The following is a 144,179-nucleotide window of genomic DNA, read 5'->3' on the forward strand; positions in this document are numbered from 1 at the left end:
CTTATCATTTCATGCCCCTATAAACAAAACTTTAAATAAATTGCATTTAAAGGACTTATGCAGAGAAACACTCACGAAGCTTGCTAAGAAAAAGGCTCAAATGGGCTAAGTATGGAGGACCTTATATGCGATGGAATAAAAAGTGTTGCAAAAAATAATGCTTTGACATATTGCAAAGCCACATCACCTTGCCCAGGCTATATTAGTCCAAGAGACTTGCTGTCGTGCCACATGCCAGCCACCTCACTCATGCCATGAGACACAGTGGGGTCCACATATTGTGGGTCCCACATCCATTTCTCTCTCTTCCAACAGTGAAAAAAGGCTCTAAAAGACTTTGCCACTGAACCATTGCTAGACATGCCTAAACACATGTACAACAATCTCTAAAGCTTGTGAACACTATGAACTGCCGCATCACCTCAGAACTGTCCACCTCATCACTGTTCTGCACTTGGTTGCCAACAATGACAACCTATATGCAACACCGAATGGATTTTTTTTTTTTTGTTTTGTTTTTTTCTGAGGTCTGTCATCTATGACGGTAGTGAGGGGATCGACCCGCTTGGAGGAGTATTTATGTTTTCGTGTCTTGTCGGCATTTTGAATGTTATTGAGTGATCTCCACTGTATTCTTCAGCTTCACCGTGGACATAGCACTCCATATTGGTGTGTGAACCACATTAAATCTCTATGTCATCTTGCTTTGTTTTGTTTTATTTATTCGTGTTTCTTTGGTGTTTGTTTTAACAAAAATCTCTTGAAACATGTGAGAAAAAATGTTGCGGAGTTGGGTCTATTGTTGTAATAAACAAAGAAAGAACTATATTAAGTTTCATGCTACTTTCAATGTATGGAGCATTATTTAAAGTTTTTTCCTAATACGACGATAAGTAGTTTCATATGAATTTAAGGAATGTATAAACATACGTTTTTGCTAAGGTTGCGAGAAACTTGACTATGCTTACAACTCCAATGCAAATGCATTGTTGAGCATAGGAGGGAAGGGAAATATAAAAATATAAAAATATGGGCACATGTTCTCTGTCGGAATGGTATTTGGGCACAGGCTGCGCCCAGACACATGGGGCAGGACAGGGGTAGAGTTTGGGTCATTCAGGGAGCGGGCTGGTCATTTTGCCCACGTACCCCATGTGTCTGGGTGCACCCTGTGGCCTATGCCCCCAATGTAGAGTACTTTATCCCTAAAAATATTTATGATTAGGGAAAAATGTTCTCTAAGCCCCTAGGGGAGGGTACACTAGCACACGCACACACACACTCTCTCTCTCACTCTCGAATATGAAATGACCTTGTTATCCTCTTATGTTCGAAACCATTCCACTGTTCTATATGTTGTTTGCTCAGAGAACCTTCTCCCTTAAGATTATTTTTTCAGATGATTCATGAACCACAACACCAAATTCATGAGGTTTAGATTTCCGGTAAACATATGCCATTTACCCTTTTGAGAAGAGTTGGAGTGCTCATGGTTTGAGGTATCAGTATTGGATCGCCTGATACGGTCGATACTGCATAGTTTTGAAGGTGACCGATACCGATACCTAACTGATACCATATTAGTAAAACAGTATAGACAAAAGGTAAATTAGTCAATAAATTTGTTTTTTTTTTTGTTTAAAAGAAAACCAAGGGTAAACTTATCTGATACGACCACGCCGATTTTGTATCAGTATCGTGTCAATTTTGAAAGTGACCGATACTTGATCCGGTGCTGTGCACTAAAACCATGGGAGTGTTGGACTAGTGGTGGGCGAGTGAGGCCAAGTAATTCTTTTTTGGGACAATCTCTTAGATCTATTTAGATAATAACAAAAATTACAAGATAGGTAGGTTTCAAATTTGTTTTACATCCACTACTTATAATTTTGAAAAGATTTACTCAATCCCCAAAGACGGTTAATAGTCTTGCCATGTAAGAATAAAATAAAAATAAAATTCCAAAATTGCCCCAAAAATATTTTTTAATTTTAAACCACAATGGAAAAAATAGGAGAGAAGGGGTGCGCAACTTTCTTTACTTGTTTTCTTTTTTTATTGTTTCTATCACTTTTGTTTTTTGTTTTTTAATTTTTTATGACTCGAGTTCAAAGTTGAGATCCCATTCACCATAGGACGGGAGAGGGCGGGAATAGGTATTGGGAGGGTATTTTGGAACATATTAAAACCCTACGACGGTGGGTGAACGGTGAATCATCATCCATTTTTTTTAAATATATTTCTATTCCAACATTTAAGTTTTCTTTTATTTTATTTTAACGTGGCATGACTCATGAGTATTGACCAACTTTGGGGATTAAGTAAATCTTTTTAAAATAAAAAGTAGTGGATGTAAAACAAATTTGTAACCTACCTATCTTGTAATTTTCGTCCTATCTAGTGGATCTATGTAATTTCCCCTTCTTTTATTCGATGGATGTAATATAAATATATAGTTCTGAGTTGAGCTGAAAGACACACTGCACCGGTGGTCGTAATTGTTGATCACTATATAATTAAAATAAATAAATAAATAAATTGGTGCTGGACCACTATATAATGAAACTTTGGCCTACAAGTTGTTCATCAAAATTGTAAAATTCAGTGATAAAATAATGATTAATTATTGAAATGAGGGTAGTGTACTTTAAAAATGTGCTTAGGACGATGGGCCTTGAAGCTCATGGACTTAGATGGTTTATAATCTGAGCTTAGTGTATCAGCAATCTAATTGAATCTGGTCTTGCCATTTAAGAATTATATTCCAGAATCTAATTTTCTTATCTGATTTGGGCTAAAATCTAGGTACTTGGATCTGATGATTCATGGTTATCCTCATCTCTGTACATCATTTTTGTGAGTCATTTAGTTCATCAGGTAACCCTCACAAAGGGCCATTTTTGACATAAATCCGATTATAAATGTTTACCAATCTGGTTTCAGGGCCCAGATTAGGCCCATGAATTCATTTGAAATAATTATATTGATTGGTTCTCAATCTGATTTCAAGGTCCATCCTAGATCATTTAAAATTGTTTTGGGTTTTATACTAATCTGATTAGATTAGAATAACATTCCTGGATTATATGGAGCGTACGATATTGATTTTCAATCCGGAACTGAACCCATTATTATTGCATCATTTTGATATGGTCCATGATTAATGATTCTGAATTCATGGGCCTAATAAATCTGGGCACCAGGCCCATAATTGAGTGATTGGAATCCTATGATTTAGACCTTAATCTTTTAGGATGGAATGCCAAATAGAAAAAATAGATCACCCTAGGTCAAAATGTTCAAATCAAGTGATCAGATTTAACTCAATTTGGACTCTAATGTGAATTTGGTTACATCAATTAGACCCAAATCTGGCTTTAAATCATGCCCATATCGTAATACAATATCTGGGCCAAGCTTCAGATTATACCAGACCCACATCATGATGTGAGTATTGATCCATTCCGAGTGTTGACTTATATGGTGATCCTGTCATGACATGTGAATTTGAGTCCATCAAAGGCCCACTAAGATTCTTGATCCAGTTTTGATTTATTCATTATTCAGATTTGATGGTCATGTCATCCTCTCAATACTTGGATAATTAGATTTTCCTCCACCTATTTGGGTCAAGGCCCGTTTGGGCCCATCACTTCTTATTTTGAAAAATACTTTCTTTCATCTTGTATTCAAATATCTTCAGTCAAAACCTAAAAAGATTTTGATTTCAAAAACTCTTTTTTTTTATAGCCATTGGTGAATGGTTGAAATCATTCTTGATCTTCGACCCAAATCACTTGGCTTATATCAACCGACCCTATAACATCCTTTTCAACAAGTCATGTCTTGAGTCAGCTCATAGGCCTAGGGATCCCGATTTCCCAAATTATGCATAGGACTTCAATCAAGTCCACCATTTCATTCGAGTCTATATCCAATTTTAGGGTGTGTTTGGTTGCGTAAATCTTTTGGATGTGGTCTGATTGTGGATGGTCATCCACTTGAGTTACCGTCTGTTGAATCGTATTTCTAGAAAATAAATTGTTTGGTTATCATGATTCTGCGATGTGATTCTTCCTGAAAAACTATTTGGTTACCCTGAGTCTGTCAGTTGGATTCACCCTGAATCTATCTGAAAAACTGTTTAGTTACCCTGAATCTGTCAGCTGGATTTACCCTAAATCTACCTAAATACTAAACCTTACATTTAAAAGTATAAGACACATTAACACAAAAAAAATACGATTACCATATTAATGTTCTCAAATAATTAATTAAATCCAATTACCAACCAACCTTATATAACCTAAAATTATTAATATGCCATTGCTCTGTGTGAGTGTGAGCTTCGGTGTAGGGGCAGCAAGGGGTGGGGGTGAGTGTGTGCTCAGGTGTAGGGATAGCAAGGGGTGAGAGTGACTGTGTCAGTGTTGTGTTCAGGTGTAGGGGTAGCAAGGGGTGGGGGTGAGGGTGTGCTCAGGTATGACAACATAGAGGGTATGACTCAGTATGAGTTAATAGCTTTCATTTAAGTAAAACAAAAGTTCAGATTCCCCCAAGCCTCACCCTTTTTTGATAGGTAATCAGTTCACTTCAAAATAAGAAATTAAATAAGAAGCTATTGCTACATGAGAGTCATGATGGAGTCGAACCATCATCTCCTGGGAACAAACCCAGGTGCTCTTCCTTTTGAGCTAAAGACTCACCTACCTACATAAATCATGTCACAAAAACATATAGCAATTGAACAAAAGCGAAAAAAAACATTTGAAGCCAACCCACAGATCCAATATCATTTATTTTCTACTGTTCTTCCTTATTATCTAATTGCCCAACCATACTCAATACCATCACCTTCTCCTGATCATTCTTTTTATTTAATTTAATTTTCTGTTTGGTTCTGCACTAAGAGGCACCTTCTCCCCCACATTCTCATCTTCCTTGTGAGAGATGATGTAATTGGCCTTGGCCTTGGCCTGGGCCTGGGCCTGCTCTTTGTCCTTAATGAATTAGGCTTTTACCTTAAAAGAAAATCATAATATGCCTCAAATCCATCAAGTTTATAAACAAATATAAATAAGAACAGCAGCAAAATATCCACAGGGTCCTACATAACCATGCTACAATCATACCAGTGCAAGTTCATCTACTACAACATAACAATCAGCAATGGATAACGAACAGTGTGAAATGATTTGTGAGCAATTTGACTTGCTATCAGATAGAGCTTGCTGGAGTATGTAGAAATCCAAAGAACATATTACTTTGCAACCCAAAAGTGAGCAAATGGAATCAAAAGCACCTTAGGAGATCCAAGAACATCAATATACACATCTTATGAATCAGGAACCACTGAAAGTTGATAGTTGAGAGGCAGATCAATAAAAATAGAACAGTACAGATATCAATACCAATACATCATATTAGATCCCTTGGCATTGCAAACCCCATAAAATAGAGACACAAGGGATCCAAACTTATTTTCCTGATAATTGATTGGATGCCTAAGAATTTGTTGAACCAAATGATTGATGCTGCCAACCAAATAAACGGGACGACATATTATGTGGACGGACATATTAGACTTAACAGATAAAAATAAACAATTGCAAATAAACCCACCATAAAGCCAAAAGAAGGGACCAATCAGCCCCTAATAAGCTTACAATTACTCAATCATTGGTACTATACTGGCGTGTCTCTCTCCTCCTACTGCAGCCACTGATTGGATTTGATCAAGTGAAGAGGACTAAACTGGAGCCATCTTTCACCTGGTATGGACTGGAAAGATCTTTTCAATTCTGCAGTTGTTCATCAGATCTGATTTGCTTCAACATACTGAATTCTGTTAAATGCTAATTTTCAACTACCAAAGGGTTCTTTTCCATCTTTTTCATGATCTATACATAAAGGCCATTCACCAGCTTTCCAGTCAGGAACAACTCCCAACATCAGCTAGCTAGTAGGAAGTAGTACACAAACTAGAATTAAAGGACAGCAAGCAAGGAGAGAGAGAGAGAGAGAAGCACAGGATGAACAACAGAAAATAGATATCACAGAGTATGAGGACCAAACTGCTCTGCTCTGTTGGCATAGCTAAAATAGGTTTCATCACCGTATCACAAGGCTCTAATGCCATAATTACTACAACATGCATGAAGCATTTCTTCCATCAAGCCCAAAGAGGACAATGTACGTAAATTCCTAAAAAGAAAACAATACTAGCATGAACAGGAACAAGCTCTTAATGCAGGGTACGTCCTAACAAGAAAGGTATTTGGGGGTAGTAGGAGCTGCTGACGAAACAATGAGAGTTTAACACATCAATCACAAAATAAAAATTACGTACAAGCATAAGCTGCTGCCCATGTGTTTTTGAATTAAAATACACAAGCAGCAATCACACAATAGACCTAAAACCTATCCATCGGTCTCTGTATTTGATAAAATTCACTCAAACAAGATAACAAAAAAGAAACTACTGCATCAAATATAATTTCATATCTTAAAGCTGCAAATTTCAGTTTAGAAATAAAACCCATCAAAGAGACCCTATTGAGAAACAAAGTCAAGCGTAGGACAAGAGTAAAATCAACATATAAAACAGAAAGGTTCATAGCAAGCAACCAGAATAGAAAGTGTTTAGTTCATTCCCTATTATAGATTCCTTGGTGTTTGAGCGTATATAAATTTGACTGTGTTTGGGGGTTCAACATAAAAAAAAATTGAGGATTTCAGGGTTTGGGCATATAAAAAAATCCTCAATTTAGGGTTCAACATAAAACAAATAACAAACTTCACAAAAACTAGGGATTTGAGGGTTTGGGGTTCGAAACAGAGATGGAAGAGATGGATGTATCAGATATAGAAAGAATGAGGGAGGCAAAGAGGGCGATATAGCATACCTAGGATGAATGTGTTCCTTGGAGAAGCGATGGAGGAGCTTCGTTCGGAGAAGCAGGTTGGACCGTCTACAGCAATGGAGGAGCTTTTCCTTGGACGAGTATCACGAAGGAGAGTGTGAGCTTGGGACTTGCAGACACAAGGTTCGAGTTCGTTGGAGCTTTGTTCGTGAGGCGATGGAGGTTGGAGGAAGATAGGTTTTGAGTTTGTTAAAGAGAGTAGAGAGAAAGCGAGAGAGTCCGAGAGAGAGAGAACGCAGGTTCAAGCCATGGATGAACAATCGTTGTTTCCCTAGGTCGTGAGAGAGTCGAGAGAGAGGTCGCTATTCATGTTGGATGATGCTATTTATACTAACACTAGAATTTGTAATTCATATCTGAGTTCACCTAAAAAGGTAAACTCAGATATGGATCATGTTTGGTGTAAAAATCAGAATCATGTAATTCTTGTAATCCATTGGAATTAAGCAACCAAACGATTTTATTAATTTAGAATTATGGTCCGACAGAACAATATTTTGTTGATTTTCGCAACCAAACGCACCCTTAGGCTTTCAATTAAGCCAATCAACAACATGTGATTGGGTTCAAACGCGAACCCAATCAATTTTCTTTCTCAAAACATCATTTCTATTGAAGCAGTTTATTTCATCCAGAGTTGGCCTATGCATGAGCTAAATTAATCTAGATTGGAATCATGGTCTATGTCTGTGTCGTCCTGTATTGGCCAATTCAATATCTGGACTTCTCTAGGGCCGAACATTCCTTAATTTACGGATGCAATTAGGGCATTTTCTTATTTTCATTTTGATCTTTAAAAGTGTCTTTTTTCCTCCTCGAGTATACGCCATTGAAAACCAAGCGAATGTGGGGAGCTATAGCCTTCCAATTCAAGGCCATGAGCAATGACGTATAGATTAGTATGTGGGATCGCATTGGGACGTGAGTGTTTGAATTTGGGCACTCAATACCCTTCGATTAATTATCCTAAGACGATTAAGCAGGATTCCGGCTGGCTCATCATCCGGCTTCCATGTTGTGGTGTATATTGATTGTTTGCCTTTATTTTTGATTGTGTAAACTATATGCTTGATCCATTCTTTTATACTTGAATACATAAATTCATTCTTGATTTTTCATTGCTCTATTACCTTAGGATATAAAAACTTAGCAATTTGGTTTAGGACAACACTCTACCTTAGCTATATACCTAGTCTAAGAAAATGACTTATTTAGAAAAATAGTGAGGGTCTAACAATAGCACGGAGATCGACATTGTAGTCAGACAGGGTGGGTGTCTAACACCTTCCGATTGTCAAATTCTTTCCCTTTATAAATCTTACCAAAAGCAATCCTGCATATCAACTTGTCTATGAGAAACACTATCTTCTCAAAGATGTCAACAGGACTAAGCAGAGGTGTAGAATCGTGGGTTTGGAGAGAGATATAATCGGAGAGAGAGAGAGAGAGAGAGAGAGAGAGAGAGAATGACTATTACGCGGAAGATGAGGAATGACTGTCATTTGAGACCAGGGTTCTATTGAAGGCGAAATTCCAATTTGACCCTTGCTTTAAGTACTTGCAAATTGCAATACAAATGAGCGCAGCAGCTTCTTAGCTTTTATTAACGTGTGAAATTATTTTTTGGTTTTTCTCAGGCCAATCATCTTTTTCACTTTAGGGGTATTTTCAGTAACTAAATATAGGCTACAACAGTTTTGTAATCTATGGGAACAATTGTCTCTGTATAATTTGTTTCACTTGTATGACCATGGTTTTAGTGCACGATATCGGAACGGGTATCGGTAACACACAAAACCGATACGATATAGATATGGTATCGATCTGGATCGGTTGTATCAGACAAAATTGCCTTTGAAATTCTTTTAAAATGAGTTTTTTGACCATTTTATCCCTTGTCTATACCATGTTACCGATACGGTATCAGCATAGTATCGATATCAGTGACTAGTAGAACCGATACATCGATGCCGATACTTAGAACCATGTGTATGACTGATCTTAGGGGTTTTTATTCTTCTAATAATTCTAATTAGAATTGTGTTTGGCGCAAATCTGATTTTCTAGAGTAATTATTCTCATATGAAAATTAGGGATGGGATAAATGTGTAAAATTTAACCGACATGTTTGTCTATAAGGGACGTTGGTTTTGGACTGATGGTTGGTACCACTGATTGTAGTGGTGGTTGGGCATGTTGGTCTCGAGTTCGAGACCACTCCTCCCCTATCACCTTCAGTAAGTCCGGTCAAAGATCATCTAGGTGTGTTATAAATAGTAAACCCAACTGTGTGTCTATGAAGGCTATCAACTAAGGCTGAAACAGGGTCGGGTTGGACTGGGCTTTTTAAAACCCCAGCCCAACCCTGAGTCCGCTTAGCTGGGCCCAGGCCCAACCCGACCCTGACTCAAGATGTTGAAAATCCTACCCTGACCTACCCTCAGGGTTTGGTCGGCTTGACCCTGATTGGCCCTAATCATGGAGTGGGGAAAGAGAGTGATGCATAGAGAGAAAATTATCAAATTTACATAAAGTAACACTACAATAAATTATATTATCACTTATTATCTTCATATATAATATATTATATAACAAAATAGGTGTGACATTTAAAGTTTATAATGTATATCAATATATATTTTACAGTATAACTTAAAACAGGGTCGGGCTGAGCCGAGATGGACAAGGCTCAGCCCAAGGCCTTGACCCTGGCCCAACCTAATCCTGACTCGAGACCAGAAATTTCTAGCCCTAATCCGCTTTCAAGGTCAGATATCGCACCCCAGGCCTTGTTCGGGCTTAGGGAGAGCCAGGGCGGATTCGGGCAGACAGGGCCAAGCTTGCATCCCAAGTATCAACTAGCATTTTTAGATAGGGCCTTTGCTATGTCAACTTTCTTTTGCCAATCAATAGAAACAATCCTTCATCTTTACCCTATACAGAAAAAAGAAAAGGTTAAAACTATATGTTTACACATATTCTGTGCTTTTAGCATAAAATAATGATCAAATTTGGACTTTAGAAATAAAGATATGTGCAAAGAACATTTCAAAGCGGGAAACGATTAATGACTGAGCCTTCAGAACAAAAGCCCACGAGCAGCATGAGAGTCACGATTAATGAGAGAACTTTCAGACCAAACAGCCCACGAGCAGCACGAGAGTTACTAGTGAATATCGATGGGTTCTCTTATCTCTTTTTTCGCTAAAGATCAGCAAAATTGTATTAAGAGTATAAAATAATAGTATAAAGAATGGCTGAAATAGAACTCAAAGACAAACCAATGCTCCAAAGAACACTGGCCATCTTACAAAAGAAGTATTATTTAAATCTGTAATTTGGTCTGCCAAGAGCTTCCCAGTTAATAGAATTAACAATGAAAGTAGGCGCAGTACTCCAAGTTTCTGTTATCTTTCTTTTGGCAGCCTAGTTTGCAAGAGCGTCATGTCACGGTCCTAGATCTTACTAAGCAACCGCGCCGGCACTTAGCACTCACTCTAGCACTAAGTCAGCCTTTCACCAACTCTAGCAAGGGACTTGGGAAGAGAACTTAGAGGACACTAGAGAGACTTTGAAAGAATGCACTTGAATTGCTTGAAAGCTTTTAGTACAAGACTTGATAGCTTGCTTGCTTGATTCCTTGGCCAAATGAGGCCACCTCTATTTATAGGCAACCAAGCCTATAATGAATGGCTATGATATTTACATGTGTCCTCCATCCAACGGTGGAGAACCTTCTAGAATAGAGTCTAGAATAATCCTAGATATTTACAAGAATGCTCTAGAAGCTTGCTAGATCTTTCCTAGCTTCTAGAGGTTCTTCAATACTTCTAGAATGAGTCTAGCCTCTTCCAAGTATGGAGAGTTCTAGACCTTGGTTCTTCCTTGGCCCAAGGTCCATGTCAAGGGCCTTGCAAGTCTTAGCCTTGGGCCATAATTAGGCGGGTCGTGACATTCTCCCCCACCTAAGTTGGCGACGTCCTCGCGCGTCCTCCTCGTGGAACCTTCGTATTTGCTCCCGAAACGCCATAGAGAGTCCGCATGTTCCCAACTTGCTTCGCTCTCCGGTAGCTCTTTCCACTTGACTAAGTACTCCCTACTAGGAGGTACTCCTCGCTCCGCACAACTCGGTCCGCGATCATGTACTCACCTCCTTATCGTAGGAAGTTGTGACACTCATTGGTGCCCTCGTGACGTTCCACGACTTGGGTCTTCCATGTCTCCATGATAAGGCTTTAGCATGCTTGCATGAAAGACCGGATGGATCTTGAGCTTAGGAGGTAGGCTCACCTCATAAGACACCTTGCCTACCTTCCTTGTGATTTCAAATGGGCCTCGACCGACGAACCAGCCCCTTGTGTACCTTCCGTAGGGACTTGAATTGTTGAGGTAGAAGCTTCACAAGTACCATGTCCCCAACTTCAAACCTGGCCGTCCTGTGCTTGTCCGCCCACTTCTTCATCTTCTTAGTGGCTTTGTCTAAGTATGACTTAGCCACATCCACCTTCTCTTGCCACTCCTTGGCAAACTTGAACGCCGATGGGCTCTTCCCTATGTAGCCTGTCATCACCGTATGTGGCGTTAAGGGTTGCGCCCTGTGGCAATCTCAAATGGACTTTGATTGGTTGCCTCGCTCCTTTGGAGATTGTAGGAGAATTGGGCTACATCAAGCAACTTAGCCCAATCTTGTTGGTTAGCACTCACGAAATGCCTCAAGTAAAGCTCCAACAAACGTTGATGCGCTCCGTCTGTCCCATCGGTTTGTGGATGGAAGCTTGTAGAGAAGTGTAGTGCCAACCCCATCAACTTGAACACTCCGTCCAAAACCTCCCCGTGAAGCGAGGATCTCGATCGCCGATGATCGATCGTGGCACACCCAATACTTGACGACGTGCTTCAAGAATAGTCTTGCCGCCTCTTCCGCCGTGCGTCTCTTGGTGCCGCCACAAACGTGCCATACTTAGAAAATCTATCCACAACCACCATGATTGACCCACACCCTCTCGACTTGGGTAGGGCACGATGAAGTCCATGGAGACACTCTCCCATGCTCTCTCGGGTATTGGGAGTGGCTCCAACAATCCCCTAGGTGGTGCTGCTCCACCTTATCTTGTTGGCACACAAGACAAGTCTTCACATAGGCCTCTATGTCATCACGCATCCGAGGCCAATAGTACGCCGCTTCCAACAATGCTCGCGTGCCTGCCGTTCCTGGATGACCAGCCCATTTGGTGTCGTGGCATTCCCGAACCAAATTTCTCCTCAAGTTGTTCCATTTAGGAACATATAGTCTTCTCTTCTTGGCGTAGAGCAAACCATCTTGCTCCCAAAACCTCCGTGTCTTGCCTTCTTTGGCAAGTGCAAGCAAGCTCTTAGCCACCGGGTCATGTTGTAGACCTTCCTTGATCAAGCCCATGAGCTCTCCTTGGTTGGCTAAGGGAAGCTAACTCCGCCTTTCTACTTAGCGCATCAGCCACCTCGTTGGCCTTGCCCGCTTGTACTCAAGACGAAGTCAAATTCCGCCAAGAAGTCTTGCCATCTAGCCTGCTTGGGACTTAGCTTCTTCGGTCCGAAAGTAGCTAGTGGCAACATTGTCCGTCTTCACCACGAACCTCGACCCCAACAAGTAGTGTCGCCATGTTCTTAGGCAATGCACCACCGCGGTCATTTCCTTCTCGTGGACGGTGTATCGCGCTCCGTGTCATTGAGCCTTGCGGCTCTCATATGCAATGGGGTGTCTTTCTTGCATCAATACCCCTCCAATTGCAAAGTCGGATGCATCCGTATGCACCTCGAATGGCTTGCCATAGTCCGCAAGGCAAGCACTGGTTTCTCCATGACGGCCTTCTTCGGATCATCAAGGCATCCTGGCATGAGTCCGACCATTCCCATGCCTTGTTCTTCTTTAGAAGATCGGTGAGTGGAGCTGCCCTCTTTGAATACCCTTGCATGAACCGCCTATAGTAGTTCACCTGGCCAAGAAAAGACCTCGTTCAAGAACCTTTGTAGGTGCCTCCCACTCGTATAGCCTCGCACCTTACTCTCGTCCATCCTTAGTGTTCCACCCCCAATCTTATGCCCTAAGAACATCACCTCCTCTTGGGCAAAAGAACATTTCTCCTTTTAACATATAACGATTGTCTTTCAAGACCTTGAAGACAATCCTCGGATGTTGCACATGTTCCTCTAGGGTGTTACTATAGACCACGATGTCGTCTAAGTACACCACCACGAACTTGTCGAGGTAGGGATGGAAGACCTTGTTCATCAATGTGCAAAATGTGGCTGGTGCATTGGTGAGGCCAAAGGGCATAACCAAGAACTCATATGAGCTATACCGTGTCACACATGTGGTTTTGGCTTCATCTCCTCGCGATGCGGACTTGGTAGTAGCCCGACCGCAAGTCTAGCTTAGTAAAGTACCTTGCCCCACCAAGTCTATCAAATAGATCAGCTATCAAAGGAATGGGGTATTTGTTCTTGATGGTTACCTTGTTTAGCGCCCGATAGTCGATGCATAATCGAAGTGACCCATCATGCTTCCGTTGAAAGAGAAACGGGCGCCATATGGAGCTTTGGACGGGCGGACGAACCCAAGCATCAAGTAAGTCCTTTAGCTGCTTCCTTAGTTCCTCTAACTCGCGCGACATTCGATAAGGTGCCATGGCTGGTGGCTTGGCACCGGGCTCCAACTCGATCGCATGATCCACCTCCTCCTAGGTGGAAGTCTCTTTGCGCTGGTGGCATGACATCCTTGAACTCCTCAAGGACCTTCTCCATTGGCTTGGGCAACACCTTCGTGGGGCTATTCTCCTTTTCCTCAAGTAATGCCGCAAGGTAGGTGTCTTCCCCTTTTGACCCCTTTCTCCAATCGCATAGCCGAGAGTAGCTTGGGGCCTTTTTTGGTCCCTTGCATTGTTGGGACCATGCATGGTGCACCTTCTTCCATGATGCACACGTCTTGATGAATGGCATGGGTATAGCCTTAACCCTCCTTAAGAACTCCATACCCAACACCACTTGAAAATCATCCATAGGCACCACCGACAAGTCTACGGTGCCTTTCCACGCCCCGATGCTCATCTCGACCCTCGAGCGACACCTTCAATGGGACGAGCTTGGGAGTTAACCGCCTTGAGCCATCCTCCCTCCTTGGACACCTTTAGTCCAAGCTTCTTTGCCTCCTCCATTGAGACAAAGTTGTGTGTGGCGCCTGTGTCGACCATAGCTCGCGAGGGCTTCCGTTGATGTGCACCTCCACATACATAAGCCCTTCGAGAGGTAGTGGCCTTGACCTCCGTCGCCTTGGCCTTGATAGCACCCATTGTTGCGAGACCCCACGTGTGCTTCCTCTTCACCCTTCTCCAATAGGGCATTGAGAGCTTTCCTCTTGGGGCAATCCCTAGCCCAGTGTGGCCCGTCACACAAGAAGCACTTGTCCCTTGGAGTGAACTTATCCTTTTGTCGACTTGGCCTTACCCTCCTTACTTGTAGTAGCCTTACTACTTCCTTCCTTGGGAGGGTATTTCTTGGGACCTTTCTCTCCCCCACCATTTCCTCCATTGCTTCTTCTTGGCCTTAGCATTATCTTCTCTCCGAACTCCACCAATGACTCATTGCTGCTATGGCCGAAGCAAGATCTTGCACGCCTCGGCGTTGTAGTTCTTGCGCGGCCCAACCTTGAGACCATCCATGAAGTTGAAGAGAAGTTCTTCATCGGTCATACTAGGGACCTCAAGCATAAGTGTTGAGAATTCCTTGACATAATCCCTAATAGACCCAATGTGTTTCAGCCTTTTAAGGCTCTTTTCTAGCCAAGTAAGCAGCATTTTCGGGTAGAATTGCTTCTTTAATTCCTTCTTGAACTCATCCCAGTGTCTATGGTGCACGTACCTCTTTCTATGTCGGCATGCCTCCTTCGCCACCATAGAGTTGTTGTGTCGGTGAGGTAAAGTGTTGCGGTCCGCACCTTAGTCGCCTCGCCCTCGAGTGCCATCGCCTCGAAGTACCTCTCCATGTGCCACACAAAGTTGTCGACTTCCGCGCATCTCTCTTCCCATCAAATGGCTTGGGCTTTGGTACCTCCACCCTAGGTACCTCACGCGAGGTAGTGGCTCCCAGCCGCCGCCCTCCTACACATTGCCCAATCCGCTTGTACCTCATCGATGCGAGCATCCATCTTGGCCAATGCTTCCCATACTAGAGCCTTGAAGCTCGCAAACTCTTCCCTGTTGGGCGTGCATTATGGTGTTGAGAGTGGTTTGTAGGGACTCCTCGAGCTCCCCATTTGGCCCACTAGCTCCTCCTCGAGCTCCATCATGTGGCCTTCGAGCTCCTCCCCACTTTGCTCCACAACATCGAGGCGCTCCTTCACCTCGGCCGTGCTAGCTCCACCCGAGCTAGGCGTGGCTCCATAGCTCCACTAACGTCCACAGACTTGTCCTCGCCTCTTCGCCTCTCCTTGGTGGGAATGGCCTCCTCCCACGGGCTTGCTCACTCACCATCATGTCTAGCACTTCCGATTCGTTAGCCATGATGTCGAATCTACAAGTATCTTCCTCGCAACAAGCTTTGATACCACACTTGTCACGGCCCTAGATCTTACTAGCAACCCGCCAGACTTAGCACTCACTCTAGCACTAAGTCAGCCTTTCACCAACTCTAGCAAGGGACTGGGAAGAGAACTTAGAGAACACTAGAGAGACTTTGAAAGAATGCACTTGAATTGCTTGAAAGCTTTTAGTACAAGACTTGATAGCTTGCTTGCTTGATTCTCGCAAATGAGGCCACCTCTATTTATAGGCAACCAAGCCTATAATGAATGGCTATGATATTTACATGTGTCCTCCATCCAACGGTGGAGAACCTTCTAGAATAGAGTCTAGAATAATCCTAGATATTTACAAGAATGCTCTAGAAGCTTGCTAGATCTTTCCTAGCTTCTAGAGGTTCTTCAATACTTCTAGAATGAGTCTAGCCTCTTCCAAGATGGAGAGTTCTAGACCTTGGTTCTTCCTTGGCCCAAGGTCCATGTCAAGGGGCCTTGCAAGTCTTAGCCTTGGGCCATAATTAGGCGGGTCGTGGTACCGGCGAATTGGCTTCTTTGAAACAGTGAGTGATCGCTTCTCTGAAACAGTGAGTGATCCGCCATTGAATGGAATCCAAGAAATTCTTGAAACAGTGGCGTCTCTTATCTCTATATCTATTTAGGAAGAAAGTTCTCATTGGGGGAGTGTATCGCCAGATCAGGATCATCTCCAGGGAGCCCAGCACCTAGGGTGCTGCCAGGGGGATCTAGCGGTCGAGTTGTGCCGCACACATCTCGGCACACACCTAGGGATTTGTGCAGCACAGCCCAATGGTTGGCAGCACCCTGGGCATGTTGGGCTCCTTGGAGACGAGCTAAATTCGTGTATCGCCCACGCTTAGACAAAGAAGGGTGGAAATGACTGTTTCATCCCATGAAAGGCGAAAATCCCAGCCCATGATGCCAATGTGTGTGCTCTCATTGGCCCCCACGTGCACACAGGGGCCACGCTCCTTCACAAAGAACACTGACTTGTCTATTTATATAATACAATCTCTCTCTCTTTCTCTCTCATGAAATGATCTTATTGCCCTTTAATGTATGATACTGTTAACTGCACCTCATTGGTGCATTCCTCTATGCTGCCTCCCACAAAACAAATAAGGGGGAGAGTCCCGTGCAGTCAACACGAGTTGATGTCTCTCGCCACACCAATTGGGGCATAGAAAATGGTTTCATTAAGAGAAACGTTCACATGAGAAGGGAGGTAAGAGAAAGAATGTCAAAGAGGAGAGAGGGTGTGGGAAATGATCCTCACACAAATGGCATAAATGGACCTTCATGCATATATGGCCACTTATAAGCATGATCTAGATCTACCATGTGGTAGATTAAATCTGGCTTAAATTTACCAAAACAAAAAAAGTGGCTTAAATTTGGTAGATAGGTTACGCCTAGGTTTCTTATTCAAATGTCAAGTTTCAACTTTGTTAAGAGGTATATGATTGAATTTGGGTATGAAATTTTACATGTAATCTATCTTGACCATTTCCTATCTATCTAATGATTCGAAATTACAATATCATCTTATCATATGGAAAAATTAGGGATTTCTTTGAGATAAGTCTCTTTACATAATTACACGTGATCTGTTTTTTTTTTTGGTCTATCCTAATCTAACCTACAAAGAGAAGGTTAAGACATGCAAATAGAAACCTACAACTACCAGTGGGAGGGGAGAGGGATTCGATTCCTCTCCTGTGAGCCCAGCATCTAGCGGGTGCCCAGTGAGGTATCCAATGGCTGGGCTGCTGGGCATGTGCAGGGATGTGTGCTGCTTGGTCTAGTCCACCATGATGGTGCTAACTGTATCTTATCATGCCAATTCTAATTTCTTTACTAGACTTCATGTTGCTTAGGGTTTTATAGTTAGCTTGGCCGAGTAAGTAGTGGTGTTGAAGGTAGGAAGAATAAATACACATATTGGGCTTTGCATCTGGATTCTTGGGTCGATAGATTTGGCTACAAAAATTGGTTTTGAGAAAGTAGTGATTCTTGATGATGAAAATAACATTTTAAAGAACCTTAATGAAAATAATGACCCAAGAAAAATAAAAGAAATCAGGGCCAGAACAATATATCAAAGTCATTAATGTTATCGGTGAAACTTGATTTCAGTCCAGAAAGTGGTTCAGAGGATCTTCAGAGGACCATTTTGGCTTCGGAACGAGCTCGGATGGCCTACAAAGCGGATACATCACTATCAGAGGTTGTGAGTTGTGTAGATATTGTCGAGACTGTTTGAGTTTAAAATAATACCACAAGCATACGGGTCAATCGTAGCTACGAGTCGAACACGAGGAGGTCAATCTTGAATAAATTTTCATTTTTAATTAAGGCGAAGTGTACAACTTACCAAATATGGAAATAACCTATATATGAAAACTACCAATTATGGAAACTAGCAAATATAGAAGCAACTAAATTACCAAAGATAACAAATTAAAAATAGAAACTAGGGCAACCACTAAGGGAATGGATGAATTAAAAGCAAGAAAATCACTTGGGAATAGATTCCACCATGAGAATTAGGGCAGATCAATGACTAGTATATTAGGGCAAAGCATGCATGCGGCCTAGGTCTATAAGATATGCGGCATAGCTCATATATAGCTAACAGATCATATGAAAATAGTGCTCATACAACATACAATGTAAATAAAAAAATACATGAACATAATGGTGTCACAATGGATATGGCTAACGAACATGTATATAGTTCCCCTTGGAATGACATACAAGCTGTGGGCGGTCATCCATTGTAAGTCCAATATTGATCATGTTCATTAATCACATAAATAATGCTAGCCATCAATTCTTCCTTCTCTCATGTTTTTTTACCCACTCCCAAGAGGAGAGGTTTAACTAGCCATGAAAGCAATGAAGAGGGAAGGAAGGATTGATGGAGAAAAAGACATAGAAATTACTAAAACTAAAATTTATAAGAAAAAGAACTTAGCTGATTCGAATAACTTCAATGAAGATGATTCTGTCACTTGAATCCCATCACTTGAAGCCGCATCCAATATTGAAGAACAAATTACCAAAATATATAATGAAAATTACACATATGATCGAAGGGATGGGGAAATAAAAATTAACCTAACAATGATTCTAAAAATTAAAATTACATATGATAACCTAAATACATAGGATCTTAAAAAAAAAAAAACTCAAAAGAAAAGGAAGATGAGAGAATCGGGAACGGGAAGAGAGAGTTATCTAAAACTGAAGAGAAAAAAAAAACGAAGTTAAAAGCTTGATGTTCATCACATGAAAGAAAACTAAGAACAAAGACCAAAAGAAGAGATATAAAAACCCCAAAAACGCTCTTTGGAGAGGAAGGCGCTTGCTGTTCTTATATATGCCCATCGTGTTCTATGTGATGTTCTCTCCACCGTTCTTTTTTTACAAAGGAATAAATTCCCAATTGGAAACAACCACTAAAACCGTGGTTGATTCCCTTCCAATTCGAACTCCCTAAAAATCCATGTGAGAATGAGAGAGAGATATATATATATATTTTTCATCATAAATAACTTCACTATAAATCATTATTGGGTTATATCTTTCTATCCTGAGCTCAGATGGAACCAGCCCGAGAATTAAATTTGCACCATTTTAAATTCCAAATAATATGAGCCCAATATCTAATATTTTTCAAAAGATTTTCAATTTACCAAAATTACCCTTATGCCCCTGTGCTTGATTTTTCTCTCTTCTTCTTCTAAACTCGAATCGGCTCTAATCAAGTGACTTCCAATATTACGCATTGGAAAGCTAATCCGGCTGAATTTTTCAACCTTGTAACTTGGCGTTTGGCGGCCCAATTAGACATGTATTCATCACTTTGACCAAAATGCCCCTAAACCTGAAAAATAACAAAAAGTACCCGAGTAGCTCTGTTCAATGTGGTAAAATACATGCTTTATACCCTAAGATTTCACACATAAATATGCTCATCAGAGACCTTTAAAACGATATGTATTTCGACATATATTTAGTTTTGATCCAACCCTGACTAGTTGGTCATTTTTGGGTTCTAAGGGTATTTCTATACTTTTCTAGGTTAGGGCTTCTCTATATATTGTTCTTTTCTATGGGAGGGTTGGAGTAGAGGGTTTGTAACATTTTCAGAGATAGTGAAACTTGTTCTGTTGCTCGACCGTGGATGTAGCTTCCCATCTTGAGGGTAAACCACGTAAATCCTTTGTGTTGTTTCTTCCTTATTTTGTTTTCTTCTACAAATTGTCACTTCTTGACGTTGTTTCTTAACAATTAGTTATTGAGTGTCTTTTCTATGGACTTTAATCCTCTCCAATTCTCTAATGTGTGTAGTGCGGCAGTTCGGAGTGGAGATGTAAACATCTGGCAGCATGGTCTGATGTGACTATAAAGATCCTCTTGATCACTGAAATGGGATTCGGCTCCTCTCTTTGGAGGACATCACCCAATGAGTGCCACATGAGGCATCCGATGGCTGGACTGTGTCACACACATCTTGGCGTGTGTCCAATCAGCCCATTGGGCGATGCCCTCCAAGGAGAGGAGCCCAATCCACCAAAATGAGCCAATATCTCCCAAAGATCTTGCCTTAGATGTATTCCTCACTCAAAACGGTAAGCATCCCCATTTATCCTCTCAAAATCAAAAACAAAGATGAAAAAACCTTGAACTCGACTGGAAGGAAGAGGGGGTTGAAGATGACTCTCGAGTCTTGATCTCTAAAATGAGCCAATCTCTCCCAAAGATACTTGCCTTAGATTGATTCTCCTCTAAAATCATAAGAAACCTAATTTTCTCGCTGATATTATCCTCCCAAATCGTGGCCAAATCAAGTCTAGCAAGAGTGCACGGACGAAGAACATGAAAAATCCGGGTTTTGAAACCCTTTTGAGCATATAACAAAAAAAAAAAAAAAAAAGAGAGTATAGGGGAGTGATAGTATAATTGCCCTAGTTTTGAACAGTGACTTCACTCTGGTCACAATTAGCCCCATTGCCAACATCACTAATATATATCATAACACCATTGAAACAGAGCAGAGTGTTGGGAAAAGTGTAAAAATCCTTTCCCACCTGTGTGTAAAGAAAACTGGAGAAAATACGACATTACGTGAATAGTAACTATGAATAGTGTCACATGAATAGTGACACATAAATAGTAAATATGAATAGTGATCGTGTGTGGGACCCACGTTAACACAAAGTGAGAACGTACAAAAAGCGTGTAAAAATGATAAAAGCAAACAAACTCACAGCCACTAAGTGTTTACGTGGTTCGATAATGCCTACATCCGCGGGCATAATTGAGACTACTTCAATATGAGAGAACTGAGACAATAATCATATAAGTAATAACACTTGGATTTAAACCAAGCCCAACCATGTATTCAAAGCCGGATACCCCTTGTACACCCTCTTTCAACTCACACTCTCAAACTCCTGAAGAGATTGCACTAAACCCAATAACTCCAAAAAAACTCTCACCTTCACAGCTCTTGAACTTGTGTGTTCAATCTGTGAATAACCCTTGCCCTTAACCCTATTTATAGGATTTGGCAAGGAACAATATACCACGTTCTACACGATGTTGAACGGGTGTAGATAGAGGCAGGTAGGTGGGAGGTACCCCCTCTCCATTTTTCCTTCTTGCATTTAATGGCCGGATGGATTTTGGCCCGTTGCAAATGAATTTTTATCCTATGCAGTTATTGCATGGTGCAGTGCTGCATCGTGCGACGACTGCAGAGGTCATGTGCACCATATGGGGCCCGTTGTGTTATATGACCTCTACTACACCGTATGATGCAGTACTGTACCGTACAGTAACAGGAGAAGATAACGATTCATTGAAATTACTCCTCCCAATTCTTCTTCTTTTTATTTGTTTGTCTTTTGACTTTTTTACACATCACAACAACCCCCAATCCATTTGTCAAGTGCGGTGGCTGGCTGGCCCTCATAAAGGAGGAAGACCCAAGGCAGAGCTGAGACAATCAATCTTTAATGGCTTTACTTCCATTTTTAGTTCTGCTCTTCCTTCCTCTTCTCTCTCTCCTGCTTCTCAAAGGGAAAACCAAAACTGGGAAGCCACTCAAGCTTCCACCTTCCCCTCCTGGCTTTCCCATCATAGGCAATTTGCATCAAACTGGTGTCTTGCCTTACCGCACATTAGCAGAGCTCTCCCAGAAATATGGACAGGTCATGCTTGTTCGTCTAGGAATGGCTTCTGTGGTGTTTGTCTCAACCCCTGAAATGGCAAAAGAGGTCTTGAAGAACCAAGATGCCAACATGTGTAGCAGAGCTCCTCTGGCCGGCCCAAGAAAGATCTCTTATGATTTCAAAGATATTGCCTTCACTCCCTATGGAGAGTGGTGGAGGGAGATCCGCAAGATTTGTACTTTAGAACTTCTTAGCCCCAAAGCCGTTCAATCCTATCTACATGTGAGGGAAGAAGAGATTGCTCGTATGATTGATTCCATTGCCAAAGCTTCTTCAGATCCTGTTGACATCTCTGAGAAGATACTGTCCCTTACAGACAGCTTGATATGCAGGACTGCTTTTGGCAAGGTTTATAAAGGGAGAGGCTTTGATAATGGTAAATTATCTGAAGCAGTCCATGATGCAATGGCTTGCTTGAGTAATTTTTCTGGAGAGGATTTCTTCCCCTATTTTGGATGGATCATTGATACACTCACAGGACACACTGCAAGGGTTGATAAGGCTTTCCATAATTTGGATAACTTCTTTGAGAAAGCCATTGAGGATCACCTTGATCCCAATAGAGCAAAGCCAGAGCGCGAAGACATCATCGACGTCTTGCTCCGATTGAAGAACGAGCAATCCAGTCGAATTCGCATCACCAAAGACCACATCAAAGGAGTTCTCAAGGTAAGCCTATCAACCCTTTAGTCTTATTTTCTAAAGTCTAACCTGGGTCAGGTCATTCATACGATTGAAGCCAATAAACCCAATTTGCTTGTTTTAATGGTTTTTTTTTTTTTTTTTTTTTTTTTTTTGGGTTCTTTTCAGGATGTATTCCTTGCTTCAGTAGACACAAGTTCTCTTAGCATGGTGTGGGCAATGACAGATCTTGCCAGGCACCCAAGTGTGATGAAGAAGGTGCAGGCCGAGATCAGAAATCATGTGGGTAAGAAGGGAAAGGTCCAAGAAAGTGATCTGGAAGAGCTTCATTTCTTCAAGGCAGCATTGAAGGAGAGCTGGAGGTTACACCCACCTTCACCTCTGTTAATTGCTCGAGAAACCATGTGCGATTGCAAGTTAGATGGTTATGATATCCCCAACAAAACAAGAATCCATGTTAACGTTTTTGCAGTCCACAGAGATTCTAGATACTGGAAGAACCCAGATGATTACATTCCAGAAAGATTCATCGAGAACCCTCTTGATGTGAGAGGGCAAAGCTATGAGTTTTTGCCCTTCTCATCAGGGAGAAGGATTTGTCCTGGGATTAATATGGGAGTTGCAATTGTGGAGCTCACAGTGGCAAATCTTCTATATAGTTTTGATTGGCAACTTCCCAAAGGAATGAAAACTGAAGATATCAACATGGAGGAGTCATTTAATCTCACTCTCAACAAGAAGACACCTCTCATACTGGTGCCTACTCCCTACGACTGAGTTGAAATTGTCTACTTTGTTTTCTTCTTTGTCATTTAATCCCACTTTCAACTGAATCATATAAGGTAGCTTTGTTTGTTTGTATTGCAAATTCCAATAGGCTATAGTTCTACTCATTATGAGTATTTGAGATCAGTCTTGTATTGGCTGGTGTCTGGTCATTGTTTTAGTTTCATCTCTTTTTCCCCATTTATATATTTTTTGTCTGAATTATTCGTTTTCAATTAGAGGGATGAACTCCTGATGATTTGGGGCATAGTTTATTGGGAAAACACATTTCAATTGTCTTTTAATGGCTCAGTTGGAGAGGATTAATGTGAGAAAAAGCTGCAAATGCTACTCTGACTACTGCGGCAAGGAATGGGAGACCAAATCAATTGAGAAGTGTATGAAGAAAAAGAATATTGTGATTGTTATGCGTGTGTCAAATTCTTGTACCTGTTTCGATTATTGGTCCGCTCCGACATTTTTGGTGGTGACCCAAATGGGATTTTTTCTGAAGTCTGAAGGAGCATTACCGAGTTTTATTGTCTTGTTGTGTAAGCAAGAGTCAAAAGTGAGTTTTGGGGTTTTCGTGTTAGGATGTTGAGAAGAGAATTCTTCCTGCTGTGCCATTTGGGTGTACTTGAGAGATCTCCATTGTACTTTTCTTCTATTATATAATGAATCATCTTCAGTTTCGCCCGTGGATGTAGCACACCACATTGGTGTGTGAACCACGTTAACTCTGTGTCATCCTTTCTCTGTTTTGTTTTTTCATTCATGTTTCTTTAGTGTTTATTTTAACTGTGATCACATATGTTCTAAAACGTCACTTGATAGATGATTTGAGATGTTTAGCTCTGGGCAGAGAAGAATGTCATTCGTTCTGTATATAGTTATTTGAAGAAGGATTATAAACTGAAGGGAAGCCCTCTGAGAGCAATCCAATGAGATTGCCTTAAAACATAAATGGAGAGGGTATTTGCCCACGGCACCCATCTATGGAATGGTAATCTTCAAGGATCAATTTTAATTTTGAGACTCTCACATACCTCTCTTTCAGACAATAGAAATAAAATTTGCCCTGGTGGGCTCTCCAGCATGCTGAGATTCTTCAAGTATTTGATTCCCGATTGCTGTACTTCTTTGAATGGTGATCTTCATAGGTTTCCTTCGTTTCCTTCTTGTTCTCTTCAAGATCAAGAACTTGGGGCTCAATTACAGAAAATGTTGGAAGGAGAGCAGTTCTTTTGGGAACAAAATCAAGAACAAGAAGTGATGGTTCATGAAATTCAAGAGAAACATGTAGAGAAGCAACAAGAGGAGAAAGAAGAGGAAGTGGAGGATGAGAAGGAGGGGGAAAGGGAAGGAGAAAGTGATGGGAAGAAGCACAATGGGGATGAAGGTAGAAGTAATAGAAATCTGGTATTTGAAAGGAAGAACATATTCTCAACCCCCCCCCCCCCCATATTATTATTGCAATTCTTGAGACCCTAGCTTCTCTCTCACGATCAATCTTCCTATTCAAGTTGTGTTCGTGTTCTCTGTGGGGTTCCATTTGTTCCCAAAGATTTTTGGTGTGGAGTTCTCCGTGGAGAAGCCTTTCAAGATATTTAGAGATTGTAGAAGATTGTTCGAGTTCGTAAAGCTTGTAACTAAATTCATACGAGAGCTTTCCGCTGTGTTTCCATCTCCATTCAGGTAACGCCCTAATGGGTGGTGATTCATTTACAGCTTCCTTGTCATCAGGGGAGGATTCATCCACCATAGTAGTTGAGGCTGAAGATCCACCATTGTAGGCTCACACTCAAGATTATGATCATTTTGCTTGCCTTCCTGCTGTATCAAAGGTTAACATTCATTTTGTCATTTACTTCTGTCATATTTTGGATTCTAATTAAAGAATAATTAGCCTAATATATAAGAATTTTTTTAATGTGCAAATGTTTTATCTTTATAAATAGAAGCAAATATACCTGGACGATGAGAGGTTCATATTGAAGCTTTAGTTCAACAAGACAATGGGAGTAGTACGATGATAACTAGTTTGAGATGACTTTACAGAAATATAAACATATGTTTTTGCTAAGGTTACGAGAAACTTGGGTATGCTTACAACTCCAATACAAATGCATCTTTGAGCATTACAAATCATATGACGGAAGGGAAATAAAGGGTAGTAGTTTTCTGTTCGGAATTGTGGCCTACGCCAGCACTCCAATGAGTCTATCTCTCTCCTCAAAACAAGGGGGGCAGAGGTTTCTTTTCATATGGGGAGGGGAGAGATAGACTCATCGGAGTGCTAGTGTAGGCCACTCCCGGACAAAGTTCTTTTTTCCTAAGCTTAAAATTAGGGAAAAAGGTTCTCTAAGCTGCCAGTGGAGGGTTCCCTCTCTCTCTCTCTCTCTAATGTATGAAAACATTTCGCGGCATCTCATTGGTGCACTCTTCTATGTTGCTAGCTTGGTCAAATAATCTTCTCCCTTAAAGATGTAGGAGGCTGGAAAGACACACTGGTGCTTGTAATTAGGGACCACTGTGTAATGAAACTTTGGCCTATATGTTTTTTTTTGGGAGAATGTTCTCTGTGCCACAGTGTAGCATGCGCCCAAGCACATGGGCAGCCTGTGCAGGGGCAGGGTAGTCATTGTGCCCAACCCCCATGTACCTCAGCGTAGGCTGCACTGTGGCAAAGAGAACAGCACCCCTTTTTTTTTTTTTTTTTTAATGAGAACTTTGGTTATAAGTTGTTCATCAAGTAAATCGTACAAAAAGTGTAAGATTTCGATGACACATTAATGATTACTTATTGAAATGATTTTTGACTTCCTAAAGCCAGTGATTCCAACAATTACTAATTCTCATGGCCAAGGTCTAGAATTTTTCTGGCCAGGTTTTCATTGACATTTTAGTAATGTCTCATCTTATTTTGAGTTCAAATGATAATTAGGGAAGCAGCTTTCTGTACAAGAGTACTCCCATGTGGCTATCTCTCCTCCTTAAAACAAAGGGGTAGAGGTGTCTTTTCATATGGGGGAGGAGAGAGATAGACTCATGGGAGTGCTGGTGTTGGCCACACTTCTGGACAGAGATCTTTATCCCTTAAATTAACCGAAAATTTGTTTTTCCACACCTATGCAAAGAACCATTTCTCATAACACTTGCCATTTGTTTAGCCATGTGAACTGATGATTTGGTATTAAGGGGTTTTTTTTTTTTTTTTTTTGTTACAAGCTTGATAGATCACCTGTTAAATTTGATGATCTATCTTAATTAATTGATCTAAAAAAATAAATTTTCACCTTGATTTTTCTTAGTTTCTTGGTGAGCTCACCTCCTAAAATCTCTATTTTTTTTTTTTATATAAAAGACTTTAAAAATAGGGTTTTCTTCAAATGCCCCCCCCCCCCCCTCAAATGAGTCCGGATCCACTCGAATGACATTGAAAAGGAATCCTCTTCAATGACCTTCTCCTCCCAACGTCACGTTTCACATCAATTCAAGGAGACTTAACTATGTTTTCTTTATTTTTATTTTTCTTTGTCCCTTCTCTCCCTTTTTTCAGGAATTCATAGAACGTTGTTCAAATAGGTAATTAAGTCCAAGAATCTAATCTTAGATCTCTCTCTGGCACACACCTTATGCAAAGAATCCTGCAACTCACATTAGTTTGTTTTCTTTATCTCTTCACCTCCCTGCGCCTGTGTATGTGTTTTGCAAAATACGATGCAAGTGCTGCATCAACAGCCCCATGAATTGAAGCCAAAGTCAAAATGAAATCTCCAACTTGCACTAGGTGCCTTGGAGCCGTGAGATCGGGTATTGGTCACTTGAATCGGGTTGGGTATCTACCGATATGGCAATCGGTTGTATCGTATAAGTTTACCCCTGATTTTCTTTTAAAAAATAGGCTCTTTTACTATTTTACCCTTTGTCTGTATCATTTCACCAAAACGGTATTAGAACAATATCGGGATCATGGTTTGAAGAATTGGTATCGGATCCGATACCGATTCACATCAGTATTGGTTGAGACCAATACCAATTCCTGGCCGATCCCGTCTTGGTGGACCAGTATAGACAAGGGTAAAATTTTAGAAGCAGGGGTAAACCTAACCAATCTGGATCGATAGAGATCGATATTGATTACTAAAACCAGGTATCGGTCACTAACAAAACCAATATAATACTGCTATGCTATCGACAATGATCGGCCGTATCTGACAAAATTGCCCCTGATTTACCTTTAAAAGATATCGGCACAATATCAGGATCGGCCACAATCGAAACCGTTACATATCGCCCGGTACAAGCGATATGATACCGATACCTCAAACCATGACGATACTGATATGTTTCGCGAACGATGCGATAATACCTCAGACCATGATAAACAATCTCGTCAAAGCTTGCAAATTAAACTTTAACAATTTGTATATAAAGTTTTAAAGCGGTTGGGACATGATTTAAAGATTCCTATCTTAATTACCTAAATTTTTTGATAATAATTAATGCTTGAGTATCTACCTAGGGGGTAGAGGCGTTATTTCACGGTGCCCTGTGAGGGGGTGTATGAAACACCACCAAGAAGAGATCTTTTTCCCTACTCTTAATTACCTATTTGAACTCAAATCACTTTTTATAGATTCCTTAAAAAGGGACAGGGAGGAAAAAGAAAAATAGGAAAAAAAAATTATGAGAAATAGTGTTAAGTCTTAGTGAATTGATATGAAACGTGGTACTAGGAGAAGGTTATTAGAGAGGAATCTTCCTCAATATCATTGGAGAGGATAACAGTGCCAAAAAAGGTCCTTAGTTGAGGGAGGAACACTGTTTTGGACAGTTTAGTAAACCTAAATCCAAAGCAATATGTTTTTCCGTTTGTTTCGGTGTAAAATTTTCCTTACTTCATAATTTTCAATTCAAAAAATTTTAGAAGTAAAACTTTAAATGTTGAAAAGTGTTCCAATGTTTGTTTTTTTATTGAAACAAACATTAGAAAAATTTTCACCATGTAAAATTTGCTGCGAAAAACTTTTAGATAAAATTTTATATCGAAACAAACGGAGCCTAACTAAAACAATGAGTGGGTAATTTTGTCTAGTCCTGTAATTTTCCCTATATTTAATGCTGCATATCAGCATATCTACGAATGGATCAAATAACAAATAGCTTATGAATGTGAATTAAAAATCTCCAAGATCTTATAAAATAAAATTGTTATTAAATTCATGCCTCGAGAAGGAGCAAAGCATTTTCCGAACTAACTTCCATCCTATTCGTCGGAAAAATAAGTGTTGATGGATAAGGGCGAGGTGAATACAGAATTTAAAAAAGGCTTCTGAATCTTCTGGCATAATAATATAAAATAACTATCTCAAGTTGGGAAGGAAACTATATTAGATTAGCGAGAATGTTCTTTGTGTCGGGATGCAGGCTGTGCCTAGACACATGCGGGTGGGCGCAATAACCATCTTATCCCCTGAGTGATAGACCCATGTGTCTGAGAGCCTGTGTTACAGCACAGAGAACATCAACTCATTAGATCATAAGAACTCCCGCGTCTTCTCTTTCAAATTTTTAAGTTTATTAGGGAAAGGGAACCTTAATTGCACGTGTGCTGCATGCTGTCCCTATGTCTAGATAGAGGGGTATGTGAAATGATTGCTTTACTTTCAAGAAATTCTGCCTTTTTATAGGGGTATGATGGTCATTTCACTTGTCCTTATATAAGCGTGGATACCCAATTAGCATTAATTCTCCCTTTTAGTAGACTATGATATGATGGTGCATGTATGGGGTTCATATCCAATACGGAAATTATCTCCTCCAATTCCCTGCCTCGTCCAGTTCTCTAGTACCTTTAATAAGGCATTGGGGAACTGAGCCGGAGAGAAAACTGAAGGAGATAAAGATCACATAGGCTAGTATGATTGGGTCTTTCATCTCATCCCCTGAAAGTGGTAATTAGAGCTTGTGAAACATTAGAAAACCATGAGACAAAATTCATCCATCACCATCGTCGTGTCCCATGCCATGCCATGCCATGCCATGGAGATCTGGACACCTATACCATCACGTGTCGGCCTAATAGCTGCATATCTCAAAATAAATTATCATTAAATGTATATAGTATGTACTTTAACACTCAGAAAGAAAGTTGCTTAAAGCTTGATCATATATAACAATTAAATAATAAACATAATTATATAACTTAATTATCCAAATAAATAATGTGTACAAAGAGAAGAGCTCTTAAAAACCGGATTTTCATCCTCTCTCAAGTGTGGTGCGTTATCCAGTGCTCCACACTTGAGTATTTAGCTGTAAAAATATGGCAGCGGCGTCTTTTTATTCTCTTAAGTGTTGGGTAGATAGTTGGATTCTCAAGTGCGGTGCGTTGCCTGTTGTGCACTAGGCAGTGCACTGCACTTGAGAGGATAAATTTTCAGAAAAACCTGATTTACTTTTTTTGGGTGGATTTCCTTCCTCTCAAGTGCGGTGCACTAGTGCACCACGTACACTTAAGAATTCAGTCATAAAAACATGAGATCTTTATCTCTTCCAATTCTTTGTCCAGCCCTGTTCCCCAGTACTCCTAACAAGGGGCACCACGTACACTTAAGAATCTAGTTGTAAAAACATGGGATCTTTTATCTCTTCTAATACCTTGTCCAGCCTTGTTCCCCAGTGTTCCTAACAAGGGGGTGCAATGACCATTCCACCCTTGCCCGAACACTTTACTCGGGTGGGGTCCACCCCCTCTTATTAGAGGCATTGGGGAACTGAGCCGAGCAGGGAACTAGAGAAAATAATTTTCCTAATATGGGCAATGACATCTTTTTATCCTTGCAAGTGTTGGGGGATGGGCAGGAACTGAAGGAGATAATTTTCCTAAATACTCAAGATTGTTCTAGGCCATTAGGCCCTGTATCCCTAGATCCAAGGTGTATGTGACTCTTGTAATGTTTTAACCCTTCAGCAAAGAAAATGTTATTCTACCCAATCCCCACCTCTACCCCCCCCCCAACCCCCCCTCCCCCCAAAAAAAAAGAAAGTTAAAAGAAACCCTAAATCTGTGACATCGTGAAAAAAAATGTGAAATCGTCGGTTAAAATAAAAGTATACCATTGAGCCATGGATCAGGATCGTCTCAAGGGAGCACAGTGCCTAGGGTGCTACCAGGGGGCATCCAACGATTGAGCTGTGCCCCACACATCTTGATGCCTGCCTAGGATGTGTGCGGCATAGTCCAATGGTTGGCAGCACCCTAGGCGTGTTGGGCTCCCTAGAGATAAGCTAAATTCTTGAGCCACACATACCTTATATGTCACCACTCTGGGGATCTTTATCCTCGCAATTACATTGCCCGTATTTGACGTCAAGTACATCTAACAGAGGAGGCATAAATGACTATCCTACCCCTACCCCGAACACATTGCCCGAGGTGGGGTCCACCTCCCTCTATTAGATGTACTTGACGTCAAGTACGGGCAGTGTAATTGAGAGGATAAAAATTCCCACTCTGGCAGCACTTCAATTCTCAGCTAGCTAATTTGACTAAACGTGTACAATAAATTTCTATAAATAATAGTTTCCAGAAATCCAAAATTTGTATGATTAGTAAAGACATAAATACATACTGATAATGGCATCGGGGTCCTCTACTGCAGAGCTGCCCCTACTACCATGTGCACCCCAGACACAGCAAGGTGGCTAAAAGATTGCCCCACCCCTGTCCAATCGTCTTTCCCGAGCGGGGGTAAGGCGGTCTTTACCGACTTATAGGGCACACCGGCAGTAGGGGTAGCTCGGAAGTAGAGGATCTGGATTCGGATAACGTGGGTCAACGGAAAAAATTATCTCCTTGACAAAAGTGTCGCATCGCCAACAGGTTCGAGATAGGAATGTGGAGCAAGCGAACATTACCTCTGGACCATGCCATCAACGATGCAAGACTGAAGTTGGACTGGTTGCGAAAACCTTTAAAAATTCTTATAGGGAGGTTGTAAAAGAGTTTGGAGTGGGGTTGCAAAAAATTTCATCTCCCTTTTCACCAGAGGAGGAGGCTCTTTTAGCCCGTGTGACTCTTGATTGACTTGGTGTTTATACTATGATCTCCCGACGATCCAATAGGATAAGGACCCCATCGGTGCGGCTCATAAATCCCCCGTAGCCTTATTTTATTATTTCTCTTCGGTGAGCGAGTGGCTTGTTGCCCTCGCCAATATGTTTTTAAGATTGAGTACCCTTTTTAGACTTTAGTTTTCGTTGCTTTTAGCCTTTTAGTCTGTCTTTAGGCTTGTTTGCCTCCTTTTAAATCTTCAATAAATTTATTATTATTATTAAAAAAAAAAAAATTACATACTATGGATGTATGCCAAAAAAAAAAAAAAAAAAAAAAAAAAGAAAGAAAAGAAAAAGAAGAAAGAAGAAAGTGCCTCTAACAAGGGGAGACGCAATGACCTTTTTACCCCTGCGCCCAACAGTGGATTTATGGCGGTCTACTCTCTCTTTTCTTGTTGTATAGTTATATAAGGGGTGGGAAGGGCGGAGAGATTTTGCATCTTCTCATTGTTTCTGTTTCTTTTCAGTGGGTTTGGGGCTCGTAAGTCGGAAGAGAGAGAGAGAGAGAAATGGATGGTCATTTTGTGGCAATCGAAGATCTGGAGGCGTTCTTAGCTCAAGATTCTTTGAACTATTGGCCGGTGAATACATCGGCCGGCTCCGGCGATATAGGTTCTTCGAGTTTTGATGACTGGTGGGATCTCGATCAGCAAGGATTTGAGTCTGATCTCTTCATTTCTCCTTTGGAGGTTAATAATGATGGATCAAATTTCCAACCCCAACTTGACCAAGCTGATGTTGATGATCTTGCTAAGCTACCTTCTTATTCTCTTCATCATCAACAACTAAATTTTCAACAAGGACAGCAGTTGTTAATAGAACATCTAGAACAAGATCAACAACAACAACAGACAGTGTCATCAGAGAAGCCACAGGAGGAGGAGGAGGAGGAGGAAGAAGAGGAAGAGGAAGTGGAAGTGGAGGAGGAAGATGAGGGGGAAGGAGAAAGTGATGGTAAGAAACACAATAAGTCGGGAAGAAGCAGGAATTTGGTATTTGAAAGGAAGAGAAGAAAGAGATTGAATCAACAGCTTATGACACTCAGATCTATTGTTCCCAATATCACAAAGGTTATATAAATCAGTTAATATTTGAGATTCTTTTTTTTTAATTTTTTTTTAAATTTCTTGGTGAAATTCTTATTCTACATTGTGTGGTGTGATGGCATGGCAGATGGACAAGAGATCGATTCTGGTTGATGCTTTGGGTTATCTTCAAAATGTATTACAAGAGACAGAGAATAAGCTGGAGGAACTCAATCTAAACTCTGTTTCTTCATTGGGTACTGTTGCCCCCTCCTCTTCCTCCTCCTCCTCCTCTTCAGGTGATCAGGAGTCCTGCACTACCATTGTGGAAGATGAAATTCCACCAGCGGCAACTAGTACTCTTACTCAAGAATGTGATCGTTACGCATTAGTTCCCACTGTTACCAAGGTCCGCTTCCATGAATCCAATCTTTCTTGTTTGATGACCTTGATATATGTATATTGGGTAAAGGCTAGGTTTATCGCTCGTGTACCATAAGCTGGCGTCCATTGTGTCTATGTCCTTCTTTCCCCCCTTTTTTGAAATAGTCCCCCGCCCTGTCCATCCTGTGTGATGCCTCTGTCTAGCGCCTCCATTGATGTCACCTGCCAACTTGCTACACACATGCCGTATGCATATCCCTTCTCCCTTAAAAGGGAAAAAAAATGTTGCCAGGCTGCGTAGTGTGCATTAGCAGTTCCTTGTGTCTATAAGCATCATGGTGGCGGGATTTGAGTTTAAATCCTCTTCAATGATCACACCCCATGGATGGTGTGAGATCGACTTTGATGGTTAATCTCATTGGAGAGGAACTATTCTAACGGGTTTCTGCCTTTCATTGGGGGTAGAGCGATCATTTCACCCCCCACTATGACTGGCATGGGCGGTACACTCCCCTATAGAGAACTTTTCTCCTTGTAATAATGAGATTCAATATTTAATACCTGCATAATAATTCCAATTTCAAATGTTTACAGATGGAAGCAAGTATGTTGGATGAAGAGAGATTCATATTGAAGATTTGTTGCAATAAGGCAGTGGGAGCAGTGGGTTTAGTGCAGAAGGCTATTGAAATGCTAGCAGGTTTGCATGTTACATGTGCTTCGATTGATCAGCTTGATGATCATCTCCACATGCTCACTACTACTTTCCTCCGTGTATGTTTCTTAATTTGTTTCTTGTGCATTTTCTATATTTCTCAGTAACCCCAACCCTAGCTCTTAACTATTTTTGATTCTTTGATGACTTAAAATCATTTTCTTCTTCTAATTGATTAATTCTCTTAACACATTGTTGCATCTTTTTGTTTCACAGGTTAGGAAAAAGGGTGTTATGACACAAGAAAAGCTTTTGCAACAATTTAGAACAAATGCAACTAAGTTGGGTCTTTTGCTGTAATTTTAACAAAGAAAGAGGGAACACCATATCGTAGATCGATCAATCTTTCTTACCCTTTATGGTAGCGGAGGCTTTAGCCATTTGTCGAGCAATGTAGATTGCATCTCAACTGGGACAGTCGCATCTAGTCATTGAGAGTGATAATCTTATGCTAGTTAACATCCTCTATGGAAACCAGTTCAAATGTCCCATGGAGAATTAAGCCTATAGTGGAGGATTGCTTAACTCTTTGTAATCTTTTTTTTGCTATTTCTTTTGTTTACTTTCTTCGAGAGGCTAATGCTGTAACAGATCTTTTGGCTTCGTTGGGTGCCACCTCACAACAGAATCTGTTCTGGCAGGATGTTTTCCCGTCTTGTATTTTTGTTTCTTTGCTTGCTAGTTCGTCTAGAGTAGTTTTTCAGTGTTAATAAATTATTTTACCAAAGAAAAATATTATTATTATGAGTACTCTCAGTAGCAACATTCAGACTCATAAAAATTATTTATCATATTGGAATATCAATATGATAAATATCATATTGGAAGTTAGACTTACGATTTTTGTTTTTTAAATGGAGAGAGTTTTTTTTAACTAAATTATAGAGAGAGAAGATGTGTCTTTTACTCGTCAATTGGCTGCATTTGCTTCTAGGTTTGATAGAAACTCTGTTTGGTTTAATATTGTTGTGTGCTTTAGACTTTGTTTCTTGTTTAATGTATTTTGTGTTATATGAAAAAGAACAGTTGTGATTTTATATTTTTTAATATTTTTATTATTAATACAAGTTTTTTTACAATGAGGTAAATTCTGTCATTTCATACGTCAATTCAAAAAATGTATAACTTTTAATGACATATAGAAAAGTTATTTTCTAAATATCTGACAGTCAAAGTTGTATCTGACATCTTTTTTCTGCATGGTACAATTACGTGTAAAACTAACCATGGATTATAAACGTGCCCATCAATGATTTTTGAAGAAGTGAAAAAAAAAAAGTGCCCTCTCACCTGTTTTCCACATATACCAGCGTAAATACTATTTGGAGGCAGGTAGGCTTCTTCATTTCTTCTCCACAAATCCCCTCCACGACCAATAGGGACAGTTGGAGACAAGTTGCCCTTTTTTTATAGCATCTTGTGGCATATCTGGACAACATATTGATATTGAGATCTTATTTTTTGTCAAATTCCTTTCAATCCGACGGCCATCACACTTAGAGCAATAGTGACCTCCAGACAGCAGGACCTGACTTACACAGCTCCAAAGAGGAGAGAGGTTAGACTGATCCAATGGCTTCCTCTCAGTGAACCTTTTGTGGAATTCAATGTTGATGGAGTTAGTCAAAGTAATCCAAGTAAAGCAGGTATTACAGGTATTAGAGGAGTGTGTCGTTCACCGAACTCTTCTTTCATCTGTGGTTTCTCCCAAGGAATTGGTTGGAGTTATGCTTTGGTCGTTGAAGCTTTAGTTGTGTTCATCGCTCTTCGGTTAGCTCTTCAGTTGGGCATCTCCTCGTTCATCGTGGAAAGTGATAATCTCGTAGTGATTTCCATTCTTCAGAATCAAATACTGGTTTTGGAAACCCCTTGGAAGATTTTCTCCATCATATAGGATTGTAGAATGCTTGCCACAAGCTTCGCACATATCATTTTTGTTCATACTCTTCGCGAAGCAAATTCGGTAGCGGATTCATTGCCCACTCTTGGAGCTTCCTCTCAGACCAATCGCGTTTGGATCGACCCCCTGCCCCTAACTGTATTCTCCTCCCTTTGTTCTTGGACTCCTCTGGAACATTGTTCTAGCGCTAATAAAGCTATTTTACCAAAAATAAAAAGGGTTACAAACAATTATGATTTCAAATAGTTGAATATATTACAAAATAGACTCTATTCAGTGGCCTCCATTATCTACCCAAAAAAAAAAAAAGTGGCCTCCATTTGGCTTAGTAGAATTGAGTTGAATTGGATTGATGCCAGACTACCTTCCCTCTGAGCCAGAAGTGTTAGAACAATCTTGGGAGTTATGAAATTCGATTCCATATCCATACAGAGATCTCGAACACGATTGAATAAAATAATAGAAAAAAAAAATTGTACTTGTCACCCACGTATGTTGGCGAAGAATAATAACAAGAAAAAGCTCCAAAGTTTTATCCGTCTTTGAACAATAACTGATGTCCCTCGGTCTAGATCTTTCACAGCCTTTTCCTACCACTTTGGCTTCCTTTTTTGTGAGAAGAATAGAGAATGAGACTAAGAGGCTACAGGGACCCTAACCATGTATTTATAATAAATACAAACATTAACCCAATCCACCCCCACAATGGAAAAGACTAGTATACTCTAATATCCTTAAAACTATTCTCAAATAGGGTTTATGCCTATGGACTCACACCAATAGGTATGACATAATTAATTAAACCCAGAAAATCCTAATAAGAACACTCCCTTACCAATGCATTTTTACATCCCACAACTTCGACAAATCACTTAGCCCGTTCATCTTCTGCACAAGAGCACTTCATCACTCAGCTATTACACACTCTTTCAAGGGTAGCTGCTTCTAGGTACTGTAGTTCTTGATTTGGGAGGAGGGGTAACTATGACTTGATAGGCTTAAATTTGTTTCCTCCGATGCAAAGACAATTAGGTTTGATCAGAGTTTTCATTTTATGTAAGAAAAAAGAAATTCTATGATGATAACTCTAATAAAGAAAAGAAAGGCTCTTCTTTTACGAAATTCATTTTCTCTTGGACTGATGTTGGAAATTCTCAGCATAGTCCAACTAGCTATCTCAAAATCCATCCGCTCTAACCTGCTCAAAATCTGGCACAAATAGGTATTAAAAGAATAGAAGCTAGGTCGTAGATTTAAAAATAAAATGAAAAAAATAATAAAATGTAGCATTATAATTCAGATTATTTAAAAAGTCAGGGAAATAAAGGTGGTGAAAGTTTGTTTAATTGGAGATTAAAATTAAAAATCTATAATAGATTTTAGTTAAACATAAATAAAATTTAAAGGGAATTTTTTTTTTTTTTTTGGTAACAATTTAGAGGGATTAAAACCAATTGAAAATGAGCTCCTTATTCCAAAAGTCCAAACAGATTAAAAGATATATAAAAATGGATTCTAGAAAAGATCAAAAAACAAGATGATGTGCAATCAATTACGAATCGTTATCCCCTCCAAGTCACTGTCCGTTTTAATTCCTTCAATTCTTTACATAGAAGTAAAAATGATCACCTTACCCCCTGTCCGAATACACTATCCAAGATGATAATTATTCATCACTTAATTTAATTTTATGTCAAATTTACGGCCCCCCATTCCAAAAAAAAAAAACAAATTTGTCAGATTGCTGAGATGATAGGACCGGATCATTATCTTTTTTTTTTTTTCCTATCTGATACAGTAGTCCAATAATAAGAAAAAAAAAAATGACGACCTAACACCCTGTCCAAACACACTGTCCAAAAGATTGAAACATCATTTTTCGGCCAAAATGAGACTACGAGACGAACTGCATCCCTGTCCAAACACCCTGTCAAAGAGATTGAAACAACAATTTTCGGCCCTATGAGACAATGAGACGAACTGCACCAGTGTACTGGACAGAGACAACAGGACAGGAAGAAAAATTCTGGCAGGAACATAGGTACCAAAGGATAATAATTTTACGGTGTCAGAATATTATATTTCACGAGAAATCAGTAAATGTGACATGTGGAGATATAATGGACAGCCAACAGTATGGGGATGGGTGGATGCTCATATATTGTCTCTCAAAAACCAAAACCAAAAAGCTCACGAGCCGCACGGGAGGCATTCGCTGGCTATCTTCTGCATGCTTGCATATCCGAAGACGACCGAGATCTCACCTTGTTGCTTTAGACGCAGGTTTCGTCCCAATTACACAGTCGGTGGTTTTCCTCCCATTTGGACCTCCCAACTGTATGAGCCACGTGAGTAGTCCTCTCTCTCTCGAAACTGCCACCCAAAATATATTGTTTGGGTGAAAAAGAGTGTTATCTAAAATCACCCAAAATATATTATTATTCTCACCCACATAATTTATTTATCTATTTATATATTTTTTGATATATTTCGATCAATAGAAAAAAAGATTAAAATTTATTTCAGTCAAAATTGATATATTAATCAATGATCGATGAACTAGTATTAATCGATTAGTGATCGATAAACAGTTAACGGGGTAGTTATAATCAATTATCAAAGAAATAGATAATTGTGAAACTACATGGTAATTACAGAAATCACTAGAAATACCAAGGATGCTTATAAAATAAATTCAAAAACAATGGAAAGGACATCTAAATCAAGACTAAAAACAATTTATCTTTTACTTTTTTCTTTTTAGATGTAGTTTTTGTTAGGGTTGGTCTCAACCCTAATGTCTCATTGGCTCGTGTTTCAAGAGACATTCAGTAGATCTTACTTGAAGAATAAGTCCAACAATATATCTTTTTAAATACATCATTTATCATGAAGTTGTAAACTTCAACAATTTGTGGCTGGTAGAGTTGTGAAGACTTTCACAAATTTGTTTATGAGAAATAAACAATTTGATCGTAGAATAGTTGTAGTGTACATAACAAATTATAAGCATCATCATCAGTTCGGATTTGACGAGTTGTAAAGATTTCAACAGATTCGCTTATGCAAGTAAGCAATTTGATTTCGAAGTTCTTCTTTTCCTTCTTGGCATTGCAATTTTTACATTTAAAAGTTCTTGGAATGACCGAGGCACAAGAAAAAAATCAATTCTTTCCTAATTAGAAGTCAAATTCAATTTATTTTATGACACACATGTGCATCTTCAACTCACATCGCCGATTGTCTAAAATAATGGTAACATTATCTTAGGGATTTTCTTATTGCCAATAATTTATAACTTTGTTTTCTTGTCTATTTTCCAATGAAGATAAATTTTGTCATATCATGTGTAAAAATGTGCATCACAATAACGGTTTTTGATAATGACATAAGGATAAATCACTTCCAAATTATATTTGAAAACTCTTTTATATCCCAAACTTAAAGAACTTGTAGGAATAAAAAAAATGGTAATTAAAAGGTCCAGGTTTTTCTTCACCTTGGGGCGGAAGAATGCGGACAGGGCATCAAGAGGGTATTTTGGGAACATACCAACACCCTATAGTGGTTTGTGAACCCTAGGAGTATGAGAATCGAGTACACCTATCTAACGACTGAAGTGTTGATCATGTTCATATATGGCTGTGTATCTATGCTGCCGCTTATCAGATAGATAAAAGCACCCGAAGCCCATAGCTTTTGGCCTAGTAGAAACATTGGCATTAGGAAAAACAAGGACAGTCTCTGTAAGCTAGCCAGAAGAGGAAGGAGAGGGCTCAATGGAATTATGAGGAGGATATGACCTAAGGATCAATGAGAGGACTTCCTCCACATTCCTATTAACAATGGAGATCCAGGCATTGAATGGAGGCAATCCCAACATATTGGATGTTTTGTTTTTAGGTTTCCATTGTCTGTTTGTAAAAAGACTGACTCTATTTATATCAGGTTTTGGCATGGAGATTCATGTGATTCATTTGAAAACCCATTTGATCTCGTGGGGGGAAATTGTGTGTCCCAAAGAAACTAGGGAGTTTGGGATTGAGGTATGACTGGGATGATAATGTGAATAAAAAAAATACAATATGATGTATGCATAGTAAATGCATTGTCTCACCTTTATTTTTTTGGTAAAAATGCATTGCCTCACCTTGGTGGGACAAAAGAAAGAAGCGACTCAACTCTCCATTCAGCTCTCCTCTAGCCGTGGCGGGAGTTGAAGGATCTAGCCCAGCAAAAAAAAAAGGGGTGTTTGGTTCATTTTACAAGTGGGCCTCCATGTGAAATGACTCAACCCCCCATGTTTTTGCTGTGCTGGATCCTCCAGTTCCCACCACGGCTGGAGGAGAGCCAAAGTCCCTCAACTCTTGCTTGTGATCATGTGTTGGTGAATGAAGAAAAATGAAAAAAGAAGAATTGAGAGAGGGGGCACACCCTAGGAGCCCTCCACCTACCACGCTAGCTGAATGAGAAAAAGGGATGTTGGTGCAAGAGGCAAATTCAAGATAGAGTAGGACTACAACAGGGTTGGATTGGGCCTAGCTTTTTAAAATCCAACCCAACCGTGAGTCCCCTTAGCTGGACCCAGGCCTGGCCCGACCTTGACTCAGTGCTTGACAATCCAACCTTGATCCATCCTTAGGTTCTGGTCAGGATGACCTTGATTAGCCATGATCATGGAGAGGGGGAAGGGAGATGCAGGGGCTAGGCCGCTAGGCCAGGGAGATGAAGAGGAAGAAGACAGGGCTGGACTTGCCCAAGGCCTAAACCGTAGCCCAGTCCAACCCTAACTCAAGGCCAGAAATTTCCAACCTTGGCCTGCCCTCAAGGCTGGGGTTTCTCAACCAAGGGCCTGATTATGTGTCTTTGTGCATCTTTTCCTTTTCATGCTTGTCTTGATTTCACGCTTAAAATTTGTACATGCCCGTTAGTGTGAGACGAATTTTCACCACACGTAGCACGACCTTAGTCAAAGTTAAACTGTTGTTAACACTTTAATGGTCATCAAATTCTCTTACGTCGTATACATATGCATTGTGTGGCTTTTTGATTTGCTTTTCAAAAAAAGAATATATGCTTTGAAATCTAAGATATGAAAGGAACAAATCAATTAAGTGGTAAGAATCTCGTACTGATCATATCCATACATTCACAACAAAGACTTATACTTGGGGGACATTCAAAAAGAGAATATATGCTTTTAAGACGCAGTCCAATTCCAACTCTCGATCCAATGGTTTAAATTTAATAATACAATGATTGCTTTAGGTGTCTCTCTCCTTAAATTTAAAATTTTTGAAATTTTATTTTCTCTCTTTTTCTTGGCATCCAAACGTAATAGCTATGTTTAGTTATTATGAAAAAACAAAAGGGGGAAAAATTAAATTTGAGGAGAGATATAGACACAAAAATCAATTATTGCATCAGTATCATTTTTGTTTCATTATGTTTTTTTCTTTCCACTAGAATGTAGTCATTTCGCGTGAGCTAATGTCTAGGTGCAGGAGTCGCATGCCACACGCAACCAAGTAACACTCTTTTCCCCCCCTTAATTATTATATTTAAAAAAAAAATACATTACTCATCCCGATCAAATTTGACTCATCGATCACGTTTTGATGAAAATGAGTTGTGTCGAAAAAACCTGATTTTCCAATTATGATAAGGCAAACAAATATTATTACAGATCGATGATGCATGATAAGGGAAAGCTAGAAGAACACAACTATATATAAATATATCAATTCAAATGGTGATTACAAACTTCCATGATCAGTTCCATTAGAAGCATTCTTCGCAAAGCCAACAGCAACACAAAGCAAAGATGCTGGAAGACCAGTAGATATCAATAGAAAAAAACAACAATTAGCATTAGGGAATGTAATCGATCTGTGAGCAAATTCAATGATGGATTGTAATTAAGGGATTAATAAAATTTACCATCCCTCAATGAATCCCCTCTCCCCTTTCTTTTTAAAACGAGGGCAGCATTTCTTTCCAGTGCCACTTTGATTTTCTTTTGGATAACCTGCAATATCGATCATCAAGTAATTAATACCCAGTTAGTCCAAAAATTAATTAACTCAATAATTAAAACAATAAAAAAAAAAAAAAAAAAAAAGGGCATTCATGATGACTCTGAGGAACCTGATGGAGGTTGATTCTTGATTTCTTTCTCCTGTGGCTGTGAAATGCGGTTGGGCATTTTGAAACAGAGATAGAAACAGCAGAAATTGAGTTCTTAATTAAACTCTTGAGGTTGTTATCATGTAGTCCTCTCTCCCTCCCACATCATTTATAGATTTTGAGAGATTTCACCCTTTTGTCTTTAATTAGGGTGGAAATTAATGGGGATTCGCTCTGGAGCATTCTTGTGGGCTGGTCGGCAAACTAATGCTTAATTAAATTAAGCTTAATTACTTCCCTTTAAACTTTCTCATGAAGATGCTCTTATTCGTTCTCCATCAAGCTTTTGAATTAATTTTGTTACTTTTAGAGGAAGAGAAGGCAAAGGAAACCAACATGAAAGGTGTAAACGGATCTTTATCGTCTCCATTTATCTGCCCCTCCATTTTCTCCATTACATCTAACAGGGGACGAAAATGATCACCCTACCCCCAGACCGAACACATTACCCGGGTGGAGTCCACTCCCCCTATTAGATGTAATGAAGAAAATGGAGGAACAGATAAATGTAAACACTTCAAGTTAAAGCGAGAACAAACTGGAGAGTAGAGTCATTATTCACCAAGAAAAAAAATAATGACTGAGTCATTCTTGAAGGTGTAAACACTTCTTTAAGAATTTATGCCAACTGCTTTTCAAAAGAAGAATAAATGCTTTGCTGTTTACCAAAAAGAAAAAATACTTTGCTGTATGTCAAAGATTAAAAGGAACCAACTCAATAAAAAAAAAAAAGTAGCTAGTGAGAGTCTTGCACTAAAGCCAATATGTTCACAGCAAGAAGTTTTATATAAGAAGTGATTTAAGATTTTGTTTGAGATGCCACCGAAAATCCTCATGGTTTAGCATATCGCCCATCATTGTAAGGTAACGAGCATCAACCGTATCTTCGACACAGTCCAGTATCTTCACAGTTTAGTTTAGTACACCAAAGGGTGTACCCAGTGCATGAGGCTCCCGCAACTGCAGGGTCTGGGAAGGGTCATAATATACACAGCTTTACCCTTGATTTCATAGAAAAGCTGGGGTAAGGCTACGTGCATTATGACCCAATTGTACACCCATTGTCATTATTTATATTAGAAAAAATGTCATTGTAATTAGGAAAAGAGAACACTACTTGGTTGCGTTCAATGAGTGACCCCTACTCCCAGATACAGGGACGTGCGAAATGATCGCCGAGTCCTCAAGCATTTCCGTCTTGTCATGGTGGGGGGGGGGGTTGTCATTTTGTATGGTCCTGTGTCATGACGCAAAAGTCGCACACCGCATGCGACTAGACTGCGTTCTTTCTCCCTTGTAATTATAAGGTATTAAAAAATTGAGCACAATTGGTTAATACCAGCTGCCACTAGAGTGCACATAGGTATCCAAGGTCACCGGGCACCATGTGCTTTAATGCACCCCCTCTTCCCCCTTTGTAATCAAATTCCCACGTGGCATTAATGTATAAGATAGTTGAAAAAAAGGGGAAGAGTATCACTGCCAAGCCATGGGGCCAATGAGAGCATGCATGAAGGCATTCAACATGGGTGAGGTTTTCATTTTAGAGGGGTGGAGCGGTTATTTCACCCTTCCCATATCTAGGCGTAGGCACCGCGCAACTTGACAACCTTCTTTTTTTCTTATTTGATATTCTTATTCCTCTTTCTTTTTTCAATGGAAAGGTGCAATGGAATGATTCGAGATCCCTATACTTGTAACCAATGTCTTCCCCCCGGTTCAAAGGAAATTAAAGCCAAAAAACAAAAAAATGTACTTTGGCCTTGTTTGGTAACATTTCTGTTCCATATAAGTGTGTATGAGTGTGAAATGTTTTTCCTTATTAATGTTCGTGGAGAACGAATCAAATGCTTTTGGTAATAGAGTAAAAAGTGTTTTTGAATACTAAAAAAAAAATAGAAAAATTTGGAAAAAGGGTTTGAAGGGAACTCGACCAATGGATGGACTTTAGAGGAACATGATCAACTAACTCTTGACTCTTGGAAGGAATTTCAGAAGATGTATTGACGCAGTAAGAAATATGGGGGCTAGATCTCATTATAGTGCTCACAACCCTTGAAACCTCAAGGTAAAGAATACCCTAATTCCAACAAGAAAGAAAAATAAACAAAGCAATTTCGTTCATAAACTTCAAGATACTTTATTTTGTCCAAAACGACCTTTATAAAAGGAGGCCGGATTACAAAAGAAAAAAGAAACATAAATAAATCAGGAAACGAACTAATATGGTAAAATAGGAAACTAAGATTCCTCAATCGCACGCAAAACTTCAGCAAAACTTCATAGGCCCGGTAGATCCCTTAAACAATGGAATTTGACCTCAAAATTGGTTCCAATGAAAAAATTGAATAAGTAACTTGTAGACCATTGGTTGGCGTTTCGAAAAAGATATTATGGCTCCCGTAATTTCATCCGAATCAAATGTTACGACTCTCAAAAGTTGCGCTGCCAAAATTAATACTTTCAACCTGATCGGGTGGAATTCTACTAGTCCAACTGATCCAGAAATTCTTCAGAGATCTTCTTTTACATCATGTCATCATATGTCTTATATGAATATCTCATAACAATTGGATTTCGAAATCATAAAGCAACAATTTTCAAGAAGGATCCTCTGAAGTAGGAGCAAGGGCAGACTGTTTTTTAGATGGAAGAGTTGAAAGAGACATATGAGGCAATTGAACCTATGTGAAGATATACATTTTTGCACTCTATTGATAAGAAGATGTCATATAATAGCTATTAGGATTACAATGACGCTAGTGACCTTAATTCACTCCTGCAAAATAAGTAGTCCCGACCCCTTCAAGCAATCAAATGATCAGCACCAATTCAAAGTCTAACCTAGGCTTGAGACATGCAAGGAAAGACTGGATAAAACTGCAACTTCTGATCATTCTTTCATGGCAGCCATTTACAAAGCAGATTTTAGATCCAGAAAACCCAAGAAACATTTAAATTGATGATAGACTTCATATAAGCACCCAAGTGTGTTTTGCTTTGCAGATTTTCTGAAAGAAATAGCAACTCTATCAATACTGACCCACTCAACCTTAAACCATGTCCCATCCCTCAGCATCTCCATTCAGAAACATAGTGACAAACTCATTTCTTGAACTTGTAATTCATTTTTAGGGTTTAAATTTACATGGCGGCGCCACCCAACCTCCATTTGGAGGGACTTTTTCAAGTTCTGTTATCTCTCCTCTCATAGGCAGTCCCACTAGTCTCTTGGTACCCTGAATCTCTGGAGAAGCTCTGAAATTGAGAGGGGGGGGGGGGGGGGGGAAGGGAGGGGAAATTATCAACCAAACTCTTAAAGTCACATTATCTGATTTTTCTCCAGCAAAAATAATCATTCAAGACAACACTTGAAAGACATACATGGGAGAAAGTTGTGATTTAATGGTAAAACTATAAATGGCAATGATGAGTTGGTTTTAGACTCCATACTGGTTTCCATGTTGCTCTCCTCTCTCCGTTGTGAACCTTTGGTGAAAAGAGTCTAATGACCTTCCCCTCTTTCATTATTTAATGTTGATATTATCAAACCTTCATTGTTTCTCTTATGAAATCTGTATTTAATTCTCAAAATCATGCAGGGGATGCTTCGGTAGCTCTGGCATCTAGTTTAATGAAATGCTGGAAAGAATAGTGGTGGATGAGAGTTTACTGGTCAAGGAAAGAATGATCGAAATGATCCAAAAAATGGAAGTTAGCAGAAACTAAAAGAGAAGGAAGCCCTAGTTATCAAAGAGGATTGGGTGCTCCCCGGATGTTTAGTATAGAAGAGATTTCAGCTTGAAGCATTCTAGGAAGTGCTTCTTTGGTTCTTCCATGTGGATTCTTTCAATTAAAAGATACTCATCCTCACAAGTAAAAGGGAACGTGATTATTCAAATGAGAAATAAAAATTTCACTTTGAAAATGCATTCTTAAAGAGTAAAAAGAATATAAGAATCAAATTAGTTACAAACACAAGAAATTTATTCAGATTTTATCTAGACTGAGGTCCCATTAATATCAATGTTTTTTACTCATCACTCATAAACACTAAATTTAAGGCTAAGACTCAAGTTCAAGTTGAACACAGGAGCAGACACAGACATTTTGAATGAGCTTTGGCTAATCCATAACTCCAACCGTACTATCACAGACTACTTTAAGACCAAGATCTACCACTCTTTCATGTCCATTTGAATATGATCTTAGTCTAGAATACAAGAAACTGCTTAGGCAATAGCTTTTTGCCCTGGTTTACTGAGATGCTTCTGGAATATAAGAAGCTGATTAGGAACACGACCACAACACAACTGTGTCCCACCACCACCTACCTAAACAACAACACCAACACCCCCCCCCCCCCCCAAAAAAAAAAAAAAAAAAAAAAAGGCAAAATATATTGATTAGAACAGAGGAGAAAGACAAGTTCCACTAGGTTGTGAAGCCAAAGGCATGCTCACAACATCAACTGCAATCTCAATTATGATTTGGTTTAAGCTTCCCTGGAATCAGCATTCAACATTGAGCAAAGATACACCCCCACCCCTGGCACAAGAACTAATTAGCGAGGAATTGGTGTAAGGATAAACTTTACCAAGCTATCAATCTCGTGGAACAGTTCTAAGCAACTCATGTATCAAAATTTGACTGAGGCAAATCACATTCCCCAAAGTGAACCATTTTAATCAACCTGCAGGCTTATGCCAGAACAGAATAGCCCTTCCAACAGAACACCCACAGCTTTAAACACTCAAAACTGGATAAACCAAAAAAATAAGACGAGAGGAGAAATTACAAAGCCTGAACAATACATTTTACAGTAGTGTACAAGAGGTATAGCCAACACAATCAGCCATTGAGAAGTGTCTCCATCACTTCAAAAAACAGTGATGCCATTTCAGGGTTTGGTGACTTGATCGCACACTTCACACCAGGGATGCCAACTACTGCTGTGAGTTCAATCAAGAAAGGAATTCCCCGAGGGATCTTTGCTGAGAGATACAACACCTCCTGGTTTGCATGCCTCCGCTTGGCAATAAAAAACATGTTGGATGCAGCCAGGCGGTCAAGAGTGGCCTCCACGCTGTTCACCACAGCTCCTGGCAAGTCCTTTGTGACCTCATTTGAATCTGGTAGGGACTTCCATGTCTGTGAAGTATCGATGATACAAAATGAGCAGCATCACAAAAAATACATTCCGAATTGGTCTTGAACAACTTATCCTACTGGTGGATTGAAAAGATCTAAACTGAAAAAAGACTGACATTTTATGATCTAACAAAAGGTAATCAAATTGGCAGCATAAGAAGCATGAGAGAATATTGATGGGTGCTACATTTTATCAAGGCGGCCCCATTAGCTTATGCTGCAGTATTGCAGATGATGCAGAATTTCAGCAAGAGGAGCTTGGTTTAGTTTTTGGGTCCACTTGCACCTATGGTTCAAGTTTGTTTTAAGTTGGGCTTAATTTGAGTCCCTAATGGGTAGTATGGACCATGGGCTTTATATTTTTTGATTTACCAGTGTAATGGGCCAATTTTATAAGCCGAAATAGTAGGCATTTAGGTTCTATACGGGATTAAGTAGTTAATATCTATTTTGGTTACTTAGTAGTATCTTTAGTTTCTAATTTTATTTCCTTGATGAAAGGCACCACAACTACATGTGTGGGCCTATTTTTAGAAGTTTTATTTAGTACTTTCCTTTTTGGAGGTACTAGACTCCTCTTTATATTGCAAGAGCTGTAGAGACTCTCCAACAATTTTGATAATGAAAGAGTATTGGCTTTGGTACAACGGTAAAGGTTGCTCCATTGTGAACAAGTGGTGGTCATGGGTTCGAGTCTAGAAACAGCCTCTCTGCGAAAGCAGGGGTAAGGCTGCGTACATTATGACCCTCCCCAAACCCCGCAGTGGCGGGGTCCTCGTGCACTGGGTACGCCTTTTTTTCTTTTTAAAGAGTATTGGCTTTGCCTTTGTTTGCTGTGAGATGCAGTTGTGTGGTGAGATGCCCATTGGTTGGTGAGAGACTGACCTAGGTCATAGGTGACAGGCCTTGGTCATATCCCCCCCTATATCCCCTTCTTCTACCATATCTCTTGCACCTAACCCTATTGAAGCTGTCCGAAGGCCTATTTTGTAATAGAGATCTCTGCACTGCGGTATATTGTGGTAGGGTTGTTGGTGAATTAAAGGCCCGATGGATCCCTCTACATGTCTTGTGGCAACCTGTTCCAGAGGTTTATTTGCAGAAACTTTTATCCACATAAAACTCCCAATCTGCCCATCAATTCTCTAAGGGATTTTAAGTGTTTTTCTACTGTTAGTACCTACCATCAACCAAGAGTAGCATCCCATCTAGGTTAGTTTGCTGGATATTAGTATGTCACTAAATTCTGAACTTACTAATTTCAGTACTCTGCTCATATTTCCTAATCTGTCCATTGGATTACTGCCATACTTTCAGAGATTGTTCACCTATACTAGGGTGTTGTTTGACCTTAGTTTCATGCTCATCTGAGTTCTGGTTTGAAAGTTATTGCTAGTTCACTATACTGATCTTATCCAGTACACCCTGTGTTTCTACCTTGTGGGTGGTTTCTGCGGTTTTCATGAGATCTACTCCATTACTCTTGCTTAAAAAAAGAAAGAATGCAAAACGAAAGCAATCTGTCGACTAGAATGACTTGCCTCAAGGAAGTGTGCACGCTCCATTCTACCATCCTCAGAGAAGAACACTAGCAATGAAATTTTATCATTGAAGTACCACACTGGCTGTTGATTATTTTTCACGGCAATCTGCAAAAGGGTGCTTGGAGGACCAGGAGAGAGATTCTGGAACAACACCATAGGCAGAAGCGTCCTTGCTGATGACCCAGGTTGCAATTGCGGTACCTAATTAACAGAAAGTTGATCAATTAGATGTAAAGAGTAGGAACAAGACTCAAGTAAGATCCAAACAATCACCTGCAAGGGTCCAGCAGGTGCAAGACCGAATGTATTCTTGTTGAACTGAATCATGAAACCATCAACAGTGATCTGTGAATTGTTCTCAAATAACAAATTGTAAAATATCTGTCCATCTCGACGTGTAAGCTGTCCACTGATCTGCAGACCTTGACCACTAGAAGCTGGTAGTAGAACAGGTAAAGGAGGGCTGCAAATACATTACTAGAAGATCATATCAGTGTCAGCCAGCATGAAATTACCTGTATCCAGGGGCAAAGCCAGGAAATCTTCCACCCCCCCCCCCCCCTTTTTTTTTTGGGTGATGGGGATAATGTAAGTATTGTGCATCAAAAACAACAAATGACAGTTTTAGTATTGTGGAGGTGGCAATAGGTCGGAGAATCGTTTCAGTTTTACTCACACCAAACCCAATCTTTTGGTTAATACCAACACCCACCCACCCCCCAAAAATTTTTTTTTTGAAGAAAAGCTATCAAACCTATCATTTGGGCTAAACTAATCAATCATCAATCCAACCTTTACCTTCATGAAACATGCAAGGTGGCAAACAATTGTTGACAGTAATCAAGTTGGGGCCTAATGATGTGGTATGTTTTAGCCTGAAAGCATTATGCTACACAACCAAATTTACAAGTAATTTTGGTCAGACATTTGGATGGTTAAAAGTAGAGTGAAAAAGGAATTTACTACACAATGGACAATATGACAGACTTTCCGTCAATCCACATGGTCCTCTATCTATCAACGGTAAAAATGGCCAGATTACACCTTTACCAATTAAACAGCTAAATTTACATGGGGTAAGTGCTAAATGCATGGAGAACCATCTAATAAAAATGGATCAATTTGAAATAACAAATAATCAAGAGGTGTCCTGGCTATCTAATGGTGAGACTGGACATATCTACACTGTTTGAACTCCAACACCACTTCCACATGTTGGACATAATGCCAGCAACAAAAGCCGTTTTGTTACTAACAGTAAAGGAACCACAAACCCCATATGTCTCAGTTGAAAAGTAATTTACAAAGGAAGAAAAAAAGAGTTTAAAATACATGTTTGCTGTAATTGTCTGTAGCCAACCCTTGGGTTTGGCTTTAGAAACCAAGAATGTTGAGCCACTTATAAATCTTAAATATACTTCAAGCTCAAAAAATCCTCCACCCAGGAAGGCCTTCCCATGTGGCAGCTAGGATGGGACCCAAATTTTATGGGCAGATAGACCCAAAGGTCCCCTGCTCCCATGTTAAATTTTAGAGCAAATAGAATCGGCTGTGGCAAAATAAAGCTTTAAAAATCAAGGACTTCATGGGAGAGTATTTGATTGAAATTGGTTCTGAAATTTAACAAATACCTAAACCAGATCATGACCTTTCTATCCAAAGCTAGAAACTACACATCATCTCTCCACGTGGCACAATGAGGTGGGCCACATGGGAAGCCCTTCCTGGTTGGGCCACATGAAGGTGGCTTTGACAAAATTTTATGATATGAAGTTAGAAACGTGGAGGCTAACATGAATATTAAGGAATTTTCAAAATCCTTGGGGGGGCATAACAACCCCCACCCTGTATGTCCCCAAATTCAGTTATACCAGTGCAGCTGCAAAAGACTGTAATACTCACCCAGCTGGTGTTGTAGGTTCATCCACAGGAACTAGTGCATTATCCAGGCCTATCAAGTCACCAAGTAAGTCTGGCACTGGAGCAGCAGGGACTGGTGGTGGTGGTGCAGGAGCAGGTGCAGGTACAGGCTGCCTTGTTGCAGCATATGGAGTATTATTTGAACTAGTTGGTGCTGAACTCCCACCTTCAACAGCATGAGAAGGGGATTCAGAATAGCCTGTCTCACTTCCTTCTGGATATTCATCATCCTCTGGCCTCTGGATTGCAGTTTTAACACGGCTCACAAATGCCTCTGGGGGCTTATGATAAACAGAAGAAAGAGTTGCAATGTTTGCCAGAAGTTCATCAAGCAGGGAAGGATCCAGTTGGTTTGAATCGTCACTGATCACAGGCTTTTCAGCTAACACAACATCTTTTGCTGCCTGAGATGCATATATTCAGGTGTTTGTCATGAATGAGTGAATAGAATACGATCTTACAAGAATATGAGTATCTGTATACAGCTGTATAAGTGTGATTAAGTATACCTCAGGATCAGTTGAAAGAAGGCGCCAATAAATGTAGGCACGGTCCCGCAGATCTGGATTGTCTGTTTCCACAGTTGCATTGTTAAGAACAACCTGTGCATAAACAGGAAGCAATAAAAGGTTAGCCAGATTCAAGCAGAAGAATTAATTCACAAAATAAGCCTTTCAAAGGTTGCTACATGTTCTCCCACATAATGACGAACAGTAGTAGCAGCAACTTGATTTATAATTCTCCCAATCAAGGACTCTAGTTGCTGCTAGTGTTGAAGGCTCTGTGATGTACTCACATCAGTTCCAAATTTTGTCATCAGCATGTGGAGGAATAACAAAATCCATTATTGGGATCAAGGTACAAGCTCTATGCCCTTCCATCTGTACACCAAGAAATTTTCTTTTGATAAATAAGTACACATTTTTTTTGGATAGGCAACATAAACAAAATTTCATCACTAAAACCCTCCTTTGATGGAAAAATCCAAACCCCGTAAAAATATCAAAATCCATGCCAGGTGATCGCAATTCCTCTCTTGTTGAATCTCCCTCTCCCACTGCATGAGAATATTCTTTCACTGGATCCCGAACCAGACCTGATTACACTCCCAAGTCCCAACAACCCCTTCCCCCCCCCCCCCCAAATGGACCCTGACTACACCTGGAGATTCAATACAAGTATCTGATGTAGGTCAAAACATGAAGAAGAAAAGACTAAAACACTGTTCACGTGAACAGTGTCACAGCCCCATACTTGCCTTGGTGGGAACATTACTAGGAGATCCTGTGGCATAGTTTCAAGGCGTCGCCTAGAGTCTAGCTCCTTGGTTGCTTTGCCGCCTAGTTGATGTCGCCTTGATTTTGGGCCCTCTCCAACACCATGGTCACGATTTTGGGCCCTCTCCAATGCCATAGTCACCTTGCCGCCTTGATAACTATGTCTTGTGGAGCCCAAGACCAGATTACATGAAGGCCCTGTTAGAGGAGTCAATTTGTCTATGCGTGGGGGATTTAGGAGTTCAGTCTTGTTTCTATTTTAGAATTATTCTCTTATATATTTTGTGGTTGTCTATTAAGCAACCTTAGGTCAGTTTCGTTTCTAATTTCAGATTTAGAAACTAGGGTTAAATTTCTATTTTCAATTTGTTTCATTTTCTTTTTAAGTTTCTAATTTTCTCTTACTTGTAAAACAAGCAATAGCAGCCCATAAATATGTATTAGCTCTTAGGAGCTCCAGAGCCGAACTCCTTATCCCCTGTTCCTATCCCCTTTTCTATCTTCTTCTCCTATCTCCAATCGATCCCCTGCTGTTATAGTTGCTTTGAGTCACCAACCAAGTGCTGTTGCTACACCTGAGAAGGACCAGAACTCGATCCAGACTACTGCTGGAGCTGTGTTGCTGATCAGAGACAAGGAACCTTCTTCTCCACATAATGTAAGACTAGATTACTAGTCCCAAATAACCCACAAAACCAAAATAGTAACAAAGGACAGAATTAGAAAGAAAGGCTGAAATTAGAAAGTAAGCCATTTTAAGCAAACCAGCCAATAGAATTCTCCCAGATTTGGATCGAATGATGCTTGTATAGGGTAGAAACACTACTGAAAGTTTCAATTGATTCTAATGGTTGAGCTGGAAGATATGACAGAAACTCCCAAAATAGAAACTAATTCTCTACAGGCCAAACTACCCACCAGTTTGGGCTCTAACTTGGATCTTGTAGGATCTATGGAGAGAGGGCTCTGCTGCAAGTTTGGTGAAGTTCTGATGGGTAGAAGTGAAGTTATGGGGGTGGAATGAAAATAGAAAGTTAATATAAATAGAAGGCTTCAGCCTGTGGAATGGGGTGAAAGAGAAGATCGAGTGGAGGGAATGGAAGGGGAATGTTGTGTTTCAAAACCCAGCAGGGTTGGTGAAGGATTGGGGGAGTCATGGAATTAGTAAGTTGCAGCCAAAGGGGTTGCAGAGGTGCAGCAACAGGTCCAATCGATGGAACAACCAGCAGCAGCAGCAGCAACTTGGAACAACAGCAACAATATTCTGAGGTGAGGAAGGATCACAGCAGCCTTCGGATGGTCTTCACAGAGTCAGCAGCAGGTTCAGAGATCACAGCACACAGTAGCAGGGGATCGATTGGAGAAGAAGATAAAGGGATAAGGAGATTCGGCTGTCACCAGCCAGGCTCTAAGCAGCTATAAGGTTTCGACTCTCTCAGCCAGGCCCTCTGCAGTCTGCCCTTCATCCTCACAATGGGATAACCAAAACTTGCACGAAGCAATCTCGTAACTCCATAAATTCATAAAATCGTGGGTTGGCCTCTAAGGGCTGTTACATATAAATATAACCATAGCTTGCATCTCAAGCTTTAACAAAATAGAAACTACTTGGAAAATAGAAACTAATACAATTTAGTAAGTAGGAATGACATGAAATAGAAACTACTAAATACTAAGTGATTCTAAAGCCTTCAAATCTCTTCAACTGAATCATGAGGACCCACTTTAGATGGCTTAATAGGTGCAGTCGAGCTCCATAGCTTGGGCCCCCCACCCTTTAAGTTGTCTCCATCGGTTCAGTTTAAAAGACTTTAAGACATTGAAAAATTGCCCCACAGTTCTTCTAGTAATAATCTCACCAAGCCAATTAAGGGGCTGTGACACTGTCCATGTGAACAGTGTTTTGGCCTCTTCTTCTTCATTTGTTGTCCTACATCACCACACCTGCCGATTGCACCCTTTCACATTCCTCTGCTGTTGCAATCGTCTGCTCCATCGAGGGTGGTATTTGGAAGGTTAATTCAGACCTACAAAAGGTCCACTCGACCCCAGTTACAGAGCCCCCTGTTGGCTGGATTGTTCTACAGCACTGGCCTTCTAATTTGAGGGCAACCTTCTATTTTCATCTCCAACTCAGATCTCCCCTTCTGGCCATCAGAACTGACCCAAACTTGGAGCAAAGGATCATCTCATCAAGGCCAATACTCGATCTCCTTTGGAGCCTGTTCTCAGTGCTGGTTTGCAAGTTATACCCTAACATTAGATTTTTGAGTTATCTTCATATCACAGCCTCTAGCCATCGGAATTGGCTGAATTTGAAACATAGGTTTCCTTCACCACCATCTCCATTCGACCTGAGTATGGAGTCATTCTACAGGCTGGTTTGGTTTGAATTCTTAAACCTTCTAATTCTGACTTTCTAATTTTGTGTGGTTGGTATACTTGGGGCTAAATTAACCCTAATCTAGTCTTACATTAGTATCATTGTGGTTTGGAACTATTGGCTTGGGCTAGCAAATGAAAAATGCAGGCGAAGGGAGAATAGGCAGATCCACAGGGTTTTTCAAATTTCAACACTTAGTTTATCCAGTTCTAGTCAGCAATGCAAATCAATCCAACTGAGCTTGTCTTGTACTATTGTTTGGGGGAGGAGGTTGGTATTGGTTGGGTTAACAAGTCGGGTGGTGCCAAAAATATTAGTATAATCAGTACTTGGAGGTACCTTTAACAGTGGGAACATATTACTAGTGACCAACTAATTGAGGAAATCAAAGATACTAGAATGCAAATCCAGGAAGTCCAGGAAGAAATAAGTATATAACTAGGAAAATAGGAGAAAGATTAACATTTTAACATTGTTCAAGAGCTTGATCAAGAAATATGTCCAAAAAACAAATCCAAGGGTTTCGTAAACAGTAGTAACAATTTACCTGAATCATCTGTTGAGGGCCCTCAGTTGGCTTCTTAAGAAACAGTTTGACTGTTGCAGTAAGCAATTGCAACTGCACTAGGGCAGGCTCTTCAGGGAAACTCTCTAAGAAGCTTTCAAGGAGCTCATCGGCATTATCAATTCTTTCTGCATATTCACCAATAATCCAGATCATTGATGCCTGTGACAAAGTAAAGAGAACTTTGATTTCATAAATACATACATGAAGATGGAAGTCATGAGCTACAAAAAGCTAAATGCTACCAATTAGAAATTTCAGTACCTTTGCCTCGGGTTCATCTAGAGTGTCTAAGCTCTCACAGAGTGTTGCAATGATGGACTCATAACTGGAAAAGAAATGAACAATGACACATAAGCTATGAATGAAGTGATCATCCTATTTCAGCATACACACTAGCTGAAAGAAAGAGAAGCTGTGACTTACGTGTTTGGATATCGTCTAAAGATATCTTTGATGACTATAATAGCCTCCTGGACCACATAGTTTACTTTTATTTTAATCAGCTCAAGCAAAACACTTATACACCGCTCAGCTGCTCTCTCTAATTTTATTGCACATCGGCCAATAGCACGAACAGCCTTTCTAACGAAATCTACATCTACCTCTGTTGCATACTCTTTGAACTCCAACAGAACCTAGAAAAAAAGGTGTTGGGGCAGGCAGGAGGTGTCCGCAAAAAGATTATCAGAAACTCAGTTCTAAAGCAGGCTACTACAGATATAACAAGGCTCAAGATCTTACGAGAAACGATGTACCTGGTCTATGTTCCGATCAGATGCAAGCTTTATCATAATCTCTAATTTTTCCATCTTAACATAAATTGGATCATTATACTTGCAGAAGAAAACCTAGCAACAGAAATTACAGACACATAATAGTGTTATTCCCACAACTGCAACAGTTGAAGGATATTAAAAGGAGGGAATACTTCAAATCACCTTGATTTCGTGAGCAAGGATTGTAGGCCGCCTTTGTACAATAAGGTTGATGTTCCTCAGTGCAACATACTGTATCTCAGGGTCTGCTGAAAGTAGTGTTACAAGAGGAGGAGCCATTTTCTTGCAAAGATTTCGAACCACATCGGTGCTAGTAATGAGTTCCAATTGTTGAAGGATCATCTGCAGCAAGCCATTCATGGCATGATCAAATGTACAGATTCCATAAGAAATAAATTGAAATCTAACAAGTTTTCAAAGTCAACAATGAGGAGGAGTGGATCTAGGAGTAGCAGGATGAGGAAGGGAGACAATAACACAAGGAAAGCAGATATAAGCAAGCGAGATCAGAACCAATCCTTCATGCGCACTACCCGATTCACTTCTTTCTGATTCCACAAGCCCACCTACCGCCAACTCCATTTGAATTGATAAATCAATGTGGGGGTTCTGACGCATCCGAACGGACCCCTCTAACTGTATACGAAACTGATGGGTGGGGATTGAATCGATGACTCGAATCGCCCCTATCAATATGATAGTCCTTCAGACCCTTCGCTTGCCGAGAAGAGATAGCACAAGCAGATAAGGGAATAGTCAAATGTCAACCCCTACCCTCTCCTCTCCTACTTCTCTCGAATCTCCTCTAGGATTGTCAGTACCAGATTCCCCGCCACTCCAACAAGCCGATGATGAAGAAGCAGGTTGGTCGTAGATCAGGCTACCTGCCTGAAAAAATGATTCTATTCCCTAGCGAGCATTCAAAGAAAAGACAACTAACACCACCAACCTACCCGAGAGAAGAACTTCCTATGAAGTAGATAATTCTTGTTCTGCTTCTTCAACCTAGCCCGCGGCTCATGAATTCTTGGAAAAAGAGGGAGCGAAGAAAACCCCTAACCAGCGAAGCCAAAAAACGTGAGTGCCTAGCGCGATACGGCTTTTGAGCTTTGCTCCGTAGTTTGCATCATTTGCTTGAGCGCTCTAGCAAGAAAAGGCCTACTGCTATATAAAGACGATCTGTATCTCAAACTAAAGAAGCAAGGCCCGACTATATACAACGGCTAGCATGCCAGAACAAGGCGAGCCAAAGGCTTGCTCTCAAAGATTTTTTGTATCTGTTTGGATCCTCAAGAATCCAAACTACCATGAAGCACCTAATTTACATTGGATCAAGTGGAACAAATCAGGAATCATCAGAGTTAGTTGTCTAATCACCCTATAACCAATAAGAATTCTAACCCCAAGACGGAGTGGGATGTATACGCGGAACAAGAGCTCTTTCAGTCTACCCGGGCGCGCTTCTTCATTCTTCAATCAGGGGCAGGCTTCTTCCCTTATATACGATGACATAGAATCATAGATAGAGCCTCCTTCTTTGATCCATTCATTGATCGACGAATAGGGGGCTGTTCGCCTTTTGAATCAAAGTAGAGTAGGTTTAGGTTGCTTTCTCAATCTTTCTCTGATCCTAGCCGTGTAGTGGATCCGGCTTTAGTTGGCTAAAAAGAGGTGTGTGTGGCCGTCATATCTGCCCGCCCCCTTCTTCATTCATCCATTTAGGTCAGAATGGATCCAGGGAACCTGGCTCGGGAACAGCCTAGACTAATCACAGTAAGAGAGTCCAATCTCTGAAATAGAGCTTAGTCTCTCCATAGTAATCTACTAATAGAAGGCTTAGGTTATGACTTGATCCAATAGAGTCAGAACACACAGTAGATCCAAATTCAACACTATGCTCTCCACCTAATATTCTAGAGTTTGAATTGAAATAAACACAAGTGTACCCTCCAAAAGTGGGAGGCCAACCCAACAGTTCATGTTAACCCTCACCTAGAATCCTTAATTAGTAATCCTAAAATGATGGGAGTTTTCAACTCCCACAATCCACAATCCAAACTGCAAATTGTAAGACTATAGGAGCTAAATTAATTGAAGGGATTTACCTTAACAGCTGAAAGTACGACTGCACAATTTGCATGTTGCAGTCTTGGAGTAACTCGCTCCACTATATTTTCAGCTTCAAGAGCGTCAGCTGCCTTGTACTTGGAAAGGGCATCTAGTATGAAAACTTGACCCCATCTGCACAACATACAAACCATCACATGTGGATTATCATTAACGTTGCTATTTATGAAGAAAAGTTATTTCAATGGTGAGAAAAAATTAACATTCTGGAAGGCTCTTATAGGAAGTAGAACATTGGAAGAACAGGAGTGGTAGTCAAAACAGAGAAGGATCAAATTAGGTCTAACTTCCTATGCATGGCTGTAGGATGACATTTTATATAATTTGGTATAAACAGAAGTACTTTATTAAGATGCATTACATACATGTTTCTGTTCTTTTTTAGTGGCAGATGTATTTTTTTTTCCAGTTTTACCATACAACATTTATTGGTACAGAAGTATTCCAACACAAAAAAGTACATGTGACTCAAATACTAATTTGAAATAGAAACGTTGCCATACAGCCCCCAATTTACCTATATCAACGTAAGAGATACCTTAAGACCAAGGCAGTGAAGAAATATACTATAAATTTCCGTAATACCTAGGTTGGCACATAAAACCAAGTCTAGCATATCACTGTATTAATTTAAGGTCACAATTTCAGTCACATAAATACCACAGAAACTAACAGTTGACCTGACACAAACAGAAGACCAAAACCACCAAAGCTGTCTGCAATGCTTCCATCCTAATTCAGCTTGCTGATACAAATGCATGTAGATTGAACCATAATACACTAACACTCATAGTTATCAAGCGTCCAGGCTCCTTGGTCCACCTTATTGGTGTCGCCTCGATTTTGGACCCTTTCCAATTCTTTGGTCACCTTGCCAACTTGATAACTATGCTAGCACTAGCAGAAGCATTTGCAAAATAGAAAACAAAAATGAACACATGCAATTTATAACGATAGAGTAAAATGTCCAAGGGATAGCACCTTGCAAGGTGATAATAGCCTGTGTTCCCATAATTAAATAGATATTTTCAGCCATATGACAATTACCATAGAGCCAGGTGCTACTTTTTTACACATATGTATGGCGGGTTCAAGGGGAGAGGGGGGGGGGGGGGAGGGGGAACTTACTCAGTGCACTCATTCAGAGCAGTCAAGAGTTTTGAAAGTGTAGCACTTGTGATCTCAAATATTGGTCTACTACTATTCTCTTGGATCTCTGCAAGGGCAGCCACAGCATTTGCCACGACCATTGGATTATTGTCTGAAATCAAATCCTTGAGAGTATCCAAAAATCCCCTATCTTCCACAAGCTCAGAATTTATATCATAAAGTTTAGCCACGCAAATGGCCGCTGTCTTTCTAACATACGGATCATCATCCTGTCAAGGGAAAAATTTTAGGTAAAAGACTCATTGGTTACATGTCAACAGTCAATAAAGTTCCTTGATAACACTATAATCATTCAACCAGGACATATATAATATAGTGCAAAGAAAAAGACAAGTTTATATATGTTTAAATGAGAAAAGGGGAAGAAAAAGAACAATAATAGTTAGCACATGCTAATAATTAACAAGCAACATGCAGTTTCAACAATACATCCAAAGGTAGGGGAATGGCTGTTCAAGACAGACAACCTTGAGACATCTCTGAAGGGGATCACACAGGTATTCTGTGATTTTATCAACACGGATGCATCCCATTGTCCGTACAGCTAATGCACGAATTAAAGGATTCGGATCCTGTGAATCCTGCAACAATCACCAGAACTTAAGAGGTTAAGTAGGGATGCACATAAGCATACTTAACAACACGATGTAAAGCAAGTACTTAGAAGTGATCTTGAAGAAATGAAAACATAATTATTCTAACCCTAGAAAGAGAAAAGTGCAATATTTCAAAGTGGCATAACATTACACCCTCCAAGGTAGAGCCTTAAAGCAAGTGTATATCCCCTGTTAAGATATTTATTTGATACCATCCAGGTTTTCTTAGCTTCAATTAGATAAAAGCTCCATTAATTAGTTCATGAATTTTCATGCCTCCATGTAACTGAACACTAAAATCCTTGGGAAACAAATTTAAGACTCACCAAGTCCTTGCAATCTCATTTCATGTGGGAGTATATCATGTATGTTAATAAGCAAAAGGAGTTGCCATTTGAATCATGAGGTGCACAAGAACATTTGAACTTTATGAACTCCCAGACATTACCATTGCTTCAACTTTAAAAGATCATTGCCGTTTTATAGACCTTACCTTCACAAAGGTATTTACAGCAAGTATTGCTAGGTCAGGTTGCTTTTAGCATAGTTTATCAAATACAAATAAACAAGTTTCTTCAGCTCGAGATTCTCTGTTTGCATGCAGTTCACGACATCAGTAAACAACGAGGAAACATCTTTCCCAACCGTCATAGCAGCAATCACCTTCTTTACAGCATCCTTTTTCTTATCCTAAAAGGCATATTTAGAAAAAGAAAAAAGAAAAGTAAGCTTTCACGCAAGATCATTTAATATCCAGGAAAGCAGGGGGAAAAAAAGTACCAGGGAAAATAAATAAAATATGAAGTAGTTCATTGGATTTGTACATTAAATACAAAAACATGCATAACAGGGAGTAAGGAGATCGCCAAGATATTTGTAATGGAATTCAGACCACACAAGAAGGCACACACAAGAAACTGATTAGATAATAATTAACAATTATAGGCAGCAAAACCTGAAGTCCATTGGGGATCTGGATTTCTGAACTCACATCAGATAGGCAAGGTTCTCAGCTACTTTCCTATTTGATCAAGGAGAAATACAAACTCAGTTGAAACCCCATCCTGTTTAAATGCCTAGATAGACAAATTGCATGATGGATGATTTAGCCAAGCAGGAGCATAAAGAACATCAAACTCATAATAGTTGTCTAGGTGTAGCTAAACAAGCTAGCAACAAACTGAAAATTTCTATTAGAATTTGAGGACATCATCATACTCAATGTGATTGCTTTCTTTCACAACAATAATTATAGCAAAAACTGATGTAGGAGAGTCTCCAACTTCAAAATACCACATTCCCATGTTTTAGAAAGTTCATATTCAACTCAGAGAGGATTGTACATGTGCAAGACCACAGAGCAATTTCGTTCAAGTTTTGGCTCCTCAGGTAGCTTTACTTCCATCCCCTTTCTAAGCCTACTTTGAAAATGTTAAATTGTATCTAAATGACTTTGGTGGAATTTGAAATCTCATTTAATTTCATTTCCAACAAGATAATTAAAAAACAAAAAAAGCTTACAAATCCAAGTTGTTTGGGAAAAATTATAGCCAATTAACTCATGGAACAAAAATTTGTAGCTTACACAAAGATTTTTTTTATTTTACTCTTTTTTTTTTTTTTGGGGGGGGGGGGGGAGGAGGACAGCCAAACTAGATATAATGGTCTATTGTGATTGCCTTAGTCAATTAAAGTGCAGTTGTTTCTGTTCTTTCCTGCTCTTGTGGTTGGTACCCTTGAGTTTCTAGTGTTAATTGTTACATGACATGTATCCCATCTTGTTGTCTTTCTCTATTGCTTTTCTTCATCTTCTTCTTGTTTTTCTTCTCACTTGCTTCTAGTTTTTGTATCGTGAATCCTTTTTTTACTCCATCCTCCTCCACCATGCAATTCCTACATCACTAATCTATTTTATACGAATATCTCCCCAAGAGTGATGCAGCACTAAGTAGGAAGAAGAAGAAGAAGAAGAAGTCCTGACATTAGGGCTTAGTTAGGGAGCCATAGCTTAGGTTTACATTCTAGTATTTCCTTTCCATACTTAGTTTATTTTCTGTTATTTAAATTGAACTAGTTTAAATTGGTTGCATCCAATTGGTTCAATTGGGTCAATTTAAGTTATTTAGCTAAGTGTCTTTTAATTTAAGTTATTAGGGGTAGATAGGACATTTTACAGTTTACAGTTATTAGCTTTTGATTTAAACTCATTCCCTTCCATGATTTGAGAAGGAAGAGGTTAGATTTACTATGTTTTGTCTATTAGCCTTTAATATAAATATTCAAATCGTGGGAGGCTCCCCCCACAAGTTTTAAAGTTTAAATAAAGAATTCGTTGGCTGCCATTGCTGCTGCTCCCTGCTCCCTTGTGTGCGTGTGCATCCTTGTGGACATCAAGGTGGAAAGGGATTGGTGGAATCCACTTGAGTCCTTACGCCGTGACGGCTGGGAGGATCTTCTACAGCTGGAAGGTGGTTCTATCCTTCTATCACATAGCTGCTGCCTCCATTGAAGAACTGCTACAACTATGTTTGAAGCCCCATCCCCATTCATCTTCTCCTAATCCTCTATAGCCTTTCCCCCAATTGATCCCCATTTTATTTTATTTGAATTCCTTTAAACCCTAACTCCATTAAACACTTGACCTTGCTGCCCAGCCATAATTAACCATCAGAATTACTTCAGATTCAAACTACAGCCCCCTTGTTTTCTCCCCTCCACTCGATCCAGTTTTGAGTCCCATACTTCCATCACAACCCTAAGTTCTGCCATCTCCCACAAAACCCCAAAAACCCTAATTTCTGTAAAACCCAATTCAGCCATCAGAAAACCTTCAAATTACAATCGAACATTCTCCTCCCTGTCCCTAACATTCGACCAAAAGCCTTACTCCAGTCTCCAACTACAAACCCTAAATTCAAGTGTTTTCCTAATTTCTAAAACCCGAAACCCTAACCCTAATTCTGCAGAATTTTCAAACCCATTCAAACCCTGTTATTTTTATATGATAATAACCCCCTAGACCTGCCCAACAAAACCATATAAACCTTATTGTCATTACCTCACTCTAACCTTAGTTTTACCCTACATTACTCTTTCCTACTCCAATCGGCCAGTATTGTTAGAGATCCTGATCCACTGGTTTCTAGTGAGAATTATTCCTATCTAAGACTAAATTAAAGAGTGGATCTTTCAGAGGCACAATTAGTAGCATAAATGCAGGTGAAAAGGAAGCAAGAATTACCAGAAACATCTGAGATCTTGAGATGCAGAAGCTGCAAATTGGAGGACAGAATAGTGGCATGAATTAAGGAGGGGTCCCAGAGAAACCAAATGTGGCCATTGGGGTGGTGGGGATAGTTTGTACAGAAAGCCCAAGAAGGGGCAATAAAGGCAGCAATGCAATGGGCATTAGGCTCTTTGGTTCTGGTTTTGATGAGACAAGCAAATGTAATATGCTGGGATTTATTTCGGGAGCGTACTTTTGCCTGTTTAGCCGAGGAGTCGAGGCCCCGAGTGTTTCAAATTAAACATTGGTTCATTTGGAATAGTTGGGAGATTGTAACGAAATCCCCTGAAAACAGGGGCTAGGCGGAGCAACCTTTGCTGAAGAACCAAACTGGCGACGTCAGTATTCTCTATGGGGACGGGAAAGGGTGGCGTTGGCAGCATGATGGTTGTGACAAGATGGCTGGCTGCTCCGCCTAGGACGGGCAGTGATGGCAGAGGCAAGAGGGAGACAAGTGTTGGTATCGGGCAGAGGAGGGAAGAAATGGGTAGAGGTTGGGTGGGGCAACCCAGGGTCCAGATCCAAGGGGCAGGGAGCTAGAAGAGATGGGGATGTGATGTAGATCAAAATATGAAGAAAACAAGACCAAATACTGTTCACGGTACTGTTCACGTGAACAGTGTCACAACCCATATTTGCCTTGTGTGGGAATGCATTTTAGAAGATCTTGTGGGCCCATCAAAGAGAAAGATTCAATCCTAATTCTGCCATAGTTTAGTTTCTTTTTTAGTTTTAAAAAGTAGATTTTATTTCATTGCAATAGAATCTTAGGTAGCTTCTAATTTCAGTTTGTTACTATTTTTATTTTGTTCTCTAAAACAGAAGTTTCTATTTTGATGTATGGCAGCTAGATTTTTATAGAAAGTTTCTGTTTTGGTTGTAAGCTACTTGTTAGCAAACACTTTCTATTTTTGCAACCCACTCTTCCATATAAATAAGCAGCAAGGCTGAATACAGGGGAAGATTGAAGATTGAAGAAAATAGAGAGCTATGGCTTGAAGCTGAGAGGCAGTGGCTGTGGGATGCAGCAATGGTGAGAGGCCATGGGTGAGAGACCCTGGACTGAGAAAGTCCCCTATCCCCCTTCCATATCCCCTTCTTCTTCCATACATTTTTATGTTCTTCTTTCATATGTAAACAGAAAAAGAGACAGATAAAAAAGTTCAGTTATTCCATTTTGTTCTCCCTATTTTATTGATCCTGCTCCAATCGATCTACCACTGGTTCTTCCTGGTTCGAGGTCGAGTTTGCATTAGGATGGACTGGGTTGGTGGGAGCTAGGCGAGGGGAGGGCAGGCCCCAAACAGGTGACTTGGTTGAGAGTGGACAGACCAAAAAGGTCTGATCCAAGAACCAGGTCCAAATGACCTGGGCCACGTGGAGGGATATGGGAAAGCCCATAGAGGAGATTCAGTGGGCTTGCATTAGAAATGGGCCCAGAACAGGGGATATTGGGAGAGGTAGTGGTGGTTCTTAAGTGGACAGTAGACCCTACAGGAATGAGCTGGCGAGGCAGGCGTAAAAGGGGGGGAAGAAACGAGGAACCTGCAACTGAGGAAGTCGATGTTGGGACAGTGAGAAGCGGAGGAGGAAGAGGGTGTGCAATATCAGGGAGAGACTCAGTGAGGATGCGGTTGGTTGGGGCACAGAGGGATCTGAGGAGCTTACCGTACAAGAAGAGCTCTTCGAGGAGTAGGCAGGAGGAATGGAGGAAGTGCACTCAACAGCAACCTTAGAGGGGTCACTGTCAATGTCGGTGAGAGGGCCTAAGCTCACAGCGTCTATCCTTCCGGTTCCAGATTCTTTTCCGGCCATGACTGATCAAACAACGGGTGCTCCTAGGGTTAGGGTTAGATGGGGGAACCGGAGGAGGAGGAGGTTGAGCTGTTGAGGTAGGTGATAGGAAAACTAGGGCCAGGGGAGAACTATCTTAGGAGGGAAGGTACACGATGGGGGTTTGAGATCGCAAGGCTTTATTGGACGTGGCAGGGGGAGCAACCGTTGCAGCAGCAGCGGTAGAAGGGGATGTGACTTACACCCAAGTGGACGAGGGATGCAGCTTCCAGAGGAGTGCTCGAAGGCCTTGCAAGAAGCGCAATAGGAAGGAAGCCAGTCATATCCAACATGTTGGGCAAAAGAGAACCCTTCATCATCTGTGACCGTAATGGAAGACCGAGGAGGGTCGATTATAGAGATCTCCACACAGATCCCGCAAAAGCTAAGTATCCCATCTTTTTTGGTTCGACTATCGAAATACAACGGCTTGCCCAGGATGGAACCAACAATGTTGAGACCATCCTCACAACAGAAATGCAGAGTGAGGCTCAGAAGGCTGATCCAAACAAGGATAGGGCTGAGATTGATCCGGTGAAGCTGCAGATGGCAATCCCACTATCGAAGAATGGGCTTCCTACCGACATGCCAGGTACCTCCTTCAAGAGCACGGGTATTTTCTTCTTCCAAGGAGAATCTGAAGATGAAGAAGCCGTTGTCTAGCAGGTAAGAATCCATCATCCCAACTAATCTCTATTGTTTGGTAAGGGAGTGCTTAACAATTTGGAAGGAAGTATGATTGTCGATGAAGTGGCCTACTAAGGAGTTGTGCCAAGACTTCGGAAGCCAGGAGACTGGAGGGGCAGAGGGCTACCTTGGAAACCCCTATAATGGAGGAGGGACACAAAATGAAGTGAGAGACCTTCTCCCAAAGAGGATTGGGAGTGCTTGAAGAGGGAACTTGTTGGCAGAATCGTGGGCTAGAAAAGAGAGAATGAGAGAATATTTGCTTGTCTTCATTGATAGGTAAGCCCCTCTATTTATAATAGAGGAAAAAGTTACAAGAGACTAAAATAGGCGATGTGAGACTAAAATCCACATAGCCGACTTAAACTAAATAACATAAAAACTACCCCAAAATGACCAAAATACCCCCATGGTATTCTGGAGTACATAATCCAACAGAACTCCATGCTACATTGGTAGGAGGAGAGGGGGTGATGACGGGGGGGAGTAGAAGGAGGGCAGACTGCAGAGGTGGAAGTAAAGGGTGGTGCTGCTTCCAGTCATGTCAGCCAGAGGCACAAGAAGGGGGAGAAGGGACAACCCTGTAAGTTGAAGAAGGTATTTCATACTAGATTTTAAGCATCATACAAAGATCAGTTTTATGAAACAAGCTCCTGTGGATTCAATGGGGTGCCTTCTGGATTCTAGGTGAGGCTTAAGTGAATTACAAGCATGCTGCTGAATCCACAGTAGCAACTACTGCGTCCATAGCAGCCAAAGTTTCAGAACTGGTATATTTCATAAATGTGTGACTGAATATTTGGGTATACATATATATATATATATGGGAAAAGGTTCTTTGAGCTGCCAGGGTAGGGTACGCAAGCATGTCTGTGTCTATCTCTCTCCTCCTTACATGAAATGACCTTGCTGCCCTCCTATATATAATACCATTTTGTCGCACTTCATTGGTGTGCTCCCCTATGCTGCTTGTTCAGAAGTATAGACCATTAGACCCTCAAAATCTGACTCCTAACATGACTAGAAATAGCCTAAACCAACTAATAACCAAACTATCTACTTAATTGAGCAATAAAAGATTTAAAACAATTCCCATTCCAACTAGGACTCCAACTTGAACTAACTAATAAAGTAAATCCCATATTCCTAACTCTTACCTTTAATTTAGGCTATTTACAATGAAAACTCATTGGGCCAAAGGCCCAACATGTATAGAACCCAACCCAAGGTTTATTTTGTCATAGCATTATTAGTAGTGGTTTATCTTTCTCCGCTTAGAGTGATGTATCATTATCCTTTCTTTATTAAAAGTTAATCCCCCCCTAAATAAAAAATCCCATACAAAGAACCTTAAACCTCAATTATTTATCATGCCTGGCTACTTTCAAAACTGCAATCAGAATTTTCTAAGGGTCACAATTCTCCAGTTAAATTTACAAAACTTGATGATCTTAGAACTTGAACTATAACCCCACCAAAAGTAACAGAAAGATATAATTTCATTGTCCCAAGAAGATTCTTCTTAGGTGTGTTTTCCTTGTCCTAAAATGTTTGTACATTCAAAACTCCCGTGAAGAGTTAACATAAACACTAAAGTCCATGAAAATGGTTGCTAATCAGAGTAGATAGATGATACTACAAAAATGAAGTGCATTTCAGTCACAGTGATATAGATGTATAGACTATAGAGAGAAAGAGAGATGGTACCTTATACTGAGAATTGAGCTCTTCTTTGAGTTCAGGGATTTCTCCCTTTTTGGTTGTAGAGAAGTATTTTGAGTCGTGTCCACTCATCTCCTTTCAATGATGGTGAAGTAATTAAACTGAGGTTCCTTTCCTAAAATTAAAAAATAAATAAACAAATAAGTGAATAATGTGTGTGTGTGTGTGTGAGAGAGAGAGAGAGAGAGAGAGAGACGCCTTGTTTGCAAATTATGCAGAGAGTGACCAGCTCAACACTACTACAGTCCTAGAACACTTCACGAAAAAAACACGGCAGGGCCTAAAATGGTAAGACTATAAAGATTTCAAAGTTGAATAAATGTATTCCTGTATGTCACTGAAATCAGCTCCTCTAATACCTAAGAATGGACTAACTGAAGGGCCAAACGTAGGATATATCAAATTTAGAGGAACAATTAGGATAAAGTTACGTGAAATTGTCACGTACTCAAACTAAATCCAGAAATCAATTAATGAATAACAAAATTAAGAACGAAAAGAAGGAAAAGAAAAAGAGAAAAGAGCCCATGACGCAGAAATTGAATGCCAGTTAAGATTATGAACTCTGATATGTTCAAACGAGTGAAGGGTCACAACCCGTAATCATCAAATAATCAAAAAGAACTTGCTATGGTGTTTGTATCAAAAACTGTAGAACAGTCGTAATTGTCAGAACTATTTCAATTCTAGTGTTTGCTTTCATCGGTTATTGAAATCAATAACCAGCTGATTCGTTACAAAACTAAAAGATCGGGGCATGATCTGCTCACAATTTAAGGGCTTCACAGTTCAAAATCATTTATCAAAAGTTGGGATGCACTCCGATTGAACAAAAAATATAAGAAGAACTCTTAGACAGGGTGAATTATAGTAAACAACGATCACAAACGTAGACGAAAACACCATTTAGAATTTAGATTGACAAAAAAAAAAAAAAGGGGGTGGGAGGGAGCGAAAGGGACAAAAAGAAACAGGTTTACTGGGTCAATTCAACGGCAGCCACAGAAAGAGAGAGTGGTAAAGGAAACAAAAAGAAAAACAAAAATCCGACTTGCCTGAGTAGACGGCTGAGATTGTTGAGATGCTTCAACTCTTTTCTCCTCTTCTTTAATGTTCAATTCTTCCTCCTCTGTTTTTGTATTTTGGATGAAAAGAGCCACTTGGGTTTAGCAGCCAGTAAGGAAGTGGGTTCAGGGGGGCAAATTAGAATGAGAAGAGGAAAGTACTGAAGCCGAAAGCGATGCAGATCTACAACTTCTGATGTTAATGGCCTAAATCAGCGTTTCGAATCTCCCCTTTCCTCACGGAGCCAGCTAGTTTTGAAGATAGGAGAGGATTGAAAATTTTCATTCTTTCAATCCCTTATTTAAATTTGGGTAAATTTCAGGGACATCCCCTCTAAGTATGCAATATGTCATACACATCTCAAACTTGGGAAAAATATCACAGACACTCCTTATTTTTTATTTTATTTCAACTTAGTTCACTCCGTTAGGTGTGTACAGTTAATTGGCTGTTAATTATTTTATAATGATGAAATTACCCTTACAGAAGGATGAACTTCCCATAATACCCTTAAGGGTAAAACCCAAATTTACCCAAAAATGGGGAAGATGATCCAACGCAAGCAAACTCTGTTTCTTCGCTTGATCTCTCTGAATCAATCCTCTCGTTTCAAGGTTCTTCACTCTTCACAGTAAAATGAGAGAAATCCTTCACGTTCAAGGTGGGCAATGCAGTAACCAGATCGGATCGAAGTTCTAGGAGGTTGTTTGTGATGAGGATGTCATAGATCCGACCAGAAGGTACACTGGTACCTCAGATCTGCAACTGGAACGCGTCAATGTCTACTACAATGAAGCTTCTTGCGGAAGATTTGTTCCTCGTGTAGTGCTCATGGATCTGGAGCCTGGAACCATGGATAGCGTACGGACTGGCTCGTACGGCCAGATCTTCCGTCCAGATTACTTTGTTTTTTGAACAGTCTGGTGCCGGGAATAACTGGGCAAGGGGCATTACACGAAAGGAGCAGAGTTCTTTCATCCCAACCTGCGAATAGGTTCTTAGGTGATCTTAGTTTCTTAAAATTTTCTTAAATTTGAAGAGAAGCCCAGTATTTCAAACTTTTGAGGTCATAAGAAACTAAAAAGAACCACCTGAATCTGGCCTGGATTTTCCAGCATACACAATAGGGAAGCGGCAGCATCAAGAGGCAGATTTTCTGGCATTAAGACGGTATACCAACCATCACATCAGAATAACCCCCGTAAGTATGAGTCCCCGTCATAGGGGGTGGGGCAGGATTTCAGGGAGGGGTTGAGCGGCGTTAGGTGCTATGGCTGGGGTAGGGCAGTGATGAACAAAGGCGGTGCGTAGGAGTGTGCGAACAATGGTGATGCAGAGAGGTTTGTAGTGGTGATTGGAGCGCAGGGGTGTGACATGGGGAGGGAGTAGAGAATACAATTGGATTCATTCCACTTCAAGGAGAACACGGGAGGGGAGTAAGGAAAGATGAAGAGCAGGGGCTGTGGGTAGGCAGTGCGCTATGGGCGGTGAAGACCGTCGCCTTCTGATAAGAAGAAGGAAGAGAATAATGAAGGAAAGAAGATGATGATAATGATCGTGGGACCCACAGAATGAATAAAAAGAAAAAAACATAAACAAGTGATTAAAAGGGATGTCTGTGTTAGAGAAAGATACAACTAGATTCAGCAAGAACTTCATAAGAAAAGAAGAGGAAAGGAAGAAGAAGAGAAGCTGAATATCTAGGAGTTGCTGTGGAGCTGCTGTGTTCCTGTGAAATCAAATGGAAATCTATGATTTTGAATCAAGTCTCTCACTCAGCCATACAGCATCAATGTACAATAATCTTTTCTATTACACACAGGAGTGGGTTTATAGTTTATACAGCTCTGTTTATTTCTTCAATGAAAATTCTTTCTTTTTCTTCTCAATCTCATCCACCCACCCACATTTAACTTAGCCAAATCAAAGGGGCACTCTTCATCTGTTCAGCAACTATATGTCTATACCTACCTACCCATCCTTAGGCCTTCCTCTCTGTTACATACCCATACCCTGCATAGGCATGCCCAGTACTGTAACAACCCTTCAAGCTTCAAGAATTGCCAAGTCTATAAGTGCATCTAAACTTTACCAGGGTTCAGGTATTTTACATTAATTTTTAGTAGAAGAAAATGAAGATACTTTCATTTTATTTGTCAGGATTCAATTGGCTTCATTTGGGGATCAATATTGGATTTCTTAGGATTAAGAGAATCCAGACCCAACCTCTGGCTTTACTCAAGAGCCAAATACAATTTTAGACACAAATGGATACTTTAAATCCATTTTATGGTAGATATAGCAAGGCACTAGGAAGATGATGGTAGCAGCACATGGAATCTATATAAAACCAAGGATGCTGGCAATAACATGTTGAGATTAAGAATAAATAAATTGAATAAAAACAATTTCACGAGAGTTCTTTGAGTTTCATCTAATAACCCCCAAGCATGAGCTACTGAAAACCATTGCAATGAGCATGTATAATCCCCAACATAAAATCCAACATTAACTACCGAAAAACATTACAATCAGCAAAATCACAAAATACTCAACATAAAATTCTGAAAATCCTGAATAATAGAAGACATTTGTGAGATTTGTGAAATCTAGGGTTCAACCATGAGAGAAGAACGAAGGGGAAAATGAGTTTTTTGTTGGAATTTTTCCAAATAATAGATGTTTCCTTTGGTTACATCGGTTACAGAGAAGTGTTTCCTTTGATTTATATATGATTGTGAGCTATTATCACATGTTATGTTTGGAAAAGATTGTACGATACACTTGCGATCGAGGACGGTGACCGTCCAAGTGCGTGCGCGTGCGAGAGGTGCAATGTGGCACTTTGATGACGTACTTTGCACTTCGATCATCGCAGTATGTCGCCTTAATCTTTTCAGGATCGACGGTGTCTGATCAAAGGGTGCTTAGGATCTGACCATTAGATCGGTGGTTGATCAAAGGGAGGGGTGCAACCCTTGGTTCAACGTTGAGCCCAATGGTTGCAGCCCACACGTACAGCCATGAGAGCCTAGCCCAATAGTCATGATCTGTCAGATCAAGCCATATGAGCCAATGGGTGTGACCCATCCGAACAAGCCTTGTGGGCCTATAAATGGGCCACAAAATCTCTCAGTCCAGTACAATACAATTCTCTGATAGCTTCAAGTGATTACTGTCTCTGCAACCAGTAATCAGTCCAGCCTGATTTATCTTGGGAGGCAGGTTTGCTGCAACCCTTTGCAGGAATAGAAGGGTGCAAATATTGTCTTAAGGACAGAACAACCTCGTTCGACTCAGGCCATCTTTCTGTCCTCTTCCTTTTTTATTCTAGTTAATTAACATTTTTTGTATAGATTTCGAGCCAATAATGGCAACAAAACTCGCAACCTTCTGCTCATCGTTGAACCCTAAAAATTTCGAGGACCAAGGAACAGGGTTAGGGAGAAACTATTTGTGGTGTTTTTTCTATTCTGAGAAACGGAGAAACACCCTACAAACTGCTTGATAAACTTGTTTCGTTTTTAGTATTTTTAGAAACATAGATTGAAATTTATGGGTCATGGAACAAGTTTGACAGAACATGTCCCACATGTTTTTACGTTTCTTGGCACAAGTTGGACAAAATTGTGCCCGATATTTTCATTTGGGTTTTGCCTTCTCTTTTGACCTAATCCATTGTCCTCCTTACAAGTAGGGCTGTAAACGGATCGGATTTGGCTCGGATAGTGCTATATCTGCATCCGCATCCGATTAGCTATCGGACGGATTCGGATAGTGCTAAACAGATACGGACACGGATACGGATCGGATATTTTATCCGTTTACATGTAAATATAGCTTTTCGGATAGCTATAGCCTATCCGTATCCGTATCTGCATCCGTTTAGCTTTTGGACGGATTCAGATAGTGCTAAACGGATACGGAAAACGGATTTCGGCTATTCATTTACATCCCTACTTACAAGCTCTTAAGAAAAACCAGCATGGAGAGAACTCGAGCAAACTCTCAAGAGATTCCAGCAAGCTCCTTTGCGTGATCTGTCCTTTTCTGATTTGTTCTGATTTTCTTCAATGAAATTCCATAGGTGTGAATAATAAAGAGAGAGTAATTTTTAATGAATTCCTATAAAAGAGGGAGAGAGAAGGAAAATAAAATAAAATAAAATAAAAATAATAATAATGGTAACAGAGGTTTCTCTAAGAAATAGAAAATGTGGCATAAGGAGAAAGTCATAAGAGAAAAATCGTCTTCAATAGTACAATATCGTTGGAGAGGTTCCGAACTCGAAGGAAAATATCTCTTCTCCCAACACTAAAGACGTGGAGCAGTGGAGGTTCCAAAACTGTAGTAGTTGTTCATCTTTTCCTTACCCAAAAAAAAAAAAAGTAATTGGCATAAATATATATATATATATATTTTTATTTTTTTTTGGGAAATTTGGGCTTCCATAACTCTAAAGTACTCACGATAATGCTTGGTCGATCAAGGGCATCAATCAGTATTGAAAGTTAGGGATTTCTACTTCCCACCCACAATTGAAGGGTTGAATGGCAGTAGCCACAGTCTTTTGACATTTACTTTTAGGATCTTTAAAGAAAACAAAATAGTAGTAACTAAACGCCCTCCTGAAAATGGTCAAACGTACTGTTGCTCCTTGAATTTTCACTAATGCAATGTGTCCCTGCTTTCCAAACTAAGTACCATTATGATCCCTACCGTTAGACAGAGACGTTATAACATAATGGATCTCAGTTTTTGAACTTTGATGGACCATTCTACCGCTAGATAGGATAAAATGACCAAGATGACCTTACCTGAAAAAAAAAAAAAAAAAACCTGCAACTCATCTACCCCAATTTGGGGAAGATGAGTTGCAGGTTTTTTGTATCAATTCCTTTAATTGGGATTTCATTATTCTCTTTCGCATTATGGTGGGTTTGATTTTGATGGGTTACAAATGATGTTGTGGTGTTGATTGCAACAGGCGGTGATTGAGATTGTGACGGTAGGATTGCTGATGTTGGTGAAGATTGAAGGTTGTATAATGGGGATGAAGATGAGAAACAGAAAGATAAAGGGTTTGAGATTTGGATTTGAAGAAGGCTTGAGGGTTGAGGCAAGGAGGAGGATTGGTGGTGTGAACCCTAACATGGTGGAGGTGCTTCTGGTGGATTGGGAGGAGAGACAGTGTTGGATTAAAACGGAAGAAGTAATGACACATTGAGACGCCTCCTTATATTTCCGCATCCAATCCTCATTTTCTGTTAACAGCCTATCTTCGTCTTGAATGACATTTTTTCCCCCAATATCTCTTTAAAAAACGCAATGTCATCAGAATTTACCCTTAAAAATGAAGGGTTCCTCTGAACTCTTGCAGCCCCAGAAGCAAAAGAACGACAATGGATTCCGTAAGTTTTGTACAAATTTCTTGCCGGAAATTTTTGAAGGTTTCCAATGGAATCTCTTAAAGGATGGGAATATGTTACAACGTTCTGCTTTTCATTTTGAAAATATCGTTCTGCTCTTCCGAGATTATCCTTGGAACCTGCAAAAGTGTCTTCGATTAGCAGAATAAAAAACACAAACATCTTTTGCTTTTTCCCCCAAAAGATGAAAAGAAAGGAGTGTCACTCAACTCTTCCCAGTAAACTATTTCCAGAAGAATCATCTGTAATACCCTAGAATGAAAACGATACATAACACGAAGCTAGAAAGCAATCAAATGTCTTGAAACTTTTAAAGTATCCTGACATTGTTCCACTGTTTTGGTAATCTCCGTGGTCAATGAATCAAGCAACAGCTATGTTTGTGATCAATCTCTGGAAATTAACACAAATTAAGTAGAGAAGGGGGAAAATAATCTATGAAATTCCGTACAAAGAAAATTCGAGAATTATCCATTTAAAATTCAAACAAAGTGCAGCTGGGAAGAAGATAATCTCGCGAGTTTTGACTGGTTGGAATTACAGTTAATCGACCAAGTAAACTCAACCTGAACGTTGGATTGATCCCTCGAAACCAGGTCTTGGAGAAGTCCCAGGTATAATTCTCGGAGAGTGCCTGAGCAGGCGATGTGAAGTGATTCGCCATTTCTCCATTGTTGTAATCCGTAAGCAGCTTCGGACATCGTTGGACTCCTTTCTAACTTGTCTCTGAGGTGAGAAAAAAAACACCCTGAAAGCCGTGTTTTTTTTTATTTGGAGAAGATGAGTTGCAGGGATTCAATATCTCAAACTCATTTTTCATTCAAAAGCCCATCTTCCCCAAACCCTAAACGATTTGGGGAAGATGAGTTGTAGGTTTTTTTTTTTTTTTTTTTCAGTAAAGTTATTTTGATCATTTTATTTTATTAAGGGACAGAATAGTTCATAAATTTTCAAAATCTAGGATCCATTATAACATAACGTCTCAGATTGACGGAAGGATTATATTGATACTTAGTTTAGAAAGCAAGGGGCACATTATATTAGTGAAAGTTCAGGAAAACAACCGTACATTTGACTATTTTTAGGGGGGCATTTGGAATTAACCCTAAGTACTAATTAGTCTTCTCTTTTTCTCAAACAGATTAAGTACATAATTTTCAAGGTTCTCTTTTTTCTGATAAGGCATAATGAGAAAAGCTTGTCAACCCCAGCATAGGAACGACCAATAACTTCAGAAAAAGCAATATTAAAATTTACCTTGAAGATCTCTGCAAACACCTCCTATACAAGCCAGGATTACCCATACTTACACCATTAACATTGAATTTGAAAAATCTTTTTGGAAAGCGATTTCAAACTACAAAAACAACATTACCTTGTATTTCTTGTCCAACATTCTTTGAGCCCATTCACATACAATCCTTAAAAACATGGTTGTTGTCAACTAGTTGATGACAACACCATTGATATATTGACGGAATTTGGAAACCCTAACTCAGCCTTATCCCAATTAAATGGGGTAGGCTACATGGATCCTTGCCATGTATGTTTATAAAAGGTACATTTTGTATAAATAGCATTTTTTTCCCTAAAAGAGCATTTTGGTCATTTTTCTGTATTTAGGGTAAAATTGGATATTTAGCTTTAAGATGTTGCATGTTTCAGTACGTTTTGGATGCATAAAATCACATGTCAGTTTTTCAAGTTTTCTTTGATAAAAAAAATATGTTTAGTCATATTAATCACTTTTATCACTTAGGGGTAGTTTGGTCATTTAACTATTTTTTGGTATTGCCCACCCGAAGAAGAAGCTCAAAAAAAGAGAACCTTTGGTTATTTTGCCACATTTAAGGTAAAATTGGGATTTTAGCTTTAAGATGTTGCATGTGTCAGTACCTTTTGGATGTTAAAAATCACCTGAGAATGTTTTCAAGTTTTCTTTGATAAAAAAAAATATATGTTTAGTCATATTTACCATTTTTACCACTTAGGGGTAGTTTTGTTATTTAACCACCTTTTGGTATTGCCCACCCAAAGAAGAAGCTCAAAAAAGAGACAAAATACAAAGAGAAAACAAAGGATCGATGTCAGCTGAAGCTAATTAGGATGGGCAGCATAAGCTGGACAGGGATATCCCAGGAATCTACAATGTGCTTGTTTCTCAAGGTGTCAGAGTAGGGGGAATCAATGGGGAGGATTTTATGGCGAAGCTCAAACTCAATGGACTTACATAACTACAGAAAACAGTAGGGAAGAGTGGGTCCGCTTTCTTTTATTTCTCTCCCACCAAATATAACAAGTAGAGGCATAGAAGACTAACCTCCCCAGATCTAACTCTCCTCCAACCGTAACGGGAGCTGGAGGGTCTAGCCCAGAAAAAACAGACAATACCCCTATTAAACATTAATTCAACCGAAACTAAATCTTGCAAATTATTATGCTAGCTGAGCAAAATAGGTGATCATATCCCACTATTGCACTCCTTCCAAATAGGCAAATAGTTAAAAAAGTGAACTATTTAGTACAAAAACATTTTAGCTAAATTACATTGTGGCACATGACTTCAATTGTTTTGTTTAAACAAAGAAATGGACCTTACAATTCTTGGTGCCATGACCTTATGGCCTACATATGATTGTCTAGAGATGGACAGCTTGTGTTGTTGTTAGCTTGATGCGCCTTAATTTCCTGGTGTTACTTCCATTAATTTCCATTTATCCAAGCGTTTCTTGGCTTTCTCCACCTATCAAAATACGATCAAAATGAGTATATGTATACACATATGATTATCAAATAATATACTCTTTTTTTTTGGGGTAAAATATCAAATAATATACTCGAATGTCATGAAATAATGCTTGAAATGATTAACTTGGAACAACATTCCAATGGGAAACTACTGTAATAATGTTGGAATTATAGGAAAGTATAATAGGTGAAAATTTTCTTCACTACAAGAAATATGACCTTTAGCTAAACTGCTAAATCCTTTACGAGCATTAATTCTTCTCACCACAAGACCATCTAGTACAAGAAAGCTTGAATTTAGAGGCAGTAATTACAACTGCTGCTAAATCTGTTATTGATGGTTTTTCTCCACTGGAATCCGTCTTGAAATTGTATTGCAGCTAATGAATTCGGGTGGTATTAGCACGTGTATGAAGATTTAGCAATGGTAATTTTACTGCTACTAAACTTTTTTTTAATTAAAAAGCTCAGCATGTTAAAATCTATTATTGGTGGTAAATAAATTAACCTCGGCAATATATATATATATATTTAAAATAAGACCCTCTACCCCATCTCCACCTTGTCTGTGTGGAGAATGGATCATCTGCACGTACCAACAGGTGAATGTACATCTCAGAGCAAATCACATTTTATTTTTGTTTCCATAAAAACCCCTCCTCCTCTTGTAAATGGCAAAAATAGGATAGGTGGTTGGTTCTCAGATGTACGTTCACCTATTGGTACATGTAGAGGAACCAAACTAGTCTGTGTGCCTCTGTTCCCTACCCAACCCCTCCTTAGCCCCCAACTGCATCTCCCCTCACCTCCCAACCTGTCCCCACCTTGCTCCTTGAAACTCCTGCCCCCATCATTGCCCGCTCCCTCCCCGCCTCTACCTATCCTACCCTCCCTACTAGCTTACCCCCATTCCCATCCCTCGCCCCGGCCCATCCATTACAACTTCCCTCCCCACTACCTCCCCCACTCCTGCTCCCTTAAATGCTGACCCTCATCACTGCCCGCCACCATCCCTTACAATCTCGCCTCAATCCCCATTCATCGCTCCACACTGCAACTCCCCCTCCCCCTCCCCCTCCACCACCCCCTACTGTAGCTCCCCTCCCTTGCTCCCTGAAACTCCGACCCCCATCACTGCCCGCTCCCATCCCTTGCCCCGCCCTTTCTACAACTTGATCCCCACCTCCTTCGACCTTGCCTCCACCCCCTTCTTTCTATCCAAACCTGCAATGTCAACGGATGATACATCTCCTGAGGATACATGAAACCTCACTGGTTGGTGGTCCAGATGAGCTCGTCCTCATCGTATCCCTTGGTGTAGGGAAGGAGAGAAGGCAGGCGGTAAAATATATAACAATGAAATGAGCCTATGCACTGGAGCCCGAGAGCGCTGTTCTTTTAGTTAAAAAAATGGATAATAGAACACTACTTAGTCGTGTGCCCCTACGCCCAGACACAGGGGGTGGGGGGAAATGACCATCCCCACCCCAATGTTAGATGTCTGGGCACATTCTCCTACACAGGCCATGCGAACAAGCAAAGTTCTCTCTCCTTTAAAAAATATATCTTTTAGTATTGGTAACTAAGAACTACTATTAATTTCATAAAATAAAAAAAAATCAGACATTTAGGGGCATAACTAATTACTTCTGGCTACCGCCTATAAGTTTTTAGCTTTTACGCGGCTACAAGTATCATAAAAGCGCCTTTGTTAGTGCCCTTTCCTTGTAGTGTATAAACTTAGAAATAACAGATAAAGAAACATAAGTTCCATTAGTCCTTGTTTAGTTACAAGGGAAATTAAAGGGAAGGAAAGTGAAATTTTCATACTTAAAAAAGAAAATTTTGTAATCATTACCCTATGTGACGTTATCACTAACTCCAAATCATTCCATATTTGGTTATTAAATTCCACTTTATTTTGCATTCAATTCCCTTTGATTTTTAAATCATCATAATTCCCTTTGATTTAAAATGCAAAATAAAAATTACATGTAACCCTTTGATATAAAATACAAAATAAAAATTACATGTAAAATGTTTCATTACTAAATATTGTAAGAAATTTTAGTAATTTATACAATCACATGGGATAATGATCACAAAAGTTTCTTTTTTAGGTTTGAAAATTTTTCTTTCCCGTCCCTTTAATTCCCCTTGCAATCAAACGGAACCAAAATGAACCATAAAATAGATCAAGCAAATCAATAAACACAAAAATAATCGAGAGACTTACTTCCATTTTCCAATCCGTTCGATAAGTAACCCATATTAAAATCATCGTCTGCATTGCAGTCCCTCCTATCATCCCACACCATATTCCCTACAATAATCAAATAACGCCCCCAAAAAACATTAATATCGTTTTACTCATGGTCACTTCATATCCTTTCATGTCATGATGTGAGTATAATTTATTAAGAGTGAACCTATATGTCATTCATACCTTAGCACCAAAATTGAACTTAAAACCAAGAACAGTCCCTAAAGGGATCCCAACAACGTAGTAGCATCCCACATTAACGTAGGCCACAAATTTTTGCCAACCACACCCAACAGCCACACCTTCATTAACAGTATAATAAAATCTCTATTAGATACAATAATATTAAGAGGGAGAAGTCATGAACAATTTCAATCCGGCAGTCACCGACACTTTTGCCATCTTCCGCCATTTCCCTTGGGCTCAGGTGTGTTAAGATTTTCTCATTTTCACTAGTTTTCTCTGTTAGCTGTGTTTGTTCTAAGTTCTAAATCACCAGTCTGGTCTGGTTTGGCCGGAAAGATTATTATTCCGGTAATTCAATCTATAGTTGCAGTTGATTTTGGCACCATTAATTTCATGTATTGGAGGGTGATCATTTTGTCCTCCCACCAGTCATAGTATTTTCTTTTGAACCAAATATAACACAAATCATGCCGACAAGTTTCTAACTCGAGAAAACAAAAGTCTAATACTACTTTTTTATTCAAACTTTAGTAGATATATACCTGATAGGATAGGTTGGATTCCGTTGAGGATGAGATTAATGGCCAACAAGGGGCAAAGCTCAGAGACTGCATCAGCAACAATTTCACCACTTGTGAAGGCATAGCTAATATAATGGTGCATTGCCAACACGACTATAGCCAGGATCACTGCGATTATGAATGATATTGAAGTCACTATCATCACTGAGAACGCTGCCGATTTTGGATTTCCTGCTCCAAGCTCATTGCTCACTCTCACACTGTTACAAGGAATATATATATAAAAGGTTGTATTTGGTATGCATTTTTAAAATATATTTTAGATCGATTTAATATTTTTTAATAATAAAAAATAACTATTTTTACCATCTAAGAATGTAAAATCAACCTAAACTGCATATATACCAAACGCAGCCTAAGACTAATATCAATCTAGAGAATAAACATAATGGGAAAAAGACCAACCTTGCAGCTGCATTGAACCCAACCGAGATCATGAAAACCCACCCAGCTATCGTCATGCTGCACAATCATATATTATACTCATACAATTTAGTTTACAATAAATGAAAAATGTTTTAATTTATTTAGTTGTAAATATAAGAAAAAAGAAAAAAGATTAATCCAAGGGTGTTATCAGTTCGATTCGATTCATGATGAAATTGTTATAAACCAAAATCAAAACCATATTGAATACTATTCGATTTCAATTTATTGAAATAGAATGCATTCTGTCTCGGTATCTGGTTTGAATTTTTTAGAACCTAAATTGTTGTATTTTAAATGTTTTCAAAATTAAAGATTCAAAATATTATCTTGTTTTATAAATGGTGTGTTAGAGGTTTGAGTCTTTTCCTAATATACACTTAAATAGCCAATGAGTGTGCCTATTGGAAGACTTGTTTGAATGACTAATATACAAACCTTGTGGGAAAATATATGTTTGGAACATATCTTTTGGAGACATCCCTTATTAGTGTCTCTTTCTTTCCTATATCAAAAGAGGAGATCTTGTCTATTTCTCTAATATTATTTTAAAAACAATCTTAAATACTATTTTCTTCCCCACAGTAGTCTGTCAATGTCGATGAGTTAGTGAATACAGCCTTTGGGCTCCCTACGTACGTAATCTCATTTGAAACTGCAAATTATGGGATTTGAGAGTTGTTTTATCTTGGATATATAGGTGCATGGTCGACCCGGATTGTAGAATTGGGACATTTAAAAATCTTTGGATTGTTGAAATATAAAAAGATGATTTGTCGTTGGTGCATTTCTTTCTACAAGAATATTTCGGTATCATACTATTTGTCATATTAATCAGATAAATCTTGTATTTACTGTTTTTTTTTTTTTTTTTTTAAGATCTTGTATTTGCTCTTCGTATATTATATGTCTAGTGTTATACTTTCTGTCCATCTTTTATATTTTAACATAAATTACATATTCAACACCATAAAAACCACCAGAAATCTAAACTCTCGAAATTGAAGAGTTGTATGGATTTAATGGTTTTGAATTGGACCAACTGAAGTTTGGGTTTGGTTTATCAATTTAAGATTTATTTTGTTTCCATTCGATTTATCTGTTTGGAATATACAGTTTTCGATTCACAATTGAACCAGAATGAAGATTAATAATCAAAACCAAAATTGAATCGATTAGTTCCGGTTCTGTTCGATTTCAAACGATTGGTTTTCGGTTTTGAGTCACTTCTTTTGTTGTTTTTTTAAGAGTTTTGGTTCACTTTTGAGAGCGCCAAGTTTTTCAGTTTTTCACTTACCAAGTAGATAGTGAATCCAAAGCCAACTGCGGGTTTGGGAGCAAACCGGAAAGCAAAACCAGAATCTGAAAGTACCAAGTCTCCAAGGACAGCATCACCGCCGAAGAAGCTGATAGCTTAAAGAAATCGGGCAACCCGGAGAAAGCTTGTAGGGTGAACCCGGTCCAGGTGCGCTTGCAGCGTTCACTCTTGGCGATGTATATGAACTGGGCCACCACTATGATCCACCATGACAGGCTCAGCACCAAGGAAGCCCCTAACAACCCAAGCCTGATCTTGTACACCACTACCCAGCTTAGCAACAAATGCACAAGCAGCGTAGCCGTCGATATGTAGGCGCTGGGAGCCACAATGCTCTGTGATTGCAAGAATTTCTGCATTGGAAAGTTGGCTGCGTAAGCAAAGATCTGAGGGATCAAGCCGTACACGAACATGGCAGCGGCCGATGCGATCCTTGATGATTGGCCGAGAAGTATCAAGATTGGCTTGGAGAAGATGTAGATCAGTGTGAGTGGGACCCCAGTTAGCATCAGAAGGATCGTTGATCTCTGAAGGTATATCCCTAGCATTTCATACTTGGATGCACCATAGGCTTGCCCACACAGGGTCTCCACTGCACTCCCCATTCCCAGCTGAATGACATAGCAAACACACAAATTCATACACGACTAAGTACATCAAAATCACGTAGGGGCATTAATACATGTAATTTCATATTTCATGAGGGCAGGGTAGTAGAAAATTATTTCTTCCAGTTCCCAGCTCGACCCAGTTCCCCAGTCTCTCTAATAAGGAGGGAGTGGACCCCACTCAGGCAGAGTGTTCGGACAGGGGTAGGGTGGTTATTGCGCCCTCTTTGTTAGGGGCACTGGGGACTAGGCCAGGCAGGGAACTGAAGGGGATAAAGATCCGCAAGGTAGTATTTTCACATGCTCTTGTGTCTGGAGTCTCATATATATTTTTATCCTCCCAAGTGTGGTGCACTGGACAGTGCTTGAGAATCCAATCGTACACCTAACACTTGAGAAGATAAGAAGACACTACTGCCCATGTTTTAACAGTTGGATTCTCAAGTGTGGTGTACTGGACAGTGCACCACGCCTGCAAGGATAAAAATCCCTGGAGTCTGTAGACACAAGAGCCATGCGACCAGGTAACGTTTTTTTTTCCCATAAATCTAAGAAGAAAATTTTGAGAGTGATTCCCATGCCAGCGCTCTTGTGTCTCTCTCCTCTCCCAATAAACTGATCTTCTTGCCCCTATAGATTGAACCAAAAGGGAGGCGCAGATTGACTCTCGCGCAGATGCAGGAACCATGCTTCTGGACAGAGAACACTTCCCCATGAATCTATAATGGAGAGAGAGAGAGAAGAGTAATGAAGAATGAATGTCTTATATAAGAGTATTTATACATACGAGGACGCCATAGATGAAGACTTGGATGCCAGTGTTGCCAAGGGAGGAGGCTGCGAGCTCGAGGTTACCAAGGTTGTAGCGCCCCCAAATCCGGGTGAGATATGGGTGCTGGCCCTCGCGGGCGCCGTGTGATAACGACCGGTCTTCCATCTCACTTACATTTAATTCATTGGCAGCGGATAATCAATCACTCAAATATCATTGAATTGCGGTGGAAACTAAGCCTATATCACCTCAATGCACAGTGAAGTTATTCATTCTAAGTAATTCATCAATGACCGAAATCTAAAAAGAACTTCATTCACATAACCATAGTCTAAAAACCTCTTACTTAAGTCATCACACAACTTGTATCATCATAAAGCATTACATCCCATTCTATTCTTCAAATTACATTAATGCTACGACCACCTACTATCACACTAAAACTCACCAAGCTGTCTTGAATCATAAAAGAAAAGAAATAACTCTAAGCGTTATTAAATCAAGGATCCACTACTCGGGAATTATCAAGTATTTTCCCTAGCCTTCTTAACGCACTCCGTATAGTGACACTCCATGTGAGCTGCTCTGCACTGTAAAATATTGAGGGGTGAGCTCAACTAGCCCGTGAGAAGAATACGGTCATATTATGATGCAAGAAACATGGATGATAGAATCGAACATATTATACATTTGATCATAGATATATAATCATGCATGGCATTTGAAAATAACACTAAAAACATGCTCAATGAAAATATAGTACATCTTTTAATTCTTAAGATAAATCATTTAATTAATTTGGTCTGGTCATTGTGAACTACCACTCAAATGCGTAGAAAGTGAGGTCGTCATAAGCGCCATAAACTTAAGGTCTACTCCCGATTCCAGGCATCGTAACCCACGGGAGGACCGCCATATCACGAACAATGGATAATCTACCCCTAGTTCCAGGCATCGTAACCCCTGGGAGGGACTAATCTCATCGGTATATAAGGGATAGTCTACTTCGATTCCGGGCATCGTAACCCGGGAAGGGCTATCTCGGAATATACTATGTCTACTCCTAGTTCGGGCATCGTAACCCCGGGAGGACATCCGTCACACTAGGCATGATCTACTCCCGATTCGGGCATCGTAACCCGGGAAGGATCACACTCTAGCATCTGTACACCTCATCCAGTACCTAACCCCCTCTTGGAAAGGGGTGGTAGTCACATGGGTTCTTTACCATTCCATTCCTTTCGTTTCCATGAGTCTAACATTTATTTCAATCTTTCGTTCATGAAATTCATATTAGCCTTAAAATCTCATCATAAATAAGATATATCATTTAAAACATTCTAAGACATATAATATAATACATTTCACTTAAACATAAATCATGATGCAATGAAACATGATTAATCATAAAGTGCAATAAAACTCAATAATATGATGATATTCCACTCACATTGCATCGTGTCCGTTGGTTCTATGAAAACCCCTTTCTGTCTCGTTTCTTGTGAATTCGTCCACGTCACCTACATGGGTATCCTTCCTTAATTTAAAATCTAAACATTTTATTACTTCAATTTTAATGATTTAAAACATAGACAGTCCTAATTAATTTTAGGTTTTGGTTCATTATATATACTATCGACTTCCCGATTTGACTTTGGTTCACCCAATCAAAGAACCATTATTTTGTTTGTTTACTTGTAGTGCGGGATCGATAGAGAAGAAGGTTGAAAGGGGTAGCAACTCTCCTAGGTCCCTAGTAAGCGAGAGAAGCCCTTCAAGGCTTGCCCAAGGATTCATCAAGGTTCATTAATGGAGTCTCCTCCAAAATAGAAATCAATATCATATTCTCTCTGTCTTCTCAATCCAATAGAATAGCCATTAACTAGCTATTGAGCTCACGAGATTACAAGAAGAATAGGAAAGATACATAAAATAATAACTAGATAAAGCAACTAACATAAAATAATTACTAGACATGCAATCAGCAATAACATAATAGGGAGTTAGATAGGAGCAGCAATAATATAATAGGAAGCTTAGTGCTTGAGGTAGATGGGGCGTAAGCTTCTCATGGACCCTTACGGAATGCCAAAGCTATTTAGGATGGTTGTGCGACTCAAGTGTTCCTCTTATAACCATGGGGTATATGGAATAATCGGGGTCTCTGGTTCAAACATGGATTCAAGTCGGAGATCGGTTTAGCCTGTGCATAGCACGGAACTTGGTCTGGATTATTGAGTATTATACATACAGGGTGCTAGGCTATATTCATTTAAAAATAGGGTATACTATTTAGGAATGGGATCACCACCACCCATCAATGACACCAACATATTAAATAATGGGGTGATGTAATCATCATCCAACAAACATTAAATGAAACCAATGTAAATATAACATAGTGTGGTCATGTAATACTATTCATCATAAATATATGTATAAAGTATTAGATTTGAAAAGTATCCACTACTAGCCTTATAATATATAAAATTAACAATTATGTTGAAACCAATACTATTCAAGAGGGAAAGCATTCGGTTGTCTTAGGCTTGGTGACTTAGTCACCGCGGCTTGAGAAGATGACCGGAGTCATGACCAAGGTGAAAAGAATGGGAATAAAACTAGTGGGTTTATATATATCTGGTCCATTATGATCATATGGGCAGGGGTATTTCATGCTCAAGGTTGAGGACTACAGAGGCTAAGGATACCTGAAACGTTAATAGGTGATTTCGTCTTCCACGGCGAAGCTGGTTCTGGACAGTGGAGTCTTGCACCGCAGCTGCTACGTGGGCGACAACACCTCCTCTTTTTATTCCAAAAGCAACTCAGCTCCCTCAAATTCTTTTACACTTTGACCCTATTCCACCTCTCACCTTCGTCTCTCTATTTTGTCTCACTTTCTCACAAACTACCTCTTCTTACCATCTCATTCTCACAATCCACTCTCTCTGCTAATGGCATGAAGATCATTCCCTTCCCTGCCTTAGCTTTATAGACTCTCTCTTACTCCTGTACGTTGGAGGGGATGATGGAATTCGAAATGGGAAGTCAAGAAAGGATGCTCCGGCCATGATTTAAACGGCTAAGGTATTAATGCGAGTGCCAGTTGATTGAAGAAAATCAAAACAGAGGGATCCTACCCGCCGCCTACCTATCACATAATGCCGACGCAAATGGGAAAAAAAATGAGGTGTAGAACTGGCGTGAATCCCGGATGACTTTGGTTCTGCAGAGAATTGGTTCAAAAATAGGGGTTTACTGTATAAAATGTATATTTACAAAGAATAGACAAGCATGGCAGAGATAATCATGCGCAGTGGTTGGAGAAGTTCTCTCAACGGAGAGGATCGTGGTTGCGAGATTCTCTCGACAGAAATATTGTTGAAGCTTTAAAGAAGAAGAAAATAATGAAGGGACACACCCATGTGACAACTACATGTGTAGATAAAGAGAAGTGTATTTAGATTTGGATGTTGAAGTTGATAATCTTGACTTTTGAATCATATTCATAAATATATCTACCTATTCAACTATTCAGCTACATGACCCATTCTCCCTTTTTGTTGAAAACCCTATTTGAATGTATTAAATATATATATCTATAATGCATTTATGTATATAAGAATATCTCGAAAACTAAAATTCGGGGTATCACAAAGGTGGCCGGAGAAGATCTGGGTGGACATGGACATGAGATAGTTGATCATGTAGACTATCACTGCAGGGGCAGCGATGTAGAAGAGGAGCTTCAGCTCTATCAATGAGGCTAACCGGAGACGTTTGAAGCGAGACAATTGGGTATCTGATAGTATACTTTCAAGCTGGTTCCTTTTTGTCTGATGGATTATGGCTTCTTCTTTAACACTCTCCATGTCTTGTACTACTGTGCTATTGTGAGGAGGGGTTGTGAAGAGTACGGAGAAGAAAGACTGGTATTTGTAAGGTTTTCAACGAGAGAGAGAGAGAAGGGGAGTGTCTCTTCTCCCAACACTAAACACTTGGAGCTTCCAAAACTGTAGTAGTTTTTCATATTCTTTTTTGAAAGTTAAAGATTTCTACGTCTCACCCACTATTGAACGGCCATCGCCATGCCCGCGATTGTATTAGAATCTTGATGTTTTGTCGGTCAAGATTCTCGTGACACTAAGCCAAACTCTTTGGCATTTATTTCTCCTACGGTTTACATACATGGTTAGATTGAGGGTGTCAATTTGGGATCAGAACCATCCCGCTAAAACTCGGTATCGGATCGTTCCATTAATAAACGGAATGGTAGTGGGATCTGATTTTGGTATCAAATAATAAATGATACAGGATGGTTCTGGGATGGGATTCTCGAAGGTACCAGTACCGAAATACCGATTAGGTATCAAAACTATTAATTAGTACCCTTTTAAAAGATATATTTCATGTTATTGTATGAAGGTATATGGAAGTAGTTTGATGTATCTTAGTGTATTTTCTCTTATGGAGATTTTGGCCAATGGACCTTTAGTTCCATTTCTCTAAACTTGTTTTGTGATGGCACTAAAACCATACATGAGCTTGTTTATTTCGTCTTCATTAATTCTTAGACGTCGTTTTGAGAAATTTACTTGTGATCTTACAGAGTTTGAAGAAGTAAAACCATGAAATTCATCTTGGGTTCGTACTCTAAGTTGCTTTCTAATAATGGAACCATCTCGGAACCATTAAAGTTCTTCTCCCTTTTTTACTGGGCCTAGAACCTTTTAGGAACGGGTACCGTCCCATCCCGTTAATAATCGGGATTGGGACTTAGGTTTGGTCCTGTTTACTAAATGAGACGGTACTAGGATTGGCACCTTTGGTACCAATACCGGTGTGGATCCGTCCCGAATACCGAGAACTGTCCCAATTGACACCCTTAGGTTAGATAAGATTCCATACGTCCATGGTGAGATGAAATCTATTTTACTATCAATAGAGAATAGGGTTACAATCGTTGGTTCTCATACCTCTCTTAGATTGATTACAAAGAAAAAAAAGGGAAAATTACATGATTAGCTACTTTTGGGTCTTCATTTACAAAACTGTCCACTCTATGTTTGAGTTAACGAAAATAGACAAAAACAAGTTTAGTTTTACAAAACTAGACAAAGCAGTGACTCTCTTTCCTTCATCGGCTGTTCCCTTCTGAAAAAATCTCTTTTTTTTTTCTCTGTTACTTGGGGTAGCAGAGAATGGCGGTGGCTGGGACAAGGGTAGGGTTGCAGGGAACGGAGGATGCCTGGGCAGGAAGGCAATGACAGGGGTAAAAATGTCTAAAAAAGTAAGTGTGGGAGGTAGAGATATTATTTTGTCCAGTTTTGTAAACCTTAACTTGTTTTTGTCTATTTTTGTTAACTCAAACATAGGGTGGACAGTTTTGTAAGTGAAAACCCAAAAGTAGTTAATCATGTAATTTTCCTGAAAAAAAACCCTCACTATAAATATATAGCGAAATCCTAGGGCCGGCCTCCTACGATAGTTTAGAATCAACCGACTAATGCAAGTGGTGGAATACGAGACATCGTACCCCCAACATATATTTCTCAATCTCTATTCTCTAGTCAACTCAACTTAATAAAGCCTTTTCCAAACTAAACAATTTCCATTATGTGAATCTTGTTTTACTATTCAATTCTATCTAAGGTTGTAGGATAAAGTTTTCATGCATCGTACGTGAAGCAAAAGTACACTCACCTAGGGTCATAAATGTTCTACCCCTTATTGTGCGAAGTCGATAATACCCTCCTATTGTTCCCCAATACCCTCTTCACACCGTCTGGACCCCTCGCTTAAGGGAATCCTTTGACCATGGGTGAAGGAAAACTATCTCCAATGTTATATTAATTGATAACAAGAAATTACTTGCTCTTTTTCACTATTTCTACCAAGGTAATCTTCCGAACCTCAAGGGGATAGCTTAATTGGCAAGGACCAACATCTCACAATTATGAAGCCCTGACTTCAAATCTCCTTTGGCTTACCAATTAAAAAAAGGGGAAAAGGAACGTTAACCGGTGTTGTGCATGGGCATGTACTTATGCCCAGACACAACCAACATGAAAAGACCGGCGCTGCCCCTAGTCCTTTCTGCCTTTCAAAGGGGCAACACTGATCTTTTCATGTCGGGCTGTGTCTGGGGGTAGGTACACGCCAGGCACAACATCGGTTAGCCTTCTTTCTCCCTAAATAAAGTTATCAACTTACACGACGATCTAGTCCTAACCTACCCCATATTACTTTTTATTAACAATTCAATGACCTTCATTATATATATACCCAAACAACTTCAAGATTTAATACTATTTTTTAGGAAAAAGAATGCTTGCGCCTAGGCATAGGAAGGGAGAAATGACAGCCCACCTCCCTGAAATGAAAAATCCCATCCCTATTAGATGCCCTTATGCACTCTAATTGACTGCCGCACGAGTGTAGGTGCCATGCAGCTTGGCAGTGACCCCTTCCCTTTTTTTTATTTATTGGGAAGCAGTTTTTTAGTTCGAGAGTGTGACCTACACTAGCACTCCCATGTGTCTATCTCTCTCCTCAAAACAAGGGGGTAGAAGTGTCTTTTCATATGGAAAAGAGAGAGATATTTTTTCCTTTTTTATTATTTCATTTTGATGGAAAACCCAAAAAGTTTAACAAAGTAAAAAAAAAAAATTTCAATTCAAAGGAATTTTTTGATTTCATTCTTTGATCAGTTTCCTTCAATTTCAATGCTTTTATCCAAAACACATAATAAACACATGGATGATGGATTAGACTCTTTTGTATTAAAATTCGATTTTGAAGGTTGATATTTTCTTAATAAAAAATTGATTAGTTAAAACTAAGATTTGGGGCACATTTCAAGACTAGCATTTTCTCCCAATCTCTAATCAATAGATGAAATTATTTTTTTTGAATTTAATCTCTTTGATTCAAGTAAAAGAACCGGCCTATATATATTTAATTTAGATATATCAATGGTTATACCCTTTGAATATATTTATACTGATAAAAAAAAAAAAAGTAATTGAAATATTTCACTGGAAAACCTTAGAAATTGTGTTAATAAAATTATTAAATATAGAAGAAGAAAAAAATTTGGGCGAGGAGCAGTTACAAGAATGCTCTTAATGACAAAGAATTTCTTTTGGAATTGGAGAGGTTTAGGGGAAGGGGGCGGGGATAGGGGATGGGAATAGGCCCTAAGGTGGTCTGAACTTATGACCTCTTATTTGAGGAGTTGGTCTTTTGCCAACAGAGCTGACCTCTTGTGGTAACTCCTACCAAGTTTAATTTATAAGGATCTAACATGCACTGAAGATAAAGATACAAAGAACTTTAATTATTTTCAATTCGACTCCTCTACTTCTGCCTGCCCCTACTGCCGTGTGCACCCCACACACAAGCAAGGCGGAATGTACGGCCTTATCCTTGTCCGAGCGCCTTGCCCGAGCAGGGGTAAGGTGGTATTTTCCACCTTGCTTGTGTGTGGGGACACACGGGAATACCGAGCAGACGGAAGTAGAGATCTTTTTCCCTTGGGGGATCCTTTATTTTTGAGTGGTTGAAAGATAAAGAACTAAAGTACACCTTATGAAATCAATCAGATCTGAAAGCGAGCAAGACCACCAGCAGCACTTTTGCCTCCTTAAGCACATTATGATTAATCTCAAAAAAATCCAAACACTCTTTAAATAAAAATTCGATGGTGCCATCCATGATCCGACCAAGGCGCATCACCAACCATTTCCACACATGAAATCCACAATATGGCTCTAACTTCAGCAAAGATATCCATGATCGATCACTATTCGTTAAAGGTGAAAAGAGACAAAAAATAATTCTACACTTATCATCACTAAAGATAGCAAGCACCCTCACCACTAAGTCAAGGTTCTCTTTTTATTTTTTATTTTTTTGATAATGCATAAGGTTTATTAGCTATTGCTGGGATAACAAATCCCAAAAGCATCAGAATACAAAAGTAAAAATAAGAACCCTAAAAGGGTTAAAGTTTCAGCTACAAGAAGTTCAAGTTGATTACATAATGCTAGACAGTCTGCAATTATGTTAGAAACTCACACCCTGGGATAGAAAAAGAGACCAAAGATGTTAACAACCATTAAATTATCACTTTCAATTCATAATTTATGGAATCCCCAGTTGGCAGCAATGAGTAGAGCTTGTCAAACCCAATATAGGAATGCCCAATAACTTTAGAAAAGCAATATAAATTTTTACCTTAATGATCTCTGCAGACACTTCCAATACCAGCTAGCCAATTAAGCTAGGGTCGATTACCCATATTAGCACCATCCACATTGAATTTGACAAATCCTTCTGACAGGGATTTCAAACCACAAAAACAACATTATCTTGCATTTATTGGCCCACATTATTTGATATAGGCTCTCATCGATATAAAATCATTAGCATAGTTAATATAATTAAACAATAAACTATTTGTTGCTGAAATATTAAGTTTGTAGGAGGAAACAGTATCGAAACGAAACTTTTTTGATCCGATGCAAAGAATCAATCCTCACGCAATATAGGGTATTCAAAACAATATTACAATATAGGTTTAGGGTTACCTCTTTAGTTTTACAAGTGAAGCACCTCCAACGATTCACAACACTTGAACACCGAACCCGCAAAGGTAGGAATCAATCTCCATTCAATACTTTGATGGAGAAGAACGCATCAGAACTCTTCCTCTACCAATGACAATCACCAACTTTTGGAGAGAGAGAGATAATTGCAATTTTGGGATAAACTCTTTCTCTCAAAATCTATGAGCTAATAAAATTACTGCATTTTCTCATATTTAAAGCTATATTTATAATCAAAATCTAATTCTTTTCCTTATTGAGATTACTAATGCCAAGCGATGTGATCCTATTGGGTCGTACACTGGGGTAACCTACACTAAGTCATACCCAATCGGCTAATTACATTAATTGCACACAAGTGCACTTTAATTTTGGTAATAACCACTAATCTCATAGTTGATAGAAAACATTACGTGTAGGACCCTCCACTTTACAACATCTCATAATGGATCGACTTCAGGGCATGGAATTAAATTACTATCACTACCCTTGTCTATTGAACAACTAGTATAAAACCCAGTTGGCAGCAATGAGTAGAGCTGGTATTGGAGGTGTCTGCAGAGATCATTAAGGTAAAAATTTATATTGCTTTTCTAAAATTATTGGTCATTCTATGCTGGGTTTGACAAGCTCTACTCATTGCTGCCAACTGGGGGATTCCGTAAATTATGAATTGAAAGTGATAATTTAATGGTTGTTAACAAAACTTTCACCGAGCTCAAATTTCGTCCAATCATAGTTGGATAACTCTCAAGAGATATTCACTCTAGTACAAAGTAGATTTCAAGTCAAATATCTCTTCCAGACATAGATAAACATTGCATATCCAACGCACTGATATATAGGTAGTCAATGTAGGCTTCAATTTTTAGTGCACCCAACATACAATATTCCATCGCAACAGTAAGGACTAGAGATGCAACAGGGTCGGGTTGGGCCGAGCTTTTTAAAACCCCAACCCTACCCTGAGTCCTGTTAGTTGGGCCCAGGCTCAACCTGACCAGCCCTCAGGGTTGGGCCGGACTGACCTTGATTGGCCCTGATCATGGGGAGGGGGAAGGGAAATGCATGGCCCAGGCCGGGCTAGGGAGAAAATTATCAATTTTACATAAAATAACACTATAATGAAATGTATTATAACATTTATTATATTCACATATAATATATTATATAACAACTGAGTGTGACGTTTAAAGTTTCTAATATATTATATCAACACATTTTATGGGAGAAAAAACACTACTTGGGAGTGTGCGGTGCACTGCCCTTGCGCCAAACACAAGGGTGACCGAAATGACCACTGTGCCCCCATGGAAAGGAGGAATTTCCCTGGGGTAGGGCAGTCATTTCACCAACCCCTGTTTCTGGGTGCAGGGGCAGCATACCGCACATGACCCAGTAGCATTCTCTTTCCCATATTTTATAGTATAATTTAAAATACTATATTTTATGGGAGAAAAAACACTACTTGGGAGTGTGCGGTGCACTGCCCTTGCGCTAGACACAAGGGTGAGCGAAATGACCATTGTGCCCCCATGGAAAGGAGGAATTTCCCTGGGGTAGGGCAGTCATTTCACCAACCCTTGTTTTTGGGCGCAGGGGCAGCGTACCGCACATGCCCCAGTAGCATTCTCTTTCCCATATTTTATAGTATAACTTAAAATAGGGTCGGGCTCAGCCCAAGGCCTCAACCCTGGCCCGACCCGACCCTTACTGAGGATCATAAATTTTCAGCTCTGACCTGCCCTCAGGACCAGGGTATCTAAGCCTACGCCCTATTCAGGCTTAGGGCGAGCCAACGTGGGTTCAAGCCTATAAGGCCAAACGTACACCCCTAGTTATAAGGACCTTTTAGATTTGTGGACGAACAACTATCATAAAAATCTTGTTACTTAAACAGCTAGCGGTAGATAAATATAGGACAAACACTTCTCTCTCTCTCTCTCTCTCTCTCTCTCTCTCTCACACACACACACACACTCACGCACACCATCCCACGCACACGCACACACATATATTGAAAGTAATGATTTTTAATTAACTATATATAATATTTATGAATGAAGATGAAATGAACGTTAGATCGATCAACCTTCGATACGGTTGGGAGAAATGCGCAATGACGATCATATTCCTGAACACAAACTGGCATTATTAATGGAGTTTCTTCATCTCCCGCAATGGTAATTGAAGAAGAAGATCTAGTTTTCTCCATCTCTGATTTCTGTGTCTCTTGCAATACATTCTGGAGATAAGCATGTGCATCGATGAGAATCAATCGTTTATCCATCTGCCATCACCATAGTGTAGGTGTATAAAAGCGAAGAACAATAATAATCAAGATCCATGGATTAATTAAGTGTAACAAAAATGGATATGTACCTTTGTAATGTTGGGGACGAGAGACCTCAATGTCATGAGCTGTTGATTCAAACGCTTCCATCTATTGCGTTAAAATACTAAATTTCTACAACTTCCATTTGTAGGAGTAGTCATGGGATCATCTCTTTTGTTCACAAAAATTGGAAATATCGAATTTGAAATCTCTAATCACCTTTATGGTTGCCTATGGGAAACCTATTATAAACAAATTAGGGGTTGGTATAGAAATTTTACCAAACCATCTCTTCTTTTGCCCTATAAAAATTATGGGATCAATAAGATCAGAGGAAGAAATCTCTTTTCCATCCCATAGAAAGAGGGATTCATCTCATACCCAAATATGCAACGGAAAGAGATCGATTCGGGTTACTTTCACATATCATAATTATCAAATAATTAAAAAACACTTAATGAATAAACTGAACATTAAGATCTGCTAACCTGTAAAGCTTCAAGTGTTGCTCCTCTAGATAATGGTTCTTTCCCTGACGAGCACTTCAAGAAAGCCCTAACTTGAATCTCTTTGATGCAATAGAACATCCTCAAGCCAAGCCAAAAATTCTTCTCCAAAAAACAGGATCCAATCCAGAAAACTAGTGTTTCCAAAATCCAAAAACAATTTCACCATTGAAGAGAGCAAGAGAGCAAGGGAGAAGTGAGAGGAGAGAGAGAGAGGGGCGAATTTTACAATGAGGGGGAGGCAGAAAATTCGTCTAGAGCAATTGTTTTTGTTGTCCCCTTCTATAGCCCAGTGAGAGTTTGACAGTCTCTCTCCTGTTTAACTTAAAATCTTAATGGGCTTTCTTGATGGGCTTCTAATTAGTGAAGAAACTGAATCTAAAAGAGAAATAAAACAATTAAAGTTTTAATCTTTAATGGGCCTTAAAAATAAAATTGCATCAAGCCCATTCATGATTTAACAAATTAATTATTAATTTGCAAATCCCAAAATACCCCTGCATAACTCTTATGCATTAACCTTTCACTAAACAACATCATCCTCATGGAATATAGGGCATGTATATCTGTACTGCCAAACCCCATTCCTTGGTACATGTCCGTATCGGAGTGTCTGTGTACGTGATCGAAATTTGTAAAACACGATTAAATTCTTTAATAAAAAATACAAATATATAATTTTTCATTTTAATCTGTAAATATATTTTGCAAAACCATTTACAAAATGGTAGGATCCTGATTCTTATCTGACCATCCACAGACTAACTCCCATTGATGTTCCTCAATCAAGCAATAGAGACCATATTGAGTGTCTCTTTCACTCACGTAATATTTATGCATTCCTAGAACATTGGTTTTAGTTCTTTTGAACCGCAATCATTAATGAACCAAAGATTACATTCACATCATGCAGTGACAATGCCCTCTCAGGTATAGGGTCTCAGTGACGCATGTCTATCCCAAACCTACACCTGGCAGTAAGACATGAGAGAATCGACAAAAATAAGATTCTTAGTCAATACACACCCATGTGTGTACTCACATTCGTACCTTGACATCAACATGTCTAGGTATACCCAATGCGACGACCATATGATAAGGATTGCCCAACCCAAACCCTAGTCGTGACTACCAATTTAAAGTTTAACTTACAGACATACATTGCTCAAAAAGTTTATATCGCATGTGATCAAAATAAACCAAAATGTATGAAAAGTTTAATAGATAATAAACCCGATCGAACCGATATGAACCGGATTTGATGGACACATATATCTAACAATCTTCGACTTGTACATCAAAGTCAACTCCCCATACATTTAAAGTCATGCGCTCCAAGTGTTTTTCAAACATTGCAGAGGATAAACCTTTTGTCATGACATCCGACATATTTTCAGTAGTATCCACTTTGGAGATATACTCACATTGCCTTGCTAGATAATCTCCCTAGTAAGGTGATACTTCCGCTGCACGTGCTTGTTTCTCTGATGAGCCTTAGGTTCCTTAGCTTGTGCAATTGCTCCTCTGTTGTCACATAATAAGGAGAATATGGCATTTAATATGGTCAAGGACTACCTCTAGAAATGTTATGAATTTCCTAATCCAAATACTTTATTTTGCCGCATTCTTAAAAATTGGAATCGGCTATAAATTTTTGTTTTGCACTCCTCCAACTAATGGCACCACCACCACCCATTAGGTACACCATCCCAAACGTGTATTTTCTGTCATCTTTGTCAGTTTGAAAATCTGAATCAGTATATCCCAGAGTTGACAACTGATCACATCCGAAAACTAAGAAATAATCCTTAATCCTCCTCTAATACTTGAGGACGTTTTTCACGACAGTCCAATGCTCTCGTCTGAGGTAAAATAGTAAAAAAAAAACTTTTTTTAAAAGAAAATCAGGGAATATACTTATCCGATACAACCAATCAGTGTGCCATAAGGGGTGTGTGTGTGTGAGAGGGAGAGAATTGAGATTAGATTCCTAGACTTTAATTACCTATTTGAAATCAATCACGTTTTATGGATTCCTAAAAAATAGGGAGAGAGAGAGAGAGAAAAAAAAAAAAAAAAGAAACAAAGTTAAGTCTCCATGAATTGACATGAAACGTGACACTAGGAGAAGGTTATTGGAGAGAAATCCTTTTCAATGTCGCTGGAGAGGATCCGGACTCCACTCACGATAATGCTTGGTGGATCATGGAATCAATCAGTGTTGAAAGTTAACAATTGAATGGCAGTCGCCATAAATGGCAGTCGCCATACCCACTCTTCTACATTTACTTTTAGGAGCCTTAAAGGGACAAATAAAAAAATAGTAATTAGTCTTCTCTTTTTGTCAAACAGATCACGTACATAATTTTCGTACATAATTTTCTTAAAAACATTGTTGTTGTCAACTAGTTGATGAAAACATTGATGATATATTGAAGGAATTTGGAAACCCCAACCCAGCCTTATCACAACAAAATAGGGTAAGCTACATGGATCCTTGCCATGTATGTCTATTTAAGGTACATTTTGGATAAATAGCATTTTTGCACGAAAAGGGCATTTTGGTTATTTTGCCATATTTAAGGTAAAATTGGGTATTTAGCTTGAAGAGGTTACATGTTTCCATACCTTTTGGATGTTTAAAATTATATGAGTGTTTTCAAATTTTCTTTGTAAAAAAATTTGTTTAGTCGTATTTTCCATTTTTACCAATTAGGGGTAGTTTGGTCATTTGACCATTTTTTGGTATTGTCCACCCAAGGAAGAAGCTCAAAAAAGAGACAAAAAACAAAGAGAAAACAAATGACCGATGTCAGCTGAAGCTTAGAATGGGCGGCATAAGTTGGATAGGAAGATCCAAGGAAGTTGCAATGTGTGTGTTTCTCAAGGTGTCAGAGCGGGGGGAATCAATGGGGAGGACTTTAAGGCGAACCTTAAACTCAATTGACCTACAAAACTGCTGAATAGTAGAGAAGAGTGGGTACACTTTCTTTTATTTGTCTCTCACCAAATATGGTAAGCAGAGGCATAGAATTATGGGAGACAATCGGTTCGGTTTCAGTTTCAGGTATTCGGTTTGGTTCCATGACTTGAGTGTGTGACCCAAAATTGAACTGAAAAATGAGTTGGTTCTGGGACCATCAATCGAATCCAAACTTGCTCGGTTTAGTTCGATTCGGTTACGATTTTAATTCGGGTCTAATATGATTCTAATTTGGTTGCACACTTGAAGAGTTGAAGTTGAAGAGTTGAAAAGGGAAACTGAGAAAAAGAAATAAAGAAAACCTGGAAAGGGGAATATGAAAATTCATTCGGTTAGATGGTTACCAAAAATACAAAGAAAATTTATAGAGCTTTTTATTTTACCCCATGAAAAGTCATTCCGTTAGATGGTTACCTAAAAAACAAAGAAAACATAGGAAAGTGGAACATTTAAAGTCATTCGATTAGATATGGTTACTAAACAATTTTAAAAGACATATGGCTTTGGATTAAGTGGTTTATTCAGTTCGGTTTCGGTTTAAATTGACTAGTCTTGGCATGAAACCAAAACGAACTAAACCGAACTAAAATACCATATACCAGAACCGAAACCAAACCGAATTATTTCGGTTCGGCTCGGTTCAATTAATTCGACTCGGGTTCGGTTTTCGGTTTCGATTTGGTTTTAACACCCTTACATAGAAGAATAATCTACCCGACTTATCACAAGTCGACTTGCTCCAAAAGAGCTTCCTAATATACTTCCATTCCCAAGGAAGGGGGCACAATGACTCTAACAAAGGACAACATTTAAGGAGGGGTCAATGTTCACGTACGTGAACATATGTGAATGACTCACAGTTGTTCAGATGGAATATTTCCACAGATTGGATTCCATCTGAACCATTCACGTACGTGAACATTCCTTGCCCACACATTTAGGGACCACCAAATGCCACAAAGACTCAGAAAATGAGCAAGAGAGGAACAAATGGTGGATGTCTTCAGTAGAATTCCAACAAAAACAACAATTAGGGATATTGATATTTCTATGGAGAAGGAAACTCTACATGGGCAGAGAAAAGGTGAGGGTCCTACAAGAAATGAAACTATGTCAAGGGATAAAGATTTTGAACCAAACAACAGGTCACCAAAGGACCATAGGCCTCCTAGAACGGATCAAATCCAAGCAGACGCAGAAGAGAATTGTTTCGAAGGGGAAGCTAGCAATTGAATTAAATCACCACTCCCCTAGGCTTCCTGGGAAGAGAGGCCACTTGGTTCCAAGTCACTGTAGAAAGACCGAAGGAGGTAGAAGGGCCAGGGTGCCAATCTCCATCCCTCAAAATATCAAAGACTTTGGACAATCAATTGGTTCCAACATCATATCGGATCCTGTCATCCTTCAACAGTATTAATGAGCACCCCATTGGAACTACATTCTTCATCACTAGCCAAAATTTTTTACAGTAGTCCAGTTCCACTCATTAGGAGGCAGAAATGACGTTTTAAACTCCCTCGGGCAGTGTGTTCGAGTAGAGGGTTAGATTGTCATTTCTAGCCCCTATGAGTGGAACAGGACCACTGTACCGGGCAAGGAACAGGAGACGATAATGATCCCATCACTAGCCACTTAGTATAGGACCACCACATTTTTTTTTTGCAGACGATACCCCCATTAAGCATTAATTCAACCGAAGCTAAATCTTGCAAATTATTGTGCTAGCTAAGCAAAATATGTGATCATATCCCAGTATTGCACTCCTTCCAAATGGGCAAATAGTTAAAAAGCGAACTATTTGGTACAAAACATTTTAGCTTAATTACATTGTTCCACATGACTTCAATTGTTTGTTTAAATAAAGAATGGATTGATCAATGTTATGATCATAGGTAGATGGGTTATTGTGTTGGGTTAGTCTGTTAGGGGTAGATGAGTAATTTGCTAAAAATAGGTTTTGTAATGTAAAGCAACAGTTGTAAAGGGAATCAAGAAAATATCAAATCTCTTTCTTGTCTCTCTTCTTCTTCCCCTGTTTCTAGGAGGTCGCTGCCCCATAATCTAGCATTCCCCTTCCTCTCCCCCTTCCTGCAATTCTTGGTGCTATGGCCTTCAAAAGATTGTCTAGAGATGGATAGCTTGTGTTGTTGCCAGCTTGATGTAATTAGGTCTCTCAAATCTCAACCACCGTATAGATATTATACAACCCATACTATTTAAAACTTCTTTCAAGCCTTAATTTCTTGGTGTTACTTCCGTTAATTTCCATTTATCCAAGCATTTCTTGGTTTTCTCCACCTATCAAAATGCAATCAAAATGAGTATATGTTATGTATGTCTCCAATTCTTGGACCCGTTTCAAAGAATGACCCGCTCCGACTTTTTTGGTGGTGACCCGAATGGAACTTTTTCTAAGATCTGTGATGGTAGCAGAGGGCTGGGGGCCCATCATTGATCTCGTTTCCTGGTACGTAGACCGACCCAATGGATCGACCCGTATCCGATGGAGGAGTATTTATGTTCCTTACCCGCTTTTATTGTAAAAATGAGAGTAAGATTTGGGGTTTTCGTTCTAGGGTTTCTGAGAGAGAGAAGCAACACCGATTTGGGTGTTCTTGAGAGTCCATTGTAATCTTTTCTCTAATTTGCATAGTGAGTCATCTTCGTCTTCGCCTGTGGATGTAGCACACCATACTGGTGTGTGAACCACGTTATATCTCTGTGTTCTTTTGCTTTGTTCTTGTTTCTTTTCGTGATTTTGTTGGTGTTAGCTATAACAGTATATGTAAACACATATGATTATCAAATAATATACTCAAGGGCCATGAACTAATGCTTTAAATTATTAACTTGGAACAACATCCCAATGTGAAACTGAGTGCAGGGAATGTTCACGTACATTCACATACGTGGACATTCACCCCATCTGAGAAACTACTCTAATAATGCTGGAAATATAGGAAAGTAATAGGTGAAAATTTTCTTCACTACAAGAAATATGAGCTTTAGCTAAACTGCTAAATCCTTTATAGGCATTAATTCTACCCGCCACAAGACCATCTAGTACAAGAAAGATTGAATTTAGATGTAGTATTTACAACTGCTGCTAAATCTTTTACCAGTGGTTTTTCTCCACTGGAATCCGTCGTGAAATTGTATTGCAGCTAATGAATTCGGGCAGTTTTAGTTACTGCACGTGCATGAAGATTTAGCAGTGGTAATTTTATCGCTACTAAATTTTTTTTATTAAAAAACTCAGCATGGTTAAATCTAGGATCCAGATCTTCTACGGCGCGGGCTGCCCGTCCTGCCGTGCAATGCAGACACGAGGTGGTGTGCATTGATCGCCTTACCCCTGCCTGAGCGCCTTGCCCGAGTGGGGGTAAGACGGTCATTGCATGCAGCCCTATGTCTGCGCAGCACAGGCAGAATAAGACAGCGCGCCGTAGAAGATCTATGTTGTTAAATCTATTACATGTGGGTAAATAAACCACTGCAATATATTTATTTTTTTAAAAAGTAAGACCCTCTACCCCGCCTCCACCTTGTCTGTGTGCCCCTGTTCCCTACCCAACCCCTCCTTAGCCCCCCAATTGCATCTCCCCTCACCTCCCAACCTATCCCCACCTTGCTCCCTGAAACTCCCATGCACCCCATCACTCCCCGCCCGCTCCCCTCCCCTATCCTATCCTCCCTACTAGCTCACCCCCACTCTCGTCCACCGCTCCAATCCACTACAACTTCCCTCCCCACTACTGCCCCACTCCTATTCCCTCAAATGCTCATCCCCTTCACCCACATCACTCCTCCCCCCCCCTCCCCTCCCCTATCCTCCCTACTAGCTAACCCCCACTCCCGTCCACCATCCCAATCCACTACAACTTCCCTCCCTACTCCTATTCCCTCAAATGCTCACGCCCGTAATCGCCCACCCCCATCCTTATAAGCTCGACCCAAGCCACTGCCACCGCCTCCCCACCGTAACTCCTCTCCCCATCCCCCTCTTCACCTTCCCCTCCACCGCCCCCCATCGTAGCTCCCTTCCCTTGTTCCCTGAAGCTTCCACCCCATCACTACCCACTGCTATCCCCTACCCCACCCTTCCTACTAGCTCGTTCCATCCCCCACTTCATCTTTCCCTCCACCGCCCCCTACTGTAGCTCCCCTCTCTTGCTTCCTGAAACTACCACTCTTGCATCACTGCCCACCTCCATGCCCGACCCCGCTCTCCCTGCTAGCTTACCCCCATGCCCTCTTCATCTCTCCCTCCACCCCCACTACAACTCCCCTCCGCCTCCCTTAATCCCCCCCCGCAACCTTCCCCCACTACCTTCTACTACCCCCTTTCCTCCCACTCCCTGAACCCACCCCCAACTAATGTAAGCTCCCTTCCTTGTCACTGCAACCTACCTCCTCTACCGCAATCTGCTGACCTACCCTTGACTCCACCCCTGCCACTACAACCCTCCCCTAACCTCACCCCCTTTCTAAAATCCCCTTCCGCCCCACCCTCTACCACACCCCACCCCTCCCCTACTTCTTTCCCCTCCCTAGCCTTGCTGAAAGTGCAACTCCCACACCACTGCAACCACTGCACATACCACTTAAAGGGGGATAATCCTACAAAAGAAATGAGCAACTTGGCTACTTTTGTAGTGAAGGCAATACTCAATGAGAAGAAGGAAGGTGAGCGGGAAGGTGAGTGGAGGTAATTTTTTACCACCCCAAAATGTTTATGTTGTTTAATTATAAAAATAATTTTATTAAAGCTAGTGAAATATTTCTTCCCACAAAAAGAAAAAAGAAATATTTCTGCTTCCAAAAGGCCACATTTAGGTACCGTTTGATAACGTTATTTTTCTGTATTTTCTGTGCCAATAATGTTTCCAGCACACAAATGGCACAAAAAAAGCGTTTGATAAACATGTTTTGTTTCAGGTGTTTCTGTTACCATAAATTAAAATTTAGAACAGTTTATGCCTAAATTACTTTTTGGTCCAAAATCCAAAAATGTTATCCATGTTTTAAAGAAAGTGAGCCATTGGAGAAAGGTCTCCTCTCTCAACTCTCGTTCGACCCTTCCCCGAAAGCTCTCTCAACTCTCAGCAAAACGCCATCAACACTGCCACCAAACCACAAAATCTCTGCAGAGTGGGAGAAGAAAGCTGCTTTAGTATCTTCCAAGACAGACTTTACCGCTCTCTTTTCCGACGAGCTTCTTCTCCGGGTATTCTCCAAGCTTCCTGATTCACAACGCAACCCTAATTCGCTCGTTTGCATGCGATGGCTGGATCTCCAAGGCCGCCTGATTCACTCTGTCAAGCTGCTCGACTGGGATTTCCTCATCTCAGGTCGGCTTGTTTTACGTTTCCCCAACCTCACGGATGTTGATCTCGTTGCCACCTGTATTGACTCTCCCAGGAGTTGTGGAATTTTGTTGACCCATAAATTCTTATCAGTTCACCTTGATTCTGATTTCTCGCCTTGTGAGTTTGTCCCTGAAAAGAATTTGCTGCCACCGGCTTCGATTGATGGAGGGGTACGAGTTATTGCACAGGGATGCCTTAATTTGCGGAAACTTGTTCTTAATGCTGCCACGGAGAGTGGATTGTCGAGTGTTGTGGAGGAGTGTCCGATCTTACAAGAATTGGAGCTTCACCGTTTCACGGATGTCTTATTGCGTGGGTTCTCCGCTTGCAAGAATCTCCAGATCCATATATGAGTAGTAGAGATAAAACTCTGTTTTGAACCACAAGTACCAGAAAATTACTGTTCCTACGGGTGAGGACAGCATAGTGAGGATAAGCAACAAGTTGAAATGATAAGTGTGTTGGAGTATTTGTCAATTGTCTTGTTTGTGATGATGGATAGGGAGGCATTACTTTATGGGCTTTATATTGAGAAAGGATGCATGGGTAGATAAGTTTATAATAGCTTAGCTTTAAGAACTTTGAAAGCATGAGAACCAGTCCCTCTTGATTCTCAGCTACCATAACAAATCACAAATTGCGACTAAGACCCAATTCATTACTATTACAATGAACAAATTTACATTGGGGATTTCTCACAATGAAAAAAAATTACACCTTTGACCCAATTCATTACTATTACAGTATTACATCTAATGTAAAGTGTTAATTCTCAGGTAACCTCTCTGACTTCTTTTCTCTGCTGGGCCTTTGAGTTGTAGCTTGAAGAAATCCACTCAAGGTATGGTTCTTTCCTTTTGATTTTAGTGTTATTCATTGTTCTCTGTTAATATTGATTCATATCTATGAAAACCTATTAAACCCTGCGGCTGCTCTGTTTTCAGTGCTTGATTCAGTGTCCATCGATACATGTTTGAGGCTGGTTGAGCCTATTATACCATATCTATTACAGTATTCATGTTCTTGTTTACTTATGTTGTTTGAGTGAATGATATATTTGCTTGGTGTGGTTGTTGAAGTGAGTTGTGGATGTGGCTGGTCATAACCTAAAGAACAGTAGTCTTTCCTTTGACTTTGATGATGAGGAAAGACAAGAGAAGTTACCATTAACTTTTCTTTGAATGCATTCCATGTGATGGAATTTAAAGGCCTTGGTCTAAAAGTCCTCATAGCCTCCATTCATCAATTATGCAACTGTTCAGCTATCATTTTTCATCAAAGTCTTGCTTATTAAAGCATTAAATGTAAAAGTTTCCAAGTTAAACATGTGTAATATTTAACTTGCCAAATACCCAAACTAGCCAAATAATCAAACAAAACAAGTATCCTAGACTAGGTTAGGGAAATCCTTACAGCCAAAGACACCCAGTTTTTTTTAATATGAAATCCACCATATAAGAGCAAAACCTAAGCACAGTACTGTAGGAACAAATGGGCTCAAGAAAAGTGATTGGTGTTTAAAGTATAAATAATAGATGGGGTAAAGAAAAGTGATTGGTGTTTAATCTATTAATATAATCTTGGGGTTTGCCTCACTTTTTAGAAACCTAACCTACCATTTATGATCAACAACCTAGTAATAGTCTCTGGGATCTTGTTGTTGAACAGTAACTTTGAGGAGAATTGAGAATCCCCACCTACTTTCTTCTTGAAAGTCTAAATTCATTGGGTTTGAAGCCAAAAGACCCATTTTTTGGAGGATTTGAATCCACCATGAACCTTTCAGTGCTTTGATGAATCCTTCTTCCACCATATCCAAATTGGATATATATATATATTTATTGTACATCTCTGTACATGCTAATAATTTTTTTCTGGTCAACTTTCTTTTTCTTTGACTGAGTTCTGTCTTATAGATGAGAGAGAGAGAGAGAGATATGTCCATAAGGTTATGAGAGAAACCTAGGATGTAAAAGGTGAACATGAGAAGGAAATAGAAGCTTTGACTGATCTTCTTCCTATAAAGAATGAAACAGCAAGGGAGAAGAGGGATTCACTTTAAGGCATCCCCTCAACACAGTAAAAGCAAAATTATATATTTCCTTCTTGAGGTTGGGACTTGGGAGAAAAATGTGTAGAGAGAGAGAGAGAGAGAGAGAGAGAGAGAGAGAGAGAAAGATGGAAGTTAAGCAAAAGTCATTTGTTGTGTATATAACACGTATGAGAGAATGAGATCAAACTGGGTTTAGTCTATGATAAAAGTTTGGGTTGGACAGTTAAACAACAGTCATTGGTAATTTGTTACTGTTACCGAAGGTCTCACATTTACCGATGATAAAATAAAACCCTTTTTAACCCATTTGTCAACAATATAAAATAAAGCTATTGTTTCTACCCAAAAAAAAATAAAATAAAGCTATTGTTAAGGTACCAAATTTATCGGCAGAAAAATAAAAATGCTGCCTTAGGTCCCCTCATTGGTTGGTGGTTTAGATGAGCTCATCCTTATCGTATCCCTTGGTGTGGGGAAGGAGAAGAGAAGACAGGCGGTAAAATATACAACAATGAAATGAGCCTATGTAATGGAGCCCGTGAGCATTGTTCTTTTAATTAAAAATGGTAATATAACACTAGTTAGTTATGCACCCCAATGCCCAGACACAGAGGGTGGGGAAATGACCACCCCCACCCCCCCATGTTAGATGCCTGGCTGCATTCTCCTACACGGGAGTGATGCGCAACGTTGTCTCCCCCCTTAGAAAAATATATCTTTTAGTATTGGTAACTTTTAATTATCACCAATTTTATTTTTAAAAAAAACCCAAGCATTTAGAGGCATAACTAATTACTTCTACCACCTATAGGATTTTAGCTTTTACCGCGGCTACAAGTGTTGCAAAAATGCCTTTGTTAGTGCCCTTTCCTAATAGTGTTCAGGTATTTTACATTAATTTTTAGTAGAGGAAAATGAAGATACATTCATTTTATTCATCAAGATTCTGTTCACACCCCACTTTTACAAATTGGGATTTGGTTATGCATGCTTTAAGGCTGTGCACTGCACGTTGCTATCAAAGAGTTACCCTTTTGAGTTTGAATAACAAAGTGAAAAGGTGGGACCTGCCATATATGAAGATGGTAGGAGATTGCAAACCCACAGGAACACGTGGCGCAAGTAGTTAGTACTTTGGAAGGAACATGATCCTGATACAAGGAAGGGTATGGAGGTGTTGGTTATGAGAGAAGTGGAAGTTGCTAGAACTACCATAACCGCACAGGGAGCAATTATAAAAGAATAGAGTACGAAGAAGAACAACGACAATCAACAACACAACAACTCAACACTTCACTTTTTAGCATTTACCTTTCCAGCATTTACTTGTTAGTTCTTCATTTTTATCCTTTTGGGAGGTGTACATTGTAGTCATCGGATTATCCATTGTAAGGAATCAGGAGTTCATCCACCTTTGTAGAATGGTATGATTTGATATCGGCTTGTTCATTTCCCATTATTTAATTAGTTCCTTTAACTTATTTGTTTGTCTTCTGCACATCACATAAATTCCTGTTGATAATCTTGCGCTTTGTTGTTCAAAATCCTGAGACCAATACCTTTAAAGTCTAACACAATTACTTAGGCACGAGAGAATCCTAGATTCCCTGATTGAAAGTCAGATAGGCAATTCCAGCCCGTTTGAACCCACGTCAAAGGTTTTGGCACGCCCCCCACGTATTCCATCCTTGCGCCATTTTGTGAGAGTGTTGGACATTTTTTCCACCAACAGATTCAAGTGGCTTCATTTGGGGATCAATATTGGATTTCTTAGGATTAAGAGAGTCTAGACCCAACCTCTGGCTTTAATCAAGAGTCAAATACAATTTTATACACAAATGGATACTTTAAATCCATTTTACGGTAGATATAGCAAGACACTAGGAAGAAGATGGTACCAGCACATGGAATCTATATAAAACCAAGGATGTTGGCAATAACATGTTGAGATTAAGAATAGATAAAATGGAATATAAAAATTTTCATGAGAGTTCTCTGAGTTTCATCTAATAACCCCCAAGCATGAGCTACTGAAAACCATTATAATGAGCATCTTTAATCCCCAACATAAAATCCAACATTAACTACCGATAAACATTACAATCAGCAAAATCACAAAATACTCCACATAAAATTCAGAAAATCATAAAGAATAGATGAAATTTGTGAGATTTGTGAAATCTAGGGTTCAACCATGAGATTAGAACGAAGGGGAAAATGGGTTTTTTGTACAGATTTCGAGCCAATAGTGGCAACAAAACTCGCAACCTTCTATTCATCGTTGAACCCTAAAAATTTCAAGGACCAAGGAACAGGGTTAGGGAGAAACTATTTTTGGTGTTTTTCTGTTCTGAGAAACAGAAAAACACCCTAAAAACTGCTTGATAAACTTATTTCATTTTTAGTATTTTTAGAAACATAAATTGAAATTTATGGGTCATGGAACAGGTTTGATAGAACATGTCCCATATGTTTTTACATTTCTTCGCACAAGTTGGACAAAATTGTGCCCAATATTTTCAATTTGGTTTTGCCTTCTCATTTGACCTAACCCATTATCCTCCTCACGATCGCTCAAGAAAAACCAGGAAGGAGAGAACTCGTGCAAGCTCTCAAGAGATTCCCTTTACGTGATCTGTCCTGTTCTGATTTGTTTTGATCTTCTTCAGTGGAAGACCATAGGTGTGAATAATAAAGAGGGAGTGATTTTTAATGGATTCCTACAAAAGAGGGAGAGAGTGGGAAAAGAAAAAAAAATTAAAAAAAATAATAATAAAGGTAACAGAGGTTTCTCTAAGAGATAGAAAATGTGGCATAAGGAGAAAGTCGTAGGAGAAAAACCCTCTTCAATAGTACAATGTCGTTGGAGAGGTTCCGAACTCGAAGGAAAGTATCTCTTCTCCCACCAAAAAACTGTACTAGTTGTACATCTTTGCCTTACCAAAAAATTTATATATATAGTTGGCATATATATTTTTTTGACATTTATTTTTAGGAGCCTTAAAGAAAACAAAATAGTAGTAATTACTAATTAGTCTTCTCTTTTTCTCAAACAGATTAAGTACATAAAGTTTCAGTTTACAAAACTTTGAGATCAAATTTACCTTTCCGGAGGGTGTTAGAAACTCTCCACGGGGATAAAAAAACCAAGACCTCTGGTATCGTAGGATGTTAACAATTAAACATCAAATTATCACTTTCAAATGCATAATTTACAGAATACCCAGTTGGCAACAATGAGAAAAGCTTGTTAACCCCAGTATAGGAATGACCAATAACTTTAGAAAAAACAACATTAAAATTTACCTTGAAGATCTCTGCAAACACCTCCAATACAAGCCAGGATTATCCATACTTGCACCATCGACATTGAATTTGACAAATCCTTCTGGAAAGCGATTCCAAACTACAAAAATAACATTACCTTGCATTTCTTGTCCAACATTCTTTGAGCCCATTCATGTACAATCCTTAAAAACATGGTTGTTGTCAACTAGTTGATGAAAACACCGTCGATATATTGACGGAATTTGTAAACTGCACTTGCAACCGAATCGAATAACCAGAACCGCACCGATTGACACCCTTACATGGATCCTTGCCATGTATGTTTATTTAAGGTACATTTTGTATAAATAGCATTTTTGCCCTAAAAGGACATTTTGGTTATTTTGCCGTATTTAGGGTAAAATTGGGTATTTAGCTTTAAGATGTTGCATGTTTCAGTACCTTTTGGATGCTTAAAATCACACGTCAGTTTTTCAAGTTTTCTTTGATAAAAAAAAAATTTGTTTAGTCATATTAATCACTTTTACCACTTAGGAGTAGTTTGGTCATTTGACCACTTTTTGTTAATGCCTACCCGAAGAAGAAGTTCAAAAAAGAGAACCTTTGGTTATTTTGCCACATTTAGGGTAAAATTGGGTTTTTAGCTTTAAGATGTTGCATGTTTCAGTACCTTTTGGATGTTTAAAATCACATGAGAGTGTTTTCAAGTTTTCTTTGAAAAAAAAATATATGTTTAGTCATATTTACTACTTTTACCACTTAGGGGTAGTTTGGTTATTTAACGACCTTTTGGTATTGCCCACCCAAAGAAGAAGCTCAAAAAATAGACAAAATACAAAGAGAAAACAAAGGACCGATGTCAACTGAAGCTAATTAGGATGGGCGGCATATGCTGGATAAGGAGATCCTAGGAATCTAAAATGTGCTTGTTTCGAATTTAGCTTGTCTCCAGGGAGCCCAGCACGCCCAAGATGCTACCAGCTGTTGAGCAGTGCCGCACACATCCCTAGGTGTGTATCGAGATGTGTGCGGCACAGCTCAACCGTTGGATGCCCCCTGGGCGCACGCCTCCCTAGAGACGATCTTGGTCCGTTTGTTCCTCAAGGTGTCAGGGCAAGGGGAATCAATGGGGAGGATTTTATGGCGAACCTCAAACTCAATGAACCTACAGAACTGTAGAATAGTAGGGAAGAGTGGGTCCACTTTATTTAATTTTCTCTCACCAAATATGGTAAGTAGAGGCATAGAAGCCGTGGCAGGAGCTGGAGGGTCCAGCCCAGCAAGAACACCCAAAAACAGACGATACCCCCATTAAGCATTATTTCAATCGAAGCTAAATCTTGCAAATTATTGTGCTAGCTTAGCAAAATATGTGGTCAGATCCCACTATTGCACTCCTTCCAAATGGGCAAATAGTTAAAAAAGTGACCTATTTGGTACAAGACATTTTAGCTTAATTACATTGTGGCACATGACTTCAATTGTTTTGTTTAAAAAGAAATGGACCTTACAATTCTTGGTGCTATGGCCTTATGGCCTACATATGATTGTGTAGAGATGGATAGCTTGTGTTGTTGCTAGCTTGATGTGCCTTAATTTCCTGGTGTTACTTCCATTAATTTCCATTTATCCAAGCGGTTCTTGGCTTTCTCCACCTATCAAAATGCGATCAAAATGAGTATATGTAAACACATATGATTATCAAATAATATACTCTTCTTTTTTTTGGTAAGATATCAAATAATATACTCGAGTGTCATGAAATAATGCTTGAAATGATTAACTTGGAACTGTATCCCAGTGGGAAACTACTCTAATAATGTTGGAATTATAGGAAAGTAATAGGTGAAAATTTTCTTCTTTTTTTTTGGTAGAAAGATGAAAATTTTCTTCACTACAAGAAATATGAGCTTTAGCTAAACTGTTACATCCATTATGAGCATTATTAATTCTTCCCGCCACAGACCATCTTTTACTGATGGTTTTTCTCGAGTGGAATCTGTCTTGAAATTGCATTGCAACTAATGAATTTGGGCAGTATTAGCACGTGTATGAAGATTTAGCAATGGTAATTATATTGCTACTAAACTTTTTTTTTTTTAATTAAAAAACTCAGCATGTTAAAATCTATTACCGGCAATAAATAAACTTCGTCAATATATTTATTTTTAAAAAAAAAATAAGATCCTCTACCCTGCCTCCACCTTGTCTGTGTGGAGAATGGATCATCTGCACATACCAACAGGTGAACGTACATCTCAGAGCCAATCACATTTTAATTTTGTTTTCATAAAAACCCCTCCTCCCCTTGTAAATGGCAAAAATAGGACAGGTGGTTGGCTCTCACATGTACGTTCACCTGTCGGTATGTGCAGAGGAACCAAACTCGTCTGTGTGCCCCTGTTCCCTACCCAACCCCTCCTTAGCCCCCCAACTGCATCTCCCCTCACCTCCAAACCTGTCCCCACCTTGCTCCTTGAAATTCCCACCCCCAGCATTGCCTACTCCCTCCCCAGCCCTACCTATCCTACCCTCCCTACTAGCTCACCCCCATTCCCATCCACCGCCCCGGCCCATCCACTAAGCCTTTCCTCGCCACTACCTCCCCCACTCCTGTTCCCTTAAATGCCAACCCTCATCACTGCCTGCCCCCATCCCTTACAAGCTCGCCTCAATCCCCGTTCATCACTCCACACAACTCCCCCTCCACCAACCCCTAGTGTAGCTCCCCTCCCTTGCTCCCTGAAACTCCCACCCCCATCACCACCCGCTCCCATCCCTTGCCCCGCCCTTTCTACAACTTGATCCCCACCTCCTTCGTCCATGCCTCCACCCCCTTCTTTCTACCCAGACCTGCAATGTCAACGGATGATACATCTCCTGAGGATACCTAAAACCTCAGTGGTTGGTGGTCAAGATGAGCTCGTCCTCATCGTATCCCTTGGTGTGGGGAAGGAGGAGAGAAGGCAGGCGGTAAAATATATAACAATAAAATGAGCCTATGCAATGGAGCCCAAGAACGCTATTCTTTTAGTTAAAAAAATGGATAATAGAATGCTACTTAGTTGTGTGCCCCTACGCCCAGACACAGGGGGTGGGGAAATGACCAGCCCCACCCCCATATTAGATGTCTGGGCGCATTCTCCTACACAGGGGCCATGCGAACAAGCAAAGTTCTCTCTCCTTTAAAAAATATATCTTTTAGTATTGATAACTAAGAACTACCACTAATTTCATAAAATTAAAAAAAAAAAAAAAGACATTTAGAGGCATAACTAATTACTTCTAGCTACCACCTATAGGTGTTTAGCTTATACCGCGGCTACAAGTGTCGTAAAGGTGCCTTTGTTAGTGCCCTTTCCTTATAGTGTATAAATTTAGAAATAACAGAAAAGTAAACTTAAGTTCCAATAGTGCTTACTGGTGTTTTTTCTATTTCAATTTTCAATAAATGGTCTGTTTAGTTGCAAGGGGAATTAAAGGGAATGGAAGTGAAACTTTCATACTTAAAAAAGAAACTTTTGTAATCATAACCCCATGTGACATTATCACTAACTCCAAATCATTCCATATTTGGTTATTAAATTCCACTATACTTTGCATTCAATTCCCTTTGATTTTTAAATCATCATAATTCCCTTTGATTTAAAATGTAAAATAAAAATTACATGTAAAATGTGTCATTATTAAATATTGTAAGAAATTTTAATAGTTTATACAATCACATGGGATAATGATTACAAAAGTTTCTTTTTTAGGTTTGAAAATTTTTCCTTCCCTTCCTTTTAATTTCCCTTGCAACCAAACGGAGCCAAAATGAACCATAAAATAAATCAAGCAAATCAATAAACACAAATAATCGAGAGACTTACTTCCATTTTCCAATCCGTTCGATAAGTAACCCATATTAAAATCATCGTCTGCATTGCAGTCCCTCCTATCATCGCACACCATATTCCCTATAATAATCAAATAACGCTCCAAAAAAACATTAATATCGTTTTAGTTAACTATTTTTATAATTTTCATCTGACTCATGTTCAGTTCATATCCTTTCATGATGTGAGTATAATTTATTAAGAGTGAACCTATATGTCATTCATACCTTAGCACCAAAATTGAACTTAAAACCAAGAACAGTCCCTAAAGGGATCCCAACAACGTAGTAGCATCCCACATTAACGTATGCCACAAATTTTTGCCAACCACACCCAACAGCCACACCTTCATTAACAGTATAATAAAATCTCTATTAGATACAATAATATTAAGAGGGAGAAGTCATGAACAATTTTTTTTTTTTTTTTTTTCTTTTTTACCCTTTCTTTTTTATTGCAGGCAGGTCATGCATGCACAATTTACGTAGTGGTTAGGATGGAGAAATTAGCTGTTGTAATATCAGATAATGTTCCTATATTTCTTTTTAGTTTGCCATTTTTCTTTCATAAAAAAATCGTGTCGTGGTAATAAAGTATGACTGGGCACCCAAGCTCACCCAAGGCCCGAAACCTGGCCTGTGTTTAGGAAGATATAGACCTTAGTTTTCTATAATAAACTCTACCCCAGGCCTTGCCAGTAGAACCACAATTAATTTCAACCAATTAAGCCTGACCCAGCCTAGCAGGATGTCCTTCTAGGCATCACTATGCTTAGTGAAGTATAACGCTTCACCATTTGTAATTTGATAATACATGAGTTAAATCCATATGATAAAAAGATCTCACTAAACTTAGTGACTGAAAAAAAACGAGTCTGGATCGTGTCCTTGTACAAATACCGTTCAAGGCCCTTCACGACTAATCACATGGAATCGACTGTGGGACTCACAGGAGGGATATGGATCGCGCCATCACACAATGTGAATTGCCTTGGAAGACCTTACTGGATAGTACTTGTACAAGAACCTGATCCGGTCCCGGAAAAAATCTATATGTAAGTATTTTTTTTTTTTGTGTGTGAATATTATTTTTCTATTAAAACTTTAGTAGATATATACCTAATAGGACAGGTTGGATTCCGTTGAGGATGAGATTAATGGCCAACAAGGGGCAAAGCTCTGAGACTGCATTGGCAACAATTTCGCCACTTGTGAAGGCATAGCTAATATAATGGCGAATCGCCAACACGACTATAGCCAGGATCACTGTGATTATGAAAGATATTGATGTCACGATTATCGCTGAGAACGCTGCTGATTTTGGATTTCCTGCTCCAAGCTCATTGCTCACTCTCACACTGTCAAGAAAAATATATATATATATAATGTTGTATTTGGTATGTATTCTTAAAATACATTTTAGATCGATTTAATATTTTTAAATAATAAAAAATAATTATTTTTATCATCTAAGAATGTAAAATTAACTTAAATTGCATATATACCAAACACAGTCTAAGACTAATATCAATCTAGAGAATAAATACAACGGGAAAAAGACCAACCTTGCAGCTACATTGAATCCAAACGAGATCATGAAAACCCCCCTAGCTATCGTCATGCTGCACCAATCATATATTATACTCATACAATTTAGTTTACAATAAATGAGAAATGTTTTAATTTGTTTAGTTGTAAATATAAGAGAAAAGAAAAACTTACCCCAAGGGTGTTATCAGTTCGATTCCCACTAAACAGTTCAATATCAATTCGATTCATGATGAAATTGGTATAAACCAAAATCAAAACCATACTGAATACTATTCATTCCAAATTATTGAATCGGAATGCATTCCGTTTCAATATCTGGTTTGAATTTTTTAGAGCTTAAACTGTTGTATTTTAAATGTTTTTTAAATTAAAGATTCAAAATATTATCTTGTTTTATAAATGGTCTGTTAGAGGTTTGAGTCTTTTCCTAATGTACACTTCTTCTTATAAGGGTAATTCCGTCCGTTCAAATCTAAATTTTAACACAGTTAATCATGAACTGACAGAATGGGCTTATTTGTTACCGTTTGCAAACCTTAGGGGGATACGTAGAATTTTCCAAAATTGGGAGATAAAATTATCCTTTTGTCAGACCTCAGAGGTGTTGTGTGTAAATTATCCTTTATTTTTTAAAGAGTTTTGGTTCACTTTTGAGAGTGCCAAGTGCCAAGTTTTTCAGTTTTTCACTTACCAAATAGAGAGTGAATCCAAAGCCACCTGCGGGTTTGGGAGCAAACCGGCAAGCAAAACCAGAATCTGAAAATACCAAGTCTCCAAGGACAGCATCACAGCCGAAGAAGCTGATAGCTTAAAGAAGTCGGGCAACCCGGAGAAAGCTTGTAGGGTGAACCCGGTCCAGGTGCGCTTGCAACGTTCACTCTTGGCGATGTATATGAACTGGGCCACCACTATGATCCACCACGACAGGCTCAGCACCAAGGAAGCCCCTAACAACCCAAGCCTGATCTTGTACACCACTACCCAGCTTAGCAACAAATGCATAAGCAGCGTAGCCGTCGATATGTAAGCGCTGGGACCCACAATACTCTGTGATTGCAAGAATTTCTGCATTGGAAAGTTGGCTGCGTAAGCAAAGATCTGAGGGATCAAGCCGTACACGAACATGGCAGCGGCCGATGCGATCCTTGATGATTGGCCGAGAAGTATCAAGATTGGCTTGGAGAAGATGTAGATCAGTGTGAGTGGGACCCCAGTTAGCATCAGAAGGATCGTTGATCTCTGAAGGTATATCCCTAGCATTTCATACTTGGATGCACCATAGGCTTGCCCACACAGGGTCTCCACTGCACTCCCCATTCCCAGCTGAATGACATAGCAAACACATACAGACATACACAACTAAGAATATATAAATCACGGTAAGGCCATTAATATATATGTAATTTTTTATTTCATCAGGGCAGGATAGTAGAAAATTATCTCCTCCAGTTCCCTGCCGAGACCTAGCTAGTTTCATGGTCCCTCTAATAAGGAGGGAGTGGACCCCACTCATGTAGAGTGTTCGGACAGGGGTAGGGTTGTTGTTGCGCTCTCTTTGTTAGGGGCACTGGGGACTGGGCTCGGCAGGGAACAACTTCAGGGTAGTATTTTCGCATCCTCTTTTGTCTGGAGTCTCATACATATTTTTATCCTCTCAAGTGTGGTGCACTGAGCAGTGCTTGAGAATCCAACCATTGTACATAACACTTGAAAAGATAAAAAGATGCTACTGCCCATGTTTTAACGGTTGGATTCTCAAATGTGGTGCAATGGGCCCACGCTTGTGAGGATAAAAATCCCTAGAGTCTGTAGATACAGAGCCACACAATCAGGTAACTTTATTTTTTTCCTCAAAAATCTAAAGAAGAAAGTTTTGAGAGTAACTCCCACGCCAGCACTCTTGTGTCCCTCTCCTCTCCCAATAAAATGATCTTCCTGCCCCTATCGATTGAATCGAAAGGGAGGCACAGATTGACTCTCGCACAGATGCAGGAACCATGCTTCCGGAGAGAGAACACTTTCCCCATGAATCTATAATGGAGGGAGAGAGAAGAGTAATGAAGAATGAATGTCTAATATAAGAGTATATATACATACGAGGAGGCCGTAGGTGAAGACTTGGATGCCAGTGTTGCCAAGGGAGGAGGCGGCGAGCTCGAGGTTACCAAGGTGGCCGGAGAAGATCTGGGTGGACATGGACATGAGATAGTTGATCATGTGGACTATCACTGCAGGGGCAGCGATGTAGAAGAGGAGCTTCAGCTCTATCAATGAAGCTAACCGGAGACGTTTGAAGCGAGACAACTGGGTATCTGATAGTATACTTTCAAGCTGGTTCCTTTTTGTCTGATGGATTATGGTTTCTTCTTTAACACTCTCCATGTCATGTACTACTGTGCTATTGGGGAGGGTTGTGAAGGATACTGAGAAGAAAGACTGGTATTTGTAAGGTTTTCAACGAGAGAGAGAGAGAGAGAGAGAAGGGGAGTGACTCTTCTCCCAACACTAACCACGTGGAGCTTCCAAAACTGTCGTAGTTTTCAATATTCTTTTTTGAAAGTTAAAGATTTCTACTTCTCACCCACTATTGAACGGCCATCGCCTTGCCCGCGATTGTATTAGAATCTTGATTTTTTGTCGGCCAAGATTCTCGTGACACTAAGCCAAACTCTTTGACATTTATTTTAGAAGCCATATATTCAAGAAGAAAAGGTAGTAATTAGTCTTCTCTTTTTCTCCTACGGTTTAGATATGTGGTTAGATGAGATTGCATACGTACAGCCATTCGTTTTCATACCTCTTTTAAATTGATTACAAAGAAAAATCGTCACTACAAATATATAGTGAAATCCTAGGGCTTCTATAGCACTTCAACATCAACCTACTAATGCAAGTGGTGGAATACAAGACATCATACCCCCCAACATGTACTTCTCAATCTCTATTCTCTAGTCGACTCAACCTTTTTTCTTTTTTTTCTTTTTGGTGAATCTAATCAACTCAACTTAATAAAGCCTTTTTCAAGCTAAACAATTTCCATTATGTGAATCGTGTTTCACTATTCAATTCTATCTAAGGTTGTAGGATAAAGTTTCATGCATCATACGTGAAGCAAAAGTACACTCACCTAGGATCATAAATGTTCTACCCCTTATTGTGTGAAGTCAATAATACCCTCCTAGTGTTCCCCAATACCCTCTTCACACCATCTGGACCCCACGCTTAAGGGAATCCTTTGACCGTGGGTGAAAGAAAACTGCCTCCAATAACATATTAATTGATAAGAAGAAGTTACATGTTCTTTTTCACCATTTCTGCCAAGGTAATCTTCAACCTTCCCGAACCTCAAGGGGATAGCTCAATTGGCAAGGACCAACATCTCACAATTATGAAACCCTCACTTTAAATCTCCTTTGGCCTACCAATTAAAAAAAGGGGAAAAGGAACACTAACCGATGTTGTGCATGGGCATGTACCTGTGTCTAGACACAACCAACGTCAAAAGACTGATGCTGCCCCTAGTCCTTTCTGCCTTTCCAATGGGCAACATTGGTCTTTTCACGTTAGGCTGTATCTGGGCGTAGGTACACGCCAGGCACAAGATCAGTTAGCCTTCTTTCTCCCTAAATAAAGTTATCAACTTACACAACGATCTAGTCCTAACCTACCCCATATTACTTTTTATTAACAATACATTCAATGACCTTCATTATATGTACCCAAACAACTTCAAGATTTAATACTATTTTTTAGGAAAAAGAAGGCTTGCGCCTAGGCATAAGAAGGGAGAAATGACAGCCCACCTCCCTGAAATGAAAAATCCCATCCCTATTAGATCCCCTTGCATGCTCTCATTGGCTGCCACACTGGTGTAGGCGTCATGCAGCTTGGCAGTGACCCCTTCCCTTTTTTTATTTATTAGGAAGCAGTTTTTCAGTCCAAGAGTGTGACCTAGACCAGCACTCCCATGTGTCTATCTCTCTCCTCCTCAAAACAAGGGGATAGAGGTGTCTTTTTACGTGGGAAAGAGAGAGATCTTTTGCCCTTTTTTATTATTTCATTTTAGTCCAAAATATAACCCCTACCGAGTTTTTTTTTTTTTTTTTTTTTTTGGAATTGGAAAGCTTTAATAGGGGGTGGGGGATAGGGGATGAGAATAGGCCCTAAGGTGGTTTGAACTCATGACCTCTTATTTGAGGAGTTGGTCTTTTGCCAACTGAACTGACCCCTTGGGGTAACCCCTACCAAGTTTTATTTACAAAGATCTAACACGCACTGAAGATAAAGATACAAAAACCTATATTTTTGAGTGGTTAGAAGATAAAGAACTAAAGTACACCTCCCTTATGAAATCCATCAGATCTGAAGCGAGCAAGACCCCCAGCAGCACTTTTGCCTCCTTAAGCACATTATGATTAATCTCAAAGGAATCCAAACGCTCTTTCAATAAAAATTCGATGGTGCCATCCATGATCCGACCAAGGCGCATCACCAACCATTTCCACACATGAAATCCACAATATGGCTCTAACTTCAGCAAAGATATCCATGATCGATCACTATTCGTTAAGGGTGAAAAGAGGCAAAAAATAATTCTACACTGATTATCACTAAAAGATAGCAAGCACCCTCACCACTAAGTCAAGGTTCTCTTTTTTTGTTTTTTTGATAAAGCGTAAGGTTTATTTGCAATTGTTGGGATAACAAATCCCAAAAGCATCAAAATACAAAAGTAAAAAATAAGAACCCTAAAAGGGTTAAAATTTCAGCTTACTAAAGACCGAATCAGCTACAAGAAGTTCAAGTTAATTACCTTAATGATCTCTGCAGACACCTCCAATACCAGCTAGCCAATTAAGCCAGGATCGATTACCCATACTTGCACCATCCACATTGAATTTGACAAATCCTTCTGACGGGGATTTCAAACCACAAAAACAACATTATCTTGCATTGATTGGCCCGCATTATTTGATATAGACCCTGATGGATATAAACGCTTTCAATTTTAAAAAAACCAATGAAATTATTTATCTTTTTATCTTTGGTCTATACTGATCCTCTGATGCGGGATCGCTCTTTCTTAAGGATCGAAGACTACTGATACCGATACAGATCGGGCAATCCCACTGATCTGATACTGATCCCTAAATCCATGATTTGAACTGGTAGAATAGGCTGGTTAGACTCAGAATTCATTATCTGTCTGGTGTGACTTGTGAGGCTAAAAGCGAGTGTAAGAATTGATATGTGAAAAGACCTAATCACCCCAGTTCGAACCATTTGGCTCAGATCAAGACCAAAGATTACTCACAGAATATCAAATATCTAGGATCCAAGAAATGACCAATTAGCAAAGAAATACTCTAAGCTTCTACGGGGAAAAAAAATTTGATGATCTAATTTCAGAAAAACCAATACATAGTGAAAGAGTAATGAATTACTAAATAAGCAAGGTTCAAGCTTTAACATTTCATTCTAAACATTTTTTCCTATAAAGAATAATTTTTTGGGTGGTTTTTCTCTAATATAAACTAGTGGGGTCAAAAAAACCTGGCCATACTGGACAGAGCTGGCCCGGGCCGGGCTTGGGGATAAGGAAGGGTCGGACTAGGTTTCACAATTTCTAGGCTCTGGCAGGGTTGGGCCAGCCCTGGGTTAACGCCTCGGCCCTGGCAGGGCCAACCCAACCCTGTATTAAATATATATATACTAGTTGTTCCTGAATTATTAAACCTGTAAATAAAATATTATCATATATTTAATCAACTAATTTGACATGAAATATATTTTTTTAATACGTCTAAATTTTTATTTTTTAATATTAAATGAACATATCTCATCGTCTATGAAAACAATCTTTTGTACTTTTCCTGATCCTTTCGGGTTGTCATAATATGTGATGTATTTATGCAATACTATCAACTTCAGTTTCCAATCTTTTTGGTAAGGCTTTAGTTGATTAATGTAGAGTAAATTTGACATTTTTCCTATAAAGATTAATTAGAAATTAATTTGTTTATTGTACAACAACAACGGAATTAGAATTTTTTTTTTTTTTTATTTCTACTACACAGAGTAATCATATTCTACATGAGATCTATGACAATCATATGATTAATGAAAAAAAGAATTAGACAGTTTACAGAAACATATAAAGAGATGATTGCAAAAGTAAAAATACTTACCAAAAGGATCTTGTTGAAATTTCCTACTTGTCATAGAAACAAGAATATCATAAGTTAAAAAAATAAATACATAAAATAAATATACCTATCAGATAAGGTGGGTTTCTCAAATTGTTAACAGTTTTTGAATTATGTTTTGAATTATGACCTATTCAATATCCGATATCGTGCAATAAAACCCCACTTGTTCTTTTTCCATTCAAAAACCACCAACAACTTTTTACTTTTCTCGAATTGATGGTTGTACAGTTCCTACACCACACAGTGCATGAAAAATTTATCCATAATATTTAACTACTACAACATGAGTTAGTCCCACAAATTTTGTGTGTATATATGTATTGTTGTCTTTTTTTGAAATCACTCATCTTAGAAAACACTCATTTTAGTGAGTGAGTGTTTTTTGTGGAACAGTGCATGCTCATAGCCTCATATCGAACCTGCCCTAACAAATTATCTGAGATAGACTGGCATTGGGCCAACATAATCATATGATCCTAACCATCTGATCAATTTCATGCTTTGAAGTTTTTTCCATCCTCACACAAAATTGAGGTCTCTACACATGTCTTTTTTTAAGTTTATTTCATTTGTTTTGAAAATGCGGCTCCACATGGTTGATATCCTTTTCAGAACATTGATTGGTCTGGTGTGCAGATTCCTCCCATGGTGCCAGCGTGGTAATCCCTCTCCCTTTATTTAAATTGTAATCTTTATTTTATCTTGTTGGAGTTAGTTAACAACTGGGTTTAGTAGGAAGTTGGGTTTGAGTTATATTTTGTAATGTTTCCTTTTATTGCTATTGATGGAGTCGTTGTTTGAGTTATATTTTGTCGCATTCGTACCTTGACATCACATGTCTAGGTATACCCAATGCGACAACCATATGATAAGGGTGCTCAGCTCAAACCCTAGTTGTGACTACCATTTTAAGTAAAACTTACGGACACATAATGCTCAAAAAGTTTATATCGCATGTGATAATATTAAACCAAAATGTATAAAGGTTCAATACAAAGTAAAATCGGATTGAACCAGACCGAACCGGGTTTGATGGACACATAAATCCAACACCTTGCCCAAGTGGGGGTAAGGTGTTCATTTTGCATTTGGATCCTCTACTACCGAGCTGCCCCGTCTTGCCGTGCAGTACAGACACAGCAAGGCAGGAAATGACCACCTTACCCCTGCCTGAGCATCTTGCCCTAGTGGGGGTAAGGCGATCATTTCTCGCCTTATTGTGTCTGCACAACACCGCAAGACGGGGCAGCTCGACCGTAAAGGATTTAGATCCCCCCTACCCCTGCAATTCCTATAACCCTTGCCACTGAATCCATCCACTTCCTCAGACCATGGAAGAATTGGAAATAACAATCAAGGCAGTCACATTTTTTACAGTTTCAATTTTTGTCTGGTTCCAAGACTTTAAGGGGGAACAATGGGCTTACCCAAAAAAAAAAAAAAAAAAAAACCAGGAGGGAGGGCGAGATTAACCAGTCCTGACATGTGGAATGGGACTGGGAACAAAAGAAGCTCAATCAATCTCTCTCAATTACAATCTTAGATTCTCATTGGGTTTTGTTGGAATTTTAAAGGAAATTAGAGAAATTGTGGAGAGATGATAGATAGCAAATTATGCAAAACGAGGTCATCACTCATTACTCATTGCAGTATAGAGGGAATCGCTAGACAATGGGACGGGCTGACCGTTGACGGGAGTAATTGAAAGGCTGAAAGAAACTTTCATGTCTCTCGTCTGTCACTTCGTGATTGTTTAATTTTTCTCATATCACAATAATCTCTTTCGTCCTCTTCCGCAAGACCCAATTGATGAAGACAAGTCAAGAGGGAAATGGAATGTTAGACGATGGGACGGGCTGACCGTTGACGGGAGTAATTGAAATGCTGAAAGAAACTTTCATGTCTCTTGCCTATGACTTCATTATTATTTAATTTTTCTCATATCGCAATAATCTCTTTCGTCCTCTTCCGCAAGACCCAATTGACAAAGACCCAAGTCAAGAGGGAAAATAGAAGGATAGGTTGAAAGGTATCCTAAATGTAAATGAGAATGACCCTACATCTCCAACTCCAAGACCAAGAATTATTTCTCTTTTCCTTCCTTGAAGGCCATAAAATGCAAAGGAAACAGGCGGACCACAAAAGCAACATGGGTGTTTTGGAACATGGGTATCCCCTTTTAGGATACCGATTCCTAAAGCAGGGGAGAGAGAGAGTAATCTTTAGTAGGAAGAGTCGTTTCTTTTCTTTTTTTTTTTGGAAGAATGGAAAAGTCTTTTTTTTTTTTTTTGATAGTCGTATTCCTATTACTACTACTCATTCTCAACTTCTTAAATAATTTAAATTCACTTACCTAAAAAAAGGGAAATTTCAATGTAAACTTATGTTAAGTTGTACAAATTTCAATGTAAACTTATTTAATTATAATAATAAAAATAATAATTAATAATTAAAAAAAAAAATTTGATAGTTGTATCACTATTACTACTCATTCTTAACGTCTTAAATAATTTAAATCCACTTACCTAAAATAGAGAAATTTCAATGTAAACTTATTTAATTATAAGCATAAAAGTAATAACTAATAATTAAATTTTTTTTTTTTGATAGTCATATCTCTATTACTATTCATTCTTAACTTCTTAAATAATTTAAATCCACTTACCTTAAAAAAAGGAAAATTTCAATGTAAACTTATTTCAAGTTGTGCAAATTTCAATGTAAACTTATTTAATTACAATAATTAATAATTAATGAAGGGTATTTTTTCTGGCTTATTGATATTGTTGAAGGGTATTTTTGGTATGAAAAGATTTGCTATGACTTTTGAGTTTCTGCGCTTATATTATAGTATGATATATATATATATATATATATATATATATATAATACATTAATTAATATATTATATAATACATCAAAAGGTGGGCTGGGGCTTTGCTAAGTGGGCTTTGATATACATTAATATATATCAAGTGGGTTGGGGGCTTTGTTAAGTGGGTTGTGATGCCATATTGGGCTTTGATAATTTCACTATTCAAAGGGCAATCGTGTCATTTTGCATTTATGCGAAAAATGTGCATAAATATGACACTTTCAAATTATTTTTGAAAATTCTTTTTATATCTTAATAAATTATTGAGAATAAGACAAAGGGAAATTAAAAGAAGGTGTCAAGTTCAAAATGCACCTATGGAGGTGTTATACATATCACATTTATTTTTTCAATTAGAGTAAATTATATCATTTCACATGGATTATAACAAGTCTTGAAAATGACATAATGTTTTGTCACTTCTAATTATTTTGAACATTATTTTTTACCATTCAATTAAATAACTTTAGGAAATAAGAGAATGGACAATAAAAAGAAGGTTATAACTTCTCACTTTATCACCTTGGTGACAACAAGTTGTACGCAATAATATTGCTCTCTTCTGTTAAGTTTAAAAGAAAGAGGGGGAAAATGGCGTTGGACGACCACTTCAACCAAATAACCACCATATCTTAAAGTTTTCCTTATGATTTTCATCACTAAACCATTTGCGAAACACAATTGAGTTTTCAACAAGTTTTCAAAACTTTAAACAGTGTTACCCTTGAATTGTTTTAATTCACTTTGCAAACAAAAATTTTTTTTTTTTTAATAAAATGCTCCCAAACCCCGTCTAGATCAATTAATTTGGGATTGGATTTAGCCTTTTATCAATGCATACCTCAACCAACACAAAGTTGCATTCTACAATACCTGAGAGAGGACAAAAGATGTTGAGCTATTGGGAGTTATAGAGCTATAGTGGCACATCAGGTTGTGCAGGTCCTTGGTGCTTTCATATACTTGAGGAGCTTTCTCCACTTATGCCTTAAGGTTTTGGATTGGATTGCTAGCCCATCAGTATTGTCTATATCAAAGAATCTCGACCATTGATTGGGCATAACACTTTTGAAAGAGCAATTAAATATAATTATTAAATAAATAATAATATTTTAAACTCATTTTTATAAAACTATGACTGAGCTCAAATTTCGTCCAATCATAGTTGGATAACTCTTTTAAGATATTCACCCTAGTCCAGAGTAGATTTCATGTCAAATATCTCTTCCATACACATATAAACATTGCATATCCAACGCACTGATATATAGGTAGTCAATGTAGGCTTCAAAAGCCCAACCCAACCCTGAGTCCTGTTAGTTGGGCCCAGGCTCAACCTGACCTTCCCTCAGGGTCGGGCCGAACTGACCTTAATTGGCCCTGATCATGGGGAGGGGGAAGGGAAATGCATGGCCTAGGCTAGGCTAGGGAGAATGTTATAAATTTTACATAAAATAATACTATAATGAAATGTATTATATCATTTATTATATTCACATATAATATGCTATATAACAAATGAGTGTGACGTTTAAAGTTTCTAATATATTATATCGATACATATTTTATGGGGAAACACACTACTTGGGAGCGTGCGGTGTACTACCCTTGCGTCAGACACAGGGGCGAGCAAAATGACCACTGCGCCTCCATGGAAAGGAGGAATTTTCCGGGGGCAGAGCAGTCATTTCACCAACCCTTGTTTCTAGGTGCAGGGGCAGTGTACCGCACATGCCCCAGTAGCGTTCTCTTTCCTATATTTTATAATATAACTTAAAATAAGGTTGGGCTCAGCCCAAGGCCTCAACCCTGGCCTGGCCCGGCCCGATCCTTACTTAGGGTCATAAATTTCCAGCTCTGACCCACCCTCAAGGCCAGGGTATCTCAGTCTAGGCCCTGTTTGAGATCAGGGCGAGCCAAGGTGGGTTCGAGCCTATAAGGCCAAACTTGCACCTCTAGTAAGGACCTTTTAGATTTATGGACAAACAACTATCATAAAAATCTTGTTACTTAAACAGCTAGCGGTAGTCCATGCAGGATTCTCAAATGATCCAGTTCACCACATATACAATATGAATATTCACGTAACATTTTGGAATCTCATACTAAAATATATGCAACGTAACAACTATATAAATATAGGACAAACACCTCTCTCTCTCTCTCTCTCTCTCTCTCAGACGCACACGCACACGCACACACACACACACACATATTGAAAGTAATGATTTTTAATTAACCATAAATAATACTTATGAATGAAGATGGAATGAACGTTAGATTGATCAAACCAAGCCAAAACTTCTTCTCCAAAAAAATAGGATCCAATCCAGAAAACTAGGGTTTCCAAAACCCAAAAACAGTTTCATCGCTCAAGAGAGCAAGAGAGCAAGGGCGAAGAGAGAAGGGCGAATTTTACAGTGAGGGGGAGGCAGAAAATTCGTCCAGAGCAATTGTTCTGGTCGCCCCTTCTATGGCCCAGTGAGTCTGACACTCTCTCTCCTGTTTGACTTAAAACCTTAATGGGCTTTCATGGGCTTTTAATTAGTGAAGAAGCAGAATCTAAAAGAGAAATAAAATAATTAAAGTTTTAATCTTTAATGGGCCTTAAAAAATTGCATCAATCTCATTCATAATTAAACAAAATAATTATTAACTAACAAATCCCAAAAATACCCCTGCATAATTCTTAGGCATTAACCCTTCACTAAACAACACCATCCTCACGGAAGATAGGGCATGTACACTCATACTGCCAAACCCCATTTCATGTTACATGTTTGTATCGGAGTGTCTATGTACGTGATCAGAATTCACAAAATATGATTAAATTCTTTAATAAAAAATATAAATATAATTTATGAGAGTGTTTTCAAGTTTTCTTTGTAACAAAAATATGATTAGTCGTATTTACCATTTTTACCACTTAGGGATAGTTTGGTCATTTAACCACTTTTTGGTATTGCCCACCCAAAGAAGAAGCTCAAAAAAGAGACAAAAAACCAAAGAGAAAACAAATGACCGATGTCAGCTGAAGCTTAGAATGGGCGGCATAAGTTGGATAGGGAGATCTAAGGGAGTTGCAATGTGTGTGTTTCTCAAGGTGTCAGAGCAGGGGGGGAATCAATGGGGAGGACTTTAAGGCGAACCTTAAACTCAATTGACCTACAAAACTGCTGAAATGTAGAGAAGAGTGGGTACACTTTCTTTTATTTCTCTCTCACCAAATATGGTAAGCAGAGGCATAGAAGTATGGGAGTCAATCGGTTTGGTTTCAGGTATTCGGTTTGGTTCCATGACTTGAGTGTGTGACCCGAAATCGAACTAAAACTGAGTCAGTTATGGGACCAATCGAATCCAAACCTGATCGGCTCGGTTTGATTCGATTACGATTCTAATTTGGTTGCACACTTGAAGAGTTAAAGTTGAAGAGTTGAAAAGGGAAACCAAGAAAGGGAAATAAAGAAAACCTGGAAAGTGGAATATGAAAACTCATTCGGTTAGATGGTTACCAAAAATACAAAGAATATTTATAGAGCTTTTTATTTTACCCCATGAAAAGTCATTCCGTTTGATGGTTACCCAAAAAACCAAAGAAAACATAGGAAAGTGAAATATTTAAAGTATTCGATTAGATATGGTTACCAAAAAATTTAAAAGACATATGATTTTGGATTAAGTGGTTTATTCAGTTCGGTTTCGGTACAAATCGACGAGTCTTGGCATGAAACCAAAACGAACTGAACCGAAGTAAAATACCATATACTAGAACCGAAACCAAACCGAACTAATTCGGTTAGGCTTAGATCAATTAATTCGACTCGGGTTCGGTTTTCGGTTTCGATTTGGTTTTGACGCCTGTACATAGAAGACTAACCTCCCCACCTTATCACAAGTCGACTTGCCCCAAAAGAGCTTCCTTATATACTTCCATTCCCAAGGAAGGGGGCACAATGACTCTGACAAAGAGCAACATTTAAGGAGGGGTGAATGTTCACGTACGTGAACATATGTGAATGACTCACAGTCGTTCAGATGGAATATTTCCACAGATTGGATTCCATCTGAACCGTTCACGTAAGTGAACATTCCTTGCCCACACATTTAAGGACCACCAAATGCCACAAAGACTCGGAAAATGAGCAAGAGAGGAACAAATGGTGGATGTCTTCAGTAGAGTTCCAACAAAAACAACAGTTAGGGATATTGATATTTCTATAGAGAAGGAAACTCTACATGGGCAGAGAAAAGGTGAGGGCCCTACAAGAAATGAAACTATGTCGAGGGATAAAGATTTTGAACCAAACAAGTCACCAAAGGACCATAGGCCTCCTAGAATGGATCAAATCCAAGCAGACACAGAAGAGAATTGTTTCGAAGGGGAAGCTAGCAATTGAATTAAATCACCACTCCCCTAGGCTTCCTGGGAAGAGAGGCCACCTGGTTCCAAGTCACTGCAGAAAGACCGAAGGAGGTAGAAGGGCCAGGGTGCCAATCTCCATCCCTCAAAATATCAAAGACTTTGGACAATCAATTGGTTCCAACATCATATCGGATCCTGTCATCCTTCAACAGTATTAATGAGCACCCCATTGGAACTACATTCTTCATCACTAGCCAAAATTTTTTCCTGTCCTGTTCCCTGCTCGGTATAGTGGTCCAGTTCCACTCATTAGGAGGCGAAAATGATGTTTTAAACTCCCTCGGGCAGTGTGTTCGAGCAGAGGGTTAGATTGTCATTTCTAGCCCCTATGAGTGGAACAGGACCACTGTACCGGGCAGGGAACAGGAGACGATAATTATCCCATCACTAGCCACTTAGTATAGGACCACCAATTTTTTTTTTTTTTTGCAGATGATACCCCCATTAAGCATTAATTCAACCGAAGCTAAATCTTGCAAATTATTGTGCTAGCTAAGCAAAATATGTGATCATATCCCAGTATTGCATTCATTCCAAATGGGCAAATAGTTAAAAAGCGAACTATTTGATACAAAACATTTTAGCTTAATTACATTGTTCCACATGACTTCAATTGTTTGTTTAAATAAAGAATGGATTGATCAATGTTATGATCATAGGTAGATGGGTTATTGTGTTGGGTTAGTCTGTTAGGGGTAGATGAGTAATTTGTGTTGGGTTAAACTATTAGGGGTAGATGAGTAATTTGTTAGAAATAGGTTTTATAATGTAAAGCAACAGTTGTAAAGGGAATCAAGAAAATATCAAATCTCTTTCCTGTCTATCTTCTTCTTCCCCTGTTTCTAGGAGGTCGCTGCCCCATAATCCAGCATTCCCCTTCCTCTCCCCCTTCCTGCAATTCTTGGTGCTATGGCCTTCAAAAGAATGTCTAGAGATGGATAGCTTGTGTTGTTGCTAGCTTGATATAATTAGGTCTCTCAAATCTCAACCACCGCAGAGATATTATACAACCCATACTATTTAAAACTTCTTTCATGCCTTAATTTCCTGGTGTTACTTCCATTAATTTCCATTTATCCAAGCGTTTCTTGGCTTTCTCCACCTATCAAAATGCGATCAAAATGAGTATATGTAAACACATATGCTTATCAAATAATATACTCAAGTGTCATGAAATAATGCTTTAAATTATTAACTTGGAACAGCATCCCAATGAGAAACTGAGTGCAGGGAATGTTCACGTACGTGAAGTATGTGAACGACTCATAGCCGTTCAGATGGAATCCATTATGGAAGAATGTTTCATCTGAACAGTTGTGAGTAGTTCACGTACGTTCACATACGTGGACATTCATGAGTCCGGATCATTTCCACATATGTGGAGATAAATTTCTCTCCACATATGCAATAATGATGCCATGTGTCTTTTAAATTACCGGTAACTCTTTCTCCCTTTAGCATTGTTATCTTTTTTTTTTTAATATCATAAAAGTGTGGGACCCAGTAAAACAGAAACCCTGCCGTTCTCACTCCACTGTCCCCACCCTTACCACCACTACCACCACCTCTTCTCAGATTTGTTGCCGGAGCTCTGCTATTCTTCCATCAGACTCACTCAAGTTCATCACTTCCGATAGGTCCAATTATCTCTGCAAAAGAACAACATCATCTTTGCAACCTCACATCTGTTAACTAGTGAGAACCTCCTACCAATTTCGGCTGTTGCCTTGCCTTATTCTCGAAATCAAAACCATCTCCCCTTCCAAATAAATCCGAAGAAACCACAAGAGAAACATCCCGACCATCGTTTGTCAACCTCCTTTTTATTATTAACGATATTCAAAGAAGAAAAATTGTTCTTCCCTACAATCCCGGTCTCTCTCCATCTCTTGGTTTCATTCAAGCAATCTCGGGTCCCTTTCTCCATCTCTCTGTATCATTCAACCAGTTTCATACTCTCTAGGTATGTGGCTCTAAGCCGCAATTGTCCAATCCCCAACAAAAAGCTGAAATCCACTACTATTTAAAAGGTATGATGACATTTCAAAGGCTACGGCCGAACGGATTGAGTAGAGTATAAAGGCAGCTCAGAAATTAGGATTTACTGGTAGGTAGAGACAGTGAATGGTCTGAAGGGATTATGATTGAAATTTCAGGGCAAATAGAATGGGATTTCAGGTTGCTGTAAATTGGATGCAAAACCAAAAAAAAAATTTGCACTGATCAAGGTATGGCTTTGGGAATTTTACCGCAAAAAAACCAACATCGTCCATATCTGTCGAGAAGATGATAAAAGGACGAAACCGAGATACAAAGAAGAAAAAGATGGAAAGGGAAGTGACGTGAGTGCCACTCCTTTAATTTTGTTATATTAAAAAAAATAAATAAATAACAATGACGTGTTATATTAAAAACAGAAAAAAAAAAAAAAATGACGGGAGGAGAAAGTTGCTGGTTTTGCACAGGACACATGGCAGCAAAAGACCGTATGTGGAGAAAAGTTACCCTCCACATATGTGGAGATGATCCGGACTCGACATTCACCCCATCTGAGAAACTACTCTAATAATGCTGGAATTATAGGAAAGTAATAGGTGAAAACTTTCTTCACTACAAGAAATATGAGCTTTAGCTAAACTGCTAAATCCTTTACAGGCATTAATTCTACCCGCCACAAGACCATCTAGTACAAGAAAGATTGAATTTAGATGCAATATTTACAACTACTGCTCAATCTTTTACCAGTGGTTTTTCTCCACTGGAGTCCATCATGAAATTGTATTGCAGCTAATGAATTCGGGCGGTATTAGTTATTGCATGTGCATGAAGATTTAGCAATGGTAATTTTATCGCTACTAAATTTTTTTTATTAAAAAACTCAGCATGGTTAAATATAGGATCTAGATCTTCTACGGCGCGGGCTGCCCGTCCTACCGTACTATGCAGACACGAGGCGATGCATATTGACCGCCTTACCCCTGCCCGAGCGCCTTGCCCAAGTGGGGGTAAGGCGGTCATTGCATGCGGCCCTGTGTCTGCGTAGCACAAGCAGAACAAGACAACGCGTTGTAGAAGATCTGTGTTGTTAAGTCTATTACCTGTGGTAAATAAACCTCTGCAATATATTTATTTTTTAAACAAATAAGACCCTCTACCTCGCCTCCACCTTGTCTGTGTGCCCCCGTTCCCCACCCAACCCCTCCTTAGCCCCCCCAATTGGCCAATTGCATCTCCCCTCACCTCCCAACCTATCCCCACCTTGCTCCCTGAAACTCCCACCCCCATAACTCCCCGCCCGCTCCCCTACCCTCCCCTCCCCTATCCTATGCTCCCTACTAGCTGACCCCAACTCCCGTCCACTACCCCAATCCACTACAACTTCCCTCCCCACTACCTCCCCACTCCTATTCCCTCAAATGCTCACCCCCTTCACCCACATCACTCCCCGCCCCCTCCCCCCCCTCCCCTCCCCTACCCTATCCTCCCTACTAGCTCACCCCCACTCCCGCCCACCATCCCAATCCACTATAGCTTCCCTCCCCACTACCTCCCCACTCCTATTCCCTCAAATGCTCACCCCCTTAACAGCCCGCCCCCATCCTTATAAGCTCGCCCCAAGCCCCGTCACCGCTCCCCACCGTAACTCCTCTCCCCATCCCCCTCTTCATTTCCCCCTCCACCGCCCCCTACTGTAGCTCCCCTCCCTTGCTCCCTGAAACTTCCACCCCATCACTACCCGCTCCTATCCCCTGCCCCACCCTTCCTACTAGCTCGTCCCATCCCCCACTTCATCTTCCCCTCCAACGCCCCCTACTGTGGCTCCCCTCTCTTGCTCCCTGAAACTACCACTCCTGCATCACTGCCCACCTACATGCCCTGCCCCGCCCTCCCTGCTAGCTTACCCCCATGCCCTCTTCATCTCTCCCTCCAACCCCACTACAACTCCCCTCCGCCTCCCTTAATCCACCCCCCCCCCGGCAACCTTCCCCTACTACCTTCCACTATCCCCTTTCCTCCCACTCCCTGAACCCACCCCCAACAAATGTAAGTTCCCTTCCTTGTCACTGCAACCTACCTCCTCTACCACAATCTACTGACATACCCTTGACTCCACCCTGGCCTACCACTACAATTCTCCCCTAACCCCACCCCCTTTCTGAAATCCCCTTTCCACCTCACCCCACCCCTCCCCTACTTCTCTCCCCTCCCTAGCCTTGCTGAAAGTGCAACTCCCACACCATTGCAGCCACTGCACATACCACTTAAAGGGGGATAATCCTACAAAAGAAATGAGCAACTTGGCTACTTTTGGTAGTGAAGGCAATACTCAATGAGAAGAAGGAAGGTGAGTGGAGGTAATTTTTTACCACCCCAAAATGTTGATGTTGTTTAATTATAAAATGAAATATTTCTTCCCACCAAAAAAAAAAAAAAAAAGAAATATTTCTACTTCCAAAGGGCCACATTTAGTAGCGGTAATTTGTTACTGTTACCGAAAGTCTCACATTTACCGAAGGTAAAATAAAACCGTTTTTACAAGTAACCCATTTGTCAACAGTATAAAATAAAGCTATTGTTTCTACCCAAAAAAAATAAAATAAAGCTATTGTTAGGGTACCAAATTTATCGCCAGAAAAATAAAAATGCTGCCTTAGGTCCCCTCATTGGTTGTCGGTCTAGATGACCTCATCCTCGTCGTATCCCTTGGTGTGGGGAAGGAGGAGAGAAGGCAAACGGTAAAATATACAACAATGAAATGAGCCTATGCAATGGAGCCCGCGAGCGCTGTTCTTTTAGTTAAAAATGGTAATATAACACTAGTTAGTCATGCGCCCGAAAAACCCAGACACAGGGGGTGGAGAAATGACCACCCCCACCCCCCATGTTAGATGTCTCGCCGCATTTTCCTACACGAGAGTCATGCAACCAAGCAACGTTGTCTCCCTCTTAAAAAATAAAATTTTTAGTATTGGTAACTATTAATTATCACTAATTTCATTAAAAGAAAAAAAACCCAGACATTTAGAGGTATAACAACTAATTACTTCTACCACCTATAGGTTTTTAGCTTTTACCGCGGCTACAAGTGTTGCTAAAGTGCCTTTGTTAGTGCCCTTTCCTTGTAGTGTACAGATAAATAAGCACAAGTTCCATCTATTTCAACAAAAAGTACCATAACAAGCAAATCACTAGGCACAAAAATAATCAAATTGAAAGACTTCCATTTTCCAATCCGTTCGATAAGTAACCCATATTAAAATCATGGTCTGCATTGCAGTCCCTCCTATCATCCCACACCATATTCCCTACAATAATCAAATAACTCCCCCAAAAAAATATTAATATCATTTTAGTGAACTATTTTTATAATATATATATTAAGAGTGAACCTATATGTCATTCATACCTTAGCACCAAACTTGAACTTAAAACCAAGAAGAGTCCCTAAAGGGATCCCAACAATGTAGTAGCATCCCACATTAAGGTACGCCACAAATTTTTGCCAACCACACCCAACAGCCACACCTTCATTAACAGTATAATGAAATCTCTATTAGATACAATAATATTAAGAGAGAGAAGTCACGAACAAAAATTTTTTTCTTTTTTTTTTTTTATTGCAAACAGGTCATGTAGCACAATTCATGTAGTGGTTAGGATGGAGAAATTAGTTGTTGTAATATCAGACAATGTTCTTATCTTTCTTTTTGGTTTGCCATTTTTCTTTCATAAAAAAAAAATTCACGTTGTGATAATAAAGTATGACTAGGCGCCCAGGCTCACCTGCAAACCTAGCTTGTGTATAGACCTTAGATTTCTATAATAAACCCCGACCCGGGCCTTTCTAATAAAACCACGATTAATTTTAACCAATTTAGCCTGGCCCAGCATGGCAGGATAATACCTTTTGGTATCCTTCTAGGCATCACTATGCATAGTGAAGTATAACGCTTCACTATTTGTGACTTGACAATACATGAGTTAGTAGTCCATGTGATAAAAAGATCTCACTAAGCTTAGTGATGAAAAAAAACGAGTCCGGATCATGTCCTTGTACAAGTACCGTCCAAGATCCTTCAGGGCTAGTCACATGAAATCTACTATGGGACCCACAAGAAAAATTGATTCTATATGAGTGGCCTTGAACGGTACTTATACAAGGACATGATCCGCTCTCGAAAAATAAAAAATCTATATGTAAGTAATGTTGTATTAATTTTTTTTTTTTTGTGTGAATACTACTTTTCTATTAAAACTTTAGTAGATATATACCTGATAAGACAGGTTGGATTCCGTTGAGGATGAGATTAGTGGCCAACAAGGGGCAAAGCTCAGAGACTGCATTGGCAACAATTTTGCCACTTGTGAACGCATAACTAATAAAATGACGCAGCGCTAACACGACTATAGCCAGGATCACTGCGATTATGAATGATATTGAAGTCACTATCATCGCTGAGAATGCTGCTGATTTTGGATTTCCTGGTCCAAGCTCATTGCTCACTCTCACACTGTCACAAGAAAACCAAAAAATATATAAGGTTGTATTTGGTATGTATTCTTAGAATACAGTTTAAATCGATTTAATATTTTTGAACAATAAACTATTTTTATCATCTGAGAATGCAAAATTAACCTAAAATGCATACATATCAAACACAGCCTAAGACTAATACTTGTACCAAAAAATATATAAGACTAATATCAATCTAAAGGATAAATATAAAGGGAAAAAAGACCAACCTTGCAGCTGCATTGAATCCAACCGAGATCATGAAAACCCACCCAGCTATCGTCATGCTGCACAATCATATATTATACTCATTCACTTTAGTTTACATTAAATGAAAAGCGATTTAATTTATTTGGTTGTAAATGGTGTGTTAGAGGTTTGAATCCTTTTCTAATGGACACCTAAATAGTCAATGGGTGTGTGATGAGGCATAAAACACCCCACCAATCAGAGGTTGTTATGTGGCCGACCTTACCTCAGTCCAAGAACCGAACTAAGTTGAGCAGGAAATCGGGCCGACCCTATCTCCGATAAGTCACCTGACAGAGTCGAGCTCACACAGGTCAGCCATAAACTCCTGGCCATGCTGACTGCCGAGACCAACCTCTAGGGGCCGACCTCCCAGGCCGAGGTGACTGCCAAGGCCGACCGACCAGGTTGACCTCCTAAGCCGACCTCCCAGGCCGAGCCCTCCTCCACGGAAGCTACCATAGCGCCCCACCAGGGATCGCGGAGCCACGTCAGCACATCCCGAGAATCACAGGATAAGAATCGAGTCACGATCCCAGCACAATACGAAGTGACACTCTACATAGACTCTTACCTTAATAAGAGCCCGACCCCTAAAATAGCTCTCCACTCCGCTCTACACGAGAGAGCCTTCCGAAAGAAGGACTCCTACCATACTAGGACTCTCTCAACCGTCTCATCTCATCCTCACTCTATAAATACCCAGGTATGGAGCACCATTCCTCATCTAACTTTTACTAAGCTGTTACGCTGTTGCACTGGAGATCTAACTTGAGCATCGGAGAGTCCTAGGCCGGAGCCACACCGGCTCTCTTGTGCTCATCACTTGGTCCTTGCAGGCTCATTCGTGGACGAACCAAGCGTCGGAGATTTCACACGCAACAGTGTGTCTATTGGAAGACTTGTTTGAATGACTAACATACAAGCCTTGTAAGAAAAGACATGTTTTGGGATATATCTTTTGAAGACATCTCTTAGTAGTGGCTCTTCTTCTCTTATATAAAGAGAGTAGACCTTGCCCATTTTTTAAATATTGTTTTCTTCCCCATAGTAGTCTATCAATGTCGATGGGTTAGTGAACAAAGCCTTTGGACTCCCAACGTAATCTCATTTGAAACTGCAACCTATGGGATTTGAGAGTTGTTTTATTTTGGAGGTATAGCGTATAGGTGCATGGTCAACTAGGATTGCAGAATTGTGGCATTTAAAAACCTTAATATTGTTGAAATATAAAAAGATGATTTACCACTACGTTTCTTTCTACAAAAATATTTCAGTCACGTATACTATTTACCATATTAATTAGATAAGTCTTGTATTTATTATTAGTATATTATATTTCTAGTCTTAGGCTTTCTGCCCAACTTTTATATTCCACATAAACTACAATCAACATATTCAACACCATAAAAACCACCAGAAATCTAAACTCTCGAAATTGAAGATTTTAATGGGTTTAATGGTTTTGAATTGGACCAACTGAGGTTTGCGTTTCGATTGCCCTAAGGGGGTAGCTCAATTGTCAAAGACCAACACCTCATAAATAAGAGATCATGTGTTCAAATCTTCTTGGGCCTATCTATCCAAAAACGAAAAACAGTTTTTGATTCACAACTGAACCAGAATGAAGATTAATAATCAAAATCGAAATTGAATCATTAGTTCGGGTTCAATTTGTTACAATCCTGCTGTCCCACCCGAGAGTAATGAACTCTGGTGTGGGCTAATATAGTCCTGGGCACCTTCACCTACCGATCCAGTTTTGCGGGCTGAGATCCAGGATCGTATCAGTGGTATCAAAGCGGGCTACTATGTCTATGGGTCGGGGCACCAGCAGGGGCGACCTATGGAAAGGACTACCTAGTGCTCGAGGGGTCCGGAGTGAAAGCCGCCATGGAGTGGGCCACCGGGGACGTCAGTCCAGAAGCATGGTGGAATGTTGCGATCCTATTGTCCCACTCGAGAGTAATGAACTCTAGTGGGTATCCCACATTGGAGAGTAATGAACTCTGGTGTGGACTAATATAGTCCTAGGTACACTCACCTATCGAACCAGTTTTGTGGGTTGAGATCCAGAATCGTACCACTTCAACTTCAAACGATTGATTTTGGTTTAGATTTTTTTTTATTCACTTATTTTTATTTTTATTTAGTTAAGAGCTTTGGTTCACTTTTGAGAGTGCCAAGGTTTTCAGTTTTCACTTACCAAATAGAAAGAGAATCCAAAGCCAACTGCGGTTTTGGGAGGAAACCGGCAAGCAAAACCAGAATCTGAAAATACCAAGTCTCCAAGCAGAGCATCACCGCCGTAGCAGCTGATAGCTTAAAGAAGTTGGGCAACCCGGAGAAAGCTTGTAGGGTGAACCCGGTCCAGGTTCGCTTGCAGCGTTCACTCTTGACGATGTATATGAACTGGGCCACCACTATGATCCACCACGACAGGCTCAGCACCAAGGAAGCCCCTAACAACCCAAGCCTGATCTTGTACACCACTACCCAGCTTAACAACAAATGCACAAGCAGCGTAGCCGTCGATATGTAGGCACTGGGACCCACAATGCTCTGTGATTGCAAGAATTTCTGCATGGGAAAGTTGGCTGCGTATGCGAAGATCTGAGGGATCAAGCCGAACACGAACGTGGCAGCGGCCGATGCGATCCTTGATGATTGGCCGAGAAGTATCAAGATTGGCTTGGAGAAGATGTAGATCAGTGTGAGTGGGACCCCAGTTAGCATCAAAAGGATCTTTGATCTCTGAAGGTATATCCTTAGCATTTCATACTTCGATGCACCATAGGCTTGCCCACACAGGGTCTCCACTGCACTCCCCATTCCCAGCTGAATGACATCGCAATCACATACACAGACATACACAACTAAGAATATATAAATCACGTAATTAAGGGCATTAATATACATGTAATTTTTTATTTCATGGGGGCAGGGTAGGGGTGCAAGTTTGATTTTATTGGTCCGAATCCCTTCTTGACCCACCTTGAGCCCGAACACTGAGATACCCTGGCCTTGAGGGTGGGCTAGGGCTGGAAATTTCTGGCCTTGAGTCAGGGTTGGGACGGGCGAAGGTTGAGGCATCAATTTGAGCCCGGCCCGGTCTGACCTGACCCTGATTTAAACTTTAAATGTCACACATATTTTGTTATATAGGACCCTGATCCTCTACTGCCGAGCTGTCCGGCAAGACCCTACTGCCAAGACACAGCAAGGCGATAAATTACCGCCTTATCCCTACCCAAGCGCCTTGCCCTAGTGGGGGTAAGGCGATCATTTACCGCCTTGTTGTGTCTTGGCAGTAGGGTCCTGTCAGGCAACTCGGCAATAGAGGATCCAAATTGTGTTATAAAAGATATTATATATGAAAATAATAAGTGATATAATATATTTTATTATAATATTATTTTATATAAAATTGATCATTTTCTTCCCAGCCCAACCCATGTGTCTCCTTTCCCTCTCCTCATGATCAATCATGGCAATCATGGTCAGCCTGGCCTGACCCTGAGGGCAGGTCAAGATTAGATTTTTCTGGCCCAGAGTTAGGGTCGGACCGGGCCTGGGCTCAATTAAGGGAACGACTCAGATTTTTAGGCTAGGATTTTAAAACGCCCGACCCAACCCAACCCTGTTGCAACCCTAAGACAAGGTGGTTCTTTCGCACGCTCTTTGTGATTCTCGCGCAGACGCATGAGTAATGCTACCGGACGGAAAACACTTCCACATAAATCTATAATGGAGAGAGAGAGAGAGAGAGAGTAATGAAGAATGAATGTCTTATATCAGAGTATATATATGTTGGAATTTTTCAAAATATTGATGTGGACTTTTAGTCCCACATCGGCTATGAAAGGAAAGCTCATTGGGTTTATATGTGTTAGTAGTAAGTAGTTATTATTATCACATGTAATGCTAGAAGAGATTATGCGGTGCACTTGCGGCAGGGCGGTACCCGTCCGAGCGTATGCGTCTTGGCGTCTTGCGTCGCGCGTGCGTGAAGCGCAATGTGGCGCTTTGATGGCGCACTTGCGCCGCGCGTGCCCACACGAACAGCCAAGGGAGCCCGGCCCAATAGTCATGACGCTGTCAGGTCAAGTCATATGAGCCAATGGGTGTGACCCATCCGAACGAGGCCTTGTGGGCCTATAAATGGGCCACAATTCTCTCGGTCCAGGAAGGATTAAAAAAAAATATCTCACGATAGCTTCACAGTGTTCACATCCACTGCAGCGATGTGATCGCTTTGATTTATCTTGGGAGGCGGAGTTTCTTTGCCGCAACCCTTTGCGGGATTAGGAGGGTGCAAAATCTGTCTTAAGGCATGAACGATTTCGTTCGACTCAGGCCTTCTTCTGTCCTCTCCTTTTTGTTGATTTCTAACAATCTTAAGGCAGATTTGTTCAATGGAGAGAGCGCAATCATGAAGATACAGGAACGAGATAAGCAAACTTGAGAAGTTTGATGGGTCATTTTTCAAATGTTGGAAAGGGAAGATGTATTTCTTCCTCACTGCTTTGAAACTTGCTCATGTCGACGAGCGAAGAGAAGCCGAGCACAAACACCGCGGACACCACTACTGAAGCTTCAAATGGAGAGACACGGTGCGAGAACAGCGCGCTTGAGTGGGAGCAAGACGACTTCATGTGCAAGGGCTACATCCTCAATGGGTTATCAAACACACTTTATGATGTGTATGAGCCCAAATTTGCGACAAGACACGTCGAGAAAACTATGGGAGGATCTCGACAAAAGTACAAAATTGAGGATCTGGCAACAAGAAGTTTCTTATAAGTAAGTTGTTTGATTACAGGATGATAGGAGATAAGTCTATTATTTCACAAACCTATGAGTTGCAAGGTCTCATGAATCAAATCATCTCCGAGGGCCATTCTCTTGACGAATCTTTCCAAGTGTCATCTATTATTTCAAAGTTACCTTTTGCTTGGAAAGATTGTCGAAAGAGTTGAAGAGAAGAAGGATGCAATGATTATGCAAGAGTTGATTAAGTATATCCAAGTTGAAGAGAATTCTCAAAAGTGGATAAACTTGAATTGGAGGAAAAATCTCCAAAAGCTCATGTCATAGAAAATGCATATTCTAAGGGCAAGAAGAGAAAGTATGATGGGAAAGCATTTACGAGAAGAAAAAGGGTACATTTATTAACCCCAAAGCGGCTTGCTTGGAAATGCGGAAAAGCCGGTCATTTCAAGAAAGCAGTGATCTGAGTTTATATCAAGGAGAACCAACAAAGGACCAAGCCAACATGGTTGACAATGATGGAGGCTGCTATGATATCCGAGGTATACCGTGGGTGATGATGAGAAATGGTGGATCGATTCGGTGCAACCAAACATGTTGCCAAGAACAAAAATTTGTTCAAAGTTTATGAACCTATAGCAGATGGACAAGATCTCTTTATGGGAAATTCTTCAACCGCTAAGGTCATAGGTAAAAAACACGATGGTTCGAATCTCACATCCGGAAAAAGCTTACTTTAAATGATGTACTTCATGTTCTGATATTAGGAAGAACTTAATGTCGTAAGCTTGCTTGACAAACATGGATTTAAAATCCTGTTTGAGTCGGGAACATCATAGTGTCCAAAGGGGAGTTTATGTTGGGAAAGGATATGCATCGAACGGGATGTATAAATTTAATATGATTAATGAAAACTCATCTTCGCTTATATTGTTTCTACTTTTGATACATGGCATTCTAGACTTGGGCATGTTAATTATAAGTGCATGAGAAATATGGTTAAATTAGATTTATTACCAAAATGCACATCTTCTAGTCATGACAAATGTCTCGTATGCATCAAGTCTAAAATTGCTAGAAAATCTTTTAAGAAAGTAGAAAGGAATACACAACTCTTAGAATTAGTACATTCTGATTTGTGTGAGTTAGAAGGTATTCTAACTAGAGGTGGTAAAAGATATTTCATCACATTTATAGATGACTGTTCAAAATACACATATGTATATCTTAAGGACTAAAGATGAGGCTTTGGAGAAATTCAAAATCTACAAAGCCGAAGTGGAAAACCAATTGGATCGTAAGATTAAAATCTTACGAACCGATAGGGAAGGGAATACTTCTCCACCGATGATTTTTGTGAAGTTTAAGGAATTATCCATCAAACAACGGCACCCTATAGTCCTCAACAGAATGGAGAAGGAAAAAAAAAATAGGACTCTAACAGAAATGATGAATACACTTTTACTTACTTGACTTACCAAAGAATTTATGGGGGAAGCATTAATGACGCTTGTCATATACTTAACCGTATACCCCATAAAAAGACTAATATCACTCCCTATGAATATTGGATGAAGAGAAAACCTTCTCTTGGATATTTCAAAATATGGGGATGTAGAGCATTGGTAAGATTAAATGATCCTAAAAGACCTAAATTAGGTGAAAAGGCAATTGAATGTATTTTCATTGGCTATGCCCAACATAGCAAGGCCTATAGATTTCTAACGATGGAATCTACAGAGACCGTTAGCCAAAATACAATTTTGGAATCTAGAGATGTCTGAGTTCTTTGAGGATTCATTCTCTAGGAAACGGAAGAATGAAAATACAAACAAGGAGGATCAAGATATTGTTCAATCAAATTCGAGAATAATGAGAGTGTTGAACTTAGAAGAAGTAAAAGAGTTAGAGTGGAAAATCCTTTGGGCCGATTTCTATCAATTCTTGGTAGAAGGAAACAGAAATGAAGTTACATATTCTTGTGTGTATAATGTTGAACATGATCCATTGACTTTTCGAGAAGCCATGAATTCTCAAGATTCGCTTTTTGGCAAGAAGCTATAAATGATGAAATGGATTCTCTCATGGGTAATAAAACATGGGTTTTAATGATTTACCTCCTGGATTTAAATCTATTGGTTGTAAGTGGATTTTTAAGCGAAAGCTTAAATCGATGGAACCATTGATAAGTTTAAAGCTAGGCTTGTAGCAAAGGGCTTTAAGCAAAAGAAGGCATTGATTATTTCGATACATATGCTCCTGTTGCTAGAATTAGTACGATTAGATTGTTAATTGCTTTAGCATCGATTAATAAACTTGTTATACACCAAATGGATGTTAAACTGCTTTTCTAAATGGAGATTTAGAAGAAGAAGTTTACATGGAACAACTGAAGGGTTTGTTTTGAAAGGCCAGGAAAGTAAGGTTTGTAAACTAGTCAAATCTTTGTATGGTCTAAAACAAGCTCCTAAACAATGGCATGATAAATTTGACCAAAAGGTTGTAGCAAATGGATTTAGAATAAATGAATCGATAAGTGTGTTTATTCTAAATTCAAGAATGGACATGGTGTTATAATATGTTTATATGTTGATGATATGTTAATCTTTGGTACTAATACAAAATCTTTTTGGAGACAAAGGCTTTCCTATCTTCGTGTTTTGATATGAAAGATATGGGTGAAGCAAATATAATTTTGGGGATCAAAATTGTTAGATCCTCGATTGTATTTCTTTAACACAGTCTCATTACATAAAGAAAATATTAAAGAAATTCAATCATGAGGACTAAACCAGTTGCTACCCCATATGATCATTCTATTAAATTAATTCCTAATGAAGGAAATTGTATATCTCAATTGGAATACGCTAGTATCATTGGCGACTTAATGTATGCCATGCGTGCACTCGTCCGATATAGCTTTTGCGTTGGTGTTTTGAGTAGGTTTACTCATAACCCTGGACAAATTCATTGGAATGCGTTTAGAGTACTTAAGTACTTAAAGGGCACAATGAATTATGCATTAAGTTATAAGGATTTTCCTGCATACTAGAAGGATATACGGATGCTAATTGGATCAGGATCCGATGAATCAAAGTCCACAAGTGGTTGGATATTTACCTTGGGTGGAGGATCAATTTCTTGGGGATCCAAAACAGATCGTAGTTTCACACTCCACTATGGAGTCGAATTTATCGCTTTAGCAATGGCGTAAGGAAGGAATGGCTTAGGGACCTCTTAACGAGATTCCTCTCGTGGCCTAAGCCAATACCGCTTATATCAATATCTTGTGATAATGAAGCAACATTATCAAGGGCTTATAATAAAGTCTACAATGGAAAGTCAAGGCATATCGTTTAAGACATAGCTATGTAAGAGAACAACTCATCAAAGGAGTTGTGACTATTAGTTATGTAAAGTCAAAGGAAAATTTGGCTGATCCCTTTACAAAAGGCCTGGGTAGGGATGTGGTATGGAAGACTTCCAGGAGATGGGTTTAAAGCTTTTAAATGAGAGGTAACTCGCAAGTGGAAACCAACTAAACACTAGACCAACATCTAGTCAACTAGTTCAATGGAAAAACACTTGTAGTAATAACCGGTTATGCACTCAACTAGTAGAGATAAGATCTCTTGACATCTCAAGGTAGTGCATGTTTGTATGGAGAAACCGTCGGAGGGTAGGATCAGTCCTTCAATGAGTCTATGCCTTCTAGGAAATGCAAGTCATACAATTGCATTTTATTAGATTCACCTATATAAGTGCGGGAAGTGGGGCCGTCTGCGAGATTCAAAGCTTGTCTCTAAGGCACTTATGAAAACCTAAGATGAAAGCACAAGGCCATAAATGTGCGGGTGTTATTGAAACTATGTTCAAGTAAGTCATACGTCTAGTATATTAGATTTGTCGCTATAAAATTCTAAGTTCAAGGCTACGGCTACTTGCTTTTTGACAAGTACTAATGTATTTTGACAACATAAAGGTTCAAGTCGAAAGACACCTTTATGTAAGTATGATTTAGAAGTACGTAGAGTTTATCGATCGAGGCTCAATTATTTTAAAAATTGGGGGAAATTGTTGGAATTTTTCAAAATATTGATGTGGACTTTTAGTCCCACATCGGCTATGAAAGGAAAGCTCATTGGGTTTATATGTGTTAGTAGTAAGTAGTTATTATTATCACATGTAATGCTAGAAGAGATTGTACGGTGCACTTGCGGCGAGGACGGTACCCGTCCGAGCGGCGTATGCGCTGCGGCGCGCGTGCGCGCGGCGTGAGGCGCAATGTGGCGCTTTGATGGCGCACTTTGCACTTCGCACGTGCGCGCCGCCGCAGATGTCGCCTTAATCTTTTCGGGATCGACGGTGTCCGATCAAAGGGTGCTTAAGATCGATTCGACCGTTGGATCGGTGGCTGATCAAAGAGGAGTGCAACCCTTGGTTTAACATTGACCCCAAGAGTTGCAGCCCACACGAACAGACCAAGGAGCCCACCAATAGTCATGACCGTCAGGTCAAGTCATATGAGCAATGGGTGTGACCCATCCGAACAGCCTTGTGGGCTCATAAATGGGCCATAATTCTCTCACCCGAGGGGAAAAAAATATCTCTCGATAGCTTCACAAGGTTACTTGTCCCGCAACCAAGAATAATCGCTGATTTATCTTGGGAGGCAGTTTCGCAACCCTTGAGGATTAGGAGGGTGCAAAATCGCCTTAAGGACGAACGATTTCGACTCAGCCTCGCTCGCTCCTCTCCTTTTGTTCGATTTCTAACAATATACATACGAGGACGCCATAGATGAAGACTTGGAGTGTTGCAAGGGAGGCGGCGGCGAGCTCGAGGTTACCAAGGTGACCGGAGAAGATCTGGGTGGACATGGACATGAATCATGTAGACTATCACTGCAGGAGCAGCGATGAAGAAGAGGAGCTTCAGCTCTATCAATGAGGCTAACCGGAGACGTTTGGAGCGGGACAACCGAGTATCTGATAGTATACTTTCAAGCTGGTTGTTTATTGTCTGATGGATTATGGCTTCTTCATTAACACTCTCCATATCTTTTACTAGAGCTGCTATTGTGAGGGGGGGGTAGTTTGTGAAGAGTATTGAGAAGAAAGACTGGTATTTGTAAGATTTTCAACGAGAGAGAAGGGGAGTATCTCTTCTCTCAACACTAAACACCTGGAGCTTCCAAAACTGTAGTAGTTGTTCTTTTTTTTTTTTTTTTTTTGAAAGGAAAGATTTTAACTTCCCACCCACTATTGAGCGGCCATTGCCATGCTCGCTATCCCGATTTTATTGGAATCTTGATGTTTCGTCGGTCAAGATTCTCCTGACACTAAGCCAAACTCTTTTACATTTTATTTTTAGAAGCCATTCAAGTAAATATATATAGAAAATGTTGATGGCAAGGACATTGACTTCAGCTCTGGTTCCCTCTCTAAGTCGTATCTCATTTTTTCGAACCGTTCTTGTCTCATTGAATCCTTGTAACACATTACAAATATGTGTAGCAAACCCAGAGTCTATACGTCATGAGTTAGTTGGTCTTACCAACATATTGGATTCAATCATGACATGGGTTTTAGAAAAACCTTCAGTCTCTGTCTTCTCAAGCTTCTTTGGCAAGGATGTCAGGTAAGTATAGCAGTTACGTTTTCAATGACCTAGCTTAATTGTCACAGTGGAAACAATTTCCATTGACAAGTTCCAAATCATAGTGAGGTTCAGGGGAAAGTTCCACTTCCAAAGCTTCAATAAGCTCTTTAGTGGTCAGAGCTAACAAAAATTTTCCAGTCCTGATAGTTAGGACCGGTGATATGGTAGTCATCCAAGAGGATACTGATAGCATGGGAGAACGTCATCTCGAAAATCTACAATTACGTACAAGTGATACCGACTAAAGGGCAATTAAAGGGCGGTTAAAATCTATGGTATCTCACACATAAAGCTTCACTCTAGCTTACTAGTGTGAATTTGAACCATGCAATCCTTACATACACAACTTACCATGTTGGGAATATAATGCATGCCTTAATTGGTTGGATCAAACTATCTGTCTTATCCCTACAGAAGAGATTAAACTTTCAATATATTCGGCCACCTAAGTATCATGTTCATTCCTGTCGGCCGACATACACTCAGGACAAATGCATACCCATCATCTCAGCGTGAATCACATATTGTGAGAAGGTGTCATACTATCTCAGGTCACTCCCACTAGTTGTGCCTACTTCCTATCATAACATGAAATGTGTGCATACTATCTTACTATTGGATTCAAGTATTATCTTGTCAGCATCGACAGGAATCCAACGGCTAGATCCTTACACACATCGACAATGGGAGGTCATGGATTCTCTTCCAATTAAGAGATTTCATATCACATTTGCTTTAACAATGAGGGACCATACTAGCTCATACATACATCACGTGTATAATTAAATAAATAAATGGCATGGTCATGAGATTGAATCAATCATTCATCAATGATTGAGCTGCAACTTGATCAAATCTTCTTTGGTTTCTCCACTGGACGCAACTTCATATGGTAGTTGTCGCTCCTCCATTACCTTTCATCTCCTCCCCAAAGTGCATCATATGAGTTCCACCAAATTACATCTCATGTACATTACATTAAGTTACATTTCATGA

At 39.6% G+C, this 144,179-nt stretch overlaps 6 protein-coding genes and 1 long non-coding RNA gene across 7 annotated transcripts; 2 read left to right on the plus strand and 5 right to left on the minus strand.

The window, feature by feature from the left end:
* The first annotated feature begins 4,500 nt into the window (after window positions 1–4,500).
* Window positions 4,501–33,740, plus strand: LOC122644062 (transcription factor ABORTED MICROSPORES-like). The gene is made up of 6 exons (XM_043837661.1): window positions 4,501–4,507; window positions 18,927–18,936; window positions 31,772–32,332; window positions 32,436–32,696; window positions 33,266–33,445; window positions 33,603–33,740. The coding sequence occupies exons 3-6, from the start codon at window positions 31,772–31,774 to the stop codon at window positions 33,684–33,686; spliced, it is 1,086 nt and encodes a 361-aa protein (XP_043693596.1). The 5' UTR covers window positions 4,501–4,507; window positions 18,927–18,936; the 3' UTR covers window positions 33,687–33,740.
* LOC122644061 (cytochrome P450 71B37-like) lies at window positions 21,500–23,179 on the plus strand. Its single transcript, XM_043837660.1, has 2 exons — window positions 21,500–22,403; window positions 22,545–23,179. Exons 1-2 carry the CDS (start codon window positions 21,519–21,521, stop codon window positions 23,151–23,153), a joined length of 1,494 nt encoding a protein of 497 aa, XP_043693595.1. The 5' UTR covers window positions 21,500–21,518; the 3' UTR covers window positions 23,154–23,179.
* A 7,301-nt stretch (window positions 33,741–41,041) lies between the features above and the next one.
* LOC122644095 lies at window positions 41,042–41,493 on the minus strand. Its single transcript, XR_006330232.1, has 3 exons — window positions 41,434–41,493; window positions 41,227–41,314; window positions 41,042–41,113 (listed from the first exon to the last, which is right to left on the minus strand). It is a non-coding gene; the product is annotated as an uncharacterized LOC122644095 (long non-coding RNA).
* A 4,581-nt stretch (window positions 41,494–46,074) lies between these two features.
* LOC122643605 (beta-adaptin-like protein C) lies at window positions 46,075–66,627 on the minus strand. Its single transcript, XM_043837217.1, is given in 16 exon segments — window positions 46,075–46,623; window positions 48,165–48,368; window positions 48,441–48,630; window positions 50,070–50,491; window positions 50,597–50,689; window positions 54,295–54,474; window positions 54,577–54,640; window positions 54,739–54,950; window positions 55,071–55,163; window positions 55,254–55,433; window positions 57,197–57,332; window positions 58,347–58,597; window positions 58,856–58,969; window positions 59,478–59,521; window positions 59,524–59,674; window positions 66,498–66,627. Coding segments are annotated over 16 exon segments (2,721 nt in total). The 5' UTR covers window positions 66,585–66,627; the 3' UTR covers window positions 46,075–46,323.
* Window positions 66,628–72,844: 6,217 nt separating this feature from the next.
* On the minus strand, window positions 72,845–73,715 carry LOC122643693. Its single transcript, XM_043837289.1, has 2 exons — window positions 73,573–73,715; window positions 72,845–73,125 (listed from the first exon to the last, which is right to left on the minus strand). Exons 1-2 carry the CDS (start codon window positions 73,676–73,678, stop codon window positions 72,845–72,847), a joined length of 387 nt encoding a protein of 128 aa, XP_043693224.1. The 5' UTR covers window positions 73,679–73,715.
* Window positions 73,716–75,686: 1,971 nt separating this feature from the next.
* Window positions 75,687–114,831, minus strand: LOC122643694 (protein DETOXIFICATION 40-like). Its single transcript, XM_043837290.1, has 7 exons — window positions 114,580–114,831; window positions 113,174–113,805; window positions 79,190–79,246; window positions 78,746–78,984; window positions 78,201–78,319; window positions 77,991–78,077; window positions 75,687–75,749 (listed from the first exon to the last, which is right to left on the minus strand). Exons 1-7 carry the CDS (start codon window positions 114,697–114,699, stop codon window positions 75,687–75,689), a joined length of 1,317 nt encoding a protein of 438 aa, XP_043693225.1. The 5' UTR covers window positions 114,700–114,831.
* A 12,088-nt stretch (window positions 114,832–126,919) lies between these two features.
* Window positions 126,920–135,590, minus strand: LOC122644100 (protein DETOXIFICATION 40-like). Its single transcript, XM_043837699.1, has 7 exons — window positions 134,959–135,590; window positions 132,734–132,790; window positions 132,263–132,501; window positions 131,397–131,515; window positions 131,209–131,295; window positions 127,010–127,091; window positions 126,920–126,967 (listed from the first exon to the last, which is right to left on the minus strand). Exons 1-6 carry the CDS (start codon window positions 135,582–135,584, stop codon window positions 127,029–127,031), a joined length of 1,191 nt encoding a protein of 396 aa, XP_043693634.1. The 5' UTR covers window positions 135,585–135,590; the 3' UTR covers window positions 126,920–126,967; window positions 127,010–127,028.
* Window positions 135,591–144,179: the final 8,589 nt, after the last annotated feature.

The sequence above is a fragment of the Telopea speciosissima genome, chromosome 10, assembly GCF_018873765.1.
Source record: "Telopea speciosissima isolate NSW1024214 ecotype Mountain lineage chromosome 10, Tspe_v1, whole genome shotgun sequence".
In the NCBI taxonomy this organism is placed as follows: domain Eukaryota; kingdom Viridiplantae; phylum Streptophyta; class Magnoliopsida; order Proteales; family Proteaceae; genus Telopea; species Telopea speciosissima.

What these genes read in the sequence shown, in the direction of transcription:
- LOC122644061 (XM_043837660.1), top strand. Translation starts at nt 21,519, where the DNA reads ATGGCTTTACTTCCATTTTTAGTTCTGCTCTTCCTTCCTCTTCTCTCT. An exon ending in ACATCAAAGGAGTTCTCAAG is followed by an intron (nt 22,404 to 22,544) that starts GTAAGCCTATCA and finishes GGTTCTTTTCAG; the next exon opens with GATGTATTCCTTGCTTCAGT.
- LOC122644062 (XM_043837661.1), top strand. Translation starts at nt 31,772, where the DNA reads ATGGATGGTCATTTTGTGGCAATCGAAGATCTGGAGGCGTTCTTAGCT. An exon ending in TAGTTCCCACTGTTACCAAG is followed by an intron (nt 32,697 to 33,265) that starts GTCCGCTTCCAT and finishes AAATGTTTACAG; the next exon opens with ATGGAAGCAAGTATGTTGGA. An exon ending in TCACTACTACTTTCCTCCGT is followed by an intron (nt 33,446 to 33,602) that starts GTATGTTTCTTA and finishes TTTGTTTCACAG; the next exon opens with GTTAGGAAAAAGGGTGTTAT.
- LOC122643693 (XM_043837289.1), bottom strand. Translation starts at nt 73,678, where the DNA reads ATGGAGAAATGGCGAATCACTTCACATCGCCTGCTCAGGCACTCTCCG. An exon ending in GGGATCAATCCAACGTTCAG is followed by an intron (nt 73,126 to 73,572) that starts GTTGAGTTTACT and finishes ACACTTTTGCAG; the next exon opens with GTTCCAAGGATAATCTCGGA.
- LOC122643694 (XM_043837290.1), bottom strand. Translation starts at nt 114,699, where the DNA reads ATGATCAACTATCTCATGTCCATGTCCACCCAGATCTTCTCCGGCCAC. An exon ending in TCTTCACCTACGGCCTCCTC is followed by an intron (nt 113,806 to 114,579) that starts GTATGTATATAT and finishes TATGTCATTCAG; the next exon opens with CTGGGAATGGGGAGTGCAGT. An exon ending in TTGGATTCACTCTCTATTTG is followed by an intron (nt 79,247 to 113,173) that starts GTAAGTGAAAAA and finishes ATGATTGTGCAG; the next exon opens with CATGACGATAGCTGGGTGGG.
- LOC122644100 (XM_043837699.1), bottom strand. Translation starts at nt 135,584, where the DNA reads ATGGGGAGTGCAGTGGAGACCCTGTGTGGGCAAGCCTATGGTGCATCG. An exon ending in AATCCAACCTGTCTTATCAG is followed by an intron (nt 131,516 to 132,262) that starts GTATATATCTAC and finishes CTGTTAATGAAG; the next exon opens with GTGTGGCTGTTGGGTGTGGT. An exon ending in GAACGGATTGGAAAATGGAA is followed by an intron (nt 127,092 to 131,208) that starts GTCTTTCAATTT and finishes GCATTTTGATAG; the next exon opens with GTGGAGAAAGCCAAGAAACG.